Source organism: Bos mutus, chromosome 3 (assembly GCF_027580195.1).
Source record: "Bos mutus isolate GX-2022 chromosome 3, NWIPB_WYAK_1.1, whole genome shotgun sequence".
NCBI classification, from domain to species: Eukaryota; Metazoa; Chordata; class Mammalia; order Artiodactyla; family Bovidae; genus Bos; species Bos mutus.
Window position 1 is genome coordinate 15986200 of NC_091619.1, and position 123764 is coordinate 16109963.

Genomic DNA, 123764 nt, shown 5'->3' on the forward strand with positions numbered 1-123764 from the left:
TCTCCAGGGGATCTTCCTGACCTAGGGGTCGAACCCAGGTCTCCTGCATTGCAGGCAGATTCTTTATTGTCTGAGACACCAGAGAGAAGACTGTCTTCCTTACCAGACCCAGACTAATACAGTCAGATTGTGGATTGTCTACGGTCAGTTTACAGTCCCACTGGTGTACAGCCTAGCTAGTGTACAACCTTGCATGCCCCCTTAATTTAATATCTACCAAGAAGAGAAAACGGAAGGCAAGAGGAAGGAGGAAAATGAACAGTCAGAGATTGAGCACAATACTGGCTAAATCCAAATCTCTGCCCATTTCCCCCCTGCACACAGCACAGCTGAGCACAGCTGGAGAAAACCTACACAACCTTCCTGCCCAGTCTCACTTGAAAGTCATGATCACTATCCTAAGTTACTGTTAGTTGCTCAGTCGCGTCCAGCTCTTTTCGACCCCGTGAACTGTAGCCTACCAGGCTCCTCTGTCCACGGAATTCTCCAGGCAAGAATACTGGAGTGGGTTGCCATTCCCTTCTTCAGGGGATCTTACTGACCCAGGGATCGAACCTGGATCTCCTGCACTGCAGGCAGATTCTTCACCATCCTCCTCCTCTCCCACTCTGCTGGGGCATCTGGGACTCAGTTGTTGGATGGCTTTTCTTTTCTACCTACAGTTTATCAAGTCTTCTGACTTTAAATTCCATTTACATTTCTCTCGGTGCCCACATTTATACTTCCAGTCTGGGCCTCTCCTTAAGCTCTGGATTCACACATCTACCTGCTTACTCAACATCTCCATTTTTTTAATTATTTATTCTTAACTGAAGGATAATTGCTTTATAATATTGTGTTGTTTTCTGCCATACATCAACATGAATCAGCCATAGCTATACATATGTCCCGGAGAAGGCAATGTCACCCCACTCCAGTACTCTTGCCTAGAAAATCCCACGGACGAAGGAGCCTGGAAGGCTGCAGTCCATGGGGTCGCTGAGGGTCGGACACGACTGAGCGACTTCACTTTCACTTTTCACTTTCATGCATTGGAGAAGGAAATGGCAACCCACTCCAGTGTTCTTGCCTGGAGAATCCCAGGGACGGGGTAGCCTGGTGGGCTGCCATCTATGGGGTCACACAGAGTTGGACACAACTGAAGCAACTTAGCAGCAGCAGCAACATACATATGTCCCCTCCCTCTTGAACCTCCCTCCTACCTCCCACCCAATTCCATCCCTCTAGTCAGTATCTCCATTTAGATGTCTAACAGACAGCTCAAGTTTAACTGATCTAAAATTGTTGCTCAGTCGCTCGGTTGTGTTTGACTCTTTGCATCCCCATGGACTGCAGCACACCAGGCTCCCCTGTCCTTCACCATCTCCCGGAGCTTGCTCATGCTCATGTCCAGTGAGTCAGTAATCCCATCCAACCATCTCGTCCTCTATCATCCCTTCTCCTCCTGCCTTCAATCTTTCCCAGAACCAGGGTCTTTTCTAATGAGTCAGCCCTTCACATCAGGTGGCCACAGTATTGGAGCTTCAGCTTCAGATCTAAAATTGAGCTCCTCGTATTTTCCCCCTCAGCAAATGGCAACTCCATTCTTCCAACTGTTAGAGCCAAAAACCTTGGATAATTCTCTTTAGATAAGGATGGATCCATCATGAAATCCTGTTGATTCTATCTTCAGAATGTAGCCAGAAACTGACTACTACAATGCTGATCCACGCCCCAATCATCTTGTGCAAAGATTATTTCAATATTCTTTTATCTGTTTTCCCTACTTATGCCCTTATCCCTCTCATTCTACTCTCAACACAGCTGCTAGAGCAACCTTTTTAATGCATAAGTCAAGTGGTATCACTCCTTAGCTCACCACAAGGAAAAGCTAAAACTGTTACAGTGGCTTCAAGCCCCATAAGATTCTGACCTTACTATCTCTCTAAGGTCATCTTCCCATCATTCATTCTGTTCCAGCTACACTGGACTCTGCCCCCTTAAACACTCCAGGCATGCTTCTGCTGCAGGGACTTTGCATTTCAATTCCTTCTGCTTAGAATGCTTTCCTTTCTCCTTCCTTCATATCATTACTGAAATGTTACATTCTCAAGACGGCCATCCTTGACCCCACTATTTAAAATTGTATGCTCTCCTGACACCCTCTATGATCCTCCCCTACTTTAATTTTCTCCCCGACACTGATTTTCATCTGACAAGCTGTATTTTTTACTGATTCATTTTTGTCTATGGTTTTTCTTCTCCCACGAAAGTATAAATTCCATTTGGCCAGAAGATTTCTCTGTTCTCTGCTATATCCTCAGAGTCTAGTACACAGTGCCTGGCATGTGGTAGGTAGTCAATAACTATGGATGGATGGATGAATGAAACTAAAGAATCAAACTTCCCTGAATCCTACCCTTCCTCTGAACTTATCACAGAAGACAAAAATGTCCTTATTGTCAAGTAAGATTGAATTGGGGTTTCTGTTTTCATGTGCTTGTAGCAGAAGTCAGTCTAACTGATACCCAAGTATGATCATTTTCACTCTTTTAGTTTTAGGGTTTTTTTTGTTTGTTTGTTTTTGTTTTTTTTTTTTTAATTTCTGTTTAATTCCCTGGGTCTTCGTTGCTATGCATGAACTTTCTCTAGTTGCAGTAAATGCGGGCTACTAGTTGCACTGCGGGGCTTCTCATGGCAGTGGCTTCTCCTGTTGCAGAGCACAGGCTCTAAGTGCATGGGCTTCAGTAGTTACAACACAAGGGTTCAGTAATTGTGGCACATGGGCTTAGCTACCCCTCAGATTGTGGGCTCTTCCCGGACCAGGGATGGAACCCGTGTCCCCTGAATTGGCCAGTGGATTCTTAACCACTGGACCACCAGGAAAACCTCTATGTATGATCTTAACCTTCATGCTAACTCTGAAGTTTAGATATTTTCTCTCCGCTTTTCAGATGGGAAAGAAGAACTCCCGAGAGATTAAGTTACATGCCAGAGGTCATACATTTATTAAGTCCCAGGGCTCAAATCCCCAGCCTGACTGATGCCACAGCTGCGAGTTCTTGGCTGCAGCATTCCACACAGACCACTGTCCCCAGAAACGACACCAAGGCTGAGCTAAGTCAGAAGCCTTTGGATTGAAGGGTCTGGGTGCTGCCAGTCATCTCCATAAAGGAAACTTTTGCTCCCTGAAGACTCTTAAGTATCAGATGTCAAAATAATAATCTTGTTCATTTCCCGAATTTCACAATTTGCCTTGTTGCTGTCCTTATCGTCTGTCTGCTTCCCCCTTCTATGTATCCCCAGCATTTAACACAATGAAGGGATAAATGAACTAATTCAGATACAATTCTGCTTGAAGTGAAAATGTTAGTCACTCAGTTGTGACTGACTCTTTGAGACCCCATGGACTGTAGCCCGCCAGGCTCCTCTGTCCATGGAATTCTCCAGGCAAGAATACTGGGGTGGGTAGCCTTTCCCTTCTCCAGAGAATCTTCCTGACCCAGGGATGGAACCCGGGTCTCCCGCATCGCAGGCAGATTCTTTACTGGCTGAGCCACCTGCTTAATATCATTCATTCATTCACAATTCTGACTGAGCATCTGACTTGTTCTAAGCACTGTCTTTGTGATGCTTACAGTCTACTAAGGGAAGAGGATATTAAACAGTCACAGAAATAAATCACACACACAAAAAGAAACTGAACAGGGCCCTAAGGGAGAAGTATGGGGCACTATGAAAGCAGACAACAGAACATCCTAATTTCAGTGGGAGAATGTCAGTGAGGACCTCCAGATCTGAAGGGTGAAGGGGAAGTGGTCCTCGAAGATGAATGTCCTAAGGCGGGAATGAAGGATGGTGAGTGTTCCTGAAGTACAGCTGATGGTCTCATCTTGCCAGTGGTGGCCTGTGTTTCCTAGAATCTGCCTTCAAGGACAGGAAGGAAGGGGGAGACACTATGTTTACAGTTTAACACACATCTGACAAGCCTGACCTCTGCTCACTGATGGAAACAGCTCTGTCCTCAGTGTCTCTATGTCCAGATATTTCCAGCTTGGTCACTTTTCCCTGGTCCAGTGTAATTCAAAGAACCAGTCACTGCAGTCACTGTGTTTGGGAGCAACTGGGATGTTTCCAGAACTAAACAATGGGGGCCAAGGCAGGATTCCAGCAGGGAGGGCTTTGCAGAAGTTACCGTTTGTGTGGTCAGGGCTGTAGGTTTCACCTAGGAGGGTTGGGTGGTGCCCGGGTAGCATTAAGGGATGGAGGCCACTGCAAACGAATGGCTGTCTCCCTTTTCACAGCAGCCCTCCCCAACTCCCAGCAGAGAAGGCCCCAGGGCACAGGGCTGGCTTGCTGCTAGAAACCTGAAGGAAAGAGTTAAGAAGGCCGGGCTGATGGACTCAAAGACAGAGCTGTGTTTATCCAGGAAAAGAGGTCGTACGTAGACAACGGAGGCCCCTGCCAGCTCCTCCCAGGACTGGGCTGGGGGAGCAAGCTGGAGAGGAAGTTGTTCCCCTCCCGGCTTCGAACGGCTCCTGGTCCGACGCCAGGACCCAGAGGCGGCCCACAGGTGAGGCCTGAACTCTGGGCGCCAGGCCGAGCCCACTGCTTTGGAGCTCAGACTCTCAGACAGAAAGTCAGAACATCGCGCTCCCTGGGAGTGCGGTGAGCCGGGCGGTAAGCGCGCTGCGGAGGGCCTCCCGGAATCAGGTCAGAAGGTGACGGAGAATCAATGCTGTCTTTGTGCTCAGCGGTTTCCTAGGGAGAAAAGGAGTGGAGAGTGGGAGGGGCAGCCCAACTACTTGGTCCGCTGCAGACTCGGGATGCGGTAGGACTGGGAGGTAGGGAGCCGGACAGCCAGGGCTTAAGTCGGGGGTGGCATCCTGTGCCCCCAAGAGGTGCTCTTCTTGAGCAGGCCGCGGGTGCTCTCGGGGCAGCAGTCAGATGTGCAGGCAGGTTGTTTCTGGCCTGGAACGACCCCGGAAGGCGAGGGAGGAGCAAGAGGATACAAGTGGGGCGAGGGACGAAGGATGGCTCAACCTGCAGAAACTTGCGCAGCAGCAAGGAACGGGAGCCAAGGGGTGGGGGTGGGGAGGGGAGTGGAGGGAGTCCCAAGCGGCGCCAGATCAGACCCTGGAGGAGAGCCCCAGTGTTTCGGAATGGGCATGGGAGAAGGGGGTAACATCCCCCCTCCCCCCTCCCCTAGGGCCGCGGTGTCTCTTGAGGAGGAGAGTGAATATGAGGGAGTTTCAGCTCTGGGTCAGTGTTTGAGACTACAGACCTTTTGATAACGTGGTGTTAACTCGATTCTTCTAATAGGAGTCTAGGGTTCCAGTGGGTGCGTTAGGCCTTCTCACTCCGAAGTGGGTGTACATCTTTAGTACCAGTGAAAGCAGTGGGGGACTCTGTGTACTCGTATGTCCGAGGCCTGACTGTCTAGCCCTGGACTCCATTTCTCTCCGGACCCCCAGACTTTGTCGCCCTTTGTTTTTGCCGCTCAAAAAGGGCCTAGTGCGCCGGTTGGGCCCCCAAAGAAGGGAGCGGCAGCAGCTCACCCGGTGTACGTTTGCAGCATCATTCACCTTGGGCTCCCCTTCTTTCCTTGCCCAAGCCTCCACGCTGGACTCGGATCCTCTCGGCCTCGTGGAATTCGGACTTTCAGCACTCCACCACCACCGCTGCCGCCTCATGTGGCTCTTGGAGAAAGCTGGCTACAGGGCAGGGGCCGCGGAGCCCAGGGCCCGATGGGCGCCCTCCAGTTTGTTTCCTAAGCGCCGCACCCCGTGCCCGCTGGCTCACCCCTGCCCCAACGTCCTCACTCCGGATCGCATCCCACAGTTCTTTATCCCGCCGCGGCTCCGGGACCCAGGTGGCGCGCTGCCCCACAGCGGCGGGCGCGGCCTCCCCGCGACCTGTTCGCTGCCACACCTGGCGGGCCGCGAAGGCTGGGCCTTCCTGCCCGAGAGCCCGCACACGCGCCGGCGCGAGTCCCTGTTCCACTGGCCACCGCCCACCCCCGCCGGCGGGCTGCCCCCCACGCCGTCCCGGCTGCACGTCTCCGCCCCGGACCTGCGCCTCTGCCAGGCCCCCGACAGCGACACGGCCTCGTCGCCGGATTCGTCGCCCTTCGGCTCGCCGCGGCCAGGCCCTGACCGGCCCCGGCCGCGCTCGCTGTCCCGGGTGCAGGCGAGCTCGGCGGGCAGTAGCCCACACGCCTCGCGCCGCGCGGGACCGCCCACGCCGCCCCTCTTCCACCTCGACTTCTTGTGCTGCCAACTGCGGCCGACCCAGGAGAGCGTGCTGCACCTCGAGCCCCGGGGAGGGCAGCTGCGGCTCTCCGCCGAGTACCCGGCCGGGCCCGGGCGGCTGCGGCTGCGCCTGGTGAGCGCTGAGGGCCTGCCGCGGTCGCGGGCCGGCCCCGGGAGCGGCGGGGGCGGCTGCTGCGTGGTGCTGAGGCTGCGGCCGCGCGCCCGGCCGCGGGGCCAGCGAAGCCGAGTGGTCAAATGCAGCACCAACCCCATCTTCAATGAGGACTTTTTCTTCGATGGGCTCGGCCCGCCAGACCTGGCCGCCCACAGTCTGAGGGCCAAGGTGCTGGACAGGGGCGCAGGATTCCGCAGGGACGTGCTGCTGGGGGAGTGTGAGACGCCCCTGATTGCCCTGCTGCCGCCCTTGGGTGCTGGGCTAGGTCCCGGGGCTTCCCTGGTGCCTGCCCATCTCAGCCTGTAGCCTGAGAGACGGTCTCTTCCTCAGGAGGGCTCCACCGGGTCTACAGTCTCCATTCTTTCCATCTGCCCAGCATGTATTTATTTTTGCAAATAAAATATCTGTCTCCCCTTGTTTGCACTTTGCGCTGTCAGATCTGCAGCCTGCCCTCCTCCCTCTGCCCTGGCCCTACAAGGGATGGAGGAAGTTCATTCAGGTTTTCTGATTTGGAGCAGACCTTAAGAAGTGGTTCTCAAACTTGAATTTGAGTATCACAATTACCAGACATCAGAAATGCTGGATGAGCTTGTTAAACACAGGGAAAGAATCCTGAGCTCTGTTCCTGAGAGACTCAGACACTAGTTCACTAGGTCTGACCTGAGTGGGTCCGAAGTCCCTGCTCAACAAGGCCCCTATCCCTTCAGGGGGCCCTCCAATCACTGAAAAGCTCTGTGACTGAAGCCCGCATAACTTTCCTTCCCCTGGGGGTTCCTGAGGGGTGCACAGGGGAAATCAACACTCCCCACCCATCTAGCACCCCACTCACACCCACATCTGATCTGAAGAGAGAGATGAAATTTCTGGGTCTTGGGAGTGAGTCAGAGGATGTCAGACTAGCAAACTATGCCTTTAGGGATCCTCTCCTGCCTGCTCCTGCCATACCTAGGCCTCCCTGGGGAGTAAAGCCGCACTTGAGTGCTGAAAGACCAAGATATAAGGTCACAGGGATTGAGGTCCTGGGGGCAGAGGGGGTCCCACCGGACTGTGAGAGCTATTCTCATGGATGCTCAGAAAAGGCTACCCAGGTGAGTAGGGGCAGAATGTGGAAGATGGATACGTGTAGGTCACAGTGTATTTACCTCCTACCTGAATGTCCCTGACGTCAGCAGTGACCTTCTTCTCTCTCACCCCTCCTTCTCTGAAGCTGGTTCCTCTTGGCTCGGGGCAGGCTTGGAAAAGGAAAACAGGGAGGAGGAGAGGGAGGGAGGGAGGGAGGGAGACACCGTGCCAACCCAGCTTGTTTTTCCCACCCCCTTGGGCCATTTCTCACTTTGCCAAGTGCCCATAACCAGGGCCAAGCCTTCGTTACCTATATAAACCTCAGCATATATAATGCTAGCATTACACACACACACACACACACACACACACACCCCATGCTCCTCCATTCTTTCTCCCTCCCCTGATTAGGTCCCTCGCCAATCCCCCAGGCCAGGGAAAATCCTGCTCCAGATGTCCACCAGGTGGTAGCATTGATCAACTAATATTAAGCACTAACAGCTACAAAAAATATGATCGCCATGAAATGGCAACCCACTCCAGTATTCTTGCCTGAAGAATCCTGTGAACAGAGGTGCCTGCTGGGCTGCTGTCTATGGGATCGCACAGAGTCGGACACGACTGAAGCAACTTAGCAGCAGCAGCAGCAGCATGCAAGGAATCTTATCCAACAACTTGTAAGCAACTCCCATGAGAGTTAAGTACTATTGTTAATATTGTTATCCAGTGTGACCTCAAGTTTTACTAATCCAGTGAGGGATAGAACTAGGATTTAAACCACAGTCTGGCCTTAGAGTCTGAGCTCTCAGTCACCTCACTATAGTGGTGCTGGAGAAGACTCTTTTGAGAGTCCCTTGGACAGCAAGATCAAACCAATCAATCCTACAGGAAATCAACCCTTAATATTCATTGCAGATGACACCATCTTATGGCAGAAAGCCATAAGAGAAAATAGCCTCTTGGTGCAAGTGAAAGAGGAGAGTGATAAAGCTGGCTTAAAACTCAACATTCAAAAAAAGAAGATCATGGCATCTGGTCCATTGAGTTCAGTCACTCAGTCGTGTCCAACTCTTTTTGACCCCAAGGACTGCAGCACGCCAGGTTTCCCTGTCCATCACCAACTCCGGAGCCTGCTCAAATTCATGTCCATCGAGCTGGTGATGCCATCTGACCATCTCATCCTCTGTTCTCTCCTTCTCCTCCTGCCTTCAATCTTTCCCAGGATCAGGGTCTTTTCCAATGAGTCATTTCTTCCCATCATGTGGCCAAAGTATTGGAGCTTCAGCCTCAGCATCAATCCTTCCAATGAATATTCAGGACTATTCAGGATTTCCTTTAGGATTGACTGATTTAATCTCCTTGCAGTCCAAGGGACTCTCAAGAGTCTTCTCCAACACCACAGTTCAAAAACATCAGTTCTTCAGTGATCAGCCTTCTTTATGATCCAACTCTCACATCCAACTCTCACTACTGGAAAGTCCAGAGTTTAGTTTTGACTAGACCTTTGTTGGCAAAGTAATGTCTCTGCTTTTTAATATGCTGTCTAGGTTGGTCATAGCTTTTCTTCCAAGGAGCAAGTGTCTTTTAATTTCATGGTTGCAGTCACCATCTGCAGTGATTTTGGAGCCCAAGAAAATAAAGTCTGTCACTGTTACTATTGTTTCCCTTCTATTTGCCATGAAGTGATGGGAGGAGAACGGGACGACAGAGGATGAGATGGTTGGATGGCATCACCGATACAATGCACATGAGTTTGAGTAGGCTCCGGGAGTTGGTGATGGACAGGGAAGCCTGGTGTGCTGCAGTCCATGGGGTCGCACAGAGTCAGACACGACTGAGCAACTTAGCACATACACACATGGCAGGTGCTGGGCTTTGGATACAGCAGTGATCAGAACAGAAACGGGAGCTGTTACACAGAATGGAGTCAGTCCAAAACAGAAAGATAAATATTGATATCAACACATATATATGGAATCTGGAAAAATGGTAGCGATGGACTTATTTGCAGGGCAGCAATAGAGACTCAGGGCTTCGCAGGTGGAGCTAGTGGTAAAGAACCCTAGAGAATCCCTTGGACAGAGGAGCCTTGGGGGCTACAGTCCATAGCGTAACAAAGAGTCTAACGCAATTGAAGTGACTTAGCATGCAGGCACAATAGAGACACAGCATAAAGGACAAGCTTGTGGACACAGGGAAGGAAAGGAGAGGGTGGGATGAATTGAGAGGGTAGCACTGAAACATATACATTACCACATGTAAAATAGCTAGCTAATGGGTAGTTGCTATATGACACAGAGGGCTCAACCTGGAGCTCTGTGACAACCTAGAGGGGTGGGAGGGAGGTTCAAGAGAGAGGGGACATATGTATACCTATGGCTGATTCATGTTGATGTATGGCAGAAACCAACTCAATATTGAAAGCAATCATACTCCAATTAATAAATAAACACTGAAAAAAAACAGAAATGGGAATCAGACAAGTTACAAAATGAATAAGCAAAATGTAAAAATGTTACTTGGTAATCTGTTTTAGAGAAAATTGAAGCAGGAAAGGGGCAAAGGAAGGAAGTCAGACAGAGAGAAGAAGGGAGGAATGGAAAGAGAGAGAGAGACTGAAACATTTCTTTTTAACCACAGTACTTTGTACCCGTAGGTCCTGTATTTTACTCATTATGCCAGTTAATCATTGCAACCACTCAGAAAGGTGGGTTCTGTTCCTATTTGACCGAGCAGATAGATCGGAGAGGTTAAGTAAACCTGCCTGAGGAGCAGCCCTGGCTGCAGGGAAATTTCAGGACTGTGGCTTCCTCCTCACCTCCTACTGCTGCTCAGAGGTGCCTGAGAGGTGAGAATTCAAGTCCATTCCAGTCAGGAGCAGTTCACTCAACGTCCACAGTGGCAACCTTCCCCTCCCCACACCCTGGGGACCACAGAGTCTCAGGAGGAACTTCCTGGCGAGCTAAAGCCACAAAAGCATGCCCTGGGGCCACTAAGATCCGAAGACTCCCTCCAGTGTGCAGACTGCTCTGGCCTCAAAGTATGTTCAGACACAAGTCTGGACTGATATTATTGTCCTCCTTTTATTTTTTTTAATTAACTTATTTATTTTAATTGGAGGCTAATTACTTTATAATATTGTAGTGGTTTTGCCATACATTGACGTGAATCAGCCATGGGTGTCCCTGTGTCCCCCATCCTGAACCTATTGTCCCCCTTTTAATGATGTGGTAATTGAGGCCTGATAATAGTAGGCTGCATTCTTATCTGTCTTTTGGCTCCAAAAATCAGAGCTCCTGCTTTTCAACGCTCCTTGCTGCATCCAAGCCTAAATGACCACAAATGCTAACTGACAGGCAGGGGGACATGGAACGTTCAGGGCCAGGAACTAGGGCCACATTTCTACTGTCCCTCCACCTACAGTGGCCTTTGTGACAGGAAAGGGGAGAGCTGGTGACTGAGGTGTTTATAGAAGTGGGATGTCTTTTCTTTCATGGTTGAGGGGCCTGGGCCCCCTTCCCGAGTCACTCCAGTGCGTTGAGTTCTCCCCAGGCATGGACCTCTTAGGGAGGACCTAAAGGAAACTGTTCCTAATCTCTGGGTCAGGCTTGCCAGAGGGGTGGGCCTCGAAGGATGGAGCTGAGGTAGTATGTGGCATGCAGACTGCCCAGGTCCCCGTACTTTCCACCTTTCCACCCCAGGCCCCCCCAGGAGGGCAGGCCTGCCCTGAGCTTTAAGTGGTTTCTGTGGTTTAGGGGTGGGGAAGAAGGGAAAGAGAAGTTGGTGACTGTTCCCCAGTTCCAAGCCGCCACCACCACCCTCCACCCCCTCTAGGCTGCTTGCCCCTCACTTTCAGATTCCCCTGATAAGGGAACTTGGGCACGTGGCGGGTGAAATGATTCTCTGATCCCTATCAGCCTCTTCCTTGCATAAAAATGTGAGGAGGAAATAACCAATGCCCTGCTCTGAAAGAAGAGGCATTCTGGATTCCTCCAGAAAGGGGGCTGTGATTGGAGCAGAAGAGAGGAAGGGTAGGCACGAGGGGACTTCCCAAAAGGGTGAATTACCTTCTTGCCCCAGGGAGAAAGAACACCAGACATCCATGCTTAGGGCAAGGAAGGGGTAGAAATGTCCAGGAAGTGTGTAACTAGCTTAGGTCTAGGAGGACCCTGTCTTCCCAACCACCAGTCACTTCCTCCCCCACCTTACACAGTGACCCGAAGCGGCGGGGCTGAGAGAGGCAACCAGACCCGTGGTATCTGGGGCAGGCAGGGCTGCCTGGCACCATGCCAGGGCCAAGTGCCCATTGCCAGGCGCTCTGCATGGCCTCTGCTCTGTGCCCATGCTTGGGAGATCAGGAAGGATCCTGAGAGACCCAGAGTCAGAAAGGAAAGGAGGCTTAAAGAAAAGAAAAGAGAGAGATGAAGCACAGAAAACAGAAGAGCCTCAGGCATGGGGGGTTGGCAGAGGGAAACACAGAGAGAGGGTCCTGAGTGGACGCAAAGCCAACTGTGGGTGGGGAGGGGCTGGCAGAGCAGCACTCCCAGTGCCCCTGGCCCCTGCCTCTCACTGGCTCCACTGATCTGCCTGGGGGTTCTTCAGAGAGCTTTGCTTACTGAAGCCTGCCCAAGGGGCTGCACCCCAAAACAGACCAACATCCTGTTCTGTGCAGAGAAGTGTACACAGATGCGTGGGCCATGCATTTACCAAAAGGACATGAGGATAATCAGAGTCTCAGAGACACAGACACACGCCCTCAGACTCTCGGTACGAGAAGGTCCCCAAAAGTTTCCACTTCACTCTTCCTCACTCCCTACCCCCTTGTCAACCATCCTGGGAGCTGGAAAGTCCTTCTCTACTTCTAACCTCTGTCCTGTAAGCTGCAGCCCTCGGAGACTCTGGGAGCCACCTGGGAATGGAGGTGCCGCTAGGAGCCGAGCGTGAAGCTCCAGGGTGGGGCATGAGTGGAGGATGGCGAGATGGGAAGGCAGGCCCAGGAGGGGACAGCTACCCGCCTCTCCACGCCAGGTGCCACGTGCACCACGTTGGGGGGAGTGGGCTGCAGTCACGAGGCTGAGGCATGTCTGGCTCCTGCTCTGCTGTTTACCAGCTGGGAGTGAAAGCAAGAGGAGGTGCCAGGGAGCCTCCCCACTGCAGCCTGGCCCCTGGCCAGCCGGCCTGTTGGGTAACCAGGAGAGCCAGGCCCAGCTAATCAAACTCTGGGCCGAGGCTGTGCAGAGGATCAGTGGCACCCAGGACCCTCAGAAGCTGTATCCTGTGGCCTCCCCAGAGCACTTCCTCCGTGGGGGCTGCCAGACTGGGGGTGGGGGGTCTCCTTCCTGCAACTACTGCATGAAGCATGTCTCCTCTCCTCTCCTCTCCCATTGCTCCTCTGCCTCAGCACATACCTCCAGGCCTGCCCCTAGCACCCAGCAGAGCAGGAGGCTGTGAAGGCATCAGGGAGCCAGGGAGTTCTAGGGAAGGTCAGCAAAGTGCAGAGGCTAAGCAGGCAGAGGCCTCAAGGAAACCAAGAACTGCTGGGATGAACCCGACCTCACCCTGTAGAGAAGGCACCATCCCCCAAATAAGCCATCCCATCTTCATCTCTTCCCTCCCCACCTCCCCTTCACCAGTCACCTGTCTTGGTGGCTCAGTGGTAAAGAATCTGCCTGCCAATGCAGGAGACACAAGTTGGATCCCTGGGTTAGGAAGATCCCCTGGAAGAGGAAATGGCAATCCACTCCAGTATTCTTACCAAGAAAATCCCAGTGACAGCGGAGCCTGGCAGGCTGCAGTCCATGGGGTTGCAAAAAGTCAGACACGACTGAGTGAGCATGCATGTCTTGGTCAAATAGAAAGCACATGATTCTAGAGTCACAAAGACCTGGGTTCAAATCACAGCTCAACCACTTACTGTCCTTGTACAATCCTTGGGCAAGTTGTGACTATCTTCGAGCATCATCTAGCTTATGAGCATCACATAGGTATCTGAAGCAACCATGCTTGCTCCATGGTGGACACTGGGAGGATTGGAGAAAATCATGGATTTACAGAAAGTGACTGGCAAAGGGCCCAGCACACAGTAGGTGATGCAGAAAGGCCAGTGCCCTTCCTGTCACCTATTCTGTCTCTCCTCAAGGCCCCAGACTCTGTTCCTCCCATCTCTCCCTGTGTCCCCTCCTGATGTCGGGACGCTCTGCCAGCCACTCCTTTCCCCTGCCTGCTGTCGGGCCAGGTGCTCCCTCCTCCTCTCTCTTCCCTCCCCTGGGCCCTGCTCCCTGCCCTCCTGGGCAGCCAGGGCAGCAAGGACGGCACCAAGAGAGTTGCCCCATGGACAGGGCCCCACAGAGACATCACCGAGCCTCGCAGGGTAAGAGGCCCTGCAGCCTTACAGGCAGGTGGAAGGGGCTCCCAGGAGGTGCAGAGGAGAGATGGAAGGGGCTGGTCGGGACGTGAGAGGGTTGGGGCAAGAGAAGAGAGGAGAGAAAGATGGGTTGGCAGGGGAGGGTAGGCTGGTGAGGCACGGCAGGTCTTGATAGAGACTGAAGGAGACATGGGAGGAAGGGCTGGGGACTAGACAGGAGAGAAAGAGGAAGGAGAAGCAGGAAGCACATGGAGGGGAAAGAAAGGGAGCCGTGAAGAAGGAAGAGACAGGTGGGCTGGGGGAGGAGAGGAGAGAAGAGAGTCAGGGAAACTGGAGGGAAGAAGGGCCAGCATGTGGGCAGGGTCTGGTTTCCAGTGAGAGCGCCCCCTGGGAGGAGGGGCAGACACTGCTCATCTGGCTGGGACCCCAGGCAGCAGTACGAGGCCGACCACTCCACCTTCTGTTCATTCAGCGACGGAGGAAGCTGTCCTGCCTCTAAAGATGACAAACGTCAGGGAAGCAAGCAATAGAACCCTGTCCGGTGCCCACGCCCACCCCCAGCACTTTGCTCCCCACTGGCTCAGGGTGTGGGGTGGAGGATGCGGTTTCATTTCTGCAGAAAATGTGGGACGCTCGGCCAGGGGTAGCAGGGGGGGACCGGGGGGTGTGGAGAGTCAGGCAGTCCTTGGCCGCACGAAGGGTCTAACTCAGAGACCGCTCAGCAGGATCCCATGGCCACATGCTAGGTCAGGTGTGAGCCCTGAGGCAAAAAGTGGTGGGGCCACCTGGTGGAGGAAGAACTCCACTGCCGGGGCAAGCAAGGGGAGCTCCCCCACCCCAGGCCTGCTGTGAGGTTCAAGGCTAGAGGCTAGAGAGAGGGTGCCACGTCAGGGAGGAAGCTGGGTGGGGCCAGGCAGGATTGGCGGCAGGCGGGAGGGGCCGGATGGAGCCACTCCCTCTCTGCGCAGTCCTCCCCCAACCCTACCCCACCCCAGCTGAGCCCAGACCTTCAAGTCCATCACTCCCACCCAGTCCAGTGGAGGAACTGGCTTACGGGGGCATCTCCTGGGCACAGGGACAGCGTGTGAGCCGGGAGGGTGAGCAGAAGGGAAAGATGCTGAGCATTAGACAAGTGATGTGCTTAGTCGCTCGGTGGTGTCCGACTCTTTGCGGCCCCATAAACTGTAGCCCACCAGGCTCCTCTTCCATGGGGATTCTCCACGCAAGAATACTAGAGGGGGTAGCTATACCCTCCTCCAGGCGATCTTCCCAACCCAGGGATCCAACCCAGGTCTCCGGCATTGCAGGTCTCCCGGATTCTTTCCCATCTGAGTCACCAGGGAAGCCCACTGGGCAAGTAGAAGGAAAAAGTAACAGGAGAGCACAGTCAGAGGTCAGGGGAAATACAGGGGGCTTAAGGCAGGCCTGCAGCGTTTACTGAAATGAAAACTGGCCTTGCGCTCTGTGAGGAGCTGCTGTGTGGATGTACAAAATGCAGTAAGGTCTGGCAGGGGAAGCTTCTTCACAGGGACTCCTTCGGTAGGTGTTTAATAAAAGTTAACCATATGAATGAATGACATGCTCTTCCCTGCTCCAACCAGGCTCTAGCTGAAGGCTTCCCCCTCAGCAGCTGCTCCTCTGGAGGTCTGTGCCTCCCTGCCTCCCTCCCACATCAACCCATCTGTGCTCCCTACAGCCTTCTCTTCACCTGGACCAGCCACACACAGCAGGAGGCATTGCTTCTTCTGCAGGCTGGGGGGCCAGTGGAGCCAGAGCCTGCAGGAGGCAGTGTGTGTGCTGGGGATGTCTGTGCTTGCAGCTCTCCCTTCTTCCTTCTAAGCTCTTTCTTCTTCCTTCTAACACCCTCACTAGCCTACCCTCAACCCCTACACCTCAAAATTCCCAGGTGCTGCGGGCACAAACAAGCAACCAAGAGTTTTAACTCTGGCCGCTTGGCTCCGTGGTAAAGAATTCTCCTGACGATGCAGGAGACGCAGGTTTGATCCCTGAGTCAGGAAGATTCCCCTGGAGGAAAAAATGACAACGCACTCCAATATTCTTGCCAGCAAAGTCCCATGGACAGAGGAGCCTGGCAGGCTACAGTAGTAGGGTTGCAGAGTTGAACACGACTGAGCATGCTTGTGCAGCCAGCAGAATATTTACTGTGTATCTCTAAGGGGCAGGCACTACAAAATAACAATATGAACAAGGCAGACACAGTCCCTGCCTCCATAGGGCTTACTGTCTAGCAGGAAAGCTCCCTCTTCTTAGATCATGAACAGTTATAGCGGTGAGATGATGTGATGAGTGCCAGGAAATCAACTGCTGGAGCTGAGTGTGTCAGTACAAGGGCGGGAGGGCTTCTCTGGGGAAAAGACCTGATTGGGAACTTGGGGGATGAAAAGTTGTCTAGATTGAGGAGGGGCCAGGGAAGGGCCTTCCAGGCAGAAAGAATAATGTGGGGAAGTCCCAGAGTGGCGAGGAGCCTGGCACATTTCAGGATTTGAAGAGGCTTTGCATGACTGTAGGGCAGAGTGAAGAGAGCAGTGCAGTGGAGGTGTTCCCACCTTCTCAGACGCCAGGTTCTTCCAGGAAGGACTGGGGTAGGGGTGAGGGCCTGAGCATTGGGGAGGATCTCTTGATCCTCCGTGGTCCTCAACTTTTGGCCCTGACCCCCTCTCTTCTCCTTACAGAGCTGCTGGCTGCAAAGAAGACCCACACCTGTGAGTAGAGGATTGGGGCAGGAACTGGTGCTGGGGTGTGGAGAGATGGCAAAGAATTCAGCAAGGGCGCCAGGAGGTCCATGTAAAAGCAAGGCACATGCCTTGCATGCTCGGAGCTGGAGCAACCGGGCAGAGGTGGCCAGGTCTGAAAGGAGGTGGAGCTGAAAAACCAGGGACATGGGGAGATGAGGAGGAGGAGTGATAAAACCTCAAGACTGGGGGGCAAAGGGAGGAGATAAGGGAGAAGCCTGAAAAGTGCGAGGGAATGTCGCAAAGAAGTAAGGAGAGCACAGTGAAAGGGAGCCACAGGAAGAAGGAGCTGCTGGACAGAGGCACAGGAGATGCTGGGTGGGGCAGTGGGGGGTGGGCAGTGGTGGAGATCACTAGGTCAGGCAGGGAGATGCTGAGGCAGGGTGGCCTCAGGGACTCAGGGTGCCTGCACCAGGCTTTGTGGCAGCAGAGTCAGGTTTGCTGTGCATCTCTGTGGTTAACACATCCCAAGGCATGAACAAGCCTGGGGCCAGCCTGTGCAGAGCAGGAGAACAGGAAAGCCTTCATCTTGGTAGGAAACACATGGAGAGAAACACTCTGGGTCCTGGGGACATTGAAAGACTGAGGCTGCAACATGTGAGGAAGGGATTAGAGCCCAGGAAGGACTTACCAATGGATACTAGCAAGGAATACCTTCTCTTGGGAACTCTCAACTCATCAGATCTATCCTCCTACTTCATAAGAGAGGCTACACCCCCAGAAAATGCACCCATTGCACCTTGGTCTCAAAGCTCATGTCCCATCAACGTGCCCTTCCAGGCCCAGGATGCCTTCTCAGAATCCTTGAACTGAGGAGGACCACTCCAGGGCATGAGTCCCTTCTCCATGGCCCTGCCTTGGACTGCCTACCAGTTCCTCCTGAGAGCTCACTGCAGTTCTTTCTGCTGCCATCATCGCCTAGAGCTCCCTGTTCCGAGAAGAGAGATCTCAGAAGGCCCAAGCATCACCTCCTCCCTGAGCTGGTCAGATAGGGGCTGGGAGGCCACCAGGAGGCTACATCCTTCTGAGTGGGGGGTTGCTTTGCTCAGCACAATCCTGATCAGTGCCTCGCCTGCCCCTAGCCACAGGGCCCCACGGAAATGCTGAGCAGGGCCCTGGGAGGAAAGCGGGTCAAGGAGTGACGCGGGTGAGCTGAGGGAGGTGGGGGCCAGGGACCATATGTGGGTGGGGGGGAGAAGGGGGACTTTCGGAGCATCTGGAACTGGAAGAGGCTAAACGCCATTCCTACCCTCAACCCCTTACCACAGAAACCTCGGCCAGGACCACACCCCCTCACCCCCTTCCAACCCCCTGGCCCTGTGCAACCATACCTCCACCCCACCCCCACCCGTGAGGGTCCTCAGGAGAACATGGGCTGACAGCCCCTCCCCCACCCACTGCCAGCTCCTGAGTGCCCAAGGAAGGCCAGCGGGGAAAGGCCTGTGCCAGGCGCCATTAGAGTCCCAGCAAGATCAGAGGCCTTTTAGGAGGTTTGGCCCAGATAATCCAGGAAAGATTAATGCCTCCTCCAGGCCCGGAGACTCTGAAAAGTGGGCTCTGGAAGTGGAGACAGTCGTAAAAGGGGCCTCCAAGACAACCCCAGGAAGGGAGATGCCCAAGAGGGACTCCCAGACTGAGAGGGGCACCTGATTACTAAGGGGTCCTGAAGAGGGAACCCCGAGACTGAGGTGCCCACAGAGCAGATATGAGGCTGAGAGGGCCTCTGAAGTTGATGGACCCCAGAGAAGGATTCCAAGACCAAGAAACTCTACAGAGACTCCCACAGCAGGAGACCCTCCTAAGCAGACCTGAACCAGAGAAAGCTTCCCATTTCTCAAGTGTAATCTGGGGTCAAACACCCTGATTTTGAGTCCTGACTCCACCACTTTGCTAGCTGTGTGACCTCAGACAAGTTACCTAACCTCTCTGTGTCTCACTGTCCTCATCTTTGAAGTAGGGATAATGGTACCTACAACATAAAGCTTTCTGTGAAGACTAGATCATCCACATAAAGCCTTAAGAACCATTTCTGGCACATGGTTAAGCATTATTATTAACATCATCTTCATTCCAAGTTCGGCAGTTTTGCTCCTGAGGAAATTTCTGACCGACTAACCCCTCCTACAGATAGTGGCATTTGTCTGATGGTTATTGCTGCTACTATAATCACTTATGCCCTAGCCCAGGGTATGTACCGTGTGCAGGGAGGGCATGAGCGTGGTGGATGGTGGGCAGCCTCCCAGACTGCATCTCACTGAGCACGGCTGTTGGCAGTCCACAGGGTCGCAGGTGGCCCCAGGCAGACATTCTGTGACTTACCTCTAGAAATAGCCCCGTCCCTGGAGTCACCTGGCAAAGAGGGTCAGGCTCTCGGGGATCCTCGGGGGGAGGGGGAGTAAGGACCTGGCCCCAGGCTCATGTGAGCTCCATTCCGGCTCCCCAGCCAGAACTACCCTGGCGGGTGGAAACAGCTTTTACGCGTGTGGCTGTCGCCTGTGGTTTTGGAATTTTCCAACGCCCCCTGCGATTGGCTGCCCCGCCCCTCACACTCTGCCCCAGGCCCAGATTGGCCACATGGGGCGCCTGTCATCCTACCCGCTGCACCCCAGGGGGGGTTGGGGGGTGGAGTTGGGGGGGTTGTCACTCGGCCACCTGTGTGGTGCAGATCTTAAACCCCCCGGCCCAGAAGCATTGGGGGAGAGCTAGGTGCAGAGCTGCGGACTGAGGCTCTGCCAAGAGGGCCTGGCTCCTACCCCTGCTGTCAGCTGCGCCCCATCCCTGGACCACCCCGGCTGAGAAGGACAGGGAGCCCAGGCGGCAAAGCCCAGGACTCAGTCATGAGAAGTAAGTGAATGGGCCTCCTGGGAGCGGGGAAGCCTGGGGCCCATCATCATTCCCGGGCCTTCTGAAAAGGAGGGAACAGTGTGGGCAAAAGCCGAGCACTCTTCCCTGGCAGGGTGTGTCCTGGTCAAGGCTAGGATCTGTTGGATGGAGTAGTCGTGGAGTCTCATTCCTCAAACGGTTCTCTTAGAGCAGTTGCAGTAAAGGGACTACTGAGGAACTCCTCTGTCATGGGCTCTGGCAAGGATCTCCCAGAGTAGGTGAGGTGCCCCGCGCCTTGTTTTACAAAAAGAGACTGAGACCCAGAGGGGCCCAGTGCTTCACCCCTAGATCACACAGCTGTAGTAGGTGGAGGCTGGTAATTAACAGGCAGCCCAAACTCGCTGTCCCGGCACCCACTGCAGTGTTTCCCTCCACGCCTCCAAACTACCTGTGGGCAGGGTGAGAAAGGAGGCCAGAGGAGCCGCTGTGCCCTGAAGCAGCAGGTTGGCGAGGGTAAAGATAGGGCAGCTGGCAGTGGGGGTCAGAACCCCAGCATCCAGGCCTCTGAGCCATCACACTCCCTGCCCACTGCAGGATCATGAGGACCAAGTGGAATCCAGCCAGGGTGGTGTGTGTGTGTGTGTGTGTGTGTGTGTATGAGAGACCCCTCATCCCAGGTTCAGACACCCATTTGATGAGTAGGATCAGGCAGTAGAGATGAGAGCAAAAAGCCTTCAACTTTACTGGCTTCCTGGCCCAAAGCCATGGGCCAACAGCTGGTGGGCAGATGTCTGGGGTCCCTGTGCCTTCCAGCAGAGCAGGGTGGGCAAATCGCCCTCATGTGGGGAGCCAGAGAACCTCCCAGAGCATAGGGTGAAGGACGAAAAGGGAAGCCCTGGACTCCTGTGGCCTGAGGCAGGAGGCACCCCCAGCCTCAACTGGGGGTCTTCCCACAACCCACAAAAGAGAGTCCATATTATACTGGAAAAACCCACGGGCTGAGTCTAAATACCAGCTTCTGAGCCACCTCTGTCCCTGACTAGCCTTGTCCTTAGGCAAGTCATTGCGCCCCCCCTCTCTTATTTTAAAAAAAGCTGAATTTAAAAACAAAACTAACTTCGGAGAAGCTCCCGTTCTGACCAAGCAGAGAGCGGTGGTCTCCAAGTGAAGCATCCCCCAGAGTAGTGGAGGGAACTTAGAGGAGACACGGAGAGGTGGCCAAGGAAAGGAAAGAGCTTCACCTCCACACTTGGGGTGGAGACTCCCGTGCAGGCGTCCAAGCGGGGGCGGCCAGGAGGGGTGAAGAGACCCAAACTTCAGTTTCCCTTCTGGCTTCTTCCCAGTAGCAGCAAAGGTTAGTCTTCCCAGAAATGGTCTCAAATCAGCCAATCCACCTTGGGAAGAAGCAATGGTCGGATGTGCTTCAGAGCCTGGCAGGAGGGCAGGAGAGCCCGGGACTGAACAGGGGAGACACTGAACAGAGCAGGTCTACGTGACAAACCCACCCCCACCAAGCTGGTAGGCTGGAGAGGGTCTCCTCCCATCTGGGGTTGGTGCCGCCGGTCCTTCTCACTTGGACGTCTCTGGGCACCTCATAGCCCCTCGTGAGTTCCAGCTACCTCCCTGTCCTCTGACCTTCTCTAGGGCGGGCAGAGCACTAGGGGCTTGGAACTGTGACCCACACAAAGACCAAGGTCCAGACACACCAGGAGCAGAAAACGGACCAGTGGCACTCCCCTGGTGGTCCAGTGGCTAGGACTCTGTGCTCCCAGTGCAGGGGGCCCAGGTTCGATCCCTGGTAAGGGAACTAGATCCCACGTGTTGAAAATAAAAGATTCTGCATGCTGCAACTAAGACCCAGTACAGCCAAGTAAATTTTAAAAAAAAAGAAAAAGATGAAGAAGAAAGGAACCAGACCAAGAAATAAAGAGAGATGCAGAGGCCAAACTCAAATGACAGAAGATCTATGAAACACATGGGGAGAGAGTGATGTCTAGATAGAGCTACAACTGGAGAAATACCAGGAGAGCCAAAACATTACAACGTGTAGCCTGAGACAGGACTGAAGTGTAGAAGATGGAAAGGCACACAGACCCAGGGGGTGACAGAGAGAAAAGGAGGTGGGCAGGAGAGGGGAGACACTGAATATAGATCAGGTGTAGGAAGGCAGAAGTGGGAGGGATGGAATTTACAGAAGCTCCGAAAGAATGATAGGGTCTCTGCCATCATGACCTGCTGCCGAGGAGAGAGGAAACATCCATTAGCCAGAAGAGCTCCCCAGCCAGCCAGAGGGAGGGTGGCCCCGTCAGCTCACTCCGGGGCATGGCTGGAGTGGAGCCAACAGACATAAGGCCCTGGCGTTAGGCCTGGATGGGGAGGTGGGAGGGCAAGGGCTATGAGGTTGCGTTCTCGTCTTTGTTGTGCCCTGATCTTCCTCAAGTCTGGTCATGATGAGGAGGACCCATCAACCAGAAAGAAGTCCAAGTCCCGGGGTGCTGCAGACCTCACCCAGAGAGCTCAGGGCCATTCAAAGGGCCCCCTCCTTCCTTGAATCGCTGTTGTACCTTTGGCTTCTTCTCTCTGCCCATTCCTAACAGGACTCCCAAACACCTCCAGCTCAGGGCTTTAGAAGGTGGGAGCACCCCAGCCTGTCCCATCACCAAGAAACATGGGTATTGGTGTGGCTGCCCCTCCCAGGGGCTCCTTCCCGCTCCCCTGCCCCTGTCCCCTGATTCAGACGGGGAACAGGGACTTTCCCATGCTGAGAGCTCTCCTAGAGAGGCAGCCCTGGGGTCTCCTCCAATGACTAGTCCTTTCTGAGATCTCATCTCCACTCCTCCAGCTGCCCCCTCCCTGGGACTCCAGGCTCAGAAAGGATGGAGATATCCATCTAGGAGGAGGGATGGCGGCAGGGCTGGGCCACAGGGCCAGAGCCTGGGTCTTTCTGGGGGCCCTGGCCTTCCCACAGCAGCAGAGGCCCTCTGGAAAGGAGACTCGAGCCTCGGGAAGGCCGCTGGTGGTGCGTCTGGGCTCCTGCTCCTTACTGCTTCCTCCTGGTGATTCATCCCCTCCCCCCATCCCCTGGTTGTTTTCACTCAATTCTTTTGTTTCCCCTCCTTTCTCCTGTCCCAGACTGTGGGGGTGGCGGGGGCACCAGGAGGGGGTTTCAGGTGGCTGGCTGGCTTTCATAGCTTTTCAAAACCCCAGACTCTCCCTCGCCCACCTGAGTTTTAGCTTCACTACTTTCTCAGCCCTGGGACCTGGGTGTATCAGCAGAAAATTTTCACTAAGGGCAGACAGGAGCGTTCGCCAGGTACAGCGGCTTCTGTTCTGACCCCCACCCTGCCCTCCCCTTCCTGCTCTTTGCGGCGGGAGCCCACCGCCGTGGTTTCCAACTTTGCAGAAGCTGCGGGAACTGAGAGCTGAGAAAGGAGGGAGGCTGGTGACCGGCTGGGGTACACAGGGATCCCCTGGCCGGAGGTGTGGTCTCTGTGGGGAGAGGGACTGAGTTGGAGCTGGGGGGTGAGGGCCCCTGAGCTAAGAAAAGAGATACAGTCCTTTCTCACTCACTCACTCACTGGTTTCTGCAAAGAGGCCTGCCAGCATGCCTGACCTGAAAGCCAGACCACAGGCCAGAGGAGCTGTGGTCCTGTGAAGGGTCCTAAATCAGGAGCTCGGCTGGGGTGGGCGAACCATGGTTAAAGGCAGGAGGGGGCTGACACCACAGGAGAAGGTATGGGACAGAGGGAATAATGACTGGATCTTTAGACTAGACATGAGGCCCAGCTTTAGTTCCATGGGTGTCCTCCCTGAATTCTGGTCCTAGCCCACCCCCCTCACTTTGCACTTCCGCTGCAGCCGGTAAACATGCCCCCACCCACAATCTGCCTAGTGCATTTGAGTGTCTCATCCTTCTAGAGTGAAAGGCTCAATGGTTGGGGACACTGGCTCTCAGGTTACAGAGACCTGGGCTTGCATACCAGATCTCCCACTTCTGGTGAGGACCAGCAAGCTTGTGCAACCTTGGTCAAGCCACTCACTCTCCCCTGCTCGTTTTCTCGTTCTTAAAATGGGGACGATACAAAGAGTACCTACTTCACGGGATTATCGTGGTCATTAAATGAAAAATGTATGTAAAGCCTGGCACAGAGTAAGAATTCAGCCAACGCTTATGTCTATCATCCTTGTGTGTGCTCAGCTGCTCAGTCATGTCTGACTCTTTGCGACCCCATGAACTGTTGCCTGCCAGGCTCCACTGTCCGTGGAATTTCCCAGGCAAGAATACTGGGGTGGGTAGCCTCCAGGCTTTTCTGTCCATGGGATCAAAAATACTGCAGTAGTTTGCCATTTCCTTCTCCAAGGGATCTTCCTGACCCAGGGATCGAGCCCATGTCTCCTGTGTCTCCTGCATTGGCAGGTGGATTCTTGACCACTCTGCCACCTGGGAAGATGCCACCTGTCATCATCATCCTTAATCAACGTCCTTTGGAGAAAAAGAGAGAGAAAGGAGAGAGGAAAAGCCTAGCCTTGGGCAGATAGAGCACCAGGGGAAGATGAGGACCTCAGGGTGCCTCTGTCTGCACCTTTCTCTGCCAGAGCTGGGGTGGTTCTGGGGTTTGAGGGGAAAGATCCCCCTGGGTTGCAGCCCCTCCTTTGCTCCTACCACTTCCTCTCTGTGGCATAGGGCACCTGGACAGGGCCCAGGGCTGGCTTTCTAAGGTGGCACAGGGCCAAGCTCAGGATGCATTCAAAGAGCGCTATCAATGAATCTTGCAGCTGTGAGAAGGGTGAGATTAGAGGAGGCTGGAGGGAGGGGGACAGCCTACTTTGTCTCTACCGTATTTCCCCACATAGGAGGTGCTCAGAGGAGGCTCCCTGGGGATCCTTCAATCTCCAAAGCAGTCCAGAAGAGATTCATTTTCTTTTCCTAGTACTGTGTTGGAATGAAGTTTTAGAAGTCACACCGGTTGGCAGATAAAAGAATGAGCTGGGGAGGAGACCACCAGCCCCACCCTTATGCCCCAGCAAGAGGCAGAAGCAGGAAGAGGGACTACATTCTTGCTACTCAGAAATGTAGGGTGAGGACCAGCAAGCTTGGGCACCAACCAAGAGCTTGTTCAAATGCAGAACCTGGGGCCCTCCGACTTCCTGAGTAGGGACCTGCATCTTAACTAGCTCCCTAGGGGATCTTGTTGGCGACTCAGAGGTCTAGGGTCATGCAATCACTAGGTGGTTTCAGGAGGTATCATGTGTATGTGGGCACGTCGTCTCCCTCCTTGGAATTGAGGGGCCCTGGGAGAGAACCTGGGGTCGCAAAGAGTCGGACACGACTGAGTGACTGAACTGAACTGAACTGAACTGGGAGAGAACCACAGTGAGCTACACAGATCTTCCTGAAGCAGCAGGCGAGGGCAGATAGAGTGAGGGCTGTTGTGGGAGCCATGCTGCAGGGGTTGACCTCGAGGCTCCTGACCTCTGCTTAGTTCTAGTTCCTGGCACTGTTAGGCCCTTAGGTGGTAAGTTCCTGGCAGGCCAGGCTCCTGGGAAACAGCTTGAGTAATCCTGTGATTACTCAGCTCCCCTCCCCAACCTGGGTTCCCACCAGCTACTGCTTCAGGGACAGGGCTCATGGGGGGAGGCTGCAAAGGTGAGGTATTCAAGGTGTTTTTCAGCTCCAGCTCACCCCACCGCCACCTCTGCCGGTCCTCTTCCCGTCCTCTCCCCGCCCCTCCTCCACAAGTCACACGTGTGCACCGGTACTTTCTCTTTGAGGTTTTGGGTAGATGGCATGGCCGGGGTACAGGTGGCAGGGCCAGGAGGGAGGAGCAGGATAAGAGGGCCTGACCGTGCTGACAGGGCCAGGCCTTGGGCATGGGGGCAGGACACGAGTGTGGGTTTTTTCTGTGTTTCCGGGGCTCTCTCTCCATCTCTGCATCTGTCTCTGTCGTCTCCTGGTCCCAAATCTCTTGGTCTCTCTAGCTGAGAGGCTGGAGGGTCCAGCTCAAAACCCCTGACCCTGTGTGCCTGTCTCACTCTGTACCTCTGTCTCGGACTGTGGCTGGGGAGTGTGGGACTATGGTTGCTGGCCCAGTGGCTGGGGTCCAAACTCTGGTCTCCCCCAAACACGGGTATTTGTGAAGGTGGTCTGTGGCTGGCCACATCGTCCTATGAAAAGGGCAAGGTCTCAGTGACACTGTTGTGAGGTTCCTGGGGCTGGGACCAGCAGTGGGTCAGGCGGTAGGGCCGAGAGACGTGTCTGGGTCAGCCGTGTGGTCAGCGCATACACGCACACGGATGTGGCTCTTGGAGAAGGGAAGAGGCAGGGAGGCCTGTGGTTGAGTGCTGGGCTGGAGCCCAAGTTCCTACTGTGGCTTGGCCTAGTCTCCCTCCCGCTTACTTTTTGGGTGACCCACGATGGTTTCTGCCCTCTCTGGGCTTAGGGCCACTGAGGAGTGAGATCCCACAATGCTGGAGGGGAACTTGTGGGGGAGAGGCAAGAGCTGACTCCACAGGAGACAAGTACTTCTCTTGGGCCTCAAACGCCTTCAGGGTTCTCTTCCCACTGCTGTGCTCGATGGCAGCCAGCACACAGTGTTTCCAGCTGCAAAGCACTTTCCTCGGGTGAGTCCGTGTACCCACTATGCTAACACCTGTCACCCCCTGCACCGGCCACGAAGGCTGTGCTGACCCTGATTTTACTGACAAGGGCACTGAGACCTAGAGAATCCAGTGGCTAAGATGTGCAGGTGTCCCTGCATTCTCTGCCCCTTTTCTAGGTATCCAGTCCTCCCTTGTTCTCTCTTCCCTCCATTCATTCCCATCTGCTCTTAATTTACTGGAAAGAATCTGAAAGTTCTCTTGCCATCTGTCCTAGATGATCAGGACCGCCTATTGGGTGGGTGCTGGGCAGGCTAGTGGGACTGCCTGAGAACTCGAGTCAGGAGAGACTCGAGATCTAATGGACAGATTTCAGACACCCTGTCCCCCATGAGAGGCAGCTGCTTACTCTGACTCAGGTCTAGGCTAACCTGAGGGGATGATGGTTTAAGGGTGACAAAAACAATATTTGGGGGAGCAGTGGGCAAGCCATGGTCACCCTCCCCACCTCGCATCAGCAGGCCCTACACCACAACCAGAGTCCAGGCCTAGGCCAGAAGAGAGTTCATAGCACTGGATTTGCCCTGCAGGCAGCGGCTGCTTCCTCTGACCCTTGGAATCAGAGATGAGGGGGAGCTGCGGTCCTAGACCACTTTTACATCCTGCTCCATCCCAGGCAGGAGAAGGAAATGGCAACCCACTCCAGTGTTCTTGCCTGGAGAATCCCAGGGACAGGGGAGCCTGGTGGGCTGCCATCTATGGGGTCGCACAGAGTCGGACACGACTGAAGCGACTTAGCAGCAGCAGCAGCCATCCCAGGCATTTTCCCTCAGAGGGGAGGCAGCAGGTCAGCAACGGCAGAGGAGAGAAGCGCATGCCCTTAGGAGTGATGAAAACACCTGAAAGGGAACCCATCCCTGCCCAGTCCCTCCAAAGACTGGCTGGTGGAGAGGCCGGCGGCTCATCCCTGAAACTTAGCAGGGAGCTGTGGGCATTGACAAGGATGGGGCAAAGTAGAAATGGACCTGGGGCCAGTAACCATCCACAGCGAAGGCACCAGGGAGGTAGATTACAATGAGCTTAGTGGGAGAGGGGGAGGGTCCTGGCAGCCAGTCAACAAACACTAACACACAAATATGCACAGTGTACACACTGGCTCAAGCAGCTATGCCTGTTGCCTCGTGAATCACATATACCTTTCGTGTACACACACACACACACACACACACACGCACACACGAGCATCCCTTCAAGCAGGCAACATGCCCACTGATGTGTGTGCCCCTGAAATCACAGACATGGATCAGCAGAATGGAAAGCTATGGGGAACTGGGAGATAGACCCAGCTCCTGAGTAAGCTAGCTTTGTGAACCTGGGCCAACCATCTGATCTCATCTGGCCTATTCCTTCCTTGGTAAAGGGGAAAAAAAGAGGTCTGAATGATCCGATGGTCTCTAGTCCCAGCCAGTGTTAACATTCATGATTTGGGCTCACACAGCTGGAGGCAGAGGCCCGCGTACACACACGTAAGCATCCATACACAGCCACCCTCTGCTCTGGGTCAGGAACCTGGGAGCTCTGTTTGATCCGCTCCCTGGCTCTCAGACATCCAGAAGAGCTGGCTTGCTGCCCCCACTTTCCTGGGCTCCATCTGGCTTCTCTCTACCCTCTCTGGGCCCCACCCTGTGACCCTGCCCTCTTGGCCCCCCAGTCTCCGCACAGCCCCTCCCTGAGCCTTCACAGCCCAGCTGAGGATGGCAGGCAGCTCTACCTGGCCCCCAGGTGCCTCCCGCCTGGTGCACCACATCTTCCCACCAGGCCCCACAGTCTGCCCTGGGGGGCCAAGCCCCAGTGTGGGGAGGGCAGCTCAGAGGAAGCCCCCTGGGCGGGAAGCAGGTGTTGTGAAGTAGTGAGGACTCCTAGGTCCCCAGGCGAGAGGGAGGCAACTAGAGCTTTTCATCTTGAAGGGCTGAGCAGGTGGCCTCTCTGCAGCTGCTTTCTCTGCCCCCATAGAACTGGTACAACCCCAGCCACTCCGCAAAACTAAAACAGCCTCCACAGATCCTTTGCTGAGTGGCATTTGGCATTCACTCCTTCGTCCATCTTATTGTTGTTGTTCAGTTGTTGTAGCCCGCCAGGCTCCTCTGTCCATGGGATTCTCCAGGTAAGAATACCGGAGTGGGTTGCCATTTTCATCTCCAGGGGATCTTCCCGACCCAGGGATTGAACCCACGTCTCCTGCTTGGCAGGTGGGTTCTTTACCACTGAGCCACCAGGGAAGCCCGGTCTCCCATCTTACAAGAGGACTGGGGTAGGGCAGCAGAGGATACACCACGTCCCTGGATCTGCCTCCCAGGTGCTCGGGTAGGCTGCACCGAAGGCTCCCAGGCTCACCTCTGCTCTTTCCTTCTTCCAGCACAAATTGAAGTGATTCCGTGTAAAATCTGTGGGGACAAGTCATCTGGGATCCACTACGGGGTTATCACCTGTGAGGGGTGCAAGGTGAGTGCTCGCTCATACACAGTCTCTTCAGAGGATAGGAGAGGGGGCTCGGCAGCCTCCGTACTGCCTGCAGGGCTGGTCTCCTGAGACGGCTAGGGAGCTGCCCGGTGGCGCCTTGCCTGGAGAGCCCTGTGCCAGAGGGCCTTGTCTTCAACTTGGGAAGCGACTGCAGGACAGATTATAATGGAGGAGAGAAAACTGAGGGGTCCTACGATCTGGAGGTCCTCAGACTGATCTCGGCCCTGCCAGGGCCAGCAGCCATGGTCTTCACCTGCCTTCCCCAGGGCTTCTTCCGCCGGAGCCAGCAGTGCAACGTGGCCTACTCCTGCACCCGCCAGCAGAACTGCCCCATCGACCGCACGAGCCGCAACCGATGCCAGCACTGCCGCCTGCAGAAGTGCCTGGCCCTGGGCATGTCCCGAGATGGTGAGGCCGAGTGGGCAGCCCCCCAGGGCTTCAGTCGCCAGAGCGGCGGCCTGACCAGACGGGTTCAGCGGCACCAGACCGGGGTTCAGCAGCCTTCCGGGTCTCCGCCCTCCAAACTTCCCTCTGGCAGGCTCTGGTCTCTTCCACTGTCCAGCGTGGCGGTGGGCAGGCTGCCCTCATCAAAGGTCTTCACAGTCCCCAGCTTCAGGCTCTGCAACAACAACCCTTGTTTCCTCAAACTCCTAGGCCCTTTTCCCCTTCCTTGGGAGGGACTCTCCTCACCCGACTCGCCTCCAGCCCAGATCCCATCCCCATCCACAGTCCACATCTTTCCCCAGCTGCCCCCTTGCTCCAATTCCACCTGGCTCCCCATACCCCTATCTCCAGCTTGGGACAAAGGGCTGTGACTATGACTGGGACCACAATCACCCTGAGAACAGCCCGGAAGGCTGAGGTTCACAAGGGCGGCTGTTCCTGGTGCCTTTCTCCCTTTCTCAGCCACTGCCCCCTTGGCAGCCCCCAAACTGCTCCCCCCTCCAACACCACAGAAGGAGCCCAGGGTGGGGCTGGGGGAGGCATGAGGTGATGGGGAGCCAGAAGGAGCCTGTCAGCACTTTTCAGCGCCCAAAATAACAAAGTGAAAGGAAACACGCAGGGTTGCAAAGGGGCAGGCGGGGTGAGGGGCTGTGCCCCCACACCTGGGAGGGGCGGTGGGGCGAGTGAAAAGGCAGGAAAGAGAGAGCAGAAGAGGATGTTCAGAAACAAGCCGCGGAGCCTGGGTTGGGCTGTGGTGAGTATCTAGGTCACCAGGGAGCCTGTAGGCCTGACCACAGGGAGACCTGTGTTCTCGGCTCTCCTCTTCCTCCGACCCTCCTAGATTGGGCGAGGTGACCCCGATACAGCTTGAGGCTCCCTCCCCAGCCATCCCCAGTCCCATAGCAGGAGGCCGGGCTCCTCAGCCCAGACTCATTGCTCAAATTCTGCCACTTAGTCGAAGCTGGTTTCAAGCAGGGAGAGTTTGCTCAGAAGACTGATACGTCTGCTGATACATCTGGGCTGGACAGAGCCCAGAAGCAGACAGGAGTCTGCAGGAGTGGGTCTTGAACAGAAATGCCTGGAAGGCAAGCTCCCGGGCCAGACTGGAGAAGCTCTGCTCGGAGTGAGCTCTTCAAGGAGCAGCAAGTTAATCCTGTAATGGTCACAATGCCTATTGACTCTGCCCTGTGCCATGTCCTCCCGCCTCCAAAACTCCTGATCCCCCGACCTCTTTCAGCTGTCAAGTTTGGCCGCATGTCCAAGAAGCAAAGGGACAGCCTGCATGCAGAGGTGCAGAAACAGCTGCAGCAGCGGCAACAGCAGCAACGGGAACAAGCGGCCAAGACCCCTCCCATGGGAGCCCAAGGAGCAGACACCCTCGCCTGCACCTTGGGGCTCCCGGATGGGCAGCTACCCCTGGGCTCCTCGCCTGACCTGCCAGAGGCCTCAGCCTGTCCCCCTAGTCTCCTGAGGGCTCCAGGCTGTGGGCCCTCCTACTCCAACAGCCTGGCCAAGACCGAGCTCAACGGGGCCTCGTACCACCTGGAATACAGCCCTGAGCGGGGCAAGGCTGAGGGCAGGGAGAACTTCTATGGCACAGGCAGCCAGCTGGCCCCAGACAGGGGTGGACTTCACTCTGAGGACCCCAGGCGTCCTGGGCTTGGGGAGCCAGGACGGGGCCTGGACAGCTACTTCACCCCCAGTTTCCGCAGCACCCCAGAGGTGCCTTATGCTTCCCTGACGGAGATTGGTAAGCAGCTGGGGAGGCGGAGAGTGTAGAAAGATGAGGGAGGAGCTTTCAAGAAAGGGGCCCTGTGGGACTTCCCTGGTGGTTAAAAGTCCACGTTTCCACTGCAGGGACATGGGTTCTATCCCTGGTCAGGGAACTAAGATCCCACATACTGTGCAGTGCAGGGAAAAAAAATGGAGTGGGGGGCCCTAGTCAGCATCACATGTAAACCAAGCATACACAAGGGTCTAGGGGGAGGCAGAGCAGGTCTAGGCCAGGCAGAGGAGCGCCCTTGGTATGCGAAAGGTAGGATCTGGCTGAGATGGAACCTCTGCCTTCCTCCCTTGGCCCCAGAGCACCTGGTGCAGAACGTTTGCAAGTCCTACCGGGACACATGTCAGCTGCGGCTGGAGGACCTGCTCCGTCAGCGCTCCAACATCTTCTCACGAGAGGAGGTGGCTGGCTACCAGAGGAAGGTGAGGCCAGGACACCGCGCTGGGGAGGAAAGACTCCTGCCACTACCCAGGGAGTCCAGAGACAGCAACCTGAACACATGAGTGGGCTGGGCCGAGGCAGGGTATCCCAGAGAGACACAGTGTGCACCTGCTTTTAAGTACGCACCCTAGCAGATGGGTGAGAACTTCTCCTTAGCTCCTGCCTATGGTTGTTTTACCTGGTCTTCATCGGTAAAGAATTTGCCTGCAATGGGGGAGACCTGGGTTCGATCCCTGGGTCAGAAAAATCCCCTGGAGAAGGCAATGGCAACCTACTCCAGTATTTTTGATCCCATGGACAGAAGAGGCTGGAGGGCTGTAGTCCATGGGGTCGCAAAGAGTTGAACACCAATGAGTAACACACACACACATATACACACACACACCCTATGTCCTTCACCACCCAGACCTAGAAGTACAGACCTCAGCATACTCTCCTTCCTCCTCCTCTATCAACAGTAGTCAGACTTCTCATTAGCATCTGTTTCAACACTCTTTCTCTGCCAGGCACTGTGCTGAACACTTTACATAAATTACCCTTGACCCTTACAACAACCACCCTATGAGGCTGCCACTCCTGCTTTTAATGGACTGAGAAAGTGAGCACAGAGGAGTTCGTAGATGTACTCCACGCCACAAGGTAGTGGAGCCAAAGGCAAATTTAGATCCACTGGGCCCCAAAGTGCATTGTGCTAAGAACAGGCTAAAAACACAAGTGCTGAGAACGTGGGGGGTACTTGCCGTTTTGTCTGGGCTCCCAGGGCATCAGTGGGGTCCCGGGGTCCTAAAAGACAGCTCCAGTGGGACCTCCCTCCTCCTCTGCAGTCGATGTGGGAGATGTGGGGACGCTGTGCCCACCGACTCACCGAGGCCATTCAGTATGTGGTGGAGTTCGCTAAGAGGCTCCCGGGCTTTATGGAGCTCTGCCAGAACGACCAGATCGTGCTACTCAAAGCAGGTGCCCAGGGAGAGCGGGTGGGCTGCGGGGTAGGGGGCACCAGTGTGGAATGGGCGGGGCTGTGTGGAGGGAGGTGCCTTAGGGACCCAGGACACTGAAGGGAGACAGAGACAGATTCCTGGCTCTGTGTGACAACGCGCCTGCATTTCTCCCCACTCCCCAGGAGCCATGGAAGTGGTGCTGGTCAGGATGTGCCGGGCCTACAACGCTGACAATGACACAGTCTTTTTTGAAGGCAAATACGGTGGCGTGGAGCTGTTCCGAGCCTTGGGTGAGGGGCAGGGGGAGATGAGCAAGAGGAGTCCGAGGCCAACCCCATCTGAGGCTTCCAGACCCAGGGCGCCCTCTTTTCAGGACAGATTGCCCACTCTGCTCCAGACACCAAGGGGGTGGGTGTCCTTGGGCACCATGGCCTCAGCCACTTTGCTCACTATTTTGTTTCCACCCTCCCAGGCTGCAGTGAACTCATCAGCTCCATCTTTGACTTCTCCCGCTCCCTGAGTGCCTTGCGCTTTTCAGAGGACGAGATCGCCCTCTACACAGCCCTCGTCCTCATCAATGCCAGTGAGTGTCACTGGGCTTGGGCAAAGGACAGTCAGGCGGTGGGGGCACAAAAGGTACTGAAGAGTCTGGACCTTGTGTGCTGTGCTCAAACGGCCTTCGCAGGTGGCACTGGTGGAAAAGAACCCGCCCACCAGTGCAGGCGACATAAGACATGTGTGTTTCCATCCCTGGGTCGGGAAGATCCCCTGGAGGAGGAAATTGCAACCTACAGGCAGGCGGTGGGGGCACGACGGATACTGAAGGGTGTGGACCTTGGCTGTGGTTAAATCTGGGAAGGTATTTATAAAGCAGAATAAGCCCACCAAATGTTGCTGTAAAATAAGATGAGTCAAAATAAAGATCCAGAGGAGCCTGAGAAAAGGAAGAGAGACGTGCAGGTGGGGCTGGAGAAGTGGGGAGACATGAGGAAGAGAGGAAGTGAGCCACTTCCCTGAGAGCAATGAGGCTGCATGTGAGTCCCTGCCAGGGATTCCACTGTGGCTCCACACTGGAATCACCGGTGGAGCTTTAAAAAATGAATGCTGTGATTCTGACGTCATGGATCTCAGGTGCAGTCGGAACACCAGAATTTTTCACAGCCTCTCGTAGGTTATTGTAACGTGCCACCAAGCTTGAGAATCGCTGCTCTGTGTGAACTCATTTTAAGGCAACAAGCCATCGGGAATTCCCTGGCGGCCCAGTGGTTAGGACTCCACGCTTTCACTGCTGAGGGTGCGGGTTCAGCCCCTGGTGGGCAAACTAAGATCCCACAAGTCCTAGGACAGAGCCAAAAATAAAAACAAAAGGCTACCTGCCATCAGGGCAGGACTCTGGATGTCCACTCCACAGAATGGAGTGGGCTGGGTGAGCCAGCTGAATGCCAAGGATTCTGAGAACCTGGGGAAGTGGGTTGTGCTACTAACCTGAGTTTGGAGACCAAGTTATCAGTCCACTGGCTCTACCAATGAGTAGAGACTGAAACATGCCCCTTGACCTGGAAATAAAGACTGAAAAGAGGACTTCTGGTTATTTTATGGAGTCAGGACAAAAGTGGTTTGTCTCTTGAAGTTAGCCACAGACTGCTGCAGAAGCCCCAGTGCTGACCTAGGTGGCTGCACAAGGCCCATCTCCTCTCTGGGACCATCTTTACCAAGTCAGGGTGAAGGGGGAGATCTTTTCTTCCACACAGCAGAGTTTTAGTGGAGAGCACTGAATTAGCTATGTGAAATATCAGGTACCAGGGAGAAGGCAGCCTGGAATGGGGAGATCAGAATGTCTCATCTCTTTCATCTCTCGCAGTTTTCCTTATAGAGAGCTACCCAAGACCCCCACAGCTTACCAACTCCAAAACAATACACACCCACACCCCCTACACTGTCTCTCACTCAGCTCAGAAGATCTCTGTTCAGCACAGATGTCCAGAATGACACACCCTTTGGGGGAAGTTAATGTCCATGTTCTTTCTTGTTTTTGCTGTGGTCCCATCCCCTCCTTCAGACCGGCCAGGGCTCCAAGAGAAAAGAAAAGTAGAACAGCTGCAGTGCAATCTGGAGCTGGCCTTTCATCATCATCTCTGCAAGACTCATCGCCAAGGCATCCTGGCAAAGGTAGGAGCAGTCCCTGGGACAGAGGAGGTCAGGCCCGGCGCCAGATCTGTGACCTCAGGGTTTGCAAGGACCAGGGTCTGAGGGTCCAGAGGAGGAGTGCCTGAGAGCTAAGTTGGACGAGAGAGCTTGTAACAGCACAGGACACGGGGACTGAGCAGCCACTTCTGTGTGGGTACAGATGAAAAGTTAGGGAGCCTGAAATTGGGAGGGACCTCCAGGGAACAATTCAGTTTAATAGAGCCACCGCTTACCAGCACCTGCTTGTACTGTGAGTGGAAAGATACAGAGATGCCGTCCTTACCCCCACCAGGAGTTTTTAACCTGCTGTGAAGAAGAGATTTGTATACCAATGACTAACGCAGAATAGGATGTGATACGGGATAAAATAATAATGTGATTAACAACGTGCTTTCCCAGATATACTCATCTTTGTGACAACTCAGTCAGTAAGAGAGATGTTAAAATCTCCCTGTAGTGATAACAAGACCTGAATGACTTGTTCAAGTTTACACAATCGTGGGTGATAAATGCAAGTCCCGGGGCTCTTTCTACTGCATCTCTGTGCCCCTGACATATTACTACAATAAGAAATATTGGGGAAATGTGACAGCATGGAATAGGGATTAAAAATAACTTGAGGGCAAAAGGAGAGGATCGTAAATGCTTCCTAGTGAAGGTGGCATTTAAACTAGGCCATGAAATATTTATTTTAACAGGCATTGAGGGGTGGGGTAGGCATTCCAGGCTTAGGGAACAATATGAGCAAAAATAAGGAGGCAAGACAATGTGTATATGGAGAATAGTTGGTGGAACATTTTGACTACATGCTAAGATTGGAAGCTGGGATAGATTGATGGGGGCAGGAAAGTAGCAGAAGACAACCTTAAAAATTAGGTCAGGGAGCAAATCAGAGAGGACTTTCAATGCCATATTAAAGAATTAAGACTTTATTTCCAGGCAATGGAGAGCACCAAAGGCTAGAGGAATGATATCATCAGAGCTATTTTTTAGGCAATTTAATTTGGAACCAATGTAAGGGGACCATTTATGGAATGGTTCAAGCAATGGACCCTTGCTGTGTGCCAGGCACTGTGCTGGGTGCTGAGAATACAGAAATGACTTAAATGACAGTCTCTGCCCTACATGAACCTCAAGTCTGGTAGAATAGTTCAGGAGGAGCACCAGCTGGGAGGGCAGTTGGAAAGCAAATCTGGTGGAATCCACCTTCGGAATGCATTGCCTCCCCACCGTCACCCTCTTGCTGTCAGCGCTCACTTGAACCATTAGAGAGGCCTCCGGCTGGACCCTGTCTGTCCCACTGCAGCCACACGGCACTCCTCAGTGCTCCTGTAGCTGCCACCGTGCTGACAATCAAAGCCAGAGTCTCTGTCGTGGCCAACTGGCCTCATGGCATGACCCCCGACTTCTTTGCTTACCTCTTCTCCTTCCACTGCCCTCTCAGTCACCCATTCCAGCAGCACTGGCCTCCTTGCTATGCCTTGAACACATCAAGTTGCTTCTCAGGGCTTTTGCACCTGCTGCCCCAGGTGCCTGGATGCTTCTTCCCCTCGTTTTCCAAACAACCTGCTCCATCCCTTTATTCTGGACAGCTTTTCCCAGACCACCCCATCCAAAAAGCTTTCTGAAGTTTTCTAATATTTATTTTCTGGCTCCCTCACTAGAATATACAGTTAATAAAGGTAGAGATTTTATTTTATTCACTGATGCATCACCACAGCCCATCACAGTGCCTAGCCAAAAGGTTCTCAACACACATAATGAGAATGAATGAAAGAATGAATGAAATGAATGAAAGAATGTTGCAATAGCCCAAACAAATGCAAGATAAAGCAGGAGGAATGAGAAGAGGATGAATTTAAGAGGTATCAAGGGATCCCATGCTGCCTGCTCTTCCCTGACTGTCCCTTTCCTAGATACCTAACCTGGGGAGAAAGGGATGGTGGCTGGTGAGAGGTGCTTTTAAGCCTCACTTGGTGATACAGGAAATTGCAGAAGAGAAATGGTTTTCTCAGTCTTCCTCCGGTGAGGTCTCTCTGCCTCTGTCTCCTCACAGGTCTCTGGGCCTTTTTCATTCCCCTCCACTGGCTGAGTGCTGGCAATGTTGATTTACTATTTGCAGTGTTGGGTATCTGTTTGGAAAATGCTTAGTCCAAAGAAACAGTTATTGAGCATTTGCCATGTGCAAGCAGTAAGATAGGTACAGAGGATACAGAGACAGTAGGGAGGAGAGGGAGGGAGAGAGACTCGAGGAGCTTAAATCTAGGCTGGAGAGATGGACAAATTGGATCATTTTCCTAAAATGGGATTTAAGTGCTACACAGAGGGAAGCCCAAAGGAAGGGACCCTTAATCCAGGGAAATAGTCCTAGAGGAGGTAACACTGAAGGTGCTAGAATTAGCCAAGCACAGAAGAATTGAAAAGGCATTCCAGGTAAGGGGAACAGCATCAACGAAGGCAAACAGGCGCCTAACAGTGTGTAAGAGAGTCACAGACTTTCACTATTATAAAAGCATGGGGACTTCCCTGATGGTCCAGCGATTAAGATGTCATGCTTCCAGTGCAGAGGGCATGGGTTCAATCCCTGGTCAGGGAATTAAGATCCCACATGCCACATGGCGTGGCAAAAAGATTTTTTTAAAAAGCATAAGAGAGTGAGAGAGTCCTGAACAGGGCTCATTTAAGGAGTAGCAGGAACACCATTTGGGGGTTCAGCCAGAAAACATGTTCCTGTCCCATTGCGGTTCTCGCGTGCTTCCAGTTCTTTGAATACAGACCTACCCCTACCAATGGGATCTGGCTGACCCCCAAGTGCTGAGTGTGCAGGGAGGGAGTACAGAGGGTTATCCCAGCCCAGGAAGGATGGGAGGACTTCTCTGACCTGGGGACAGAGCTGCAGTACTCACCCTTCTTCCCATGAACCCACCTCCAGCTGCCACCCAAGGGGAAGCTGCGGAGCCTGTGTAGCCAGCACGTGGAAAAGCTGCAAACCTTCCAGCATCTCCACCCTATCGTGGTCCAAGCTGCTTTCCCTCCACTCTACAAGGAACTCTTCAGCACTGAAATTGAGTCACCCGAGGGCCTGTCCAAGTGATCTGGAGGAGGGACTCCGTTCTCTTCCCTAGAGCCTGCTGGCTCACCTTTCCCTTGGTCTTTTCCTTTCCTGTGGCCCCTGGAGGGTGGTCTCTGACTATATGGGGGGATGGGTGAACAAACGCTGAGACTGGGTTTCAGCCCACCGGTCTGCCTGGCAGCAGGCCAAGAGCCAGAGGGTCGGGATTGAGGGACTCCGTCCCCAGCCTCAGCTTTGTCCGGACTCCTTTCCCATGCCCTGTCACCCCCAGCTTCTGGGAGGCCTGGGGTGGGATACAAGGACCTCTCGGAGGACCTAGGTATCCTCAGGACAATAAGGGGTTCCAGGACACCCTGGATGAATGGAACTCAACTCTGGACTCGGAAGCTAAGAATAGGACTTTGAAATACCTCATTGCACTTCCCTGGGGGCTTTGGCTGGGGTGGTGCCACAGGCTTGGAGACTGGCGGCCGGAGCCCAGAAGGACCTGCATATAACACGAATCTGCGTCACCAGGTTTTCTGCCTGACCCCTCCTCCCAGCTCAGCAAGGAAATGGTTAGGCACTCGGGGGTCTTGAAAAAAAAAAAAAAAAAAAAACTGGATATGTGAAGGGTAAGGATCGGATGGGAGTAAGGGAGGGGCTGGGGATGATAATTTTATGGGCTTTGGATATAGGGATAGGGTATGATGAAGACCAAGAACATCACAGATAGACAGTTAGAACTCAGACTTCTTTTGTGCACTTTAAAAATAGACTTTAGGGATTACCCAAATCTGTCAGAGACACACATCCACAGACAGGTGAAACATACTCACACACTCAACCTGCAGTCATGTGGCTCTGTAGACACATTTAATCTGACACAATCTGTCTCCCTTGAGGTCACAGCTCAGAGGAGCTTAGCGGCCCCAGGGAAGAGTCCCAATCCTGAGGGACCCCAGAACATTTCACCTGGTGCTCTAGTTCCCCAGTCTTAGGCCAGGGGCGGCCCAAACTCTATGCCAGCCCCAGCTGTCTTCGGTTGCAAGAAATCCTAAAAGAAGAGGTAGCTGGACACTGATCAGTCACAGGGCCAAGAACAGACCCTTGGAGTACTAGTTGTCTGGTCCCCACCCTGCAGCCCTGCTCTTGTTATGAGAAAGGAAGCAGATGCAATTCCAGCACTCTCTCCGTGGATACTGCTGGGTCCATCAAGGTGGAGAAGACCGTGATCTTGCCCGAGAACTTCTCTTGGTTTTATAAACAGCTGTGTTCCTGCTTGGAGGGAAACAGCAGGTGGTCAGGAGGTTTGGTTTTTTTCTTTTTTTTCTCTCAGGGGAGTGTAAACATAAACTCCAACCTGTGCCATTCTTTATAAAATGATTTCAAAGGCAAGAGGTGTGTGTGCCAGGTGGGAGGAGCCTTAATGAAGGTTATCCTAGTGCTGCTCTGAAATCTCATTCTGCATGAGGACCCAGGTTCCTAGCCCAGGCAGCCATCAACATTGTAAGGATGCTAGCCCCCCTCCCTGAGCCGTCCCCCATAGAGGTGAGGGAGCTGACTATCAGGAACGCCCCCCCTCCCCCACTGAAGCAATCTCAGACTAAGCACCACAGCAGGCATTCTGGACTGAGAACTTTCCCCACAAATGATACCCACAGGGGACATTTAGAATGAGAGGTGGCACAGAATCGCCCAGCATTTGGGAGACTGAAAGACAACCCTATGGAGAATGCCTGGCCGGTCCCAGAGCTCCTGGGGGAGTCAGGATGTCCGAGAGACTGTGGAGCTGCCAACCCTCCCACCCCTGGGGCTCCAAGCCTCCCCCTGCGCTCCCTCCCCTCCACTGCCAGCCTGTAGTGGCGAGTGCTGCAGCCCTCCCTGGTTGCTTTATTTATTTATTTTGCACCAACAGGGTTGCTGCAGACTCATTCTCGCCCGGTTTAAAAGAGAGAGAGGAAAAAAAAAAAAAAGGAGAAATGCTTTTTGGCTCTTCTCTCTACCTCGGTCTTGGCAGCAGGCGGCCGCAGCAGCAGTAGCAGCAGTGGCCCGGCAGGCGGGCAGGCAGGGAGTGAGGCACTTAGGGAGGTGCGGGCCGAGGGGCAGCTTGAACGGGACAGGCCCCCAGCCCTGGACAGATGCGGTGCCCAACTTGATGCCACCCTCCGGCTTCTCCGGTAAGTGACCCCACCTCCTGTCCTGGAGCTGCAGCTGCCCTTCTCCATAACATGCTCAGAGACAAGGCCAGACCCACGAGGGCTAGAGCGTTTGTGCCCACTCTGCTCCCAGCCCACCATTGATCTTGGCCTCTTAGGACTTTGATGGGAAAAGTAAGATGTCCCAGGTGCCCCTGGGCAAAAGGGCTCCAAGGAGCTCTCCCTCCATTTCCCAGGTGCTCTACTTCTGGGAAGGATTATTTTGCAATCATTGTGGATATTCCAGAGACCTTTCCTCCAGGAGCACCCCCCCACCCCCCATGTAGTTCCCCATGCTTCACTCAGGTCTGCTTTAAAGAGGCTGTTCCAGTATCAAATGTGTCCCTGGACTGGCACACAGAGGCAAGAAGAAGAAAGACCCCTCCTTCTTGAGGGTGATGCCCCTGGACCCCAGCCCACATGAGGAGAGAAAGAAGGGTTCTGACACCTATCTGTTCCTGCAAAGTGGCCGGAAGCCAGTCCGATACCCATGGAGCTTAGCAAAGGAAGTTTGCGATTACATTAGCCACCTTTAAAGAGAAGGGGGCCGGACCTGCCAGCCCCTGGTCTGGCAGGCTCTGGAGACTAAGAGGATGCTCACAAGAGTGGGAAGGGGGAAAGCTGGGTTACACGCTTCACTGCACTTTTGCTGAATGCAGGAAAGAAGGAAGAGCAGGAACTGCAGCAGTAGTGATAAAGAGCTAGCTGTCAGGTGGACTTCCCAGGACAGGCACTGGGGGAGGGGGGCAGGGATGAGGGAACCTGGGACATTGCTCCCTGGAGAATTCTTAGCAGGCCATCCATACCTGTTAGTTTGGGATAGGGAACAGAGGAGCCTGCTCAGTAGCCTCAGCTGGGCCATTCTTTCTCATGCCCAAGCCTCAGAACAGTGTCCCACGTCCCGTGCTCTTTCAGCCTCTTTCTGCAGTTCCTGAACTACTATGGTCCTCTGAAATAGCTGTAGGGTAGCCACCTGAATGATCCTTGTGGGAAGGGGTATAGTGTGGGAAATAAAGGGGAAAAAAATCACACTATCTCTTAAACTGTCTTTCCTAAGTTCCACCTGGGAGAAAACGGCCCATGTGGTAGAAAGCTGACCTCATAGCGCCCAGAAAGTCAGAAGTCTGAAAGGTCAAAGGTGACTGGGATCTGCAGCTAGAAAGAAACCCAGGCATCCTGCCTCCCAGGGAGCATTAGTTTGCTCTTGTCCTATCTGTGCAGCCATCCCTTGCCAATTCCAGTACTTCCCCTCTCTTGGGGTCCCAGTGGTCTTTGAACAGGGTGGGTCCATGGCATCTTTTCTCCTCTGTCGCCTCACTCAGCCTCCAGTGGTCATCACAGTCACCATCATCCTAATTTTTCCCAGGCACCTGGCACCCAGAAACTTACTTTAAGTTGACAGACTGGGCACACAGCCTGTGCCAAGATATCCTATGCCAGCCAAGGGCCTGCTCAGTCCCACCACAGTATGTGGTCAGACACTGTCCCTCCTCACTCATCTATGCCTCCCTGGCTCCCAATGTGTCTCTTGTGCATTTCTCAGGCAGCAGAGGCCAAAGGCAACAAGAGATCTCTCTCAGACTCCCACACGGGGTTTGAATCAAAACACCATGGAGGGGCATGAGAGAAGCCTAAGTCTGAGGACCAAGCAAACAATGCTCGGCCTCTCTTGAGTCCCTTACACCCCAACATCATCTACAGAGGAGGTGGGCTGCCCTTGGGGCTCTGGTGAGGGATTCACGTGTGCCCTGTATCCTCTGCCACATTTAATGTGTAGATTGGCTGTCATCCATAAGGCGTTCTGGGGTGATTGCCTTGTGTTAGTCTGGGGCCTCGGGCCCTGGGCCAGGCTGGAGGAAGGCAGAGAGGCCGTGAGTGGAGCCTGGGGGGCCAAATTGATGCGCACATGCTTCCCAGGCTTGGATGACTTAAGTCAAGGTGAGGCCTCTCTCCGATCAGGATCCAGGGATATGACCCCCGTAAGCCTAAGACAAAGCTGTGGCAGATAAATGAGAGAAGGGTGGGCAGAGAGGGTCAGGGCAGAGACTAGGAGAGCAGCTCTCAGAAGAAGGGACCTGGTATTTCTGGATCTCTGAGATAGAGGGAAACTCAAAAGTTACTTCCCTGCTGCTTCCTGTCATGTTTCCGTAAAACCTTCCCCACTGGACTAGGGTTCCATGAGCTAGTAAGCACTCAGCCTGTTACCCAGGGGTGGTGGAGGGGAGCAGAGAATCCCCAAAGAGGAGGCTCCAGGGGATGTACGCCAGACTCTCTCCTGTGTCTGCACACTACCCGGCCACGCTGAGACAGGTAGCTCAATCCCTCTCCTCTACAGAGGCTCAGGGAAATTCATGGTACCCATCATCTGAGCCACTTTCCAAAAAGGGCCATGTCATCCTCTGTTCCAGGAACAAAGAGGGCATGGCTGTGGCCACAGCTCCAAAGCAAGCCTGGCCCCCATGGCCCCCCGTCTTTTTCCTGCTCCTCCTGCCGGCTTTGGGGAGCAGCGGCAACTGCCCTGCTGTGTGTGACTGCACCTCCCAACCCCAGGCAGTGCTTTGCGCCCACCGGCGACTGGAGGCTGTCCCGGGGGGACTCCCACTAGACACTGAGCTCCTGGACCTGAGTGGGAACCGCCTGTGGGGGCTTCAGCAGGGAATGCTCTCCCGCCTGGGCCAGCTCCGGGAACTGGACCTGAGCTACAACCAGCTGTCCACCCTGGAACCAGGGGCCTTCCACGGCCTGCGCAGCCTGCTCACCCTGAGGCTGCAGGGCAACCGGCTGCGAATCATGGGGCCCGGGGTCTTTGCGGGCCTGTCTGCCCTCACACTGCTGGACCTTCGCCTCAACCAGATCGTCCTCTTCCTTGACGGCGCTTTCAGGGAGTTAGGCAGCCTCCAGCAGCTGGAGGTTGGGGACAACCACCTGGTGTTTGTGGCTCCGGGAGCCTTTGCCGGGCTGGCCAAACTGAGCACCCTCACCCTGGAGCGCTGCAACCTCAGCACCGTGCCTGGCCCGGCCCTGGCCCGCCTCCCAGCACTGGGGGCCCTGAAGCTCCGAGAACTGGACATCGGGAGGCTGCCAGCGGGGGCGCTACGGGGGCTGGGGCAGCTAAGGGAGCTGGAGATCCACCACTGGCCAGCTCTGGAGGCTCTGGAGCCAGGGAGCCTGGGCGGGCTCAATCTCAGCAGCCTGGCCATCACCCACTGCAACCTGAGCTCGGTGCCCTTCCAAGCACTGCACCACCTGAGCTTCCTCAGGGCCTTGGATCTTTCTCGGAACCCCATCTCGGCCATCCCAGCCCGCAGGCTCAGTTCCCTGGTGCGGCTCCAGGAGCTCCGACTGTCAGGTGCCTGCCTCACCTCCATCGCGGCCCACGCCTTCCATGGCTTGACGGCCTTCCACCTCCTAGATGTGGCAGACAACGCCCTTCAGACACTGGAGGAAACAGCCTTCCCTTCTCCAGACAAACTGGTCACCCTGAGGCTGTCAGGTAACCCCCTGACCTGCGACTGCCGCCTCCTCTGGCTGCTCCGGCTCCGCCGCCGCCTGGACTTTGGCTCTACCCCACCTGCCTGTGCTGGCCCCCAGCACGTCCAGGGGAAGAGCCTGAGGGAGTTTGCAGACATCCTACCTCCCGGGCACTTCACCTGCCGACCAGCCCTGATCCGAAAATCCGGGCCGCGCTGGGTCATGGCCGAGGAAGGGGGGCACGCCGTTTTCTCCTGCTCTGGAGATGGGGACCCAGCCCCCACTGTCTCCTGGATGAGGCCTCAGGGGGTTCGGCTGGGGAGGGCTGGGAGAGTGAGGGTCCTTCAGGATGGGACGCTGGAGATCCGCTCTGTGCAACTCCGGGACAGAGGGGCCTATGTCTGTGTGGTCAGCAACGTGGCGGGGAATGACTCCCTGAGGACCTGGCTGGAAGTGATCCAAGTTGAACCACCGAATGGCACTCTCTCTGACCCCAACAGCACCTCCCCAGGGATCCCAGGGCCTTTCTTCTTGGACAGCAGAGGTATAGCTATGGTGCTGGCGGTTGGCTTCCTCCCCTTCCTCACCTCGGTGACCCTCTGTTTTGGCCTCATCGCCCTCTGGAGCAAAGGCAAAGGCCGGGTCAAACATCACGTGACCTTCGACTTTGTGGCACCTCGGACCTCTGGGGATAAGAACTCTGGGGGTAACCGGGTCACTGCCAAGCTCTTCTGACCTTTCCTTCCACAGCGGGGCCTCATCTAGGCCAGCTTCAGATACCACAGTGGGAGAGAACCAAGGCTGCTTGGACTGGACATTCATCCCAAACAGCCCAGATCTTCCCCACCTTCTGCCCACACCACGCCAGCAGCAGATGCCGCCTCCTCATAGCCTGCCTCCTCAAGTTTTTGCAGTTTAAGGATAGCATTGTCATCTCTTCCCTGAGAGTCCCAGGAAACGGAAGGTGTAGATCCGTTTCCAGCCCAGCCCTCCCTGCACACCACATACAAAGCAGGAACTATAACCCTCCAGTCTGCTAGTCTAAACTCCAGACTTCCTTCACACACACTTACACATACCCTGAATCAGATCAGTTCAGTTCAGTCGCTCAGTCATGTCCGACTCTTTGCGACCCCATGAATCGCAGCACTCCAGGCCTCCCTGTCCGTCACCAACTCCCGGAGTTCACTCAAACTCACATCCATCGAGTCGGTGATACCAGCCAGCCATCTCATCCTCTGTCATCCCCTTTTCCTCCTGCCCTCAATCCCTCCCAGCATCAGAGTCTTTTCCAATGAGTCAACTCTTCGCATGAGGTGGCCAAAGTACTGGAGTTTCAGCTTTAGCATCATTCCTTCCAAAGAACACCCAGGGCCAATCTCCTTCAGAATGGACTGGTTGGATCTCCTTGCAGTCCAAGGGACTCTCAAGAGTCTTCTCCAACACCACAGTTCAAAAGCATCAATTCTTCGGCACTTAGCTTTCTTCACAGTCCAACTCACATCCATACATGACCACTGGAAAAACCATAGCCTTGACTAGACGGACCTTTGTTGGCAAAGTAATGTCTCTGCTTTTCAATATGCTATCTAGATTGGTCATAACTTTTCTTCCAAGGAGTAAGCGTCTTTTAATTTCATGGCTGCAGTCACCAACTGCACTGATTTGGGAGCCCCAAAAAATAGTCTGCCACTGTTTCCACTGTTTCCCCATCTATTTGCCATGAAGTGATGGGACCAGACACCATGATCTTCATTTTCTGAATGTTGAGCTGTAAGCCAACTTTTTCACTCTCCTCTTTCACTTTCATCAAGTTCCTCTTCACTTTCTGCCATAAGGGTGGTGTCATCTGCATATCTGAGGTTATTGATGTTTCTCCCGGCAATCTTGATTCCAGCTTGTGCTTCTTCCAGCCCAACGTTTCTCATGATGTACTCTGCATAGAAGTTAAATAAGCAGGGTGACAATATGCAGCCTTGACATACTCCTTTTCCGATTTGGAACCAGTCTGTTGTTCCATGTCCAGTTCTAACTGTTGCTTCCTGACCTGCATATAGGTTTCTCAAGAGGCACATCAGGTGGTCTGTTATTCCCATCTCTTTCAGAATTTTCCTTAGTTTATTGTGATCCACACAGTCAAAGGCTTTGGCATAGTCAATAAAGCAGAAATAGATGATTTCTGGAACTCTCTTGCTTTTTTGAATAACCAACACCAATTGCCAAACCGCAGTGATAAGGCTACTTCATGGGTGGGGCTGGAAAGTGCAACTGCTTCTTGGAGTCTGCTCCTTATCCAGGTGGTGGTGTCTCTCTCTCCCTCTTGCTGCTCTATCCCCTCTCTAGGCACAAGGAACTAGGGCCAGTGACCCCAAGCTAAAGAGAAGAGGATGTGACGGGGGACTGGGGACTGGGGATGGGGACAGACTACACACTGGCACTGGGTCTGCATGAGCCCCCCACCCCTGCCATATCATTAAACCTGCTATCAAAAGGCTATGATAGTGGCAGCCACAACTAAATGTGATCGCTCGAGTTTTCTTTACTTCAGTCTGTTCCACCTCTTCTTTCTGTCAGAATCCCGCTTCCTACCCTTCTGCCTGCCTATTAAGCCTGTAACAATGACCTTGCCTGAATCTAACGAGCCTGACAGCCAAAGGTTTATGCAAAAGGTTGCCCACCATGCCTGAAAAGATCAGCACCCGCAACCCATTTCCATGTCAGCCCTTTCCTCTGTGTGCTCCATCTCCAGAGTTGGAGGAGAGAGTTTCTGCCTTCCAAAGGATCCCTCTGCAGAAATTCCAACCCAGGACACCCAGCTCCTCCCCTTTCTTTCTCATTCTGGTTGGAATCTCCCAACCGTTACTGTTGTGCAGATCCCTAGTGCCCTTAGTGGAAAGCAAGAGAACCTCCACAAAATGGTAACAAAAAGAGAATCTGCAGCTGTCAAAGGAGAGAGACCCAGAACACAACAGGACTAGGTTTGGAGGAGCAAGGTGGGAGGGGCACTGTGAGCTCTAGTGCAAAGTGGAGGGAAGAAGGAGCAGCAGGAACTACATGCCTTTCCGCTGTCCTCATGGAGACCCCAAATGCTGAGGTGGAGTAGGAGGAGAAGATGCTGACTGCCTCTGAGTGTGCTTCAAAGACAGGGCAAAGCAGTGCCAGAAAAAGTGGAGATGCTGAGAGCTCAAGAGAGGTAGAAGCAGTCTCAGCATCATAGGAAGGGGAGGAGTGAAAGGAGAGGAAAGGAGCTGGGAGGAGGGACCGAGAAGTGGAGAGTCACGAGGTCCCGGGAACCTCTCTTTCTCCCTCCCTCTCTCTCTCTCTGCAGCAGCATCTGCACAGCATCCTCAATTCCCCTCCATCTTCTGGGCCCCCACCCATCCCTCACCCAACAATCTGCAAGCATCATCATCTTCTGAGCCATTCCTGCAGTCATAGTCCTTGCTCTGGGGAGACTCTACTCATTAGAAGACTCCCAGCCCAAACTATCCCTGACAGGTGAGAGAAGCTGACGCCATATGGAGGTAGCCAGACTTCACCAGTAGGCAAACTCTTCAGCTGGGCAGAGGTGGGAATGTGGGGGTGGGGTGGAGAGGACGCAGAGGTGAATGTGAAACCCAGCAGTTTGGAGAGTGAGGCTGGGGAATCAGGCAATCTTGAGTACCCTGGAGCCTCCAACCCTGCCCCCCACCATGCACAGACAGTTCTCTTAGCCTTGCAGCAACCTCTCCTCTCCAGACATCAGAAAGGTTCCCCTGGGGCACGCCCCTCTTCCACCAGCTGCTTGTTAGACTGGGACTTGGCCGACAGGTGCCAGAAGTTCTCGTTTCAACTGTGCACATTGCAATGCAGAAAAGGGCAGAAGCAGCACTGCAGTTCAGAGAAATCTCCTCTGGGAAGCACCCCCTCCCTGAGGCAGTGGGGAACAGATGACGTGTATCTAGATCAGGAGCTGCTGCTGCCTGCGCCCCACAGCCTCCAGAGCAGCCCAGGAGAGACAGGCTGCAAGTCACTTGCGGGGTTGCGGGGTGCTGCGCTTAGTCACTCAGTCGTGTCCAACTCTTTTCAACCCCAGAGACTGTAGTCCCCCAGGCTGCTATGTCCATGGGGATTCTCCAGACAAGAATACTGGAGTGGGTTGCCATGCCCTCCTCCAGGGGATCTTCCCAACCCAGGGATCAAACCCATGTCTCCCACATTGCAGGTGGATTCTTTATCAGTTCAGCTACCAGGGAAATCCCACGAGTCACTTAAGTGATTTCAAATTTTCTGGTATCACATTGAAAAAAAAAAAAAGCAACAGATACAATTAATTTTAAGACTGTAGTTTATTTAACCCAGTGTACCCAATCTCTGATCATTTCAACATGTTATCAATATAAAAATGAGTGATAAAATATTTCACATTATTTTTTCATACTAGGCCTTTGAAACTTAGTATATCCTTAACACTTACGGCACATTCCAATTTAGTAACTAAATTTTCACCAGCAATATCTGATCTGTATTTAGGTTTCAAAAATCAACTCATACATCCAAGTTGTTCCAACTATATTAAAAGTTTTCTAGGGACTTCCCTGGTAGTCCAGTGGTTAAGACTCCGTGCATCCACCGTAGGGGTGCATGGTTCCAATCCCTGGTTAGGGAACTAAGATCCCACATGTAGCTCGCTGTAGTTTTCCATAGCTAAATATTGGTTTTAACACTTAAATCAACTGAAATGAAATCAATTTTAAATCCCACTCCTGAGTCACACCAGCTATCTTTCAAGTGTTCGATAGCTACATGTAGCCAGTGGCTACTATATTAGACAGCATAGCTCCAGATGTTATACTCTAGGTGTAGACTAGGGCCTCTCCAGCACAGGTAAGAAAAGTATCCCCCCCAAAACACATTCAACCTAGAGGAAATGCCTGTGGGGCTCTGAAACGCCTTTCCAGAACACCTTCAATGAGTGACACTAATTACTGTAACAAGGTTACTGGGATGAGCACTTGTACCACAGTTGGTACCATCATCAGTAAGCCAACTGCTTACCTCACCTGTCTGGAAAGGCTGCTTTAGTTGGGGCGGGGGTGGGGGGGATGGTAGTGGTATGTGTCTGTGTGTGGCCAAGTGTGTGACGACAACCAAAGACATGGGCAGGTGGTATGTGTGTATGTGCAGGAATGTTATGGTCCACATCACAGGCAATCCAGTGCCAGCCCTCACCTGGGGCGACAGCCGTGGAGATAGAAAAGAAATAACACTTATTTTATGTCAGTGGTTATATGTAGGATTTCTAATTTAATCCACAACCCTATAAAATAGGGAATCTTGGCTGATGGAACTAAAGGTCAGGTAGATTAAGTAACATGCTGGAGTACACAGAGCTAATTAGTAAGGGAGCTGCTTCTGAACTTAGGGCTGTCTGATTCAAAAGCCAAAGGCTTTCCATGCCATTGTCGTACAGCTCCAGTCACTGTCTGCTCTCATTACCCACTTCCCCAGGGTCTCTCGGCTGCAGGAACTGACCTGTGAGAAAGGTAAAATCCAGGGGACATCCTCCGCCCCACCTACTCTGACCAACTCTTAAGGAAAACTGGGGTCAGTTGTTGATCCTCACCTTTCAGTAACTCTAATGCACCTGATTCAGGAAGCAGAGGATCAGTTGTTGGTTTTTAATCTTTTTTTCTCCGTCTCCTCTCCCAATGTCCTTGCCTCTGCTCCAAGGACCAGCAGAAAGCAGCAGAAATTCCAGAAATCAGATGAAATGCCTGGATGCCAGCAACACCTCTTGTGATTAAAAATGGAGGCTTCAGATTTCACAGGTGCTTTTCAGAGTTCTAACCTCAACAACCTCTTAGGTTATAGAGCACCGGCTCAGGAATTTCCAGTATGGTGGGATGATTGGTGAACTGCATTACTCTCGAGAAAAATTCAGCTCTACTCACCTGCCTACTCCTGCTTGAGAGAACCTTCCTGAGATCATCCTGCCCAATCCTCTCTCTACCCCTCCTCTCTTTCATTTCAGACATGATCTCATCTAAGCTGAGAGAAGTTTGGATCCAAAGACATTCTGGCAGCACTTCCACACTCCCTATTTTGGTTCCTGAGATACTCTAATTTCCCTACGTCCTTTGCTGGGCTGTTTCCCTGATTCAAAGGAAGAGCATGCTGCAAGGCAATGATCCTTAACTTTGAGAGTTACAGGCCCCTGTGAGAATACTCAGTACACACAATGGACAAAAATGCTTATAGAACCTCTGCTGGGAGAAGCCTCGGGTGGCAGGGAGAAAGGTGAAGGCTTAGGCTGCCTGCGCTCTCCAGGTCCATTAGAGGCAAAGAGAAAAGGCTAGGAAGGGCTACGGTGTGAAGTAGCTAATTGCATAAGAGCAAGTGATAGGACAGATCCTATAAGAAAACATACTGTTGCCTCCAGCTGCTCTGCTCCCCTCCCTGCCACCATTCTCCCCGCAGCATCCATCTCTCAGCGAGATGCAGGAGGCTTTGGGTAGGACTTTTGCTCTAAGAAGTCAGTGTGGTGGTGATGCAGGCTGGAGGGTGTGTGAGATAAGGAACTCCTGAATCCTCTTCCTCCAAACTGCTTTGTAAAGGGGGATTAAGGAGGAAGACTTCGAGCTGGATGGCGGTGGCCAAAGAGGCTGAGGAGAGTGTCTCTCTCCTAGGACGCCTGCCACAACTCATTAATCTAACCTAAAGACAGAAGAGTAGCACCAGCATAATTTCTGATACTAAGACCCACGCTCCCAGTTGCTGGTTTCTGGTGAAGACCTTTGAGTGATGGGGCGAATCCTACAATGGGCAGAGCCACTGTGTTGTTTTCCAAAACCTCAGAGAGAGCATCATTTGAATGGTTTGCATGTTGTCCAAGAAGGGAACTCTGTAAGCAGCAGGCTCTGGAACTACTGTATAGAGAACCCCTCCCTGTCCAGCCCTCTAGCTACAGTCTACTTCCCTGCTTTGCCTTGTGGAGTAGAAACAGCTGCCCACTGAATTCTGGGCCACCCACACTTTAACTAGTTTTACCTGCTGCCACCTACACCTTGTTCAGAATACTCTTCAAGGAAATAAAATGGACTCTTTAGAACTGGAGATAAGAATAAAGAAATCACAATTCACCCAATCACAATTTGTCGTATGTCGTCTTCTTTTTATTGTGACTTTTTTTGTTATGCAAGTATTTTTTATTTTTATGGAGCTGAATTTGTCAGCATTTTCTTTGATAACTTCTGGGTTTCATATCATATTTAGAAAAGCCTCCTACTATCTAAGATAATTAAAAAGTCACCCTATGTTTTCTTTAAATACTTTTATAATGTCCTTTTTTTATACGTAAGTATTTAGTTCACCTGGAATTTATTTTGGTGTTAAGATGTGAAATACAGATCTAATTTTGTTTTGTGTGCTAAGTCACCTCAGTTGCATCCAACTCGTTATGACCCTATGGACTGTAGCCCACCCAAGCTCCTCTGTCCATGGAATTCTCCAGTCAAGAATACAGGAGTGGGTAGCCATTCTGTTCTCTGGGGGATCGGGGGATCTTCCTGAACCCAGGGATCAAACTCAGACCTCTTACTTGTCCTACACTGGCAGAGGGGTTCTTTACCACTAGCGCCACCTGGGAAGCTTTTATCCAACCCTTATCAGATATCCAAAGTATATGAACAGACAATTTACAGAAAAATATAATTGCCACTTAAACATACTAAGAGATGCTCAACCTTATAAGAGAAATGAAAATTAAAATTGCAGTAAGATGCCATTTACACTATCAGATTGTCAAAAATCCAGAAGTCTTATAATAGGCTGTATAAGCTTGCTGATGGCAGAGAAAACTGGTAAAACTTCTGTGGAAGGCAATTTGGCAATACTATACTTACCAAAATCTTTTTCAAATGTTGTTGGTGGAATGCAAATGAGAAAAATCTTTGTGGAAGAAAGAGAATTTGTGAAATTGTATATAGCCAAATTAAAAAAAAATACACACACTGGTCAGACTTAAATGTTTGCAGCCCTAAATGTTTACTGTACATATATACAAGAGACAAACAAAATATACTTGGGTGTCAATATAATGTTAAAGGACTGATTGAATAAACCTTAATACATGCCTCAAGCTTACTGTGAAACTTAACTATTAGGCAGATACATGTGTACTGCTACAGAAAGATATCTGGACCATGCAAAAAGAAATTGCAAAATAGTCATATATAACATGTTACCAACTGGATAATATATATAAATTTAATGTATGCATATTATAGAAATCTTGTGGAAAATCCACAAGAATCTGGTAAAACTGGTTGCTTCTTTAAGGATGAGAAACCTGTTCATTCCTTGATAGAATGTACATGTATTACTTTTTCAAAACACATATTTTTTAAATTAATACAAAACGGAAAACTGAGGCTCAATGGCATCTCCTTAGTTGACTAAACATATAATCTTGCATTTATTTTACAAACATTTACTGCATGCTTATCATGTGCCAGGCATTGTAACAGAAGCTGGTGCGCACGATTCCCACATTACATGGAGCGCTCAACCCCTGAGCCCCTAGTGCCGGGCGGGGACTGGAGGCGGGGAAGGATCGGGGCCATCTCGCGAGGCTCTCCGCCGCTCTGAGTGGGTAGCAGGGCCCAACCGTCCATAACGGTCCAAGTATCCAGACGGCGACTGGAATACACTCTTTCAAAGCAAACTGCCGTCTGCATCCCCTTCCTCGCCCCCACAGAAACGGCCCCCCTACCCGCAGCTTGTGCCTTCGAGCCAGTAGACTTGGCTGGTATCCCTTTAATCCCCAGGGAAGGGTGGGCCCCTGATGCCCGAACTACCCACAGCTCCCTTACCACGGGTTGCTCCGAACTTGGGTACTTCATCTCTCCTGCTGTGTGGTGTCAGTCCTCCTCGTCTGTTCACTCCTCGAAAGAGAAATAGAGCTCCTCACGCTCTGCGGCGCCATTCCTTCCGCTTGGTTTTTTCTACATCTCTACAAAGCCTTTTTAATGTTTTCCCGCGGGATGAGGCGCGGGGGGGGGGGGGCGTTTTTAATGTCTCCTGAGTCTCTGTCATGGTATGCAGACCGATTGAGGCAAAGAATCGCCCGTCAGGAGGCGGCTTCCCCAATGGTCACTGGGTTGTAGAGTGGCACTGGCTTTCTACAAAGGCACTAATTTTGTGCGAACAGTGATGCGGTTGAGTGATTCCACCCACTTGCACCTCTGGAGCGCTGATTTACAACCCCACCCCCACCCCCACCTCAGTGGAAGCCTCCTAGGTAATTGGCCTGGAGATGGGCTGGGAGTACTCCTTGAGCCTCTAATTGGCTGTTTAATACTCAGCAGGTGCAATCTCAACGTCGTCGGCTTTCCCTGCAGTCTATTGGCTAACCTGGTGAGCCGGGCTTAGATTTCCATCCGGGTAATTGGGTACCAGCACGCAGCACAGCGCCGTCGCTCAGGGGCAGCTCCCGCGAGGATTGGTTTCGAGGAGGAGGTTGATTGGGCGGGCTTGCAAGCCGGGCATTGATTGGTGCGGGCTAGCTGAGGGGGGGAAGTGGCGGCTGAAGCGAGGCTGGCGGGCCTCGGAGTGGTGCTGCTGCTGAGAGGCGGCCACGGCCCCAGGGGTGAGGTGCGAGGCAAAGCGCGCGACGGCTAACTCCAGGAGCGGTAAAGGCGGGGACCAGGAGCGGAGGTTTGGGGAGTCGGGGAGGCGAGAGCCAGGGACACCACTAGCAACAAGAAGGCGGGGAATGTGGGGTTGAGAGAAGAAAGGCGCCCCCGGGCGAGACGAGGGTGTGGGGCCCGGGAGCTAGCTTCTGAGCCTGGGGTCGTGAGGCGCTTTTTGGGGGCGGCTTTCTCCCACCCCGGGGCTAGTAACTGTTTCCAGAGAAAGGGCGCTCGTCCCAAGGTAGTCACAGCAGACCCTTGCACCGTGCGAGAGGGTTTGCCCCAAGCCAGTGATTATCAGTTTACCTCTTATTTCCCAAAGCTTTTTCTTTAATGGTCTTCAGTATTTGTTTTTCCAGTTTCCCTCTTTAGTTTTTAACGCGCATAGAATCGTGGGTTTTGGCTCAAGACTTCTGTGTCACAGCTACTCTTTCCTCAGCTGAGAGAAATGGGTGGAGGCTTTTTTCACTCACTGGTTTAAAAATAAATGTAGCAAGAATGAGAACATTGAATGAGCTGCTTCAGTTCAACAAACCGATCACCATGTTTTAGGTACCTTGTAGGTTTCTGGCTGTTAGGAGATCCTGGAGTGATATATCAGATCCTCGCTCCCATGAAGTTCACTTTGTGTTTTGAAATGCATATCAGATAGTTGTTAGCAACTGTTTTAATACAAATATCGTTAGCTTTTACTGAAAAGCGTTGCCTACCTACTTTTCTCAACCTGAGATGACCCACATGTCTTCTGTGTAGCTCAGATGGTAAAGCGTCTGCCTACGATGCCGGAGACCCGGTATTCGATCCCTGGGTCAGGAAGATCCCCTGGAGAAGGAAATGGCAACCCACTCCAGTATTCTTGCCTGGAAAATCCCATGGACTGAGGAGCCTGGTAGGCTACAGTCCATGGAGTCGCAGAGTCGGACATGACTGAGCGACTTCACTTTCTTTCACTTTCTATGATCTTAAGTTCTAGTCTCCTCTTTACATTCAACTTGAAGTAATAAAGTCAAGCACAAGTTAGCATTTAGTACTGTAGAATTGGCGCAATCCCTGGTAACTCAGATGGTAAAGCGTCTGCCTACAATGCCAGAGACCCGGTGTTTGATCCCTGGGTCAGAAAGATCCCCTAGCAAAGGAAATGGCACCCCACTGCAGTATTCTTGCCTGGAAAATCCCATGGACTGAGGAGCCTGGTAGGCTATAGCCCATGGGGTCGCAAAGAGTCAGACGCGACTTCACTTTCACTTTCTTTTTTTCACTGTAGAATTATTCTTATTTCCATCATATTTTCCACTTTTAATTTTTAAGAGAAACTTAGCAATGTGAAAGGATATGTAAATTGTAAACAACTATACTTGATTAATATTAATCAAGTAGATATTCTTTGAGGTATCAGCTGATATTTTAGCACAAACCTCATTCGTAGTATTTGAAGAGATGTTCGTAAAATTTAGGTTTTGTTTCAAATGGAAGTCACCCAGTAAATTCATTCATGTCACAGACATTCATCCCCCACAACAGATCATCAATATTCTATCTCAGACACTACCATCTACCCGGTGCTCAAATGAGAAACATGATAGCCAGCTCCTTGGCTCACCCTCTGACTTTCCCATAAATCAATTGCTGGGTCTTGTGTATTCTTCCTTTGAAAGCCCTCTGAACCGTCTGTCTGCTTCTCTCCATCTCCATCATTGACACCTGGACTAGCCTCTGAATTGGTCTCCCTACACCGCCTGTTGTTGCCTTCAATTCATTCTCACTACAGACATAGCCATTAATCAATGATTATAAGCAATGCAAATGCTATGAAGGGATGTTTGGAGTACTGTAGAAACCCATAGCAATAAAACCCAGCTTAGTACAGAGTCGTACTAGGGTCATTCTGTCCTCTCTGAGATAGCGAAAAACATTTTGAGGTGTTCTAGAGACCCTTGGAAAACCTCAAAGTTAATTAGAGGTAAGATGAACTTTATTTAGAATTTGAACTTTGGGAAGTTTGTCAAAAATACCAAAAAGTTTTGAGACTTCCCTGTCAGTGATTAAGACTCTGAGCTTCCAACGCAGGGAGTGCCAGTTCCATCCCTGGTCCAGGAAGGGATCCCACGTGCTGCTCCTTGTGGCCAAAAAGTTAAAAAAAAAAAAAAAAATTTAAACATATCAAAAAGCTTTAAAACACTTGGTCAAATAGGATTATACGTGGAATGATTCTTGGTCACCGAACCAAAGTGACAATAAAAGGTCTCAAAGGCAAATATAGAAATGTATTTCTGTTCCTCATACCTTCTTTTTTCTGAAAACATTTCTTTCCTCGTATACTGCAATGTTTCCCTTATTCTAGTAGCTTAAATTGCGTATATTAATTAGAATTCTCAGGTCTTAAAACTCTAATGAAAACTAACAAGTAAGCAATTATTAACTGTTTTACATTAGCATTCTGTAGATTGGCAAGCTTATATATAGTATGTAAATATATACTATTTATGCTTATAAATAGTACATAAATACTATTTATGGTTTCTAGAAAACATGTGCTTTTTAATAGAAAATGTGTTAGCATGGCACCAAACCTATTAAATAGTTCCAAATATCTTTAGTTTCTTTGTAAAAGGAAACCTATATTCACTAGTGCTATAGTATCTCACTTTATTTGGTAATTATCTATTCAGTAGACTTTCAGCATTTAACTTAATTTAGCAAAATGCTAAAATTTCAAATTACCAAAATATGGAGAGCATTTTGGATAGACATTCCCAAAACATAATTAGTCTGAAAGAGTTTACCTAAAGGCTCTTATTTCATTTACCTCTATTTACTTAAACATTTCATCATATCAAGTTATTTTCTTGCCGGCAAATTTTGCAACAGATTTAAGGTCTTGTTTGATTTCTAGTAAATCTAGGTACAATAAAAATATTATCCATTATGTTGATGATTCTAAAGAGATACATATTATTAATTCAGCAAACTTAAGCTAACTTTAATACCAGATATTGATTCAGTATTGAGTATTTCCCAGATGTTACCAGAAAATTGACTTCACCTCTTGGTGGGTATCAAGCCATAAAACCAAGTCAAAGACTGGGAGAAAAAAGGATTCATTGCTTGCAGCAAGTAAAGAGAACACTGAGGATCTGTCTCCAAACATGTCTCCTCAAATAGCAAAACTGGTGGGTCTGTGTAAGGGCACATGCATATTCATGAAGGGTCTTGGGTGATTGAGAGTCCTCTCTTTAGTTGATTTAAGTCAGGAGAGTCAGGAAAAGACAGCATCATCCCTTAGGTGTCAGTTGATCTGGTGGTTCAGTGCTTCAGGCTAATCTTTAAGACTGAAATAGAACCTGGAGTTCTGTTAACAACTAATAATACCTTTGCTGTTGTTACTTCTCTTGCCTGATAAGCCATTGTTTTCTGGATTCTTTGTTCCCTTAAAATCATTTGTTACTGTCCTGAGACCTGTTCAAGGACAAGCATTGTGGCCAGGCTTAGATTACAAAATGACTTAGGCTAAAAATGGCTTCTCTACTGTCAAGAAAACAGTGTCCAGGGATCTCTTATCCTATCTGCTAACAAGATCGTGTGAAATTTCTGAGTATTTATATAGATGTTTTATTTCCTTTAAGCCAATTACATACAGCTCTTTTACAAATTAATTTTGGCAATACAGCACATCTACTGGAGAAGGCAATGGCAACCCAGTCCAGTACTCTTGCCTGGAAAATCCCAGGGACTGGGGAGCCTGGTAGGCTGCCGTCTATGGGGTCGCACAGAGTCGGACACGACTGAAGCGACTTAGCAGCAGCAGCACAGCTACAACACAGATACATAACAGACACCCTATAGTTTTCATTCCAAAATTTCAGCCATGAATCAGGGACAGTAATATTAAACCCATCAGTTACAAGCAAATTCAAATTGGGTTTCTGGCAGATGGAACAAATCAGTCACCTTTTTAGATGGCTAAACCCTTTCTACTAATATTTAATGGAGAAGATAGTCAAGATTTTGTCATTGACAAGTTCCAAATGACCTACATGCTTCCTGAAATTTGCATTTTATTTTTTAAATTGAAGTGTAATTGATTTACAATGTTAAGTTAGTTGCTGGTGTACAGCAAAGTGATTCTGCTATGCATATATACACATATTATTTTTCATATTTTCCATTATGGTTTATTACAGGATATTGAATATGCTATACATGTGCTATACATGTGCTATACAGTAGGATGTTGTTTATCTACTTTATATACAGTAGTTTGTATCTGCTAATCCCAAACTCCTAATTTATCCCTTCTCCATTCCCTTTCCCCTTAGGTAACCATAGGTTTGTTTTCCATGTCTGTGAGTCTGTTTCTGTTTTGTAAATAAGTTCATTTGTGTCATATTTTAGATTCTACATGTAAGTGATATCATACAGTATTTGTCTTTTGGACTTATTTAGTATGATGATCTCTAAATCCATACGTGTTCCTGCAAGTTACATTCTTTTTTATGGCTGAGTAATATTTGTGGTAGAGGAATACTTGTACCACATCTTCTTTCACTACTCCTCTGTCAATGGGCATGTAAGTTGGCTAATGTGAGTAGTGCTGCCATGAACATAGAGGTGCATGTATCTTTTTGAATATGGTTTTCTCAAATATATGCCCAGGAATGGGATTGCTGAATCATATGGTAGTTGTACTTTTAGTTTTTTAAGGAACCCCCATTCTGTTCTCCATAGTGCCTGTATCAGTTTACACTCCCACCAACAGTGCAGGCAGGTTCCGTTTTCTCTACACCTTGTCTAGCATTTATTGTTTGTAGACTTTTTGGTAATGGTCATTCTAACCAGTGTGAGATGATACCTCATAGTAGTTTTGATTGGCATTTCTCTAATAATTAACAGTATGATGAGCATATTTTCATGTATTTTTTGACCATCTGTCTTCTTTGGAGAAATGTCTATTTAGATCTTTTGCCCAGTTTTTGATAGGGTTGTTTTGTTTCTTTAATTGAGCTGCATGAGCTATTTGTGGTATAATCTGAAGTTAGGGAGCCTGATTCCTCCAGCTCTTTTCTTTCTTAGAATTGCTTTGCCTATTCAGGGTCTTTAGTGTTTCCATAAAAATTTAAAAAATTTTTGCTGTTAATTCTGTGAAAAATGTCGTTGGTAATTTGACAGGGATTGTATTAAATCTGTAGATTTCTTTGGGTAGCATACTCAATTTGACGATATTGATTTTTCCAATCCAAGAACACGGTATGTCTTTCCATCTGCTTGTCATCTTTGATTTCTTTCATCAGCATTTTATAGTTTTCAGATTACAGGTCTTTTGCCTCCATGGATAGATTTATTTCTAAGTATTGATATTTTATTCTTTTTGATGATAAATGGGATTGTCTCTTTAATTTCTCTTTCTAATCTTTCATGCTTCAGTCATGTCCGACTCTTTGCGATCCCATGGACTGTAACCCACCAGTCTTCTCTGTCCATGAAATTCTCCAGGCAAGAATACTCAAGTGTGTTGCCATGCCCTCCTCCGGGGGATCTTACTGACCCAGGGAAGATCTCTTACATCTCCTGCATTGGCAGGAGGGTTCTTTACCACTAGCGCCACCTGGGAAGCCCCATAGAATTGCAAGAGTGTATGAATTTTGTATCTTGCAACTTTACCAGATTCATTGAGCTCTAGTAGTTTTCTGGTAGTATCTTTAGAATTTTCTGTGTATAATATCATGTCATCTGCAAACAGTGACAGTTCTTTTCTTTTCCAATTTGGATTCCTTTTATTTATTCTCTGATTGCCATGGCTAGGACTTCCAGAACTATGTTGAATAAAATGGCAAGAGCAGACATCCCTTGTCTTGTTCCTGATCTCAGAGGAAATGCTTTCAACTTTTCACCATTGAGTATGATGTTACCTGTGAGTTTGTCATATATAGCCTTTCTTATGTTGACATAGGTTCCCTCTATGCCCCGTTTCTGGATAGTTTTTTTAAATCATAAATTGGTATTGAATTTTTATCAAAAGCTTTTTCTGCATCTATTAAGGTGATCATATGATTTTTATTCTTCTATTTGTTAATGTGGTATATCACACTGATCAATTTGCAGATATTGAAACATCGTTGCATCTCTGAAATAAATCCCACTTGATCACGGTGTATGTTTTCTTAATGTATTGTAGGATTCACATGGTTAGTATTTGAGAATTTTTGCATCTACGTTCATTAGTGATATTCACCTGTAATTTTCTTTTTTGGTGGTATCTTTGTCTGGCTTTGGCATCAGGATGATGGTGGTGTCATAGAATGAGTTTGGAGTGTTCCTTCCTCTGCAGTGTTTTGGAACAGTTTCAAAAGGATAGGTGTTTACTCTAAATGTTTGATAGAATTTACTTGTGAAGCCATCTGGTCCTGGACTTTTGTTTGTTAAAAGTTTTTAAATCACAGTTTCAATTTCAGTACTTGTGATTGGTCTGTTCATATTTTCTATTTTCTTCCTGGTTTTCTTTCTTTTCTTCCAAGAAAGGAGACTATACCTTTCTAAGAATTTTTCCATTTCTTCTAAGTTGTCCATTTTATTGGTGTATAGTTGCTTGTAGTAGTCTCTTATGATCCTTTGTATTTCTGTGGTATCAGTTTTCATTTCTAATTTTATTGATTTGCGCCCTTTTTTCCTTGATGAGTCTGACTAAAGATTTATCAATTTTATCTTTTAAAAGAACCAGCTTTTAGTTTCATTGATCTTTTTTGTTTTCTTCATCTGTGTTTCATTTATTTCTGCTCTGACCATTATGATTTCTTCTACTAACTTTGGATTTTGTTTTTTTTCTCTAGTTGCTTTAGTTGTAAGGTTAGGTTGTTTGAGATTTTTCTTGTCTCTTGAAGTAAGATTGTATTGCTGTAAACTCTCAGAACTGCTGCTGTGTCCCATGGGTTTTGGATCACTGTTTTCATTTTCATTTGTCTCTAGGTATTTTTTTATTTCGTCTTTGATTTCTTCAGTAATCCATTGGTTTAGTAACATATTGTTTAGCTTCCATGTTGTTTGTTTCTTACCTTTTTTTTTTCTTGTAGTTGACTTCTGACCTTGTAGTTTTGGGATTGTTGTGGTTGGAAAAGATGCTTGATATAATTTGTTTACTATCATTACTCTCTTTTGTCTAACTTTCTATGTTTGTAGCCTCTGTTCCTCGGCCTGCAGGATTGTAGCTTCTTGCTTCTGTTCTCTGTCCCCTTGTAGGTGAGGTTGGTCCAGGGGCTTCTGCAGGCCTCCTGGAAGGAGAGGCTGGTGCCTGCCCACTGGTGGGTAGAGCTGGGTCTTGTCCCTCTGGTAAGCAGGAGTGTGTTTAGAGGTGGCTGTGGGGTCAGGACAGCTTTAAGCAGCCTGTCTACTGATGGGTGGGGCTCTTTCCCACCTTGTTAGTTTTGTTGTTGCACTGGGTCTTCATTGCTGGGTCTTTTGTTGCTGCACACAGGCTACTCTTCATTGCAGCACATGAGCTGCTCGTTGCAGTGGCTTGTCTTGTTGCAGAGCATAGGCTTCAGTAGTTGCAGCATGTGAGCTCAATAGTTGTGGCACATGGGCTTTCGTTGCTCCACGGCATATGGCATCTTCTCGGACCAGGGATCCGTGGATCCCGGACCAAGGATCTGCCCACGTCCCCTGCATTAGCAGGTGGATTCCTATCCACTGTACCACCAGGGAGTCCCTGTGGGTTGTTTGACCTGAGGCATCTCAGCACTGGAACCTGTAAGCTTTTGAGTGGGGCCAGGTCTCAATGCCAAAATGGTGACCTCCTGGAGAGCTCACACTGAATATTCACTGGGTCCCCTGCCACCTGTCCTTGCCCTCACTGTGAGCCACAGCCAACCTCTGTCTCCCCAGGAGAACCTTCAAGACCTCCAAGTAGGTCTGGCTCAGGCTTCTATGGAGTCACTGCCCTGGGTCCCAATACATGTAAAACCTTGAATGTGCTCTCTAAGAGTAGAGTCTGTTTCCCCCAGTCCTGTGGCGCTCCTGCACTCAAGCCCCACTGGCCTCAAAGCCAAATGCTTTGGGAACTTCTGCTTCTGATGCCAGATCCCCAGGTTGAGGAGCCTGACTTGGGGCTCAGAACTCTTACTCCTGTGGGAGAACCCCTGCAATATAATTATTTTCCAGTTTGTCAGTTGCCTACCCAATGGGTATGGGATTTGATTAAATCGTGAAAGAGCCCCACTGTCTTGTTGTGGTTTCTTCTTTGTCTTTGGATGTAGAATATATTTTTTTATTGGTTTAAGTCTTTTTTGTCAATGATTGTTCAGCAGTTGTGATTTTGGTGTTTTCATGAGAGGAGGTAAGCTTAGGTCTTTCTACTCCACCATCTTATCTCTTCAGTATCCAGTAGACTTTTTAATGATGGCCATTTAGCACAGTGTGAGGTAGTACATCGTTGTAGTTTTGATTTGCATGAAATTGTGTTTAAAAAAAAAAGTCTGGGGAATTTCCTGGTGGTCTGCACTCCCTGTGCAGGGGGCCAAGGTTCAATCCCTGGGGACCATAGATTCCACGAGCCACACAGTGCAGCAAAAAAAAAAAAAAAAGATGGTCCAGATAAGAGCTCCTGGAAAAGACCAAATAGAATATTTGCATCTCAAAGGCATAGGAAGAAAAACACAAGTTCCTCCTTGGATACTTTGTTCCTTAAGGGCTAGATTTTTGTTCTCCAGTACTTGCAAGCCTCTTAATAAGAAAGGTTTTGTTGTTGTTTAGTCACTAAGTCATGTCCAACTCCTTGTGAGCCTGTGGACTGTAGCCTGCCAGGCTCCTCTGTCCATGGGACTTGGATTTCCCAGGCAAGAATACTGGAGTGGTTGCCATTTCCTTCTCCAGGGGATCTTCCCAACCCCTGGAAGGGAACTCTTATCTCTTGAGTCTCTGGCATTGGCAGGCAGGTTCTTTACCACTGGCACCACCTGTGAGTTTTGTATTATTTCTGGAGGCCACACCTCTGGTCCTATAAAGACTAGATTTTTAAAACAAGTGTTAGGGGAAGCACACTGACTGAAAACCACCCACCCTGGCCAGGCACCATAGTAACTATTTGCATGAGTTATTTTATGACCGGAGGTCCTGGTAAGGAACACGGAACTCATAAGCCATCACTAACCGGAAGAGTTCGGGAAAGAACAAAAGGAGACACCATGTGTCCAGTCACCTTCCATAATCCTTCTCGTTGGCATCCATCTTGGCTGAGCAATGCATGTGCCACCAGGAAGGACTCTGAGTCAGGATGATTGGCCAAAGACAACCTGGAAACTAATCCCATTACCATAAAACCTGAGACTGCGAGCCATGTGTCAGAGCTGTTTTCCTGGGTTCCCTTACCCTACAACTCTCTGCCCAGGAGCCCTTTCCAGTAATATTTCTTGCTTGGTTAGCACATGTGTCTGCTCGGACAGTTCATTTCTGAGTGTTAGAGAGGAGCCCATTTTGGGGCCCTGGAAGGTAGTCCCCCTTCCTGCAACACAAGGACAGTGGTTTTTAATTCCTCATAAAACTGAGTAGCCACCTCAGGGCAAGGACTGACATATGCATTCACCAATGCTGGAATTTTATGTTCCCTCATTTAGCTTGGGGGACAGAGACTCCACCTCCCCCCAGTAAAATTCCTCTCAGGTTCTAAATATCAGCTGTGATCATTTTAGTCAGGCCAGTGGTCACCCATCTTGGCAATCCATTTACACACACTTTTAAGGATTCTTCCTGGGCTTAAGAAATTATTTAGCTATGGTCTACAGCCTCAGGTGTCCCATTTCTTTTTTTTTTAATTGAAGTATAGTTGATTTACAATACTGTGCCAGTCTCTGCTTTACAGCAGAGTGACTCAGTTTTACACATATATATTTCTTTTTTTTTATATTCTTTTCCATTATGGTTTCCTGCGCTATGTATATATAGTAGGACCTTGTTTATCCATTCTAAATGTTTGCATCTACCAGCAAATTCCCAGCTGGCCCCTCCTCTCCCTCCCCCTTGGCAGCCACAAGTCTGATCTCTGTGTCTGTGAGTCTGTTTCTGTTTGTTATTGGTTCATTTGTGCTGTGTTTTAGTTTCTACATATAAGTACGGATTTGTCTTTCTCTTTCTGACTTCACTTGGTATGATAATCTCTAGTTGCATCCATGTTGCTGTAAATGAGATTACTTTGTTGTTCTTTATGGCTAAGTAGTATTCCATTGTGTGTGTGTGTATATATATATATATATATATATATGTCTCATCTTCTTTGTCCATTCGTCTGTCAGTGGACGTCTAGGTTGTTTCCATGTCTTGGCTTCTGTGAATAGTGCTGCTGTGAACATAAGGGTGCGTGTATCTTTTTGATTATAGTTTTGTCTGGGTGTATGCCCAGGAGTGGGGTTGCTGGATCATATGATAACTCTGGTTTTCTGAGGAACCTCCATACTGTTTTCCATAGTGCCTGTACCAACTTGCATTCCTCAGGTGGTCCCATTTCTAAAGGTAACCATTTAATAGTGTCTCCAGAGTGGAAAGGCAAGTCAGAGAGAGGATTATTAGAATGAGTATTCAAAGATAGAGGGGAGCAGTTTTTAGGTACCTATCATTAAACTTTCATTAGCCTTCTACAACAAATCTTTCACTGAGGCTGTTTTGAAATTTTGAAGTGTTTTGAGGCTTCTGCATATCAGTTAAAATAGGTACAGTGGTTTAAGATGAGAGCTGTCTAAAATTTTAACTTGGAAGTTTTTCAATTCAGGATCCAAAGGATTTTTAAAGAATCAGGATTTTTAAAGGATCAGGATTTTTAAAGCAGGATCCAAAGCTTTAAAAAGCTAACCCTGTACAAATATTTCTCCCTGCTAACCTAATTTTTAAAAGAGAAAAATTCTTTCCACTATTTCTAGTAGACCCTGCAGGCAGAGTTTCAGGAGACTGCCAGCTTTTAACTGCATTCAGAAAATCAGTTTTGGAATGCCAGAAAGAGAAGCCAGTCTTGGCCATTTCAGGGTAGGGTTTCCTCTAATTTTTAGTTAAGTATTTGCGAGCATACATAAACCCAGCTGGTATTCCCGTAGGTGGCTGTCTGTCTACACGAGAGTTTGGCCTTCAAGGCACAATTTCCCATTATTAACTTGGCAGCCTAATTCAGATATGAGATACAGTCTGAGCAACATTATAAGGGCAGTATAGTGGATCGAATGTGGCCGTTTCTGAGTCTAGCTCCTCAAGAGTGTTACGCTTTATGGTTCGGGCAGGCTTCTGCCAGTGGGGCGGTTTGGTCGACGCATGGTGCAGATGCACAGTGCACAGTGGAGAGGAGAGAGAAGGCCAAAGGGCAGAGGAAATTTTTTTAATGTTTAAATTATCCTTGCCTTAGAATATGAATTTTTATTTCATCACACGTAATTTGTTAAAGTAAAAAGCAGAATGGTTGTAAGTGTATTGATGGGCTAAGGAGTAAGACTGTGAAGACAGAAGTGACATGTGACAGAGCAAAGATACTTAAGAAAGCACATCCTGTTCCCCAGTAGAAGTAGTGTTAGAATATAAGGCTGTGGAAATGATGGGCAGAGATTAGGTTATAAAGAACCTTTCAAACCACTGAGCTTACATGTAGGCAAGAGAGTTGCTGAAGATTAAGAGGAAGTGTGTTCATTCAAAGATTATTATTGACCAAATACTTATTAAGTGGCTACCATGTGCTAAGTACTGAGGAACAAAAAAAAATTCCTGCCTCTGGGGAGTTAACTTTCCAATGGGGAAACAATCAAAATGAACACCTTGCAGGTCATTATAATGACTGGCTTTTAAACACAGTGAAATGGAAAACCGTGGAAGGATTTGAGCAGATGAATAACACTTTTCACTTACTCCAGCTGTTATATGGGGAATAAATTGGACGATGATAAAAAGCAGGGAGGTAATTAAGCTTTTTAATAATCTAGACGAGATAATGGTGGTTTTGAGCAGATGTTGGTCATAGCAATAAAGAGGTTAAAAAGTGGTCAGATTCTGGATAATCTGACCAGGATAGAGGTGCTGTTTGAGGGAAAGAAGAATAAGATTTTTAGCCTGAGGAACTGAAAAGAATGGAGTTGCCACTAACTGATAGGGCAAAGAAGAAAGGAGTGAGATCTGGGGTGCTTAGTGAACTTGCATTTGCTAAGTTTGAGATACCTGTTAAACATCAAAAGGAGATATTTCATAAGCAGTTGGATGTACAAACCTGGAGTTCAGAACTGTCCTCACTAGATCTATGAATTTGGGAGTTAAACAGTCAGCAAATAGATGGGGCTTAAAGCCAAGACGGAATGATTCTTGAATAAAGAGGGCAAAGGACAGAGCCCTGGGTCACTCCAGTGTTTAGAGGTTAAAAAATGGAGCAAGAACTAACAAAGGAGACTGATGGAGCCGCCAGAAAGGGAGAAGGAAAACCAGGAAACAGTACTGTGAAGCCAAGTGAAGAAAGTGTCAGAGGAGAGGGAGTCGCCAGCTGTGCCAGACTCTGGTGGTGGGGGAGGTAAAGGGAGGACTGAGATTTGACCATTGGATTCAGGAAATCCAAGTCACTGGTGACCTTCACCAGAGCAGCAAGGGTGAATTCAAGAAGAGAAATCTAGCGCAGAAGCATTGACACTGAGTTTTCTTGCAAAAGGAAGGAAAGAAAAGAGTAGTATTTGGAGGAATAAATGGAATTGAGAAAGAATTTTCTTTAAGAAAGAAATAATAGCGTGTTTGTCTGCTTGTGCAAAGATTAGGCAGAGAGGAAAACATTAATGATGCAGGATAAAGAAGGAGAGCAACACTTACATGAAAGACTCAGCGCTAGAGCCAAAATAGTTCATCCATGACCACAGGAAGGAAGATAAAATGCTAGGAGGTGGAGGTGGATGGATCAGTTTGGAAGTTAGTTAATATTTTCTCCAAATGCTTTACTTTCTCAGTGAAATAGGAAGCAGACATCAGTTGAGAGGGAGAATGAAGAAGGAAGCACTAGAGGTTTGAGAAGAGATGGTATAAAATAATTGGGAGGGTGAGCAAGTACTGATACATGAAATAAAGAAATAGAGTGAGGGACATATTAAGATATGCTGGGTAAGAAAATGAAGATACAGTGTCAGAGAGAGACTAATAGCAAGACCGTTACAGTGGTCTAAATGAGATTTGATGAGCAATCAGTTCAGGTACAGTGTTGGGGTCATTAGCATATAGATAGTAGTTCAGGCTTCAAGTGTGGATAAAATTGCCCAAAGAGAGCAGAGTGACAATAGCAATGGATAGAGGCCACTGGAAGACCAGCTCAAAACTCAGAAGACTCCTCCAGATAAATAGAAACCATGGGAAAGAGGGAAGAGAGGTGAGATTAGATAAGGCTTATATATGCCATCTAGGTGGCAATGGCACCCCACTCCAGTACTCTTGCCTGGAAAATCCCATGGATGGAGGAGCCTGGAAGGCTGCAGTCCATGGGGTCACTAGGAGTCGGATACGACTGAGCAACTTCACTTTATTTTTTCACTTTCATGCATTGGAGAAGGAAATGGCAACCCACTCCAGTGTTCTTGCCTGGAGAATCCCAGGGACGGTGGAGCCTGGTGGGCTGCCGTCTCTGGGGTCGCATAGAGTCAGACAAGACTGAAGCGACTTAGCAGCAGCAGGTTAACTACCTGGAAAGTTTTAGTTTTGATGAAGGAGCAGGAAGAATCCCCTTTCACTGTTAGTTGAGGATTAAGTAGAAATAAGGAGTACAGTGAATAAATAGACCACACTTCCAAGAGAGAGAAGTAGAAGTAGCAAAACCTAAACCTGGGCCTGGAGTGCCATTCCTTTCAGAGACAACAGCATCCAGAAAGGCCAGAAGGCATAGAAGTGCACACGTAAGGAATTTTAAATAGTTTGATATGAAATGTAAATTTTTTAAAATATTTGATTCAGTTAATTCCTTGTTCCTTTGTCTTTTAAAGCTGATCAATACACAGTCCTCTTTGCAGGGGTTGGGCTGGGAGTAGTACTCCTCTGTTTAATCATATGTGTGTGTGTCCCTCAGCTAACTTTCTGAAAAAAGTACCCCTTTCATGACCTTTCACATGAAGCACACCTTGAGACTGCTCCAGCTCTTGAAATGGGAAATTAGGCTGTAGTGTTCTTTGTAATATTGTAATGTGTTCCATCCTCTCTGGCGTAAAAGTTGTATGAAAGCTCCTTTCTCTTCATATGCTTATTTCAGGAGGCGGCCGAAAATGTCCACTGAACGGACTTCTTGGACAAGTTTGTCCACTATTCAAAAAATAGCACTGGGCCTTGGGATCCCTGCCAGTGCAACAGTGGCCTATATCCTATACCGCAGATACAGGGAAAGCAGAGGTACGTGAATCCATGGCTGTACATACCGAAATGGTTAGACTATGTTCTGGCATTGTTAACTTGAAACTTCTTTCAAGTTATCACTTGTTGGGATGTAATTGGCTCTCTGTGAGGGACCTTTGAAAAAAAGTTTTTCTTTTCTACGTTAATGTGAAGCTAGTCTGTGAAATAAAGAGTTCATTTTATAATTCTGTTGATTTGTTCCCTTCAGCAACACCAGCACTGTAAGGGATTCTGCTAACTGTTGGGTCCAGTTTCCCCACAGCCTGGACCTAGAGAGGAGGACTTAGAAAATGATTTGTGTATAAACGGGGGAAGTTCTGAGCCTAACGGACTCCTCAGGCAACTTCTGGCCTTCATTCTTCTCCAGGAGTCATGTCTTGGGAGAAGTAGTTTGCCCAGAATCTAATGGCTTTCCCATTTTAGCATTTGAAAACGGTATCCCAGAAAGAATGCCCATCTTCTGGTCTTTCAGGACCTTTTAGTTCCCACTCAGATGCTGCTTCTCCTTCTCTTTATGATTGAAATCCTCAGTTTATCTTTTACATCAATGTCTCTTTGACAGCTTTGATTCAGGGGAGGGGAAGTAATAGCTTTGGGTACTGTCTAAATCTGACCTGATGATCTGTGCAGAAGAACGGCTGACATTTGTTGGGGAAGATGACATCGAGATAGAGATGCGAGTCCCCCAGGAGGCTGTAAAGCTCATCATTGGTCGGCAAGGAGCCAATATTAAACAAGTAAGTGTGTGAGCAGGCAACAGCTTTCCTGGGATTGATTTCTGCTGTCCATCCTCTGCCCCCATTCTGTAAAACCCACTTACACTATGTATATTTTAAACAAAACAAAACAAAAATAGGAAGTTTCTGGCTGCTATTTTCCTTCCAGAGATGAGTACTTCTACTCCTTATAGAATGGGTGACTTAGCTTGAAATGGGGATTTTTAATTGGATGGTTCTCATCCTGGTATAGTTTGAATCATTCCTGTCTGCCATGGAATTATGAACTCTTATTAATTGGCAGTAATTAATTGCTCCCTAATTCTTTTTACCATCTTCCATTATTCATTTGGAATGTCAAGAAAACTAAATAATTGATTGTTTAATCCAAATTTGGGGAAATACCAGTCTAAACACAGAGAAACTGTTTTGGATTAACTGCTGTTCAGGGTTATCTTTGTCTCTCCTTCCGTAAGTACATGTAATTGAGGACTGCTTACAAAACCCGATTTCACTGATTACTGTGTCCAGTTCCATCCACCTCCAGGGTTAGGTTTAGAGTATCCTTAGCTGACCCAGGTGAGAGCTGTTCCAGAACATACTGCCACATATCCTTTTCTCTGCAGCTAAGAAAGAAGACAGGTGCTCGGATCGATGTGGACACGGAGGATATAGGAGATGAGCGGGTGCTGCTTATCAGTGGGTTTCCTGTTCAGGTGTGCAAGGCCAAAGCAGCGATTCATCAGATCCTGACAGAGAATACGCCAGTGTCTGAGCAGCTCTCAGTCCCCCAGAGATCCGTGGGCAGAATCATAGGTACCACTGGACAACTTTCTCTGCTGTTTCCTTTTTTGTTCCCTTTGCCTTCCTTTCTTTCACACCTTCCAGAGGGCTTTTCCTGGCCTTCTTCCCCTTCATCTTGCTGAGGGAAATTGAGAGCAGAGCTTTACTTTTTTATAAAGCCAGTGGTAAAGCAAAACTCATTACCTCAAGAAGTTGTAAGAGAACTTCCCTGGTGGTTCAGTGGTTAAGAATTTGCCTTCCAGTGCAGGGAACATGGGTTCGATCCCTAGGCGGGGAGCTAAGATCCCACAAGCCTCAGGGAAGCTAAGCCTGTGTGCCACACTGGAGAGATGCCTGCATGCTACAGCTAAGACCCAACACAGCCAAAAATAAATAATAAAAAATTTTTAAAGTATGATCTGAACCTTACAAATAGGTTCCACAAGGGTTCAGGTAAATGTACTTACCTCATATTAAGACTTTTAAAGGGAAGCTAAGGATGCTCATTTTATCCTAAATCTCTCAAGACCGTGCCATAGAAAGCACTTTTTATGCCTTCTCCTAGAGCATTCCTCATGCTGCTGTGAGAGGCAGAGAAGCGTCCTGTGCTTGGTCCAGTGGTTTCATGTGGGATGTCTGCTAATGAAGTGAGGATGTGAAGTCTGCTTAGTGGCCAGAAGATGAAAGTGACATGACCACATTAACTTAGCCAGTGTGTAGAATTTAAATAAAATGGGTAGAGCAAATAATCTAGTATCCCCCTGATTACAGTAAGGATTTCAGTAGCTCCTGTTTTCCATTCACTATCCTACATTCTGTTTAGTTTGAAAATGAGCCCTGACTCTCACCTCATAGTGTATACAAGATAGTGGCATCACTAGGAGTAGTAGAGGAAAGGACAGGGTCTTATGTATTATTCAATACAGGGAGAGGCGGCGAGACAATTCGTTCTATCTGTAAGGCCTCAGGAGCCAAAATAACCTGTGACAAAGAATCAGAAGGAACATTGCTACTATCAAGACTTATAAAAATCTCAGGAACGCAGAAGGAAGTGGCAGCAGCTAAGGCAAGTAGCTAACCTGAATTGTATCTGAGAGTGAGAAGAACCCTTTACTCCATCCTGGGTCAGTATCTGACCATGTAGATATCATCCCTTCTCTTATTTTCCACAGCATTTGATACTGGAGAAAGTTTCAGAAGATGAAGAACTTAGGAAGAGAATTGCTCATTCTGCAGAAACCAGAGTTCCACGGAAGCAGCCAATCAGCGTAAGAAGAGAGGAAGTGACAGAGCCAGGTGGAGCCAGAGAGCCAGCTTTATGGAAAAACACTGGCACTAGTTTAAAACAGGCTGCACCTCTGGCAGTTCCTCCCCACAAAGGAGATGGTGACGTGGCTGCTGTGGGACCAGAAGAGGGTTCCTGGGAGAAACCTAATGATGACAGCTTTCAGAGGTCTGCTGTCCAGACCAGTCCAGAGATGTCCATGTTTGAAAGTATGTAACAAAGGGGACCCCTTAGCCATATGGAAGATAGGCATACTGGCTATGTGTGTATGCTCAGTTGTGTCTGACTGTTTGCAACCCCATGGATCGTGGCCTGCCAGTCTCCTCTGTTCATGAGATTTCCCAGGAAGAATACTTTAGCAAGTTGCCATTTCCTTCTCCAGGGTATCTTCGCAACCGAGGGATCGAGCCCTCTGCCAATCCTGCATTGGCAGGTGGGTTCTTTACTACTGCTACCTGGAAAGCCAGAAATACTGGCTTAGATAACCCAGAATAAGGAAACAATAAAAAAATAATTTCTATTTTCTTGACTACATTTACAGTTCTTTAATTACAGATGGGACTTACCGGTAATATTTTCCTTGGGTTAATACTGAACACAAATTTTTTTCTAAATACAAACCAGCTAATTAGAGAACAATATAGAAATGTGCTCGTTCACAGGAAACTGGTCTGCAAGTAATACATCAAATAATTGAATTACATGGTATTCTTTCTTCAAACATACACAAATAAGTAAAATACTTTTGAGTCCAATATTTTTTCCTGTCTCATTACTGTTCTTAAAAATCTTCACCATTCAAGAAGAATGAAAAGGCTATGGGCTTTTTCTTCTATGCATAGGTACTGGGATGGGCAGGGAAGACCAGAGTCCTTAAGAGGTTCATAGACGTGTCCAGGGTCTGTAATGAATCGGTGGTGGAATACAATCTGGAGCAGGCCCACATCTGTCCACATATCTTCTCCCTAGCATATGGGGATTTCCCTTCATTATAATTGGTGCTGATTTGAATACACGGCAGATGACAAAGAATGTGAAGAACTCTAATTACTCAATTACATATAAAGAACAGAACATAGCTTATAGTACCTTTCCTTCAGGATGTTTTTGTATGATTCATCCACTTGTCCCTCCAGCCATTTTTAAATGGTATTAGCCACTTGTTATTTGTACCTCTCACCCCACTGATGCAGTCTTCCCATTTCAACCAGAGATGATTCTGATAATGGTCATCATATTAGATAATAATGATTCTGTAGCTTAACTTGCTTATGCCTGTGGTTAGTTCCCAGTCCGGACTTCAGTTTCCATGCTGATGAGTTCCTAGAAGTGTATGTCTCTGCCTCTGAACATCCTAACCACTTCTGGATCCAAATCATTGGCTCCGCAGCCTGCAGCTGGATAAGCTTGTCAGTGAGATGACCCAGCACTACGAAAATAGTCTGGTGAGTTGCTATAGGGACAGGGCTGGGGTTTGATGAAAGGGGGACATACCTTTTTCATTGTGATGTATTCTCTTCCCTTTCCTGTGGAGCAATGGCTTGTTCTTTCTTCCTTCTGGTATTCAGTTTTTTAGCCCATCCCTTCCTAACTCTGCCCTCTCCTGACTCCTCATTTCCTTGTGTAGCCTGAAGACTTGACTGTACATGTAGGAGACATTGTCGCAGCACCTTTACCTACAAATGGTTCCTGGTATCGAGCCCGGGTCCTTGGTACCTTGGAGAATGGGAACCTGGACCTTTACTTTGTTGACTTTGGAGATAATGGAGATTGCCCACTGAGGGATCTCAGGGTGCTCAGGTCAGTGTGGAATCAGGCTGGAGTCTCATCTGTTGACTCAGTCCTGGCCATAAGGTGGTGAGCTGTTGGCACTTCTCACTGGGGAGGAGGTGGGGGGGAGGGTTGGAAGAGAGCCTCTTTAGAGATCAGTTAATTATCTTCCGCTGCTGGGTTAACTGGTGCTGTCTAGAAGGAACGAATATAAGAAGGCCCTCCTAGCACTAGGATTCTAATTTCAGTTTCTTTCACTTTAGGAGTGACTTCCTAAGCCTTCCATTTCAAGCAATAGAGTGTAGTCTGGCACGGATTGCCCCCTCAGGTAAATTGGTCCTATTACCTATTGACTGTGCGTACAAACAGAATAACTTTCACAGGGCATGTGGTGGGGATTCTCACATTCCCAGGCTTTTTGAGTTCCAGGGGCTCAGGCGCCTTTTCATCACCAGTGCCAGACAGCAACAGCCAGAAACCTGCCTGGCAGTCAGACATAGGTACCTTCTGAAGTAGACAGAGGTAGTTCCAGCTTCCCTCCAGGGCATAATCCCACCCCTGTCAGCACTGACCCCTTCTTAGGCTCTGTCTACAATTTTTTTTAACCAGGTGAACAGTGGGAAGAGGAAGCTTTGGATGAGTTTGACAGACTCACTCACTGTGCTGACTGGAAGCCCCTGGTGGCCAAGATCTCTAGCTATGTCCAGTCTGGGATCTCAACTTGGCCCAAGATCTATTTATATGATACTAGCGACGGGAAGGTAAGACTGAGGTTCACTTGTTGCTCACTGTCTCTTCAGTATTTTTACAGGCTCATCTTCTTTTCCTTTCTCAGAAATCCTTATTTGATATAATAGTCCTGCTTCATAAGCTCCTGCTTAACTGAACCACCAAAGGAATTTTTTAAAGTATCAATCCCAGCTCTTCTGCCCTTCCTTTGATTTGCCCTTCTTTGAACACCAAGAAGCCTTTTCATTTCTTTTCTCAGAATCTTGATATTGGGCTAGAATTAGTTCGTAAAGGATACGCAGTTGAGCTTGCAGAAGACATGGAAAAAACAGAGCTGTCCCAGTAATGTTGGACGACCTCGTAAGTGAGCCATTATCATCATTTGGGGTGCTGCTTTGGGACAAACCTTGTGCCTCAAGACAGGAGGGCTTCTAGTCATGCATGCAATTTGTAGAACACCCTTAAGGACTCTGAGTTGCTCCACTAGTTGATCAATGGAAGCACTGTGTCCCTTAGCAGCCACACCAGACTCTGTGAGCAAAATGATGGGGTCGCTTCTCTTTTCCCACCAGCCAAACACGTTCTTCCTTTTTCTCCTGTTTATCCCCTCAGGCCACAGAAACAGATGTCTCACTGAGCATGCTCACTGAGACCAAGAAGAGCCCTGGAGAGATAGCAAACACCCTGTCCTGCCTCAGTTTATCAGGTACAAACAGCATTTGCTCCCTCGAGCATCTCTGGAAGTTACCAATTCTTAGTCAGCCTCTCCAAACTAGGGAAGTTGTGTCAAGATTTATCTCCTAACCAGAGTAGTCATTGAACACCAAAAAGCCTATTTTTTTCTCTGATCCTCAATGGCAGTGCCTGCTACAGTAGGGCAGTATCTAACTTTACCCTCATGTCTGAATAGAAGCAGCCTCTATGTCTGGTGATGATAATCTTGAAGATGACTACTTACTCTGAAGTCACCTTCAGTTGCCTCGGCCATCTGCTTTGCTGTGAGTAGAACTGTCCTCTCTCTGTAGCAACCAGAGAGTAATGAGGTGACCACAGGGCCTTGCCTCTTCCCTGTAGCCCATCTTATTACTACTTTTCTGCAGCTGCCTTCCTGCAGCTTTACTTTCAGTTTGAGCCCTTTCAAGCTTTTTGTGTCTCTCTGTGTGTGTCTTTGGCAGGTTTGGCATTAGGCTCGGTGCCTGGAGAGAAGAGCCTGTAATAGAGATCTATGCAGTTCTTCCTTCGTTATATACATGACCTGGCTTGCTGTGAACCAAATGCATTTTCTTCTTCCACCGGACTACCAGAGAGCATGTGGGGTGGAGGGAGACAGACACATGCCCCTAACTCCACCCCCTGTGCCCTGTGCAGTGTGAGTACTGCCACATGACTTTCAGGCTGCTTAGTATCCAGCTTGTTCCCCTCTGGCAGTCCTAATGCACAGTACTGCTAGGCAGCGTCCTCTTTGAGGCTGGGAAACAGCCAGGGTTTGGTTATTGGAAGTGATAATTCTGCAGACTGACTCACCACATGAGGTGACTCTGGTTAAGGGGAAATCTTTTGAGTGGTAAACTCAAAGATTGCAGTTAAGTCAGGCAGCAAAGGCAAAAATCAGCATAATTATATTAAAAGCCTCAGAAAGTGAGAAGAGAATACTGCCTCCCAGCCTCAACTGCTAATGTGTTATTGGAGACAAGATTTTTGTAACAGTGCTCCAGCTATTTCCCTGTAAACTTTGGTTAAAATACAAGTAGACAAGGAGAAAGGTAACTCAGGAAATATTGCTATATTGCTGGTATAGTATCTATATCAATATATGTATACACACAGAGCCATAGAGAACTTGTAGAGCTGTTTAGATCATTTGGGGTGTTCTTTGCTGAATAAAGTTCTTAAGAAAGTTATCTAAAACTAAATGCTGGTTGAATCACAAGGTGGAAACAAGCCTATGGGTATCTTCTGTACTAAAATCTGGTAAGATTGCCTAACACCTCACACCACCTATGAAACAGCTGTCCCTCTCATGTGCAGATCATATTCTTTCCTTAAAGCGACTTGAGAATTAATCATTCACTAAAACCTCACCTAAAAGAGGTAGATTCGAATTACAGAAACCTGGGTTCTAGGAATAGATCTTTGCTGTGAACTTTGGAGCCTGTTTCCGTACGTAGCATCTCTCCATTTCTGACAGTATTGTGAGGATCCAGTGAGAACTGTGAAGGTGCTTGAAAATGGGTGGGAGAATAACGGTAAATTAACCTTTTTTTTTTAAACATCAGCAAGGTAAAGTAGAAGACTTAAAACTAGCACATAAGACTCTGACACGCAGGACTTTTAATCCAGGGATTGATGGAGGCTACCCATGTACTGCATGGCAACTATATTTTCCCAGAAACACAATTTTCAAATTTGATTGTCTTAGAAAAACCTCGGTAGAAATTAGCAGAAAGGCTTCAGTGAAGGAGCATCTCTGGGTAGCTTGGGTAGTCCCACAAGAATCAATGAAAGCATGCTGTTGATTTGATATTTCAGACCTTGGCTGCACTTGCTCACTGAAGCCAGCTCGGCCCTGGAATTGGAGCTACTCTACGACAGGATCATGGGGCCAGTTAGTCCCCAGTTTCCTCAGCCTTTACTCTCTTCTTTTAATTTTATTTAATCAAAGTACAGTTGATTTACAGTGTTGTGACAATCAACACTGCAAAGTACAGCAAAGTGACTTTATTTTTGTATTATTTTTCATTATGGTTTATCCCAGGATATTGAGTATAATTCCCTGTGCCATACAGTAGGACCTTGTTGTTTATCAGCCTTTACTCTAAAAAGAGGTCTCCTGATATAAACTGTTCACAGGACTTCTATGAAAAATGAGTGGTATCTCATTCTTAGCTACAGTTTGTTACTGTGTATGAAAGCCTTTTCCTTTAACATGGCTTTTAAGACCTTTTAACCCATTCTAATGAGTTCCCTATTCTTAACAGCACTACTTCTGCAGCCTCCTGGAATGTTCCTGCCCTTAAACTAGTGCCACAGGAACCATGTACCTTCTCTCATTTCCTTCACTGGTCTCCAGTTTGAACCGAAGTATATGGATAAAAATATCCCAGTAAAGCTTAAGTCTTTCTGAATTCCCCGGTGCTTGGTTCCTGCTCCTGGCCGGTGCTCAGATGGTTAAAATAAACAAGGGAATAGTTTTGGGATGGGGGAAGGCAAAAGCTTAAAATCCCTGGGTCCTTTCCCTGTCTTGCTCAGACCCCTTTGAGCTTTTCAGTCATCAAATGTCTGTCTGTCCCTCAGTGAATTCAGCTCTGTAAGGCTCATTTTTCACTCCAGCCAACCCTCTCCCCCACTCCCCCTGCAAAGAAATAGTAAACACAAGAGGATTGCACTACCCTTTACTCCTAGACGGAAGGTGTTTTGTCACATCCTGGAAGCTTGGTTCTCACTTAACAAGGCTCCCAGCCCCTCACAGAGTAGGAATAAGCATGTTCAGGGAGGTTCACTGGGCAGGTGGCCAACATCCCTTTCAAGGGGATACACCATAAAGATGACATTGTCCCAGGGAGGAAGGGCTGGGTGGTCTGGTCTGACCACCTCAAAGCCCATGTAGCTGAAGGCACGTAGCAGAGCACCTGTGAAAAGAGAACAACATTAGAATACTCTGAGGCTCCATGCAACCATTCCCCTAGATTTGGCTTCTTCCACTGGGGAATGACTGGGCAGGGAGCAGTGTGGTGCAGGCACAGGGATGATGTGCTTTGGAGTCAAACAGAGCTGGACTCTAACCTGGCTTCAGTGTTCTACATGTTTGTAAAATGAGGATCACAGAATTTAAATGAGATGTTTACAAAGTGCCTAACACAGTGATGGTATAATAAACTCTTGCTTGTCTCTCATATCCAACAGAGTATAAGCTCCCTGAGGGAGCAAGCATTTCTGTAATGTGCACCTCACATCTGGTTAAATATATTCCTGGCCTTACACCTGACCCTTTCACATTATGGGTGCTTAATACATTTGAGACTCTTTCTATCCTACCAGCCACAACCCTTGAATGGCTTCTGTGTAATTTCACCAGTGCTTCTTCAGTTTAGCTTCTGAAATCTGTGTGCAGGGCCTTTCTGACAGTTCAGTTATGACTTGAATGAACAGAATACTAGGTGCCTTAATTTCCTTGGTGGGGAGAAGGGGATGGGTGTTGAATCCCTGAACTGCCTGAACATGCCCTTTAGAATGAGGGGAGGAAGGTCTCCTATAAAGGGGAAATTGCTGTCAGCTGCTTCAGCACAAAGGGCCAGGAAGGAGAGAGCAGATTCCCCACCTCTGTCATTCCGGTTGTTTTGGATGTTTACAAACACGGAATCCACATTGGTCTTCTCCTCCACATACTGCAGTGCTGCGGTCAAACTAGGGACCAGAAGGAAAATGGTTAAGGCATGTTTCACAAACTCAAAATTGAGAAAGGTGCCTATTTGCAACAGAAGGTGTTTTATTGCTCATTGTTTCCTGACCCAAGGAAGTGAAAGTTCCAAACTAGTTTTGATGGATTTTTCTCTGAAGCTAAGGGTTTATACACTGTGGCCTCATACCCCTACCGTGGAAGGGGCTTGGGGAAAGGGGGCCACTCCATAAAGACAAACAGCTGGAGATCACTTCCTTTCAACTATTTATGGATTCCACCTTGTGATTCTGAATCAGTTTAGCAACCTCCTATAGGCTGTTATCCCTTGAATCCAGATCCTGGCTCAGCTCACCAGGAGCTGGTTCAGTGATTTGGCTGGTTCAATGATTTGAATGTATCCAGCCTCTGAATAAGCCCTCACTGGCTAGCATGCCCATTACCTGATTGTGACATCAGAGTGAACCCCTACCTCTTCCCTTCACCTCCACTCCCCCCATCCAGACTCAGTTACCTTTCCCAGTTGCCTTGATCCAAGGCCCGATACGGGATGTCTAGGAAGAGCCTGTGGTCACACAGAAGGCCGTGCCAGTGGGCAGAGGTCTGGGGGGTGAGGCGGAAGTGGAAGTCTAACTGCACCGGGTCCTTGTGAAGCAGGGGGTCAGTAGACAGCACCGTCAGGTTCCCAGCCTAGAAAAGGAGTAAAACTGAGAGTCTCCTGTTTCTGTGCTCACCTAACCCTCAAATCAGATCTCAGACCTGTTTAGGTGTGTCTATGGAAGCAAGGAGGGGGCTGATGGAGAGCCTAGGTGAAGTGGAGCCAGGCCTTACTCAATATCTCTTAGTTCTAGGACCTAACTCTGTCCCTATCATGGAGTTTTCCTTGACAAAAATTTGCTGACTCCAGTGAGGGGTGCACTAACGGTTCAGAAACTTGTATTTACATCAAACAGCTTATTCTTTAAACAAAGCTGTGTCATCTGTTTACTGTCTCACTAATATTACTCTTCTACTTTTTTCCATCATATAAGTTTTCTCTAAATTCTGGCACTTCTTATCTAAAAATGGATAGCTCATACCTAGGCATGATGATACAAAGGCAAGTGCAGGAGTTCCAGATTCTGGACCCAAAACTTAGCATCTGAACAGCTTTATGTCCCAGAATACAGCTTTATGTCTTAATATAGTCTGTCTTTGTTTTCAGTTCTTCTTTTCCCATCCTGCTTTTCAACACCAGCCCTAGGACCCTGCCTTAAGTTCTCTGGACCAGAATCCTTGCCTATAAAGCAAGTCACTTTTACACAGGAGGTCACATGAGCTAGCTTTCTATGATTTATTTTCCAACTAGTTCATGTCCCTTTGCAAGATACCATATTACAGCAAGCAATGGGCTGCCATGTCCCAGCACCAGCTCCCAGTCCACTTACCGAATATAATTCTTTAAGCTGGTCTTGATCACCCTGCTCGGTGTGTCTGGCCCCCTGAAGACCTACTAGGGACTCAGGAGCACTGAAGACAGCAACGGGGCCGGAGTGTCAAGTCCTCCTCTTCCTTATAAGTGGTGATACTGATGAGGGAAAAGAGGCCCCAAATAGTTGATCTCTGAGTCTGAGATGAGGAGAGACTTACCTTCCAGGTACACGGGGCCAGGTCTGGCACTGTCTTCTGTATCTTCTGTGAACCAGCCTATCTATTTCCATTTCCCCAGGCCAGCCAGATAGAAAGGTTTACAAAGTTCCATGCCAGCCTTCCACCCTACTTTGCTATTATCTTTTGCCACTTAGGGAGTCCTTTCAAATTCTTTTATTTTTCTTTACAGTTAAACAACTACAGGTAGAGATTAAAACAAGTACCTTTTACAGCAAGGCAGCATCTTCTCCCGGAGGGTGATCCGGTACTTGTAACAGTAAAGATAATAGGCGTATGGTGACCAGAACGGGTAGAGGTAGTTCCGTGTTTTTCCCCTCTTGATATAAGAAAGGGAGTAGAAAGAGGGGCGTGACCTGTAACAAGGCAGTTTCTTAGTTCAGTGCCTCCCCGCGGCAAAGTGAGGTTCAGGGGCTGGTGGCAGGGGTTCAGGCCCCTGGTCCCATTGTGACACGGTGAGCACTGTGACATGGGCAAAGGGCCAGCCTTTCAGTCACTTCAGGGCTCCTCTCTGTGCTCCCTACCCCATCTACCCCCTTAGGTAGCCCCCAGAGCTCTTGTTCAACTAGTATGGACTTCATGGCTGTACCAGAAATTAAAATACTTTTTGTTTCTGTGTGGTTGATAAACAGCCCTGGCTGACCACTTGTGCTCACGGAACATGGGCTCCCCTCTGGCGTGTGCATGTGGCAAACCCACGCTTCAGTAACAGATTGGGGTCTGATACTGCAGGAGTCTTCTAAGGCCCTGATCCAGTATCTGACTTGATTGGTTGGTTCCCTATTCAGTTCAATATTTTTATTATCCCTACCTTTAATAACCCAGTGGTTCTACATGTTGTTGAACTTTCTCAGTGCCTTATGGCGTAGGAACTGCAAACTCAGTGTCTCCAGGAGCCTGGACAGCTAGGGGAAATTAGTGGAGCTGCTGGGTGGGACTATAGCAAAATGAAAAGCTCACACACTCTTAAAAAAAGCCAGGGGGTTGGGGTGCGGTGTGTAGGGACACAGCTCAGCTCCAAGTTTCCATGCAGGAATGCAGACCAGATCATACAATTTTCAACAGAAACTGGAAAGAGATTTTTGTGGTAAGTTTCTCAAAAAGATTTTTTTTTTAATTTGAGAAATTTTACTACTAACAAAAAATAAAAATTATTGATTAAAAAAAATCAACATTGTGTGCAAAATTTGGAGCTGGCGCCACCAGTCTGAGACCTCTGCACGTTCTTCATTCATCTATTTACAAATACTTATTGGGGGCCTACTGCGAGCTTGGGATACACCAGTAAACAAACCAAATATCCCTGCCCCATGGAGCTTCGAACACTGAAAGAACAAACCTAAACACTAAACACAAGAGAACTATTTCACGTGTTAGAAGATGAAAGAAGGCTCAGAAGGGTGAAGGGGTGGGACAGTGGCAGTAATAAAAGGGTGCTCTAAGGAGCTCTCATTGAAAGGGTGACATTTAAAGACTCAAAGAGGGTGAGGGAGTTAGGCCAAGCCAACATCTGAGGATAACAAGCTTCTGTGTGAAAGCAACAGCTAGTGCAAATCCCTAAGGAGAACAGGTCAAATGTTTTCAAGTCCACTGTGGGTTACAAGCTACGTGCTAAGTTGCTTCGGTCCTGTCTGACCCTTTGCGACCCCCTGACATAGCCTGACAGCCTCCAGTCCATGGGATTGTCCAGGCAAGAATACTGGGGGTTGCCATTTCCTCTTCCAGGGGATTTTCCCAACCCAGGGATTGAACCCCCATCTCTTATATCTGTTGCACTGGCAGGCAGGTTCTTTACCACTACTGCTACCTGGTAAGCTCTGTAAGCTATAGGGGGAGTAGAAGAAGACAGCTAATGGGACCGGGTCATACAGGGCCTCGTAGACCATTGTATGGCCTTTTTCTTTGACTAAAGGGGGAAGTCTTTGCAAGTTTTGGACAGATGAGACATGATCTGACATGTTTTTCAAAAGATTCTGACTGGTGTATTGCAAATAAACTGTAGAGCTCTAAAGGATTATTTGTTAGGAGACTATTGCAGTAATCCTGGAGAAAGATAGTATCTTATACCATGGTGGAGAGCTGGAGTGATGGGATATGGTCGGATTCTGGAAATAGTATAAAGGTAGCACCCACAGGATTTCCTGAAATAGGAGAGAAGGTGAGTCCAAGAACTGAAAGAAGGGAGTTACCATCGACAGAGAAGAAAGGCTGCCGGTGTGGCAGTATGGGGCAGAGGATAGAGATGGGTTTAGTTTGGAGCGTGTTAACTTTGCATTGTCCACAGTTGTATAAGGGGAAGATGAAGTAAGCAGCTGGATAGTCATGTGTGGAGTTTAGAAGTCTAGGGTGAAGACAGAAATTTGATGTCATTGGCATTATGAGTAAAGATTGGCATTCAGAAAAGATCCAAAGACTGAGCCCTGGGGGCACTCTAAGAGATAAAGAATAAAGGAGAAATCAGCAAAGGAGACTGAAGAAAATGAGTGAAGCTCCCCGCTTGTTTCTGGGAGCATGTTGAGACCAGAAGGAGAAAAATAAATCGGGTGTCCTGGAAGCTACCCTAAAGAAAGTGTAATTACGAGGGACTGCTGGCCAAAGGCTGTTTATAGGTCGAATAACATGATGCTCGGAGAAGGCAATGGCAACCCACTCCAGTACTCTTGCCTAGAAAACGGATGGAGGAAATGAAAATGCTCCTCCTGCTATGGACGGAGGAGCCTGGTAGGCTGCAGTCCATGGGGTCGCTAAGAGTCAAACACGACTGAGCGACTTCACTTTCACTTTTCACTTTCATGCATTGGAGGAGGAAATGGCAACCCACTCCAGTGTTCTTGCCTGGAGAATCCCAGGGACGGGGGAGCCTGGTGGGCTGCCGTCTATGGGGTCGCACAGAGTTGGACACGACTGAAGCGACTTAGCAGCAGCAACATGATGCTCAGAGCATCTTTCCATAAATCTCTTGCCAAACAGGCCCTATTCATTCCATTTATATGGTTTACTCCCCAGTACTGAGACCCTCCACAGAGGGAACTGTCTCCCTCGTGATTTACTTATTTAAATATTTGTTAGGAGACTATTGCAGTAATCCTGAAGGAAGATAGTATCTTATTCCAGGATAGGAGGACTAAATAGTGTAACGATTAAGAGACGATCCTGAGGTTGGCAGTTTTCCAAAGGATTCCATCCTTCCACCACTTTTAGATAGATTTGAAGTAAGGAAAAGGGAGAGCAGTACCCTCTCCTCTCAGCATCCAGCTATCACAGAACGTCAGAACTGGAAGCGACCTCAGAGAGCGACTGGAGCTAAATAAAAAGACCCCAGTAATAGAGACTAATAAAGACAAGTGAAGCCAAGGGAGGGAGCGGGTGTCTCCCGGTGTCAGTGCACCTAACAGTCATTCCACTATCGGTCAATGGCTATGGGTGTCCCTCCCCCGAGAAGAAACTGGGAAAAGGGAGTGGCGGAAATGCTGAATCGTGGAGCACCCATCCCAGCCAGATCTCTGGTCTCCAGACACCCAAATCGCAGCTCAATCCGTGCCAGGCTTTCCTGGAAGCTCAGCGCGCACAGAGCCGCGCCGGCTCAGGCCCGCCGCGGGCAGCCCGCGGGGGCCTTTCCTGCCGCCTGCGCCTTGCGGACGTTCCTCTGCGCCCGAGAACATGGCGGCGGCTGCTTTTGCGGTCCCGCGGGGAGTTCAGCTGCGGGTGTTCACTGAGCGGCTGCTGCGAGGAGGGGTCCGGGAGCTCCTCCGGCCGCGACTTTCAGGGAGCACCCCCGGCTCGGAGCGCGACTTCAGCCTGTCTCACAGTCGGGTGAGGGCTGGGTCTGAGTCCTGGGGCTCCTTGCCTCTGGTGGAGCTAGTTATGGCCGAGGCTTGTTTTAAGAAGCGCGCTGAGACCGGGTGGGCCCCAAATCAAGGGTGGTGGGCTCTCCTTGAGGTGCCGGCGGCCAGTGGAGGAGGCTCACCCTCGCTCCCCCGGCCTCCAGGGCACGGTCATTGTAGAGCGCTGGTGGAAGGTGCCGCTAGCGGGAGAAGGCCGGAAACCGCGCCTGCACCGGCGACACCGCGTCTACAAGCTCGTGGAAGATACGAAACACAGGCCCAAAGAAAACCTGGAGCTCATCCTCACCCAGTCGGTGGACGGTAAGGCCCGGGGAGAGGTACTTCTCTCAGGCTGGTTCTGTTCGGCATCAACTTTTTTCTGCCCTTTCACTACTGAGAAGAAGCGGGTAAAAAGTACTGTGATTGTGACATTGATTTCCTACATAGAAAATTAGAATATGAATGCAGCATCATCTAATTTTATGTTCCAGAGTCTTGGAAGGCCTCATTTTGACTGTTTCCCTATGCATGGGCTTCCCGGGTGGCGCTAGTGGTAAGGAACCCGCTTGGCAATGCAGGAGACTTAAGAGACACTGGTTTGATCCCTGGATCAGGAAGATCGCCTGGAGAAGGACACGGCAACCCACTCCAGTATTCTCCCCATGGAGAGAGGAGCCTGGCGGGCTACAGTGCACATGGTCGCAAAGAGTTGGACAGGGCTGAAGCCACTTAGCACGGCATCTTTAACAGTGTGTGGGGAGAAAGGCCTGACAGTAGGCACCACATACTGAAATCTCTGTGATGGGACAGTGCTTCACTTTGTACATGGAATATTGAGTTTCTCAATCAGACCCTAAAGAAATGAATTCGAAATCGTGCTATTCCTAGTGAATACTAATATTTCTTCTGGGAGGAATAAGCACTGTGAAAGAATAAGAGGTCTCTTTTTCTTTGATCATCTCCTCTTTAGGGACTGCTAGATAATTCTGATCCTGTGCCTCTGTTCTCTGTTGGCAGAACTTGGAGTCCGAGGTGACCTGGTCTCAGTGAAAAAGTCTGTGGGCCGTAATCGACTACTTCCTGAAGGACTGGCTGTGTATGCATCTCCTGAAAACAAGAAGCTGTTTGAAGAGGAGAAATTGGTGAGCCCAAAAAGAAAGCAGAGGGACTCAAGAGATAGTAAAACCTGAACATTACTTCTAACAGCTTCTTTCCCTTTAATATTTAATTTGAAAATGAGGTAGGGACTAGAAGAACAGGAATTCAGAAGCCCAGACTATGCCCAGTATAGTAAGAATTTGTTGTTAGTTACTATGGACTCTTTTCTCTTTTTCAATCTGTAACTTTCTTTTCTAGCTGAGACAAGAAGGAAAACTAGACAAGATCCAGACCAAGGCAGGTGAGGCGGTGAGTAGAAACAGAAAATCTTTATTTATGGGTCACATACAGAAGTCACCAACCTCTCCCTAAAAGGCTCCTTGATTTCCTTGAAGTCTCCTAATTTCAGGCACAAGGTAGGGGCAGGGGGAAGTACTGTGGCTACTGTAACTGATACTAATATTAAGACCTCCTAGGAGATCCTGACATGTTGGGTCAAATGCTCTGGCTTATTGAGGGAGGCCCCAACCTGGGCGGGAACCCTTGGGAAAATGTGAGATGAGGACTCTGCCTTCAGGGGTGTTTACAGACAAGCTGGAAAGAACACAGACACAAGAGAAAGTGATACATAAACTCAAGACAATAAATCATGAGTGACATGGACTAAAATGGATTAGGGTGATTGAGGAGGGGTTTTTTCCAGATGGGATTGAATTAGGCCTTGTGGGATTAATAGGCTTTGGATAGACCAGGAAGGTAGGCAAGGTATTAAGGGAGACAAAGTCTGAGTAGATAATTAAGGCATGTTTTAAGGTTACACTGCATTTATAGTTATTACAAAATACTGGCTATATTCCCCAGGCTGTACAGTACATCCTTGTAACCTGTCTTACACTCTATACCTGTGCATCGGTTTTTGTCTCGTTATATTCACTGATTTGTGTTTTTTAGATTCCACATATATAAGTGATATCACAGTATTTTTCTTTCTCTGACTTATTTCACCTAGCATAATGGCCTCCAAGTCCATCCTTGTTGCCGCAAATGGCAAAATTTTGTTCTTTTAAATGGCTGCATAGTGTTCCATTGTGTCTATATGTGTGTGGGTGTGTGGTGCGTATACCATATCTTTATCCATTCATAATAGACACTTAGGTTGTGTCCATAACATGGCTATGAACATTGGGGTGCATGTATCTTTTTGAATTAGTGTTTTGGAGGAGGTTGGATATATATACCCAGGAGTGGAATTTCTGGATAATATGGTAGTTCTAATATTTTTAGTTTTTTGAGAAACTGCTGTACTGTTTTCCACAGTGGCTGCACAAATTTAAATTCCCACCAACAGTGTACAAGGATTCCCTTTTCTCCACATCCTTGCCAGCATTTGTTACTTGTATTCTTTTGATGATCGCCATTATGTCAGGTGTGAAGTGATAGCTCAGTTAAAGCATGTTTTAAAATAGAAAGTAGACCAGCCTAGTTAAAGCAGAGGACTTGAATAGTATATTAGGAAATATATGACTGAAAAGTGGGGTGGGCATGATTTATAAAACATCTTTAATCCTCAGCTGATGAATTTATACCTCATTCTTTTTTTTTTTTTTTAATATACCTCATTCTGTAAGCAAGGAGGAATCATTAATGGTGTAGTGGTAGGATTGAAGGGCCAGAATATTGGGTTAAAACAGTCTATGAAAGTCTTTCCATCCTGAGATGAACAGTCGATGAGCCTAACTTTGACATGGCCTGTGTCTCCTTGCTTAGGGAGAGCCAAGTACAGGCAGCATTCCCCTCCAGAGCATTGCTGAAACATCTTTCCATGATGTCAGTCATGAGATGATAGGAATTTTTATCTTTCCTATTCATCATCTCACCTCCCTTGGCTACGAGGCAGGAATCATGCTTTGCCTGAACTCTCAGACTTCATGCCTCTTGGCCTCTTGCTAACATGTTTCCTCTCCTTGATTCCAACTCTAACCTACCCTCTGTTTATAATTCCTCTCAGACAGTGAAATTTCTGAGGAGTTGCCACCTGGAGGTAGGAATGAAGAACAACGTCAAATGGGAGCTAAACCCTGAAATAGTTGCCCGCCACTTTCTCAGAAATGTGAGTACTCCCAAACACCACTGTAGCCCTAAGATGGAAGCTACCCCTGGGAAGCAGCAGCTACTCTAGGATTGATCCCTCTGTTAGGAAAGGGTGTGATCATCCAGCTGAAGTTAGGGAAAGCTTTTTTTTTTTAATTGATTTAAAACATATTTCTACTGTGCAGCAAAATGATCGTTTTATATATATGTGCCCTTTTTCATATTCTATTCTGAATATACTGGATACTGAATATAGTGCCCTGTTGTGTACAGTGGGACCTTGCTGTTTATCCATCCTATATAGTTGCAATATATAGTCTGCTAATCCCAGACTCTCAATCCATCCCTCCCCAGTCTGGCAACCACAAGTCATTTCCCTCCCACAGTGCAAGCCAGCCAGGAATGCTTTCCCTAAGTTGGACAGCCATACGTAAATCGATGCGCCCTCCTCCTGGGCAGTCACAAGTCTGTTCTCTACGTTTGTGGATCTGTTTCTGTTTCATAGATCATTCGTGTCACATTTTAGATTCCACATGTAAGTGACAGCATCCGGTCTTTGTCTTTCTGACTTAGTTCACTTAGTATGGTCATCTCTGGGTCCGTCCCTGTTGCTGCAGATGGCACGGTTTCATTCCGTTTTGTGGGTGAGTCGTGTTCCGTTGTGTATATGGACCACAATTTCTTTACCCATTCATGTGCTGATGGACATTTAGGCTGTTTCCGTGTCTCGACTGCGATGGGCCTTTGCTGCTTCACGCAGGCTTTCTCTGGTCGCAGCGAGCATGGGCTCTGTTGTGGTGTGCAGGCTTCTCATTGTGGTGGCTCCTCTTGTTGCAGAGCATGGGCTCTAGGTGTGGGGGCTTCAGTAGCTGTGGCACAGGGGCTTGGTTGCTCTGCAACATGTGGGATCTTCCCGGACCAGGGATCAAACCCATGCCCCCTGCATTGGCAGGTGGATTCTTAACCACTGGACCACAAGGGAAGTCCCAAGGGAAGTCCCACATGTATCTTTTGGAATTGTAGTTTTGTCCAGATATAAACCCAGGAGTGGGCTTCCCTGGTGTCTCAGACGGTAAAGAATTCGCCTGCAATGCAGGAGGCCTGGGTTTGAACCCTGAGTTGCAAAGATCCCCTGGAGGAGGGCATGGCAACCCACTCCAGTATTCTTGCCTGGACAATCCCCATGGACAGAGGAGCCTGGTGGGCTGCAGTTCCTGGGGTCGCAGAGTCCAGCACAACTGAGCGACTAAGCGCATACCTAGGAATGGTATTGCTGGATCATATGGCGATTCTTTTTTTTTTTGAGGAAGCTCCATATTGTTTTCCATACTGGCTGCACCAGTTTACATTCTCACCAGTAGTGTAAGAGGATTCCCTTTCCTCCACACCCTCTCCAGCATTTGTTATCTGTAGACTTCTGTTTCACTTCTGGATACACTGCCTTCATTGCTTCATGTGGGCTTTTTCTAGTCGTGAGTTGGGGCTTCTCTATACTTGCAGTACACGGGCTTCTCCTTGCAGTGACTTCTGTTGCAGAGCATGGGCTTCAGTGGTTGTGGTGTGTGGCCTCTGTGGTTGCAGATTGCAAGCTCAGTTGCCCCTCGGCATGTGAGATCTTCTTGGACCAGGGCATTGAACCCATGTCCTGTGCATTGGCAGGTGAATTCTTCACCACTGGACTACTTGGGAGGTCTGTTTAGACTTTTTAATGGTGTGAGATGGTACCTCATTTACTTTTGATTTGCATTTCAGTGGACAGGGAGGCCTGGCGTGCTGCGATTCATGGGGTCACAAAGAGTCGGACACAACTGAGCTGAACTGAATCATTAGCAGTGATGAGCATCTTTTCCTGTGTCTGTTGGCTAGTGTGTGTCTTCTTTGGAGAAATGTCTGTTTAGGTCATCTGCCCATTTTTTGATGGGGTTGGCTTCTTTTCTTTCAGTTTTTCTTTATTTCTAGCTGCACTTGGTCTTCATTGCTGTGCACAAGAGCTGCTCTCTAGTTGCAACGCACAGGCTTCTCACTGTGGTGGCCTCTCTTTTCGGAGCGCGGGCCCTAGGATGCATGGGCTTAGTCGCCCCACAGCATGTGAAATCTTCAGGGATTCAGCTCATGTCCCCTGCATTGGCAGACAAGATTCTTAACCATGGGACCACCAGGGAAGTCCAGTTGGGTTGATTTTTTTGTTGTTGAGTTGTATATGAGTTGTTAGTATATTTTGGAAATTAAGCCCTTGTCAGTGGCATCATTTGCAAATACTTTCTCCCAGTCTGCAGGTTGTCTTTTTGTTTCATGGTTTCCTTTGCTGTGCAAAAGCTTGTCAGTTTGGTTAGGTCCCATTGCTTACTTTTGCTTTTATTTCTGTTGCCTTGGAGCCTAACCCAGGAAATCATTGGTACAATGTATGCCAGAATGTTTTGCTGTGTTCTCTTCTAGTTTTGTGGTGTTATGTCTTGTGTGTAAGTCTTTACACCATTTTGAGTTTAATTTTGTGTATGGTGTGAGTGTGTTCTAACTTCATCAATTTACACGTGGCTGTCCATCTTAGGGAAGGTGTTCTGGATTGGTTTGCAGAGGCGTGGAAGGGAAATGACTAAGGATGGTCACAAAGAAATTGAAAACTGATAGAAGATGGGAACATTTATTTTCTCTAGATAGGAAAAGCTGGGGAATTGTGACACTGGAGAATTTTTACTTATGTGGATGAAGTGATTTTGATCTCAAACCCTGTTTCTCTTTGTGAAACCACCTCCCTGAGAAATCAGGACTGAGTTTCTCTGCCACTCTTTATGGAGGTTTGTGCCTTTCCGTGGGATCAGCCAGGGTAAACTCCCCAGTTTTACTCATCCCTGTACAGGGAAGTCTAGAGTCCTCTTCAGATTGCCCAGTGTGGCAACCATGTAAAAAGAGCTCCTTTTGGTTGTGATTTTTTTTGCAGCTTGGCGTTGTGGTTGCCCCACATGCATTAAAGTTGCCCGAAGAGCCCATCACCCAGAGGGGTGAGTACTGGTGCGAGGTGACGGTGAGTGTTTGACATACGGTCTCCTTTTTCTGACTGGGTAGAAAGCTGGGATTGGGTCGTGTTGGCCTTATTTGCCCCCTGACCTAAGCATTCCTATTGTTCTGTGGGCAGGTAAATGGACTGGACACTGTGAGGGTACCTATGTCCGTGGTGAACTTTGAGAGGCCCAAAACCAAAAGATACAAGTACTGGTTAGCCCAGCAAGCTGCCAAGGGAATGGCCTCCACCAGCTTCCAGAAGATCTGAACCTGTTCTCCCTCGAAAGCAGCGAAGCAGAATCAGAGGAACGGTGGAGCAAAGATGGACCAGCACTGTGGTACCGCTCCTAGCTCGAACCAAACACGGAATTTTAGAGAGCGTATGGAGGCAGCAACAGCAGACCGGACTGCATGTATGTGTTGAATCGTCCCTATTTTCCATCTTCAACAGTTACCACGTTTGGCCTTACTGGGGAGGCCTGCTCCAGAAGTACAGGCTGTGGATTTGATAAGCTAGATATTAACAGACCAAAAGAGTCTAGATCCTATTTAGCCTCTTCCTTCATTGGAATTCACTGGAATAAATGGTAGAGCTAGCTAGCTTATTCTCATCATCCAAACTGAACATTGTATCTCTGAAAAAATAAAAAGGTTGTGCTCTTTTTAGGTGTTGTTTACTGACTTGAGTAGACTGGGGACAGGACTTCCAAGTGGAATGTCCTCTTGGAAAGCCCCTGGGGTTTGCTCCTAAAAGGAGAAAAAGAGAAACATTTTTTGGGCTACAGCCCACAGTTGCTATGGACAAATTACTCAACAAGCTGATATACCTTATGGTCTTAAAACTTATTAGGTATACTAATAAAGTCCTCAATACAAATAAGCACAATGGATTCTACTTTTCTAAGGAGATCTGAATAAGGCCTAAGGACAGTTGTTGGAGAAAATAAAGCTGGGATGAAAGAAGTTTAAAAAGGGAACTCTTGAAATTTTGAAAAAGAATTTGTCTGGTTTCCAGACAAAGGTTAAGATGTGGGGCTAGTTCATAGGTAATTATGGATTGGGAGATGAGGCAAGTAGATAGTTCTGCATAAGTTCAGGGTTCTTTCCTGGAAGAAAGACCAACTCTTCTTAACAATGAATTGTGCCGGAGTCACTCAAATGTGAGATTTTTAGGAAGGATAAAGATGAGACCATTGACTCTTTGCTACCCTTATCAGAAGCTCAGAGAAATTGATTTATCCTGTTTGAGCTCACCTGCCTGGAGAAGGCGATGGCACCCCACTCCAGTACTCTTGACTAAGAGTTGGGCACGACTGAGCGACTTCACTTTCACTTTTCACTTTCATGCATTGGAGAAGGAAATGGCAACCCACTCCAGTGTTCCTGCCTGGAGAATCCCAGGGACGGGGAGCCTGGTGGGCTGCCGTCTGTGGGGTCGCACAGAGTCGGACACGACTGAAGCGACTTAGCAACAGTGTCCTTGCCTGGAGAATCCCAGGGACGGGGAGCCTGGTGGGCTGCCGTCTGTGGGGTCGCACAGAGTTGGACACAACTGAAGCGACTTAGCAGCAGCAGCAGCTCACCTGCCTTGCCAAGCCAATTAACTACTTTCGTCCACATGCAGCCATCCTTCTAGTGAGGGTTCTTTCATCAGTGGTTGCAGCACTTGTATCTGTATCCGTCACACTTTCCAGAATTCCATAACTCAGGTCGAGCACTAGTATTCTTTGAAATTTGCTGTTCAACTGTCAAATTTGCCATCAATCCCTGCTATCCTTGAAATGGAAAGGTCATTTAACACCACATCGTTCCATACTACCACCATCACCAGGTTGAAGCTCTCTGAAATTGGGCAACAGACAACATTCCACACAGCTAATCTCAAAAAGTGTTTAAATACTTGTCATAAGGTGAGTTCCTGGCAAAACCGTGATGTGGTGAGGTTTACTGGGGGGAGTCCTCTAGATTAACACCTGTTGGGGAATGAAGGAAGATTAGGTAGAGACAGAAGTTGAGCTGATGCAGTTTCAGCAAAGGCCTTAGTCCCACAGGAGGCTGAAGCTAGGAATGGCTCTACAAAGATGTGTGCCATGTTGAGGCAAGTGGCCAGACCTTTAGAACCCTACACTGACCAGGGGAGGGTCTTGGGTGTGGTGACTGATGTCAGGCACAGACAGTTCCCAGGGGGAACACAGATGAGAGCTGTACACATTCTCAGCAGCCTGGGAAATGAGTGCCTCAGTGCTGAAGGCAGGAGTCTGGGCAGCACACCAGTGTCCACTACAGTCCACTTATTGCGCTCTTCAGACCCATTTGCTTCAAGTCCCAACATGATCCTGCAGGTTCTGGGAAAACAAGAGGAAGATCTGGGACAGACTATAGCCCCTGCTGCTGTAGCTTAAGTCTACAACTGATACCTATTTCTTCTTGGACTACCCATTCTAGATTCTCCCCCACATCCCCTCAGTTTATACTTCTGTTGGCCTAAATGGGTTACTGTCTCAGGCCATGACTACACTTGTCCATTTATAATAATCAGGCAAGAGTGGATGACTTAGGTGCCAAATATACGCTCCCTTGTCCCCATTGTGTAATTGCAGCCTTACCTCCTGATGGTTAAGTCAGTTACTCCTGCCAGGTTAATGATTCCTTCCCTTAACCTCACTGTCTTTTGGTAGTGATCTGAAGTAAATCTGCTGACAGCCCTAACTTAAAATGTAATGAGATTTTTAGTGTGTCCACTAGTAAAAATATTCCCCTTCTGTGAAGCAGGACTTCTAAATATTCAGAGCCCTGAGCTGGAGGCACAACTTCCAGGTGGGTCACTGAGAGTGATGGTAAAGGGGGGCTGCTCCTACACCCAACCCCCGTTTCCCAGACCTGTGTGTTTTAGTTAGGGACAGCACTCTAGGCTGATCAAGGGTATAAACCATCCCGGAGGATGGTATCTCATCATTACAGGGTGTCGTCTCCAAGCTGGTGTCTCTAAGATGCTCCATCGTTGTGTTGCTTCTAGATGGTACGGTGTGTGATCAGACCATGGATCCTGTGGGCATGTACCCAGTGCTGCACCTCCTTGCTATTAATAGGCGTCTCTTAGGGTTGATGGAAGAGAAACTGATTAGAAATTGAGAAACAGAACACTGTAGATGAGGGAGTGGCCAGAGTTTTGAGGATCTGCAGAGGGGTCCCCTCAAACCTTGGTCTGAATACTGATCTGTGGATGTGTGGGGTGAAACCGAGGCTGGGAGGTGGGGAACACCAAAAGACAGTAAGAAACAGTTCTCCGAGCTCCCCCACACAGTACTAGGAATGTTTTGTTTGTATTCCTGACAGTGTGGGTAGATCTTACAATGCACAGAGCACCGGGTGGAGTCTTCAAAAGGGTGTTAGGATAAAGGCTACTCTGGACCCACCATGCAAAACTTGAAAGCAAGCCTTGAAAGGATCAAACTGATAACCAAGCATGCCAGAACCAAGACCAACACTCATGAAAGAAATGCAGCAAACATAAAATATAACACTAAACAAAATTCCCAATGTCTGATGCCCAGTCAATACGCATGCATGCTCAGTCATATGTGACTCTGAAACTCCATGGACTGTAGCCCACTAGGCTTCTCTTCTCTGTCCATGGAACTTTCCAGGCAAGAATACTGGGGGTATTCCCAACACGGATCAAACTCACGTCTCTTGCACCTCCTGGACTGGCAGGTGGATTCTTCACCACAGAGCCAGCAAATCAAATATTACCATAAAAAAAGACACAGAGAGAGTCAGGGAAATGTTATCCCAACCAAAAGAAATTTTCCTAAAAATGACAGTGATGGTGGAATTAACACAGCTATAAATATGCTTCAGACATTTACGGCTGTAAAGGCAAACAAAACTATAACGCGAGAGAGAATATAAGACCCAAATGGAACTTCTAAAGATGAAGAATACAATACCTGACATGAAAAATACATTGATGGAACTTCTTTCTATTGGGGCTTCCCTGATAGCTGGTAAAGAAACTGCCTGCAGTGCAGGAGACCCCAGCTCGATTCCTGGCTCGGGAAGGTCCCCTGGAGAAGGGAATGGCTACCCACTCCAGTATTCTGGCCTGGAGAATTCCATGGACTGTATAGTCCACGGGGTTGCAAAGAGTCAGACACAACTGAGCGACTTTGACTTTCAGAGATGAAGAATACAATACCTAACGTGAAAAATACACTGATGGAACTTCTACTTCTGGGGAAGGTAGAATAGCTACACTTTCACCACTCCTGGTACAACTATAAGTCCTAGAAATTATACATGAAACAAAGACGACTGAGAAGTGGAAAGAAGCAAGCATACTGCCTAGGAATGGTGGGGCCCAAGGAACAACACTGCAGTGAATCCCTTGGATTTTCTTTTTGCCTCATTTATCCCAGATTTAAAGAACCAGCAACCTGGAAAGGCCAAATTGGGGTACAAATAAAAGTACAAATAATAAGCCTCAGTAAAAGCCTGCTCCTAGTCAAAGCAAAGGAGCAGCCTTAGCAAAAAACCTTTTAGACAATTAACTGCTCTACTCTAGCCAAACACCACAGACAGCACTGTGGCCCTGCCACCACCACGCCAAGGCTGAGAGGGGAATCTAGCCTTCCATCCTCTATAAAGGTGATAACACCTGGGCCAACACGCCTGCCAGGGGGTGCCACAGAAGGCCAAAGAAGAAGCTACAAGCTCCCCCTCCACCAGCCAGTAATGAGTCCTATCCCTCCCTGGTGTCATCAGGGAACCTGGATTCACTTCCACCTGGCAGAAAGGGGCATGCTTCTGCCTTCCTACAGGGTTGAGTCAGAGGAGGCCTAGTGGAGAGTTTGCACTTTTACCACTACCCAGCAGTAATGAGGCCTCATTCACTGCAGTATCAGTGGAGACCATGTAGGAAGCTGGAACTCACATCCCCACCTAACGGGAAAGAGACGCTCCACGTGCCTGGGTGTCAGTGGAGGTAAGGGGTAAAATCTGAAATTATACTTGGCAGTAATGATCTGTTTCCCCTTTCTGTGCCAAAGCAGTATAAGAGAAAGTCAGTTAAAACAGAAGTAAGTTTTAAATTAAGATTCAGAGTCTCATAATACAAAAATGTCCAGATTCCAATTTTTAAAAACCTGTCCTCATACCATGAACCAAAATGATTTCAATCAATGAAAAAAGAAAAATTGATGCCAGTACTGAGATGACAGAGATATTAGAATTACCTGGCATATTTTAAAGCAGCCATGAGAAAAATGCTTCAACAAACAATTATGAATATGCTTTAATGGGATTAAAATAGCTTTTAGAGAAATAGATGATACAAAGAAGAATTAAGTGGAAGTATTAAAACTATAAAATGTAATACTGGAAATGAAAAGTTCAGTGGATGGACTCAGCAGCAGAACGAAGAGAACAGAGGAAAGGTTTGAAAAAGAGAACAACAGAAACTCCCGACTATGAACAACACAGAGAAAAGAGAATGGGGCGGGGAAGAACAGAGCCTCAGAGGCCTGTGAGACTATAACAAAAGATCTAATATTTCTGTCATTGGAGTCCCAGGAGGAGAGGAGAAAGAAAGCAGGGCTAAAAATATAAATATATACAACAGAGTAATGGCTGAAAACCTCCCAAATTTGTTAAGAGACATAAACATATTGATTCAAGAAACTAAGCAAACCCCAAACAAGATAAACTCCAAGAAATTCATGCCAAGACATATCAGGACTAATCTGAAATCTAAAGACAAAAAGTCTTGAAAAAAGCTAGAGAAAAATGACACTGCTGCTAAGGGAAAAACAACCCAATTCAAATGACAGCGGACTTCTCATCAGAAACCACAGATGTGGGAAGGAGTTGATACCGTATTTTTCAAATGTTGGACTGTTGACCAGAATTCTATACCTAGAAAAAAAAAAATCCTTCAGGAATGACAGGGAAATTAAGATACTCTAAGACAAAGGAAAACTAAAAGTTTGTCACCAGTAGACTGACTAAAAGAATGGCTAACTATGGGGAACAGTGTGGAAATTCCTTAAAAAACTGGAAACAGAACTGCCTTATGACCCAGCAATCCCACTGCTGGGCATACACACCGAGGAAATCAGAAGTGAAAGAGACGTGTACCCCAGTGTTCATCGCAGCACTGTTTACAGTAGCCAGGACATGGAAGCAACCTAGATGTCCATCAGCAGACGAATGGATAAGAAAGCTGTGGTACTTATACACAATGGAATGTTACTCATTTATTAAAAAGAATGCATTTGAATCAGTTCTAATGAGGTGGGTGAAACTGGAGCCTATTATACAGGGTAAAGTAAATCAGAAAGAAAAACACCAATACAGACGTGAGTTTGAGTGAACTCTGGGGGTTGGTGATGGACAGGGAGGCCTGGCGTGCTGCAATTCATGGGGTTGCAAAGAGTCAGACACGACTGAGCAATTGAACTGAAACTGAACTGATGGAATTTAGAAAGATAACGATGACCCTCTATGCGAGATAGCAAAAGAGACACAGATGTAAAGAACAGACTTTAGGACTCTGTGGGAGAAGACAAGGGTGGGATGATGTGAGAGAATAGCATTGAAACATGTATATTACCATATGTGAAACAGATCGCCAGTCCAGGTTCAATGCATGAGAGAGAGCCCTCAGGGCTGGTGCACTGGGATGACCCTGAGGGATGGGATGGGGAGGGAAGTGAGAGGGAGGTTCAGGATGGGGGACACATGTACACCCATGGCTGATCCATGTCAATGTATGGCAAAAACTACTACAATACTGTAAAGTAATTAGCCTCCAATTAAAATAGATAAATGAATTTTTTTAAAAAAGCATGCATGTGTGCTAAGTCGCTTCAGTCATGTCCAACTCTTTGCGACGCTATGGACTGTAGCCTGCCCAGTTCCTTTGTCCATGGGGAATCAAAACAACAACAAAAAAAGAATGCCTAAGGAAATTCTCTAAACAGAAAGGAAACAATAAAGAATAAAACAACTTGGAATATCAGGAAGAAAGAAACAACAGGGTTAGTGAAAATATGGGTAAAGTCAATAGATCTCGAGTTTTATAAATTATGTCTGACAGTTGATGAAAAAACTATAACATTGTCTGATCTGCTTCTAACAATATGTGTATGTTAGTCACTCACTCATGTTTGACTCTTTGTGACCCCATGGACTGCAGCCCGCCAGGCTACTCTGTCCATGGAATTCTCCAAGAAAGAATACTGGAGTGGGTTGCCATGCCCTTCTCCAAGGAAATCTTCCTGATCCACGGATCAAACCCAGGTCTCCTGCCATTAGCAGGCAGATTCTTTGCCATCTGAGCCACCAGGGAAACTCCTAACGATACGTAGAGGAAATATTTTAAAGAATTATAAACAAGAGAGAACAGGGTATTATACAGATGTAGGGTTTCCATACTTCACTCAAACTGGTAAAGGATAACATCAGTAGGCTATGATACATTATGTATATATAATACCTGGAGCAGTCAATTTTTTAAAAAGCTATACAAAGAGATACACTCAAAAACAAAATGGAATTCTAAAAAATGTCCAAGTAATCCTCAAAAGGCAGGAAAAAGAATACAGAAACAGAATAAAAACAAAAAATGGCAGCCTTAAGCTCTAAACATACCAATAAATATATTAAATGCAACAGTCTAAATACATCAATTAAAGACAGAAATCAACAGTGTCAGTGAAAAAAAAAAAATGACCTAAATAGATACTGTCTACTGAGAACTCATTGGAAATATAATGATACAACGAGCAGAAGAGGAACTGGATGAAAAGTCAAAAGGTACAAGCTTCCAGTTATAAATAAGTACTAGGGATGTAATGCACACGATAAACATAATTAACACTGCTGTATGTTATAAATAAAAGAGCAAATTCTAAGAGTTCTTATCACAAGGAAACATGTATCTATTACTTTAATTTTGTATATGAGATAATGGATTGTCACTAAATTTATTGTTATAATCACTTCGTGATGTATGTAAGTCAAATCTCTATGCTGTACACCTTACACTTACACAGTGCTGTATGTCAAATATATCTTAATAAAACCAGAAGATATATATGTGTGTGTGTGTAAAAGATATATATATGTGTGTGTGAAAGTAAAAGTGTTAACTGGCTAATTTCTCAGTTGTGTCCAACTCTGTGCCCATGGACTGAAGCCTGCCAGGCTCCTCTGTCCATGGGATTCTCTAGGCAAGAATACTGAAATGGATTGCCATTCCCTTCTCCAGGGGATCTTCCCAACCCAGGGATCAAACCTGGGTTTCCTGTATTGCAGGCAGATTCTTTACTGTCTGAGCCACCAGAGAAGCCATATATATATAATATATATATAATATATATAAATAATGATACAGTCAAGTTAAAAGTAAAAGGATGGGAAAAGTTATACCATGCAAATATTAAACAATAGGAAGTGGGAGTGGTTGTATTAATATCAGAAAGAGTAAACTTCAGAACAAAGAATTACCAGAGTACATTATGAGAAACGCTGGACTGGAAGAAGCACAAGCTGGAATCAAGATTGCCGGGAGAAATATCAATAACCTCAGATATGCAGATGACACCACCCTTATGGCAGAAAGTGAAGAGGAACTAAAAAGCCTCTTGATGAAAGTGAAAGTGGAGAATGAAAAAGTTGGCTTAAAGCTCAACATTCAGAAAATGAAGATCATGGCCATCAGGTCCCATCACTTCATGGGAAATAGATGGAGAAACAGTGGAAACAGTGGCAGACTTTATTTTTGGGGCTCCAAAATCACTGCAGATGGTGACTGCAGCCATGAAATTAAAAGACGCTTACTCCTTGGAAGAAAAGTTATGCCCAACCTAGACAGCATATTCAAAAGCAGAGACATTACTTTGCCAACCAAGGTCCGTCTAGTCAAGGCTATGGTTTTCCCTGTGGTCATGTATGGATGTGAGAGTTGGACTGTGAAGAAGGCTGAGCGCCAAAGAATTGATGCTTTTGAACTGTGGTGTTGGAGAAGACGCTTGAGAGTCCCTTGGACTGCAAGGAGATCCAACCAGTACATTCTAAAGGAGATCAGCCCTGGGATTTCTTTGGAGGGAATGATGCTAAAGCTGAAACCAGTACTTTGGCCACTTCATGTGAAGAGTTGACTCATTGGAAAAGACTCTGATGCTGGGAGGGATTGGGGGCAGGAGGAGAAGGGGACGACAGAGGATAAGATGGCTGGATGGCATCACTGACTCGATGGACGTGAGTCTGAGTGAACTCCGGGAACTGGTGATGGACAGGGAGGTCTGGCGTGCTGTGATTCATGGGGTCGCAAAGAGTCGGACACGACTGAGCAACTGAACTGAACTGAAGAAGATCACTATATAATAATACAAAGACCAGTCTACCAAGAAAAACATGGCAATCCTAAATGTATATGCGCCAAACAAAGAGGTGAAAAACAACTGAAGCAAAAATAAACTGAACTAAAAAGAAGACAAATCCAGAATTATATTTGGAGACTTCAGTAATTCAGTAACTGATAGAACAACCAGAAAGTCAGCAAAGATACAGAAAAATTTAACACCACCATCAACCAACAGGACTTTATCAACATTTACAGAACACTCTACCCAACAACAGCAGAATACATATTTTTTATGTATAAAAAATAGGCCATATCCTGGACTATAAAACCAGTCTCAACCAGTTTAAAAGAACTGAAATCAAACTAGAAATCAATAACAGAAGGATAAGAGGAAAATCTCCAAATACTTGGAAACTGACTTATGGCTTAATGAAGTCTCAAAAAAAAATTTCTAATATATCGAACTAAATAAAAATGAAAATGCAACATATTAAAATTTGTGGCACACAGCTAAAGCAGTACTGAGGGGAAATTATAGCTCTAAATGCATACATTAGAAAAGAAAGATCTAAAATCAGTCATCTAAACTCTCACCACAAGAACCTAGAAAAAGATCAAACTAAACCCATAACAAGTATGAGCAAGGAAATAAAAAAAAATAAGGAAACAACAGAAATCAATGAAACTTATAAAAGAAAGACAATAGAGAATATTAATGAAACAAAGAGCTGGTTCTTTGAGAGGAAAAAAATCAATAAAATTGACAACCCCCTGGGAAGAGTGACAAGAAAAAGACAAAATTAAAACATAGGAATGAAACACGGCAGATCCCTAAAACCCCACAAATGCTAAAGAGATAAAGGAATACTATGAACTCTATACACATAAAATTGAGAACTTGGACAAAACAGATTAAATCCTTGGGAAAAACATTACAAACAACCCAATATGAAATACATCATTTGAACAAACCTATAACAATTAAGGAGAAAAGGAAAGATATATCCATTTGAATGCAGAGTTCCAAAGAATAGCAAGGAGAGATAAGAAAGCCTTCCTCAGTGATCAGTGCAAAGAAATAGAGGAAAACAACAGAATGGAAAAGACTAGAGCTCTCTTCAAGAAAATTAGAGATACGAAGCAAACATTTCATGCAAAGATGGGCTCAATAAAGGACAGAAATGGTATGGACCTAACAGAAGCAGAAGATATTAAGAACAGGTGGCAAAAATACACAGAAAAATGCTACAAAAAAGATCTTCAAGACCCAGATAATCACGATGGTGTGATCACTCATCTAGAGCCAGACATCCTGGAATGTGAAGTCAAGTGGGCCTTAGGAAGCATCACTACGAACAGAGCTAGTGGAGGTGATGGAATTCCAGTTGAGCTATTTCAAATCCTAAAAGATGATGCTGTGAAAGTGCTGCACTCAATATGCCAGCAAATTTGGAAAACTCAGCAGTGGCCACAGGACTGGAAAAGGTCAGTTTTCATTCCAATCCCAAAGAAAGGCAATGCCAAAGAATGCTCAAACTACCACACAATTGCACTCATCTCACAAGCTAGTAAAGTAATGCTCAAAAGTCTCCAAGCCAGGCTTCAGCAATACGTGAACCGTGAACTTCCAGATGTTCAAGCTGGTTTTAGAAAAGGCAGAGGAACCAGAGATCAAATTGCCAACATCCACTGGATCATTGAAAAGGCAAGAGAGTTCCAGAAAAACACCTATTTCTGCTTTATTGACTATGCCAAAGCCTTTGACTGTGTGGATCACAATAAACTGTGGAAAATTCTGAAAGAGATGGGAATACCAGACCACCTGACCTGCCTCTTGAGAAATCTGTATGCAGGTCAGGAAGCAACAGTTAGAACTGGACATGGAACAACAGACTGGATCCAAATAGGAAAAGCAGTACGTCAAGGCTGTATATTGTCTCCCTGCTTATTTAACTTCTATGCAGAGTACATCATGAGAAACGCTGGGCTGGAAGAAGCACAAGCTGGAATCAAAGATTGCCGGGAGAAATATCAATAACCTCAGATATGCAGATGACACCACCCTTATGGCAGAAAGTGAAGAGGAACTAAAAAGCCTCTTGATGAAAGTGAAAGTGGAGAATGAAAAAGTTGGCTTAAAGCTCAACATTCAGAAAACAAAGATCATGGCAACCAGTCCCATCACTTCATGGCAAATAGATGGAGGAACAGTGGAAACAGTGGCAGACTTTATTTTTGGGGCTCCAAAATCACTACAGATGGTGACTGCAGCCATGAAATTAAAAGACACTTACTCCTTGGAAGAAAAGTTATGCCCAACCTAGACAGCATATTCAAAAGCAGAGACATTACTTTGCCAACAAAGGTTCGTCTAGTCAAGGCTATGGTTTTTCCAGTAGTCATGTATGGATGTGAGTTGGACTATAAGGAAAGCTGAGCGCCGAAGAATTGATGCTTTTGAACTGTGGTGTTGGAGAAGACTCTCGAGATTCCCTTGGACTGCAAGGAGATCAAACCAGTCCATCCTAAAGGAAATCAGTCCTGAATGTTCATTGGAAGGACTGATGTTGAAGCTGAAACTCCAATACTTTGGCCATCTGATGCAAAGAGCTGACTCATTTGAAAAGACCCTGATGCTGGGAAAGATTGAAGGCAGGAGGAGAACGGGACGACAGAGGATGAGATGGTTAGATGGTATCACCAACTCAATGGACATGAGTTTGAGTAAATTCCGGGAGTTGGTGATGGACAGGGAGGCCTGGTGTGTTACAGTCTATGGGGTTGCAAAGAGTCAGACATGACTGAGGGACTGAAGTGAACTGATAACAATTAAGAAAACTGAGTAATTTTAAAGTGTCCCCTTCTCCCCAGCCACCAAAAAAGCATAAACCTCTTGAGGCCCATATATTTTCTCTGGAGAATTCTACAAAATGTTTAAGAATTAACACCAATTCTATATAATCATTTTCACAAAGTAGAAGAGGAGAGAATACTTCCCAATTCATTTTATGAAGCTATATTACCCAGGGATGGGGAGAGGGGACAGACTACAACCGTACAAAAAAAAAAAAAAAAAAGATAAGTACAAACAAATATCCCCCATGAATATAAATCTAAAAATCCTTAACAAAGTATCAGCAAATACAGTTTAGCAATGTATGGAAAGATTTATATACCATGCCCAAGTGGAGTTTATTCCTGGGAGGCAAGTACGGTTCAATATTCAAAAATCAACCCATGTAATCCACCATATTAAGACTCTGAAGAAGAAAATCACATGATTATATCAATTGATTCAAAGAATCATTTGACAAAATTCAACACCCACTCGTGATTTAAAAAAAAATAAAAGACTCTGGAAAATAGGAATTCGGAAATCTCTCAAACTTGACAAGAACATCTGCAAAGCCTGCAGCTAACACTATACTCAATGCTGAAAGTCTCAGTGAGTGCTTTTCCCCTAAAATCAGGAACAAAGCAAGTATATCTGCTCTCATCCCTCTTATTCAAAATAGTGCTAGTAGTTCTAGACAGGGCAATAAGGCAAGAAAGGGCAATTAAAAGGCAAACAGATTTGAAAAGAAAAGTAAAACTGTCCCCATTTGCGGATGTCCCCAAATTTTCTACATAGAAAATCTTAGTGAATCTACCAAAAAACTCCTAGAAGCAAATTAACACATTATTGACTGGGGGATTTCTGCAGAAACTAATGCCTGTGGCCAGGGAATTATCATGTAAGTGAATACTGAGATGTCTCCAGTCAATAACATTTGGGTAACAAAAGATGTATTAATGTCTCTGGTCAACAATGCATTAATACACACACACCCCTATGTGGACACCAAAATTAAAAATACTACTTATCATTGCTCAAAACATGCTTTTAGGTATAAATAACAAAACAAATACAAACTATACAATGTCATTGAAATAAAGATCTAAATAAAGAGAGACATTCTATGTTCATGGATCAGAAGACTCAACTTAGTAAAGGTGTCAATTCTTCCCCCAAAATTGATATGCAGGTTTAATGAAATTTACTATCAAAATCCTAACATTTTTTTGTTGACAAATATAGTATTGTTCCAAAATTTATATGGAAGGCAAAGGAACTAGAACTAAAATAATTTTAGAAAAAAAACACAATGAAGTGTAATAAATCTACCCAACTTTATTAATAATATAGCAACAATAATCAATGCTGTGTATTATAGATAGAGAGACAGACACATCAATAAGAGGGAAAATATAGAGATGTCAGAAACAGACCCACACAGATATGTTCTACTCCTTTTTTGGACAAAGATACCAAAGTGACTCAATGGAGGAAAGATAGCCTTTTCAACAAATGACACTGGAGCAATGAGACAAGCGTAGGCCAAAACCGAAATTCAACCTAAGTGTAACGCCTCATTCAAACATCAAAACGGCCACAGACTTAAGTGTAAATTGTAAAATTATAGAACTTTTTAAAGGACAAAATCTTTAAGATCTAGGATTAGACAAAGAGTTCTTAAATTTGACAACAAAAACATGCTCTACAAAAGGAAAAATCAAGAATTTGGATCTCATCAATGTTAAAAGTGTGTGCTCCTTTGAAAGCTCATGTGAAGAGAATGAAAAGACAGACTACTGGGAAACAATGTTTGCAAATCATCTATCTACATATCTAAGTAAACTAGCTCTCAGTAAAAAAAAGACACAGGCAATGCAGTCAGAAAATGGGCAAAAGGCATGAACATATACTTCACTAAAAAGGAAATAACGAGGGACAGGAAGCACATGAAAAGATGTTCAACACAATTAGCCAGAGAAGTGCAAATGAAAACCACAAGGAAATATTACTATGCACCTATCAGAATGGTTAAAGTAAAAAATTGTGACAATACCAAATGCTGGTGAGGATACAGAGAAACTGGTCATACAGTGCTGCTAAGAATGTAAAATGCTGTAAGTGAAGTCACTCAGTCGTGTCCGACTCTTTGCGACCCCATGGACTATACAGTCCATGGCATTCTCCAGGCCAGAATACTGCAGAGGGTAGCCTTTCCCTTCTCCAGGGAATCTTCCCAACCTAAGGATCAAATCCAGGTCTCCTGCATTGCAGGCAGATTCTTTACCCGCTGAGCCACAATATATATGCAGAATGGGGTAGCCACTATGAAAAAGAACTTGGCAATTCTTTACTACCTTAAATATACACTTACCATTTAACTCAGCAGTCCCATTCCTAGATAGTTACTAAGGAGAAATGAAAAGTTACTAATAATATTAATTTAATGTTCATCAAAGCTTTATTTCCCCAAATGGAAATAACCCAAACAGCCATCAACTCGTGCATAAAGAAGAGACTACTATCTAGCAGATAAAGGAACAAACTAATGAATACAGATGGATTTAAATATATGCTATGCGAAGTAAGCTGGACACAGAAGACTACATGCTGGGGTTCAGTGGTTAAGCCTCCATGCTTCTACTGCATGGGGAGCAGGTTTGATCCCTGGTAAGAGAACTAGCACGTTTCCACGTGCCTCAGCCAAAAAAAAAAGAATACACTGTGAATCCTGCCCTCTCTCTAAGGGGTGAGCTACCTTTCTTTACACTCGATAGGCCTTCCCATAACATCTAGTGCAAGATGATATACAGAACTGAAAAATGAAAAGCATGGAGACGGAAGTGACCTTGAATGAGAGAGAGCTGGCGCACGCTCAAAATGTCTGTTGATAAATGAATGGATTCTGACCTCACCTACAGTTAGAGTAAGTTAATTATCCATGGACACATAGCACGTCCTTGTTCCTGAACTGCCATCTAGTTATTGTTCTCCAAACTAAACGAGTCTAGGTAGTTTTCTCCAGTGTGAAATACTGGAATCACATTAGATTTTGAATCAGGAGAGGGCTAGCCCCCGTGCCACACTGTCATGTGTGGGTACGTTTTTCCATCTGTGAAGTAAGACTGGCTGATCTCCAAAGCAATTTCTGCTTGAAGAAATTCTATGATTCAGTCCTTCCCTTTAGTTTTCATTTCTCTAAAGTGTGGAAACAAAACACAGTAACCCATTTAGCCTCTTTCCATCAGATTTTGTTCTCAGGTACATCTTAACTGATGTACCCTACAGCTTAATTGATGTAAACCCTACAACTAGCTTTTCACACTGTTGAAAGGAAACATACCCATCTGAATGCAGAGTTCCAAAGAATAGCAAGGAGAGATAAGAAAGCCTTCCTCAGTGACCAACGCAAAGAAATAGAAGAAAACAATAGAATGGGAAAGACTAGAGATCTCTTCAAGAAAACTAGAGATACCAAGGGAACATTTCATGCAAAGATGGGCTCGATAAAGGATAGAAATGGTATGGACCTAACAGAAGCAGAAGATATTAAGAAGAGGTGGCAACAATACACAGAACTGTATGAAAAAGATCTTCATGACCCAGATAACCGCAACAGTGTGATCACTCACCTAGAGACAGACATCCTGGAGTGTGAAGTCAAGTGGGCCTTAGGAAGCATCACTATGAACAAAGCTGGATAGAACAAAGATGGAATTCCAGTTGAGCTATTTCAAATCCTGAAAGATGATGCTGTGAAAGTGCTGCACTCAATATGCCAGCAAATTTGGAAAAGTCAGCAGTGGCCACAGGACTGGAAAAAGTCAGTTTTCATTCTAACCCCAAAGAAAGGCAATTCCAATCCCAATTTCATTCCAATTCCAAAGAAAGGCAATGCCACAAAATGCTCAAACTATTGCACAACTGCACTCATCTCACACACTAGCAAAGTAATGCTCAAAATTCTCCAAGCCAGGCCCCAAGAACAGTACATGAACCATGAACTTCCAGATGTCCAAGCTGGATTTAGAAAAGGCAGAGGAACCAGAGATCAAACTGACAACATCTGCTGGATCATCAAAAAAGCAAGAGAGTTCGAGAAAAACATCTACTTCTGCTTTATTGACTATGCCAAAGCCTTTGACTGTGTGAATCACAACAAACTGTGGAAAATTATTCAAGAGATGGGAATACCAGACCACCTGTCCTACTTCCTGAGAAATCTGTATGCAGGTCAAGAAGCAACAGTTAGAACTGGACTTGGAACAACAGACTGGTTCCAAATTGGGAAAAGAGTACACCAGTTCAGTTCAGTCACTCAGTCGTGTCCGATTCATTGCGACCCCATGGACTATAGCACACCAGGCCTCCCTGTCCATCACCAACTCCCGGAATTTACTCAAACTCATCTCCATTGAATCGGTGATGCCATCCAATCATCTCATCCTCTGTCGTCCCCTTCTTCTCCTGCCTTCAGTCTTTCCTAGCATCAGACTCTTTTCCAATGAGTCAGTTCTTGGCATCAGTTGGCCAAAGTATTGGAGTTTCAGCTTCAGCATCAGTCCTTCCAATGAATATTCAGAACTGATTTCCTTTAGGATGGACTGGATGGATCTCCTTGCAGTCCAAGGGACATTCAAGAGTCTTCTCCAACACCATAGTTGAAATAATCAATTCTTTTGGCGCCCAGCTTTCTTTATAGTCCAACTCTCACATCCATACATGACTACTGGAAAAACCATAGCTTTGACTAGACAGACCTTTGTTGGCAAAGTAATGTCTCTACTTTTTAATATGCTGTCTAGGTTGGTCATAGCTTTTCTTCCAAGGAGCAAGGCTTTTAATTTCATGGCTTCAGTGATTTTGGAGCCCAACAAAATAAAGTTTGTCACTGTTTCCATTGTTTCCCCATCTACTTGTGATGGGGACCAGATGCCGTGATCTTTGTTTTCTGAATGTTGAGCTTTAAGCCAACTTTTTCACTCTCCTTTCATTTTCATCAAGAGGCCCTTTAGTTCTTCTTTGCTTTCTGCCATAAGGGTAGTATCATCTGCATATCTGAGGTTATTGGTATTTCTCCCGTCAATCTTGATTCCAGCTTTTGCTTCATCCAGCCTGGCATTTCACATGATGTATTCTGCATATAAGTTGAATAAGCAGGGTGACAGTATACAGCCTTGTTGTACTCCATTCCCAATTTTGAATGAGTCCGTTGTTCCATGTCCAGTTCTAACTGTTGCTTCTTGAACTGCATACAGATTTTTCAGAAGGCAGCTTAGGTGGTCTGGTATTCCCATCTCTTGAATTTTCCACAGTTTGTTGTGATCCACACAGTCAAAGGCTTTGGGGTAGTCAATAAACCTTATTTAACTTATATGCGAGTATATCATGTGAAATGCCAGGCTGGATGAAGCACACGCTGAAATCAAGATTGATAGGAGAAATATCAATAATCTCAGATATGCAGATGACACCACCCTAATGGTAGAAAGCGAAGAGCAGCTGAAGAGCTTCTTGATGAAAGTGAAAGGAGAATGAAAAAGTTGGCTTAAAACTCAACATTTGGAAAACTAAGATCATGGCATCCGGTCCCATCACTTCATGGCAAATAGATGGGGAAACAATGGAAATGGTGACAGGCTTTATTTCCTTGAGCTCCCAAATCACCGCAGATGGTGACTGCAGCCATGAAATTAAAAGATGCTTGCTCCTTGGAAGAAAAGCTATGACCAACCTAGACAGCATATTAAAAAGCAGAGACATTACTTTACCAACAAAGGTTCGTCTAGTCAAAGCTATGGTTTTTCCAGTAGTCATGTAAGGATGTGAAGAGTTGAACTATAAAAGAAAGTTGAGCACTGAAGAATTGATGCTTTTGAACTGTGGCGTTGGAGAAGACTCTTTCCCTTGGACTGCAAGATCAAACCAGGCAGTCGTAAAGGAAATTAGTCCTGAATATTCTTTGGAAGGACTGATGCTGAAGCTGAAACTGCAATACTTTGGCCAACCGATGTGAAGAACTGACTCATTGGAAAAGAGCCTGATGCTGGGAAAGACTGAAGGCAGGAGAAGGGGACGACAGAGGATGAGATGATTGCATGGCCACCGACTCGATGGACATGAGTTTGAGCAAGCTCCAGGAGTTGGTGATGGATAGGGAACCCTGTCATGCTGCAGATCATGGGGTCACAAAGAGTTGGATACAACTAAACAATTGAACTGAGTACAGCTACCAGACAACCATCTGGGTTTTGTTCTTCCAGTTCCCAGAGATGCACTTATCACTGTAATTCTTCGAGTGCTCTATGCTGTCACTTCTCCAGCTCAGTGACCAAAGTATAGGCCACCTTGTGAAGTCCTGCTCCTGAAGGGCCTGTCTTAGATTCCAGGCCAGCCGGGGCCTGTGTGAGATGGGTCCAAAGTATGACTACTGCTGTTGTGTGGGGCCCTGAAGAAGCTTTCTCCAGAAAGCTGTGAGTCTTCAGTCTCCCACAGATAGCCCTAAACTGCAACATATCAACTTGCATTTTAGTTTACTCCCTCTTCCCCTGGAGACTCTTCTCAGTAACCATGCCCTGTCCCAGGTTAAATTTACCACCTCACTGAAACAAGCACTGCTACCTACAGAGCCCTACCATGGGCATGCTGCCCGCAAGTGTAACAGCACCCCACACAAGTCCACAAGAGACATGTTATCCCCCTTATAGATGAAGAAACTCAGCACCCAAGGGGACAACAGGAATACTTTATCAGTGCCAACAGCCTGTTTTTTGTCAACAAGCATTTAGTGAAAAGCTACTGTATGCAAAGCACATTTGGTTCTTTCTGGTAAAGCAGAAGCCTCCCATGGATGCTGAAAAATTTCTGGGTTTGTATGTCTATAATGAATGTGCTAGCATGCTCCCAAGTTGTTTCTACAAAGCAAATGTTAGCATCCATAGAACTCAGATTCATGATGACAACTGTGCTCAAAGGTCAAATCTAGTAGCACGTCCCACTTTTTACAGATATGGAAAACCGAGGGCCTACAAGACTGTTAAGCACAGAGATAAGAGTGAGGAAAGAATTCAGGAAGAAGTCTGCTTGGAAGAAACAAGACTTGCCCTTCAGGTTTAATAATGGGGACATATGATATTGCGCAGCAACTTGGTGCCGGTCGATACCTGATCATCTGTTAGCATGTAGCTCCACATGCTGGGAAATGTTTTCTGGCCACGGTACCCCTCCTTGCCAACGGTTTGCTTGCAGCGGCTTGCCCTTTTCTCTTATCATTTCACTTTTGAAACTGATTATAATTATCCACGAATCCATGGGCACTCTCTAGACTATGGGTTCCTTGAGGAAAGAGTGTGTCTTATTTCCAAAACTTTGCATCCTGATTATATAATATACCCTAGTATTTGTTGAACCCACTCCAGCGTTCTTGCCTGGAGAATCCCAGGAATGGGGGAGCCTGGTAGGCTGCTGTGTGTGGGTCGCAGAGAGTCGGACACGACTGAAGCGATTTAGCAGCAGCAGCGGCAGTATTTGTTGAATAGTAAGTGAACAAATAAATGAATAAAAACCTTGCAACCTTTCATTCTGACACTTTTAAGGAGATGTCAAAGGAGCTCATGAAGCAGCTCTGCTGGAGATAAGGCCCTGGATTTCACAACTTCTGAAAAACTTTCTATTATAGGGATCTGGGAATGTGTGAACACGGTCCCAACTCCTAGCCCAGTTCCCCTTCCTCTTGCTCACTACTTGGGCCTGGAGCGGGCATTCTCCGAGCGGCGTCTCGCCCAGGAGAGGGCAGCAGAGGCCCATCCAGTGAGATGAGAGCCCAAGCTTTCTGGCCCAGCCCTGCCTTCCCACCAGGTGAGGAGAGCAAGCCCATGAGAGCTTCTGATCCAATTATGAGGATGAGAAAACCGACACGGAGTTCGCTCTGGGTCACATGATGGCAAAGTCAGGCCTGCCCATTAGTCCCCATTACTTCTGGATGTCAGGGCCCATCTGACGTTTCCAAGATGCTCCGAACATTTTTTAGCCTAAAACAGACCTGCAGCAATGGAAGACGTCAGATCCCTGGATGCTCAGCATCTCCCGTTACAAAAGCCCATCCTTCACACCGCCTCTCCACCTACTGCGCTTCCTCCATTCTCCTCCCGGCCATGTTCCTAGGAGGTCGTGTCCATAGGGAGCATACATCCACTTCCACATCCTCAGCTCACAATCGCTACTACGTCTACGGCAGTCAAACTCCTGTCAACCCCACTGAAGCTAACCATCGGTATTACCCATGGTTATTACCCAGTTACACATCGGTGGAAACCTTTTGGTCTTAACTCCTGGGGAGTTCCCTGGTGGTCTAACGGTTAGGATTCAGTACTTTCTCTGCCATGGCCCGGGTTCAATCCCTAGCGAGGCAACTGTGATCCCACAAGCCACGCAGCACAGCCAAAAAGAAATCCATCTCGCCATTTCCTTTGCCCCTTATACAGCCCTTCTGCATAAGTAAATGATCCTCTCACCCCTCTCCTTGTCCACACAAGAAACCTGGAAGTTAGTCTAGAATCTACCACACACCCCCCCTTATAACTCCACCCCATTCAAATCACAAGCCCAGGCAATTCCTCCCCCTAAAGACAACTAGGATTCATTTCTCTTCATGCCACTGCCTCAATCAAGCCTTCATGGGACATAGTCAGGCTTCTAACCACCATCCACCCATCCAAGCAAGTGCTGCAGGTGCTGGCCCTGGAGTGACCAGCACGACAGACAAGGCCTGCTCCCCCGGGCTCACGTTCCTGGGCCACAAACAGCAGCAAGAAAACGAGCCGAAAAGATAGTATCAGACAGTGGTAGGTCCTGAAAAGAAAACAAACAGTGATGTGATACTTTCTTAATTAAAGACTCTTAAATGTCTGGGGGAGCTACTTCAGTTGGATCCCCAGGAAAAGACTCTCTGAGGAAGTGACAAGAAGCTACTAAGGGCAGTGTTCACTAGCTAAACCCTGCTTCCCAGCCACCCTTCAAGAGGGAGCCACGTACACAGTTCTGGCCAAGATGGTAATGAAAGGTGGGGGGCGGGGGCGGTGAAGGGGGTCCTGAGGAAGCTTCTGCTTTTCTGAAAAGACAGGCAAGTACCACCGGCAAGTCCCTTCCAGGTCCTCCTGCTTTTCCTGTGACCGTGGGGGGAGCCGCAGTGGGGCGGCCCCTGGACCAGCTCTGGCAGCTGCCCTCCGTGAGCAAAGCGTGGCCTGCCTGTTTAGCAGACTCTTCCCTCCAGCACAAAGCACCCCAGCTTGCATCACTAGCTCTATGAGGTTCTGAGGAAGGGAAATCCAGGCAGAGGTCAAAGGCCTTACAGTGGGAACAACCTTGGCGTGTTCGAGGAGGAGAGGAACGATGGTGTGGCGGGAGCCCAGTGCGGCAGGAGGAAGGGAGCAGAGCGGGAGACGTGTTAGAAGGTGGAGGGACTTGTGAAGCTTTGTAGTCCTGGGAAACGCAGCTGGATTTTAAGTGCATGGAAGACCACCAAAGGGTTTTAGGCAGGAAAGTAACACTTATTTAAGTTTCTTAAAAGATCATTCTAGCTGCGATGTGTGGAAAATGAGTCAGGGAGGAAGGGGCCAGAAGACACTGCTTGGGGACTGAGCCAAAGCTGCTCCCCTGCCCTCCTCTTTTGCCCTCTTCTGCTTTGGAAGCAAGGAAGAAAGGGGTGATGAGCATCAGCAGGCCACCAGCACCCTGCTGAGCAGAACAGAAGCACCGAGATACCCTGACTGCCCCAGGCCTCTTCCCTCACGTCTGCCTGGCAAACCCCTTCTTACCCATCACAGGCCAGCTTCCCTGAGGCTTCCCTCACTCCACAGGCAGACCGGGTGTTCTTTCTTCTGCCGCCTCGGGCATGACGCCCCTGCTACCATCATAGGTATACAACAAGATTGGTCACTCAACTATACAAGCATTCATGCTCTCCACAAACACACACTAAGCACTTGCTGTATTCAGACACAGTGATAGGAAGTCAGAAACTCGACAGTGAACAAGATCGCCTTTTAGGTGTGGTCCCTCTGCCCTGGTGGAGTTTTTGATCTAAAAGGTGAGGTAGGTAGACAGCTGAGGTTTAGGGAGTAAAGCGGCCAGTCTCCCAGACACTGAGCTGTTTACAGGGAGGGCGATCGCCGCCTTACCCCAGGACCTGGCACATGTCTCACACTACGACCTGTGTTAAGTGCATTCTTCACTCTGCCGCTGCTGCTGTGTCGCTTCAGTCGTGTCCGACTCTGTGCGACCCCATAGACGGCAGCCCACCAGGCCTCCCATCCCTGGGATTCTCCAGGCAAGAACACTGGAGTGGGTTGCCATTTCCTTCTCCAATGCATGAAAGTGGAAAGTGGAAAGTGAAAGTGAAGCCGCTCAGTCGTGTCCGACTCTAGTGACCCCATGGACTGCAGCCTACCAGGCTCCTCCGTCCATGGGATTTTCTAGGCAAAAGTACTGGAGTGGGGTGCCATTGCCTTCTCCAATTCTTCACTCAGAAAGGCTTTCAAATGTATTTTCAGTGGAATGCATTTCTTCTTCTTACCAGGAAACTCCCCAAGCATGGACCGTTGTACTGTCGCAGTATTAAATCATGCATTCGAGCGCCCTGAACAACACTCTGCTCTCTCTTCACATTGCTGCAGGTCTCTTCTCCCACAGAAGGCTCCAAGAATGTCTGATGTAACACTTCACATCAGGGGTCCTTCGTGGATGTGTGTTTGGCTGATGGCTTCGTTTGGATTTTCTAAACAGGGACAGCTCATTATCAGATCCGTGGCTGCTGAACTGCGATTCTGAAAGCACTTAAAATAACTCCTCAGGTTCCTATCACATAGCTTATTATCTGCAGTTTTAATAGTTCTGTGTTAGTCAGTCAGTCGTGTCCAACTCTTTGTGACCCCATGGTCTGTATGTAGCCCAGGCTCCTCCACGGAATTCTCCACACAAGAATACTGGAGTGAGTAGCCATTCCCTTCTCCAGAGGATCTTCCCAACCAGGGATCAAATCCAGGTCCGTTGTCGCCTTGCAGGCAGATTCTTTACCGTCTAAGCCACCAGGGAAGACCAACTGTTCTCTAACTGCCCCATTTGGTTGCCTTTTCCACTACTTCAGTAGCTGGGGACAAGACAGCAGAGACAAGGCAAATAAGAATACAGCCCCCTGCTTCAGTCTGTATTATTAGTATTTGGTGTTTCTGTAACCATGGTGAGGCTGACAAGTGACACCCAAGTGAGAGGTCCTTCCCACAGCGGAGCTAGTATGTTGTGGAGCCAGAGATGCAGACACATACGTGCAAAACTTTCCTGCCTCCTAGGCCTAGAAAGGACTCCATAGGGCCAGCGGGCCCACTCTTCTGCCTCTAACGCTGAAAACGAAATGGCTGGGCAGCTTGTTCCTAAAAATCCCCAAAACCAAAGTCCACCGCCTCTTGAGTCCCTCACTCTTATGCATGAGCCTGAGTGGGTTTTCGATGTCTAATCTCATTCACTCTTGCTGTTCTTCCAACCCAATTCCTCTGATTATTGCTTCTATGGAAATAAAAGTTAATCATCACCTGTACTCTCGGTACAGTAACCCCGGAGGTAAGATAAAAAACAAAAGCCACCTCGGAAGCAGGGACTCCGCTCATTTGAGTACCACCACGGCCAGCTGTGGTCCTCTCCAGATACTCGCCACTGTTCTTCTGTCTAGTCTTGGCCCTGGGAGGGAGGGTCTGGAGGGGCAGGGAGCACACGCGGGCAGCCAGCCCACTGGCTGAACTGAGAGGCCTCTGCCATGGACACAGAGACAGGCCCTGCTACCTCCCAGGTCAGAGGAGGGGTAGAGCAGCCTCCCATGAAGGATGTCTTCCTCCTCCTGATTGAAATAAAGCAGAGAGCACAGGAAGGTCTGCTTTTAATGAGTATCTTTAAAAGCCTTTGCAACAGCAGGCGCAGCCCAGGGCAGCCTGGAAACCCACACTGAGGGCAACACAGCTCTCTGGCTTTCAGATGACCCTGCAAAAAAAAGAAATGGTGCTGCTAAATCAGGAGTGTGGCTTCTGCCCACCTCACATTTAAAACTCCCAACCTTCCACATCATTTCAGAAAGCCTGCCTGGAAAATGTGTGCTGGCCCTCACAGGGTAGCCTGGTTTGACGATGGGGGTGGGGGCATGCCCAATCCAAATGCTGCGAGGGAAGCGGCCTCCACCCCTTCCAGAAGCAGCGGGGAAGCCCTTCCACTCCCACCACCAAGGACACAAGGAAAAGGCCACTACAGGAGCTCGCAGGAAGCCTGTGGCAACAGATCCCACCCCCGCTTCCCTGCCTCTCTTTCCTCCAGAACTACTCCAACTTCCACTCTCAACCACGTCACTAGATTAAGAAGACGGATGTCTCTGCCACAGATACGCCAGACAAACCCTGGGCCTCTCTTCACAGCCCCTAATTCCCCAAGGTGGTGTCAGGAAAACTCAACACTTGCAGAAACTTCTCTGCAGACTGTTTGGTTTCTTTCACACCCCAGGCCGAGGAGCCAGTGCTTATTTCACAGGAGTGAAGAAGCCTCTGTCTGTAAGTGAGGTTAACACCCACCAAAGGCTGGATTCTTTCTGGTCTCTCTCAACAGCTGAGCATCGTGATTTTGCTAATTAAGCCGCTTTCTTCTCCTTAATTAGCTGCATGTGAATCTTGTTGGGAAGTCTTGGATCCGTGAAATAGTCTGGGATGAGAATCAAAAAGAAGAAATCATCTAAATCTAAGGGGAAGTAGACGAGGGGAGAGACAGCTCACTCTGCTAAAAAGTTAGGGACAGCTCTGTCTTGGCAGGACTGTTCCTGCAGTCCAGTTTTACGATGTAATATGAGATGTCACAGCAAATTCCAGGGTCACCATCTGCACTGCCCCGACCCCCAGCACTTCTGAGCCTCCAGCTCCAGTGTTCCCGGGAAGGGGGACACGGGGTGGCCCCGGTCCCCACCACACCACCCTGCCACTGGCTTATCAGCTTGCTGACACACAGGAAGCCGTCAGAGGGTTGACGAGTCTCTGGCTTTCTGCTCCAGGCCCATCTTGGGGCCCAAATAAATACCAAGTGTTATTCTTGTCTCCACTCGGCCTGCCGGCTCCTGTCTGAGACATCACGCCCTCTCTGAGAATATCCTCTCCAAGGAGGGCCAGGCTCTCGCAGGATGACGACAAAGGAGGATTTTTATACACCCGGCATAATGTGAATCAGAGGCAGCATCTGCTGTGGCAGCAAAGACGTACTTAGATTCAATCAGGAACCTTGTGAGGCTGTAACGGACTCCCAGGGCTAAAAGGACCTAAGAAATCTGTCGGCCTAGCCCCTTCCCTTTAAATACCATTGACCTCAAGCCCTCTCAGGGCAGCGGAGCCCATTAGAATCACCTGGGGAGCCTTTAAAACAGTGGATGCCAGGCCCCACCCCAGACTAATTAAATAAAACCCTGGGGTGGGCCCGGGCATCGGTATTTTTTAAAAGCTCCCCAGGTGACTTTAATGCACAGCCTGGGCTGAGAACCCTGCTTTAAGATTCCCGGGAAAAGAGCTGCCTGTCTGTCCCTTTGGGAATCTCAACATTCTTAACCATCTTTACCACGAGGAAGTTCTGCCTCATTTCTTATCTGTCCTCATTCTGAGGAAATAATATGGAGGAAAGAGCGTTTTGAAGAAAGCTCCCTTGGGAGACATCGGGTGAAGTGGTAGCCCAGGCTCTGCCTTGTCCAAGTCGCAGTTCACAGGAACACTCCTGGTGCGCGTTGACCACTCACCCCAAAGGGATGCTGCCTTACTCACCTGCGGCAAATTCTGGAATGTTGTCTGGTCTTTTCAAAAACATTTCTCTGGAAAACAACAAGGGGTACGGGGTGGAGGTAAAGCAGGTCCTGAGCTGTCTGTCGGCCAATGACCTGAGACACACCTGTCGTAGCAGGCAGAGAGCCAGAGGCCTCCTGCCAAGGACCCTTTCCGGTGTGATTCTCCTTCAAGTCAGGATCCGGGGCCAGAAGCAAGGAGCCTAGGGAATGATCAGCTCACGAGACAGCGAGTGCTGTAGCCAAGTGAAGCTTGTCATTCACTTGACAATCATTTCACAAAACCAAGGCCAGGCCAGGGTTGAAGAGCTCGCTGCCTCGTCCCTGAGGGTCTCACGTGTGGGGGACAGGTGTGGCACCCACAACCTTCTGAGGAAGAGCAACCAGAAATTGCCACGGGTGGGGCAAGAGAGCACAGGAAACAAAGCTGAGCAGACAGACGTGAGGCAGCTGTTGGCCCGGCAGGCCCATGGACGCTGTGACGACACCCGCAGGGCCGGCCCACTGGGCAGCTGAGACTGCCTCACATCCCACGGAGTTTTATGGCTCATAAAGCAGGTCCACAGATATTACCTCACTCTCCAACCCCGTGAAACAGCAATGACTGTGCCCCGTTTTACACAGGAAGAAACCGAGCTTTCAAAAGGTTGACCATTTGCCCAAGTTCATGAAGTGAGTAAATAAAGGAGAGGAGCCCCAGGTCGTGTGGCTCCAAGGCCAGGGTTCTGCAACATAGCCTCGTGGCTACAGCTGCCCTGCCTGCCCAGGAGGCCCCTGCCTTCCAAGTTTCGACAATTTTGCTTCCCTTCTTTTCCTTCAATTCAACTTGACAACTGCTGAGCACAAATTAGGTGTAAGTCACTATATAAGATATGAGGGATTGATTTTAAAAAGATAAATACAGCCCCACCTCAAAAAAAAGACAGTCAAGCACAAGGAAACGGGTAAGTTCCCAAAATGCCAAGTAACCTCCAGGTAGTGCTACAGGAGGGTTCAGAATAGTGTGCTGAGAGATCAGAGAGAGGGCAGCCTCTTCAAACAAGACCCCCCAGGTCATCACACAGCATCTGGCATTTGAGATGTGTATCTTGAGGTACACATGGGACAAAGGCTGAGGGACAAGAGCCTTCCAGAACAAGGAAGCAGCAGGAGCAAAGGTCTGGAAAGTCAAGGGAACAGCTCACATTCTATTGAGAGTGAACTCCTCCAGGGTAGGAACCGCGTCATCTCCACTTTTGTTTCCACACTGCCTAGAAGAGCGCTCAGTGAAACAACCAGAGGGGTCCAGTCTGGTTAGAGTGGGGGCACATGCAGGAAATAGAGGAAAGTGAAGGAAGGCCTGATATGGAGGGCCTTAAAGGCCAGGGAGAGACATTCCTACTCAGTTCAAGAGATGATGTTGTTAGTCACTCAGTCGTGTCCAACTCTTTATGACCCCGTGGACCACAGCCTGCCAGGCTCCTCTGCCCATGAGGATTCTCCAGGCAAGAATACTGGAGTGGGTTGCCATTTCCTTCTCCAGGGGATTTTCCTGACCCAGGGATTGAACCTGGGTCTCCTATATTGCAGGCAGATTCTTTACCGTCTGAGCCACCAGGGAAGCCCAAAAGAGGTGATGGGAATGGATAAATAAAGTGTGGTAAAGTGCTACCGTGGAATACTGCACAGCAAGGAGAATGGAGGGGCTGCAAGATATTGCTGAGCAAAAGAACCAGGCACAAGAGCACATACTGTGGAATTCCATTTATATAAAGGACACAGAGGACTTCCCTCATATCTCAGTTGGTAAAGAATCCGCCTGCAATGCAGGAGACCCCAGTTCGATTCCCGGGTCAGGAAGATCCCCTGGAGAAGGGACAGACTGCCCACTCAGGCACTCTTTTGCTTCCCTGGTGGCTCAGCTGGTAAGGAATCCACCTGCAACGTGGGAGACCTGGGTTCAATCCCTGGGTTGGAAAGACTCCCTGGAGAAGGGAAAGGCTACCCACTCCAGTATTCTGGCCTGGAGAATCCCTATATAGTCCATGGGGTCGCAAAGAGTCAGACACGACTGAGCGACTTTCATTTCACTTTCAAAGGACACAGAAAGGCAATATGAATCTGAGCAATTAGAAGTCAGGACACACACACACACAAAGAAGTCAGGATGCTGACTAACTTTTTGGAAGAAGTGACTGGAAGGGGCCACAAAGGGTCTGAGGTGCTGGTCAGATTCTAGTTCTTAATCTGGACACTAGCACCATGTGTATTCTCAGCTTGTGAAAGTTCATGCCACTTTTTTGGTATTTTATATTTCAATAGAATTTTTTAAGGTGATATTGTGGATCCACTGCAGATTTTTCCAGCCAAGGAATGATGTGATTGGTGCTACGGTTTGGGAAGATTCATCTGCCTGGCTGTTTACAGAAACACCTAGTAAAGCCTTCCTACAATGTCACACTTTGTTTCCTACCTCCAGCCTAAAACCTGAGATCTCTGGGTGCCTAAAAATAGGTTAGATCCCTACTCCTTCCATTTTTCAGCTTCCAAATTCAAGGTATGAAGAGTTCCGTACACTGTATATATAAGTACAGACCAGAAAGCTGTGGCTGAATGGCCATAAATCATCAGGATCTGGAAGAGCCAAGTGGGGAGCCAGTTTCCCAACAAAAACGCTGTGGGGCTTCTCACGGCTTGCAGTGAGTCTACAGCAGAGACCTGAGGCCAGGTGAGGACAGGCACGCCGCCTGGGACTCTGTCCCCGCTTCTCCCTTCCTCTTTTCTCATAGGAAGGACCATCAGAAGCATCCAGGGCCGATGACAGGCTGATTCTGGTTCATTCTGGTACCATCCAAAGGAAATAACAATCACACACACACACACACATACGCCCTGAAAACAAACCCTCAAACTTCAAACACTTCTGCTTTCCTCCCACTTCCATCCCAGAAAGAGAAAGGCCTAAAGGGGGCCAGGAGGATTTCATGAGAGGAGCTTGAGGGACAGCAAAAGGAGAGGCCTCGTGGCCCACCTGGCCCAAGAGGGGGATGATAAGGAAGGAGAGGGAAAATTGCCTGGGGCTGTCCTTGCAGACGCCAGGCTACTCCTGGAAACTGTTCCTGGGCAGAGAAGCAGGGCCATTCCTGCCATGTGATTAAAACAGTGCCCTCTTCATTCACTACCCCCACTGCTTTTAATCCTTTTGTCTGTGAACATTGCAAGTGAGATACTTCAGGTTTTACCATCTATTCCCAATCTCCATGCTGGAATCATTCCTAACTTGCATTGTGAGCTCCCCAGGACAGGACAGATGTCTTCCTTTATCTCCCTTTAGAAGAAAAGGTACAGAAAGTGATGGCCCGATCCCCAGGGCTGGCACTTCCCGAGGACCCCTAATCGATCTTTTGGCCAAGCCTAACCCCTAGCTCAAATAAAACCAAACTTCTCAGATAGGTTCCCATTTGCCCCTTCCCTTCCCCTATCTGCCCCCTGAGACTCCACTGCCATTTGGAGAAATGGCTAAAATATGAAGAACAATGAAGCATGAAGAAAGACACCCCTCTAGGCCTACTTTTAAAAAGACAGGGACTTCCCTGGTGGTCCAATGGTTACCACACTTCTGCAAAAGGGGGCTCAAGTTTGAGTTCGATCCCTAGTCAGGGAACTTAAGATCCTGCATGCACTCCGGTACGAGCGAAAAAATAAAAATCTTTAAAAGACAAAGGAGAGCACAACTTCTGGCTCCCAGCTCCTGTGTGCTTACAGTGAAACGCGGTGGAAAAACCAGGGGTTTGGATCCTGGTTCAGCATCTGGGTAAAGTACATCATGCGTAAAATGGAACTGATAATAAACTATCTTTGTAGAGCTGCTGGGAGAATCAGCACACATGTACCAATTTGCCATACACTGTGTGGGCCCTGGGGACAAAACCATGGCTCTACTAGCTTAGAGCTTTGGTCCAGGGAGAGAGACAAAAGATGGACAATGCAATTACACTACAGTGTGATAACTGCTAATGGAGGAAACCAACGCAGTGCCTGGATATGGAAGCCATTATTATTTAAATCTTGTCTATTTGTCTGTAGCCAAACAGTATTTCTGAGATAGCTCTATTGTTTCCATCCATTGGTGCGCCATGATTTTTTTCCCTCCTCAGTTCCTTGCTTTTCATCCCATTAGGAAAATTTTCCATTCAAGCAAATGCCACGCTGAAAAGCAGTGTGGGGGAAGGGAAAAGGTCTCCAAGATATGGTGGAAAATGGTTTTCTTTTCCCCAGGACTTATAGGGGAGTGGCTTCCAACCCTTGGAGTCTTTCTACTATGTTCTCTGGTACATCTGAAAGGCCAGACAGCTATAATTCTTTTTTTTTTTTAAGTTCTAATGATCTTGTTAAATACCACTGTGGAGAATAGTGTTCTACACCCAGTAGCTGTCTGCTGAGTTTCTCAATGCCAAATTCCTTCTTCCAAGTGTCAGAAGGTATATATTTATCTTCACAGCTAAAATGAATGCATATTAATATTTCTGAGATAACTGAAGGAAGCCTCTAGAAATAACAAGAAAATCCTGGGTGTCACAGGCCCCAGCATTAGAAAACATTCCATCTTAGGATATTTTCTAATCTTCAGACCCTAAAGGAAGCAACAAGCTGTGTTTAAACAAAGAGGACGTGACTCACACTCATCTATCCCCAACGAGATTTGGTAAAAAATTTACACTATTTACTCAAGGCCAGTCTGGAAAACCACCTACCTGAAGAAACCACTTATGAGCAACTCCACTTCTTTGTGGGTCCTAAGGTACTTTTCATTAGTAATCCGAGTTTGAATCTGGGGGTCAAGAGCAAAAAGGTCACCCTCCATGAAGAGAAAGATTTCAGGGTTCCAGGCGGAGGTGCAGAGGGCTTGGGGAAACAAGGGGCTCCCTTAACCCGGGTCTCTTCCCAGGATGTTTGAACAGTTAAGCCATCTCTCTTCTTACAGATTATTAACATCTCCAGTGCTGTCTCAGGCTCAGGCTTAGGCGCCTTAACTAAAGTCGGGTGTCTACCGCTGGGAAGTTCTTGTTTGTATCTAAGTTAAAGTATCCGGCAGTCAATTCGGTCCATTTTTCTGGTACATTCCTATTTTAGTTCTTTTTGCACTTTCAAGCGCCTGCGGGGATCTGTTCAAGGACCCAGAAGCCAGGGGTCCGCCGGAGGTGTCCCCATCCCGCAGCCTTCCGCCCCTTTATCTGGGCACAGGCTCCCGAGTCCCTTCTCTCTGGGGCCCGGCCCTCACCCGGGGAGGAGCTGCACTCCGATGGAGGCGGGAGTTGGGACCGCACCCACCTTGAAGCCGCGCAGCTTCTCCAGCTGCTCTGGGCTCAGTGTTTCGGGGTACAGCCCCTTAATCGTGCCCGTCAGGTTCGCCATCTTGTCGCGGTCGTCAAGGCGACGGGCGGCACAGCAGGTGAGGACCCGCCCCCAGCCTGGCCCCGCCCTCAAGCCCGGCCCTCTCCAGCAGGGGGCGGGGCTGAGAGAACCAATAAGGGGGCCATTCTGAAGTCAGGGAGTGAGCTCCAGAGGGATTCTAAAGGACCCCCTTCCGCAGATTTGGAGACTGTATTTCCAGCTTGACTCTGTGTGAAAATGAGTCCTTCTTCTTGACCTCACCCAACCTCAAATAGTTTTTTCTTTAACTTGAGAGCAAAACTGGAAAGACAACTGTGGAAAATTCTTAGAGATGGGAATACCAGACCACCTTACCTGCTTCCTGTGAAACTTGTATGCAGGTCAAGAAGCAACAGTTAGAACTGGACATGGAACAACGGATGGGTTCCAAACTGGGAAAGGAGTACTTCAAGGCTGTATATTGTCACCCTGCTTATATGCAGAGTACATCATGAGAAATGCTGGACTGGATGAAGCACAAGCTGGAATCAAGATATCCAGGAGAAATATCAATAACCTCAGATATGCAGATGACACCACCCTTATGGCAGAAAGCAAAAAAGAACTAAAGACTCTTGATGAAGGTGAAAGAGACGAGTGAAAAAGCTGGCTTAAAACTCAACATTCAAAAAACTAAGATCATGGCATCCGGTCCCAACACTTCATGGCAAATAGATAGGGAAACAATGGAAACAGTAACAGGCTTTATTTCCTTGAGTTCCAAAATCACTGCAGATGGTGACTGCAGCCATGAAATTAAGATGCTTGCTCCTTGGAAGAAAAGCTATGACAAACCTTAAAAAGCAGAGATGTTACTTTGCTGACAAAGGTCTACTCAAAGCTATGGTTTTTCCAGTAGTCACGTATGGATGTGAGTTGGACCATAAAGAAGGCTGAGCACCAAAGAATCAATGCTTTTGAACTGTGGTGTTGGAGAAGACTCTTCAGAGTCCCTTGAACTGCAAGGAGATCAAACCAGTCGATCGTAAAAGAAATTGGTCCTGAATATTCATTGGGAGGACTGAAGCTGAAGCTGAAGCTCTGATACTCTGGCCACCTAATTGGAAGAACTGACTCATTGGGAAAGACCCTAATGCTGATAAAGATTGAAGAGAGGAAGACAAGCGCATGACAGAGGATGACATGGTTGGATGACATCACCAACTCAATGGACATGAGTTTGAGCAAGCTCTGGGAGACGGTGAAGGACAGGGAAGCCTGGTATGCTGCCGTCTATGGGGTCACAAAGAGTTGGACATGAGTGAGTGAACAAAAAAAGAGCGAAACTGGAAAAGGGATTCCTTAAGGCAAACTCTCCCAGAATTTGGTTCCTGACCCTCTCACTTAAAGCCTTAGTAGTAGTAAAGGAGAATCTAGGCTTCTTCCCTTTCCACTGGCCCAGAAGCCAAACCCCTCCATCTATCCTGTAGACACTGAACTCTTGGGTTCTTAACAAAATATGAAAGCACCCTATAGCAAGGAATGAACCGAGTTCTACAAAGGAAGGAACATTCTCAGACTAAAAATGCTGGACAGGACCTGGGGACTTCCTGCCAGAAGTTTCCCATCTTGGACTGACTTTCTTGTGTAGATTAACTGCTCCTTATAAATTCTAAATCATGTCTCCCACTCCCAATGATACACAGGAGGGGAAAGGCAGTTGGTCTTCAAGATGTGTTCTTCTACTAGCTAATTAAGAAGAGAAAGTGAGACAAAAAGGCAGAGAGCTGAAAATAGCACCTAGAAAGGGCAGGAGGCTGTCTGACAATACACACAAGTGCTGAGTTTCTACACCCGCAGAGATCATGCCCAGCAGATTGCCTGAGAGGCAGGGAAGAGAGCGCAAAAGGAGGCGGTCTTTTCAGATTTATGAACAACTGCATCACGTGGCACATACACCCAAGGAGCAAGGAAAGAGCTTAACAAACCCAATATCAGGCCATGGCCTGGGAGGGGTCTCTCTGCCATCTGCTTCTCAGAAAAGACTGAGGAGGGAATTCCCTGGTGGACCAGTGGTCAGGACTTGGTGCTTTTACTGCTGGGGCCAGGTTCAATCCCAGGTCAGGGAAGTAAGATATCACAAGCTGCAGTGTGGACAAAAAAAAAAAAAAGACTGAGGAAAAGAAGTGAAAATGTTGGCAGTTCTCAAGCCAGGAGAAAACCTCCAGAGGTAGATTAAATAGTGGCCTAAAAGCTTCTTCCCAGAAACCCCATCTGGGTTAGTAATCATTTGGGTTGTTTTTTAGGAGCGTGAATTATAGTGAGAGGCTGGCCAGATAAGCTGCCATCTGTCGGAAGTGATTCTTTTCGGCCAAAGCAGAGGTTAATCAGAGGTGATGCTTCTCCCGGCCAAGACCTGTCTCTGCCCACCCCTCCACTCCCCAAAGAAGTTAGTAGTAAAACCTCTAGGTTTGTACCGTCCACTGTGGTCATCACCAGACACCTGTGGCTGAAATTTGCTGCATCAGATGAGCTATAAGTGCAAAGTACCTGGATTTTGAAGACTTTATTTTTTTAATCTTTTGTTTATTTATTCTTGGCTGCACTGCATTTTTATTGCTGTGCGTGGGCTTTCTTTAGTTGCTGAGGGTGGGGGCTACTCTCTATTTGCTTGTTCAGGCTTCTCATTGCAGTGGTTTCTCTTGTTGCAAAGTATGGGCTCTAGACTGCAAGGGCTTCCATAGTTGTGGCTTGAGGACTCAATTGCCCTGCAGCGTGTGGAATCTTCCTGGACCAGGAATTGAACCTGTGTCCCCTGCACTGGCAGGCAGACTGTCAACCACTGGACCACCAGGGAAGTCTGACTTTGTATTTTAAAAATGTACAATATCTCATTATTAATCCTTATGTTGATTACATGTTGAATATTTTGGATATGTCATATAAACTCATTGAATAATATTTTGAATATATCAGTTAAATAAAATATGAAAAGATTTTTCATTTTTACTTTCTTTAATGTGGCTACTAGAAATTTTTAAATTATTTTATATATATATATATATATCTATCTTGCATTATAGTAAACAGTGCTGGTCTGGACTGGAAAATCTACACGCGCACACACACACACACACACACACAATAGGCATATACACACAGAATTCCCTCCACGCCCCCTACCCTCGTGCATAAAATGATTAATGTCCTCCTTCTTCTAGGCTATGATCTTCTTGTGCTTTGAGAATCAATCAAACCTTTCTTGACTGACCACATCCCGTGACCTAAACCCCAAATACACATATGTGGAAATAAGAGAAGCTACTTTCATTTTTTCAAACAGCTTCCCAGGTGGCACAGCGGTACAGAATCCACCTCACAGTGCAGGAGGTGCCTAAGACTTGGGTTCGATCCCTGGGTCAGGAGGATCTCCTGGAGCAGGAAATGGCAGCCCACTCCAGTATTCTTGCCTGGAGAATTCCATGGACAGAGAAGCCACGGCGTCACAAGGAGTCAGATACAACTGAGCATGCACGCGAGTGAAGGGCCAGTTCTCACTATTGTAGATTGCGTTGGCCTGTCTTACCTCTCCACTTGAGGGAAGGAAGGTTATAGCATCAGTTCTCTCTGTACATTCTTATAGATTCTGCTGCAGAAGTCTTCACTCTTGATTTCAATTAGTGAGACCAGCAAGTGTTTGGTGACCAGTCACTCTGCCCACACATGCCATCACTACATTTTGTCCTTTCTGAAAAGCATCCCAATTATTTAGCACTTCTCAGTTCCTAAGAATCTAAAACCAGGAGTGTGCTCTCCTTTATAAAGTCAATAATCTTTTAATGCAGGACATCTTAATGTTGAGCGCAAAAGCACAAGAAAGAGGATGAGCTTGCAGTGGTGGGAAGAGAAAGTACCTTGGAGGAATGAGGAGCTGGAAGCCTCATTTCCTCCAGGAAG

At 47.9% G+C, this 123764-nt stretch overlaps 7 protein-coding genes across 11 annotated transcripts; 5 read left to right on the forward strand and 2 right to left on the reverse strand.

Moving 5' to 3' along the window:
• Positions 1-4402: 4402 nt before the first annotated feature.
• Positions 4403-6801, forward strand: C2CD4D (C2 calcium dependent domain containing 4D). Its single transcript, XM_070363452.1, has 2 exons — positions 4403-4692; positions 5594-6801. Exon 2 carries the CDS (start codon positions 5671-5673, stop codon positions 6709-6711), a length of 1041 nt encoding a protein of 346 aa, XP_070219553.1. The 5' UTR covers positions 4403-4692; positions 5594-5670; the 3' UTR covers positions 6712-6801.
• A 6918-nt stretch (positions 6802-13719) lies between these two features.
• Positions 13720-40580, forward strand: RORC (RAR related orphan receptor C). Of its 4 annotated transcripts, none has more exons than XM_005894973.3 (11): positions 13720-13837; positions 16525-16554; positions 28421-28506; positions 28791-28932; positions 30206-30718; positions 31052-31173; positions 32017-32149; positions 32313-32420; positions 32603-32713; positions 34190-34299; positions 37250-40580. In XM_005894973.3, the coding sequence occupies exons 1-11, from the start codon at positions 13798-13800 to the stop codon at positions 37409-37411; spliced, it is 1557 nt and encodes a 518-aa protein (XP_005895035.1). In that variant the 5' UTR covers positions 13720-13797; the 3' UTR covers positions 37412-40580. The 4 variants fall into 4 exon arrangements, with proteins under 4 accessions (XP_005895035.1, XP_070223179.1, XP_070223180.1 ...); XM_070367078.1 differs by having other exon boundaries at positions 13745-13861; XM_070367079.1 differs by having other exon boundaries at positions 13745-13861; positions 32313-32384.
• A 1405-nt stretch (positions 40581-41985) lies between these two features.
• On the forward strand, positions 41986-43773 carry LINGO4 (leucine rich repeat and Ig domain containing 4). Its single transcript, XM_014477988.2, has one exon. It carries the CDS (start codon positions 41989-41991, stop codon positions 43771-43773), a length of 1785 nt encoding a protein of 594 aa, XP_014333474.2. The 5' UTR covers positions 41986-41988.
• Positions 43774-52590: 8817 nt separating this feature from the next.
• On the forward strand, positions 52591-74222 carry TDRKH (tudor and KH domain containing). The gene is given in 16 exon segments (XM_005894971.3): positions 52591-52709; positions 66931-67067; positions 67701-67807; positions 68413-68602; positions 69496-69635; positions 69742-70063; positions 71140-71235; positions 71238-71299; positions 71482-71654; positions 71888-71952; positions 72234-72385; positions 72613-72676; positions 72679-72713; positions 72966-73059; positions 73264-73351; positions 73529-74222. Coding segments are annotated over 14 exon segments (1677 nt in total). The 5' UTR covers positions 52591-52709; positions 66931-66943; the 3' UTR covers positions 73317-73351; positions 73529-74222.
• A 1506-nt stretch (positions 74223-75728) lies between these two features.
• Positions 75729-78798, reverse strand: OAZ3 (ornithine decarboxylase antizyme 3). Its single transcript, NM_001290534.1, is given in 5 exon segments — positions 75729-75982; positions 76672-76757; positions 77264-77439; positions 78177-78316; positions 78603-78798. Coding segments are annotated over 5 exon segments (708 nt in total). The 5' UTR covers positions 78767-78798; the 3' UTR covers positions 75729-75839.
• A 3196-nt stretch (positions 78799-81994) lies between these two features.
• Positions 81995-89071, forward strand: MRPL9 (mitochondrial ribosomal protein L9). Of its 2 annotated transcripts, none has more exons than XM_005894970.3 (7): positions 81995-82209; positions 82385-82541; positions 83238-83362; positions 83577-83627; positions 85327-85428; positions 88348-88408; positions 88543-89071. In XM_005894970.3, the coding sequence occupies exons 1-7, from the start codon at positions 82057-82059 to the stop codon at positions 88590-88592; spliced, it is 699 nt and encodes a 232-aa protein (XP_005895032.1). In that variant the 5' UTR covers positions 81995-82056; the 3' UTR covers positions 88593-89071. The 2 variants fall into 2 exon arrangements, with proteins under 2 accessions (XP_005895032.1, XP_014333451.1); XM_014477965.2 differs by having other exon boundaries at positions 82000-82209; positions 88348-88431.
• An 11971-nt stretch (positions 89072-101042) lies between these two features.
• Positions 101043-119896, reverse strand: RIIAD1 (regulatory subunit of type II PKA R-subunit domain containing 1). Its single transcript, XM_005894968.3, has 5 exons — positions 119766-119896; positions 119189-119265; positions 114439-114485; positions 113215-113341; positions 101043-112636 (listed from the first exon to the last, which is right to left on the reverse strand). Exons 1-4 carry the CDS (start codon positions 119847-119849, stop codon positions 113271-113273), a joined length of 279 nt encoding a protein of 92 aa, XP_005895030.1. The 5' UTR covers positions 119850-119896; the 3' UTR covers positions 101043-112636; positions 113215-113270.
• Between the last annotated feature and the right edge of the window lie 3868 nt (positions 119897-123764).

Bases quoted from the DNA above. Each gene is read 5' to 3' on its own strand.
- C2CD4D (XM_070363452.1), top strand. From the start codon at position 5,671: ATGTGGCTCTTGGAGAAAGCTGGCTACAGGGCAGGGGCCGCGGAGCCC.
- RORC (XM_070367078.1), top strand. From the start codon at position 13,798: ATGGACAGGGCCCCACAGAGACATCACCGAGCCTCGCAGGGTAAGAGG. The intron at 28,933-30,205 runs GTGAGGCCGAGT...GACCTCTTTCAG, and splicing joins CCTGGGCATGTCCCGAGATG to CTGTCAAGTTTGGCCGCATG. The intron at 34,300-37,249 runs GTAGGAGCAGTC...ACCCACCTCCAG, and splicing joins GCCAAGGCATCCTGGCAAAG to CTGCCACCCAAGGGGAAGCT.
- LINGO4 (XM_014477988.2), top strand. From the start codon at position 41,989: ATGGCTGTGGCCACAGCTCCAAAGCAAGCCTGGCCCCCATGGCCCCCC.
- MRPL9 (XM_014477965.2), top strand. From the start codon at position 82,057: ATGGCGGCGGCTGCTTTTGCGGTCCCGCGGGGAGTTCAGCTGCGGGTG. The intron at 83,363-83,576 runs GTGAGCCCAAAA...TTTCTTTTCTAG, and splicing joins TGTTTGAAGAGGAGAAATTG to CTGAGACAAGAAGGAAAACT. The intron at 83,628-85,326 runs GTGAGTAGAAAC...AATTCCTCTCAG, and splicing joins AGACCAAGGCAGGTGAGGCG to ACAGTGAAATTTCTGAGGAG.
- RIIAD1 (XM_005894968.3), bottom strand. From the start codon at position 119,849: ATGGCGAACCTGACGGGCACGATTAAGGGGCTGTACCCCGAAACACTG. The intron at 119,266-119,765 runs GTGGGTGCGGTC...CTTGACCCCCAG, and splicing joins AGAAGCTGCGCGGCTTCAAG to ATTCAAACTCGGATTACTAA. The intron at 114,486-119,188 runs GTAGGTGGTTTT...GTTGTTTTCCAG, and splicing joins CTCATAAGTGGTTTCTTCAG to AGAAATGTTTTTGAAAAGAC.